The sequence below is a fragment of the Cyprinodon tularosa genome, unplaced genomic scaffold (assembly GCF_016077235.1).
Source record: "Cyprinodon tularosa strain WSP-4 unplaced genomic scaffold, ASM1607723v1 ctg144, whole genome shotgun sequence".
Classification (NCBI taxonomy): Eukaryota; Metazoa; Chordata; class Actinopteri; order Cyprinodontiformes; family Cyprinodontidae; genus Cyprinodon; species Cyprinodon tularosa.
The window spans coordinates 195,556-339,734 of NW_024038265.1; the positions used below are offsets into that span (position 1 = coordinate 195,556).

The window sequence follows — 144,179 nt, forward strand, 5'->3', positions numbered from 1 at the left end:
TTAAAGTCCAGCTTCAAGTTCCGGTTCCTACGTCCTGTCTCGGCTACCCTCTTCCACTGAGCCTGCTCATCTGCACCTGATCCTGTCTGCTCCTGTGCGTGACCACCTGGTCATGCTTCTGGTCCCAGTCAGACTCTGAACCCTCCTGGACGTCTGTGGATGCCTGGAAGTCTGGATCCTGCCACCTGTTCCTGCCTGATCTGGATCCTGCCACCTTTTCCTGCCTGATCTGGATCCTGCCTGTTCCTGTCTGTTCCTGTCTGTTCTGGATCCCTCACCAGGATCAGCTTCCAGCATCACCTCTGGGACTGCAGCACTGGGGACATTCGTGGTCTGGACTGTTAAACCAGGTAAGTGACCTTCACAGATAATCTCCTATCAGTTGATCGTGGTCACTTACCTGTGTTTCTCCCCCAGAGTGTCTGAGATTGGGTGGTGCACCTAAATACATCACAGACTTGCTATCAGTGTATCAACCCTCCAGACCACTCAGGTCTTGTGGCTCCAGCCTGCTCTGCATACCTAGAACCAGAACTAAACATGGAGAAGCAGCATTTAGTTCCTATGCTCCACTTATCTGGAACAAACTTCCAGAAAACTGTAAGAGTGTGGAAAGCCTGAGTTCCTTTAAATCAAGACTAAAAACCCATTTGTTTGGGATTGCCTTCGACTGTTCTAGTAAAACAGTTAAACTGAAACATCATTATTTCAACTTTTTTATTCTCTTTAGTCCAACTGTTTTTAATGTTCTTTTTTATTTCTGCATTTTTTATTTATTTTTTTTCCTACTTGTTCTGATTCTGTTTTATTATCCTATATTTTAATCATTTAAAGCACTTTGCATTGTCTTTGTACTGAATTGTGCTATACAAATAAATTTGCCTCGCCTTGCCTTGCCTTGCCTTTAAGCTCAAAGAATATCAGTGTCAGATCGCAAGAGCTGTCGTTGTTTGAGCCAAAGTAGACTTAATAGGAACAAGCAAGGAGGACACCAGTGTTAAAAACAAATCATAAATAAGCCAGACTGGAATGAGCCAAATGACATGATGACAAGCGATAAAGGTTCATATGCTCTTTATTATGACACATCAGTTATGTTCTGTTATGTTCCGGGGCTTGAATCTCAGCAAGGTACTGTATCATGAAATCTCAAGACTATAAAAGGTTTTAGAGAGAAACATGTTGCCCAGTTTCAGAAGCTCTGTCTCAGTCACAAATCATGGTTCTGGCATCAGGATAATGCCCCACAAAACAAAGTTAAAAACAGCCAAGCATGGCTAAAAAGGAAACACTGGACTATTCTGAAGTGGCTTTTTTTTTAGCATCTTTGGAAGGAGTTGAATAATGTCATCTTGAAAAAGCACTGTTTAAACCTGAGACAACTGGAGGTAGGAGTGATGCAAAATACCTGCTGATGGGGCAGAAGTCTAATTGACAGTTACAGGAATCGTTTGAGTGAAGTTTAAATTTTCCTTAAAAGGTTGTGCAACAAAACTTCTATTTTAAAGGTACCATCATGTTTGTCCAGGCTTGTTTCAATAGTTCCTTTCTCTTAAATCATTCTGTTAAAGCACGATTGAAGAGCAGTGTCTGACTTTCACTTGTTCATTTTCATGGAATTATTTTTGATTATTACTATTGTCAGATTCAGTTATTTCTGCGGCCATGTTGGGTTTGTCTTTCATTAAACAAAGGAGCGCCGAAAGTGTTGTCCACGTGTGTATACCCCAGCACATGTCTCTTTATGGTTTTAATTCTTCGGCATTAAAGTGGATTGAAAGCTACCTGTCTTTTAGATCACAGAAGGTTTATCTGAATGGCAGCCTCTCCAGTAGAAGAAGTTTGGAGTGTGGAGTTCCACAGGGCAGCTGTTTAGGTCCTTTACTTTTTTCAATCTTTACTAATGATCTAGCTTGGGCTACAAAAAGTGCCAAAACTGTCCTGTACGCAGATGATACCACTTTGTATTATACTGCACCTTCATGCGGTGAATTAAATCAGGTTTTGAGCCAAGAACTGAATGTTGTATATGATTGGGTGGTGAGTAACAAACTGGCCCTCAACATCTCTAAGACTAAGTGCATGGTAATTGGTTCAAGGCACAAGCTGTCCGCAAGCCCAAAGCTTGACTTAAAGTTTTTTGACTTGACGGTTCAACAAGTTGAAAGTGCCAAACTCCTTGGTGTGATGGTAGACTGTTCTCTGTCTTGGTCTCACCACATTAATTATATTATTGTGAAAATGGGAAGAGCAATTAGTTCCGCAAGGAAATGTTGCTCTTTTATGGCCCGTCCCCTTTTATGTCAAATAGTTCAGAGTCTAGTGTTGTGTCATCTTGACTATTGCTCTACAGTGTGGACATCTGCTGCCAGGGGTGAACTCAAAAAGCTACAGGTTGTTCAGAATAAGGCAGCACGGTTGGTACTGGGCTGCCACATTAGATCTAATGTCAACCAGATGCATTCCTGCCTTTCCTGGCTTACGGTTGAGCACAAGTTGCTTTTTAATACACTTATCCTGTTTAAGTCAGTCATGAGCAGTAATGTTCCTGCTTTTATATATTCACAAATTGTTTATAGTAATTCTGTTCATGACCACAACACTAGAGGTTCTTGTAATGGGCAGCTTGTTTTACCAGGTCCAAAAACCAATGCTCTAAAGAGATCCTTTATATATAGATCATTACACCTTTGGAATAATCTACCTCACTACATCCGCTACACTTAGAGTAAATTATCTTTTAAAAAGAATCTGAGACTCCATTTGATGCCCTGAAGTGTTTTTGTTTTATTGACTGTTTTATTATATTTGTTCTTGTTTTATTGGCTGTTTTATTTTACTTGTTCTTTTGTATTTCCTATAGTAATTTTAAGAAATTACATTTTTGGAAATTTTTATATTTGTAACTGTTTTTACTGTATGTTTTTAATGTGGACCCCAGGAAGACTAGCTGTTTGCCATGGTAACAGCTAATGGGGATCCTTAATAAAATTACAAAATTACAAATTACATGTCTCCAGAACAATGTTAGATGTTATCTGTGCACGGTTAAAAAAAAAATGGCACAAGTACATAGGGGTTGACTCACACTCATAATTGGGTTAATAAGATGTTCACTTTACTGCAACTTATGAGCTCTTTTAAACATATCAGCTTTTGCGTGTTTATCTAAGGAAGGCTGCTGCAATAAAATTGTTTTCCAGGCCAAACTTCCCCTATCAGCAATTTTCCTCACCAGGAAGTTAGTTGTTTTTTAAAAGAAAAAAAAAAAAAACTTTTCAGATTTAACTCCATTTGTTTGTGATTTTTATCAGTTTAAATTGCTTTACTTTATACTATAATCCATAGGAGATGAAAACTATGAGAACAGAATCTTCTGAGTTCAATCAGGCTTTTGTCACTATAGAGAGGCAGGAGTTGGTCCAAGAACAACTGATTTATCTTAAAGACTTAAGTTTTATGAAGATCACAAGAAACAAAAAATAAATATATGAAAACTATAATGATAAATACATGAAATATTTGATTTATTTATTTAAAAGACTGATTTTGATGTCTGTGTTCAAGAGTTGATGCACATTATTGTTTTCTTTTTACAAAGAGTCCTTCAATCTCATAGGTTCCAGAGCAGTTAAAAAAAAAATGTTTTCTTTAAGTCACTGGTGCTGTTGCTGCCACAACATCACCCCCCCCCCCACCCCCCCCACCCCCGCCGTCAAAATCCATAAAAGACAATACGGTTCATTGTTTCTATAAAAGTAGATTTTACAGCTGAATATAAATTTTTTCACTGTAAATTATTGCAGAAAAAATAAATACCGCAAACCCTTGAACTGTAATAACCTGTGAAAAAATAACCCTTTCCGCTGATTTTTACGTTTATCTGCCGTAAAACAACAGATACATGACGGTTCTTTTTACAGTAATTTGTTGTTTATTTTACAATGTCGAATAAATATTATTATGGTAAAAAAAACTATTAAAACAACTATTTTCTTTGCCTTTTTAAAGGCTAAGATAATAAAAAACACAGTCAAATTGTAAAACATTTTATCATGACCAGTTACAGTTAAATTCCTGGCAAGTAAGTCAGTGAATATGTGATCATTGACTATTTTTTCATAAATTCTAATGTGCGACAAAAAAACGTAATTTTTTTTTATTGATCATCATAGAGCTGAAATGAAATTTGTTCTCAGACTGCAGGTTTCCTGGTGGTTCCTAAAGTATACAAAAAACAAAAAAACCTGCAAACAAGTAGACGTTGCACTCACTACATACCTATTTGTGTTAATTAATTAAACTCCAAAATTGAATAGTTTGTAGGGTTAAATTTAGATAACATCACTGTGATGTGTTAAATTTTAACACATCACACTAATATTAACTCTAATCGGAATTCATGGCCAAATATAGCTGAGTATCAAAAGCATAATTGGTAATTAACACAATGCTGTCTGATACATTGTAGCCACAGCTGTCCTGGGGCACACTGACAGAGACAAGGCTGCTGTAAACCGATGCACTGGTCTGAACAACATCAATAATGTCACCAATGACTCAGGTGTATTGCTCAAGCACACTACTGAGTTGTGATTCAAAATACCAACCCTCCTGTTACAGGATGTACTCTTAAAGTTCAAGCTCTACTAATGTGTTTAACGCACGTTTTTTGAGAGAGTTCAGAGATAGGCTTCGTTTCTGTGACAAACTCTGCTCCCTTTTTACAATCAATAAAAATCAACCTTTAACAGATAAGCTTGAATTTTATTTCACAGATTAACACCAACTGCTTGTAAAAGATAACTCTGGCATGGTTTAATTAGACTAAACCATGGTTGATTTAACATTGTACTTCTAACATAAAATATCAACACTGGAAATACAAAACATTTGATTTTTCTTAGACTTTGTCATTTTGCACACATAGAGTGTATACAAAAAGAAATTTTGTTCAGTACAGCTCTCAAGACATTTCAAATTTTTAAAGTGCAGCAGTGATAAAATGTAAACATAAGACTGGTATATGATTTACAGTTTCCAACATTCAGTGCTTTCTTTTTTATTTTTTTTTATTTTTGTGTGTAACAAACTTCTCGATCAAACGTGCTGAAGGACTACACTAGATGTAGTGTAGTTGTGACTCAGAATACAGTGAGATATCTGTTATCATTTCCCGGAACCAAGGGGTGTGGAACGAAGGTGGAGGAGGAGGTGATGCAACGCATGTATATTAATCCTGGACCTAATTTCTTCCGGTTGTAGCTTCCGATTCCGGATATGAGGCGATTCCACTTAAATTTTTCCATACCTTCAGCATCTTTTATCTACCCTGATTAAAAAACGACAACACCCTAGACACATCTAACCTGGACTAGATCGTTCTAAACTACTTGTAGAATAATTAAAACCAGGTCTGGGATTTGTGAAACCTTTCTCTGATTTGTGAAACTTTAATAAAGACTGTTTTTAACACCTTTTTTAGTGACCATGTCACACTACAAGTGGAGTAGCTCTAAAACTACAACACCTAGACACATCTAACCTGGAACTACATAAAACAACATATATATAATAACCCCTCTTGCTCTGATATAAATTTATTTCTTTTATTTTTGCTTTGAAATCCACTTTTATTTGTAATTTTTCTCATTTTTTTTTTATCTTTAGTGTATTAACATTTGGTCTTGCAATAGTTTCATCTCTGATGTCGTCACCTGATATTATGCTTTAAACAATTTATTGTTCTCTTTCTTCTGGTATTAACTTTTTCTCATCTTTGACACAGAAAGTACTCCTTTATAACTGCTTCCTTTCAATGTTGCATATTTGCTTAACCCTTTACAGGGCACTCAGTGAAATACTTTGAAAATCCAAATTTCAAGCCTATCATGTTATTTGAATGAGACTTTATTACCTTTGTAACATTCAAAAAATATGGATATTTTGATGGTAAAAATGAATGTCAATGTAATAACAAGAAACGCCAACTTGCCCAAATATATTAAGAAAAATAAGTGAAAGAGAGTGAAAGAAACACATTTTATTTTGGTCCAACATAAACTTAGAGGCATTAATGCTGATACTGGAGCTTACATTTTATAGTTTATAAACCTACATATACTTGTTAACTAGGCTCATGGGTGGTTCTAGACAGGCGCCAACAGGGGCCAGTGCCCCAGTAGATCATGTCCCGGCCCCTGAATAAAGACATAATACTAAAAGAAATTCTTTTTTTATAATAGTTTTTATGGTACTGGCAGGAAAGAGGGAGTGACATGCAGGCAGCAAAGGACCAAGCAAAGGAACGCGTCGAGGACTAAGGCCTCTGTAAATGGGTCGTGTGCACTAACCACTGCACCTGCACACCCATACTCAAAGAAATTCTAATGATGAGCTGCGCTGGAACAGACATGGTTACTGAAAGCTCCTTTGGATCGAGTTCATGTTTTTTCTTTACAAATTCTGTTTTACTAATTATTTCAAAACAATATGGTGAAAAGAAAAACAACAAGGTGATAGCTTCAGTGGTATTGAGATAGGATCCCAGTTTTCATTTGAATTTATCAGTTTTTCTTGAGGTCATTTTAACTTAAATAAAGTCAAAAATATGTCAAATGAATAAGTTATGAATGTATATCGACCTAAAAAGACGTAGAATTTTAATTAAACCTAATTTAATAAAAGTTTCACTTCATGCAGCGTTCTTAATATATTTGAATCCCTTGCCCTGTTTTTCTTTTACGCTTTTCTGGGCCCCCATGAAAACACACTGGCCCCCTCCTGGCCCTCTGGTACATTTGGTCTAGAACCGCCACTGACAAGGCTTATTAACTTTTTAACTTTTCAATTAGCTTTTTACCTTAACTTTTGTTTTTTAACTTAATTTACAGTAGGTAATATATATTTCAAGCACTCATCTAATTGGTCCAATACCAAAATTAGATGTAAAGCCATGCAGCAGTACCTTTGCTGAATGTCTGGATATAAATCTTTTGCTTCTAGAACTCACTGAGGGGCGGTGGGGGGACACCATTTGTAGGGGTATGCAAGTGATCAAAGTCGATAACTTGCCCTATAAAGGGTTGAACCCCCAGTTGGTGGTGATAGATGGATACTCCCACTCATACACATGCTTATTGTCCACTGTTACTGCATGTTAAAGAAAGAGTGAATGCTGCATGTCATCTTCTGGATGCTATCTGCTGGTTTAACTAATATATAAAAAAAAAATGCATGGTAGCGGTGTGTAAAAATATGAACTTAACTGTCTTTTTGATTGATACTATGAATTCAAATATGATTGAGTTTAACAGACCTTTTTTCAGATGCTTTGCCATGTGTTTTAATTTTGAATAAAAGATTAATTAACTGAACAATCAACTGAGAAATGTTGGTGTTAATGCAGACATACATGTCTTATATCTTTCTTGCAATAATAATTTTAACGAGGTTCTTTTTGGGAACGCTGCAGTTTGATGTTTTTAAAGAGTCCATAAAAAACAGTTTAAATGACGACGTATTTAGCAGAATTAGGTTTAAGTCAGGTTTAGGTCTTTGTTGTAGTTTTCCCTTTCAAAAGAAAATCTTACATGGCAAACATGGCTTAAAATCAGACATACAGGTGTATTCAGAATGTCACTTTACCATACAGCTTAAGTATTCAGCTCCTGCAATCATGTTTTTCAGACTATCAACACTGAAAATTCATCCTAAATACTACTACTACTATTGAGCCAGTGTGACAAGTGAATTAATCCACTGTGAGATCAATAAAATCTATCCAATCTTATCTTACCCTCTCTCAATATTTCTTTAAGATCTTGCACAACATAACAATCCACTACTTTAGGAAGTTACTTCTATGTGTGGTGGATATGCATAGCAGAAGTAATCAGACTTTTGCTTACAGTTATTTGAGTAGTAAGATGTTACTGTTACAACAAATGTTTAATGTACTTAGAAAATTATACCCATTTATCAAATTATTTCTTGTTTTTTAAAAAGTAAATCAATTGAGGGGAAAAAAATGACAATGTTGTTCCACCATGTTTAAAATATTTTTATTACACATCTTAAGCCAATTAAGTAGTCAGTTGGTTTGTGAAAACATGAAAGCTGCTACTTCTATCAATTAAGCAGACGGTAGGAATTTGAACAACATAAAAACTTTGATAATATTCGTTGTCTTTGCCCCAATAGTCTGTAGAGGTAAGGGGAAGAAGAAGGAAAGAGAAAGACAAAAAAGAAAAACGAGAAAATTACTGGTTTGAATCCTGCTTGGGACATGCATCAATTCATGCAAACTTTAACAAAGTGCTCCAAATCGATCAAAATAGCTTTAAAACTCATACAAACACAATCATCAAGTATAACAATACAATTTTTTGCAATAACAATTCAGAGAAGCATATTATACCACTCCACACCTAATACTGCTAATATTATAAATGTTTTCTGTTAATAATTTCTCACACACTTTGGATCTTTGTGGCTGCAATATAGGTCTGTCCTTTTCTTGCAGTTTGAATGCTGTATAAGATTGTTTAAGCTTTGTATAAGACATTTATACAATATAATTTCAAGTTTATAAAATAAAATAATCAAAAATTAGGCTTCTGGTTTTGAAGCATTATTAACTGGAAAATGAAACCCTTTTTTTTTTTTTTTTTTTTTTTTTACAGTATCTTACAGTAAATCTAAAAACTGAGCTCTAGCATTTTTCTACATCAGCAATAATGACAGTGTCCACTAGAGGCCGCTATTGCTTGGCGGTGAACGAGCTTCCATCTATAGGCAGGTGGACGGCTAAGTCAGAGCGGGTCAGACTCTCCCGGTAAAGCAACAGCCACTGCTGTAAAGTCAGACCATAATGTGGTTGTTGGCTTTAAACTGGTCGCTGCGTTTTTTCTTTGCCTCGGTAAGTTCAGTCAATGCCGTAGTTACACACTGCCTGCGTTAGCTAAATCGCTACAACAAGCTACAACTAATGGCAGCTGACGAGCGGAAGCTGCGTGAATTAGAGCTACAAAGTAAAAGTCGCTATTTGATAGAAACTTAAATACGTCGGTTCATAAAATTCAGTTGGATGTGTAAAACATGCTTCTTCACCTAACAGAATTATTTCAAATAATTCGGAAAGCCCATTGTATTAACTATTGCTTCATTAAAAAAAACCGCACACTTTTATTTTGATAGCGGAAGAGGAAATTATTCATCCGTGGTGTTTCTTGACTTGATGCAGCATTTTACATATCTCGGAATTTGCTTTCCGTTTTTTTATTTAATTTTTGTATTCTGTTAAAGCTTTGTAAACACCTAGCGAAACCAGATGTCATAATACACGGCCTCGATTTGAAAAGATGTGTGCTTGTTGGTATAATTTGTTTAAAGCCTGTTTGAAGATTCATGTATTTTACTCGTATGTATCAAAACCATGTAAAAAGGTTCCTGGTTTTTATATATGCTTGCTTTCTAAAGCATTGTAATACTAAGGATAAGTGCGGTTTATTGTTTTTAAAAATAAAAATATAACATAGTATGGTTAAGTTGGATTTTATGCCCCATTTCAAATTAATATTAGCTAATAAATCGGAATATATATATATATATATATATATATATATATATATATATATATATATATATATATATATATATATATATATATATATATATATATATAACAAACAAAACAACTGTTTTCTCACCCCTCGTGGGGTGGTATGTGTCATCCTCAAGCTCGGGTCCTCTACCAGAGGCCTGGGAGTTTGAGGGTTCTGCGCAGTATCTTAGCTGTTCCTAGGACTGCGCTCTTCTGGACAGAGACCTCTGATGTTTTACCTGGAATCTGCTGTAGCCACTCTCCCAGTTTGGGGGTCACAGCCCCCAGTGCTCCAATTACCACTGGCACCACTGCTGCTCTCACTTTCCACATCTTTTCTAGCTCCTCCTTCAGTCCTTGGTATTTCTCAAGCTTCTCGTGTTCTTTCTTCTTGATGTTGCTGTCGCTTGTGTAACGCTTATTTAAGGCTAGGCGCCTGACTGCAGCCAGTTATAATAGGCACTCAGATAGGTTCGCCTATGGAGCCCGTGGGTGTGAACAAAATACCATTAGACCGAAGTATGTTTCAATTATTATATTCAAGTTTGAGTCTTTTTCAAATATATATATATAAAGGTATGCAATATTAATAATATTTATAACAACAGTGACTTCTTTTATGATATAACCAAAAATACGACAAGAAACAAAAACAAACAAACTCATCAACAAAACAATAAATCCTTATGTGACCCAAGAGTTTCCTTTTTAGTCCATTCATGAATCTAGAGTGATTCAACGGTTCATCAATCAATGTCTGATTGTTGTAGGGTTTTTCTTGTCTATAACCCAAAGCAAATAAGTTCAGAATGAGAAAGTAACTTGGTTCATGTAAATCCTACCGCGAAGCTGCGGTGATCCGGTAGCTCGCCATCTTGACGTGACACAGGGGGTGAAAAAAAACCTGACCTAAACAAGGTCATAAATAAAAATACAAATTAGCTATCATATTTAAACATTGTTAAAATGTTATTCAAAATAAATAAACATTCAACAATTACAACATAAATAAGTAACTTCATTTCAATAAGTGGTTCTCATGAATTTAAATTAAAGATCGCGATCAGATTAAAGTTACCGGTACAAATCAAAGTAAAGTTACCGGTACAGATCAAAGTAAAGTTACCGGTACAGATCAAAGTAAAGTGCACTTTTTAAATTCCATCTAAGTTTAATTGACGCAGTCAATTAAACTTAATTGACTTCCATATCATTTCAAAAAAAGAATTGTTTTTTTCCTCTTATTCCTCACAAAAAAAAAAAATATGTCTAAGCCCAGAGTTCTGTAGGCTGTTAGCAAAATTTAATAAAAAGTAACTGAAACCGTCCTAAAAGGATGAATCTACAAAAATCAAAAGGCCTATTTAATATTTTAACAACATATAATCCATTCGGCCACAAAATTAACAAAAGAAAATGACCCTTAAATCAATAAATATACTTTTCAATCTTTAAATGCACAAATTTAGTGGGCGTGTCGCCACCGCATTTCTATTTCTAAAGAAAAACAAAATACGTAAATTAAACGACTCACCGTCGAGCGGTCGACAGAAAACACTCAGTTAAATCCTTCGGCCGTCTTAGTAAGCCTTGATCCAGCCGTATTCTTCTATTAGTTTAGAAGATGCCGAGACGAGCAGCTAGCCACAGCGACAGCAGCAACAGCTATTCAGATCTGAGTCACCTGTGACCCGGAACTTAAAGGGTGCTATCAATTTGACCCGCCAAAATAAAATACGGGTTCTTATTTTATGCAGGTTACACCCTCCCCTCCTGATCCCATGTACGTCCTCGTACATGCACCAGGCTGGCAGCAAATGGGAGGCTGACTGGAGTACGGAGCAATGAACTGTTCTTCTTCATCTTCTTGAAGGGCGAAGGAGAAAGCAGAGCTCAAACCGTGAAGCAAAGCCTGAATGCTTTTCAGTAATGGTTTGCCAGGTTAAGTGTACTGTAATCGATCAGGTGGATTTCTTGTGCGGCTAGAACGTCTCAGAGGTTGGTCTTCACTGTCCAGAGATACTGAATCCACTGGTGAGTGAGGTTCTTCAGTATGGCTGGGAATGTCAAATATATCAGTTTCTTGTGTGTCATGTTCCGCATTGTCAGACTCTGGAGTATCAGGATCTGGAGAGAGTCTTCCTTCAGCTCTGGAGACTTCAGCAGGATTGAGTTGTTCAGAGTCAATTTCAGGTTCCTCACTCTCTACTGCTAGTTGTTCCTCTTTAACAGTCATAAGTTCCCCTTCCACAGGTTTGGGTTCATCATCCTCAGCATCACTGTCCTCTTCAGTTACAGGCACTGGAGATTGTGTGATGGGAACAAACTGTTCAGTTCCTGGGACAGACTGCTCGACAGGAGGCAGGTCAATATCAAGCGTAAATCTGACAGGTTCAAAAGATGATGGAATGTGCAAAGGTGGATCGACTAGTTCTTCCTCTGATGGACCCTCTTCATCATCAGGAGATACTGGAGAAAACACAGGAGATTTCCTTTTAGCTCTGGTAGGCATTTCTTCCTCAGGAAAAGGTAAGTATCCACATGGCAATAAAAGGTCTCGATGCAGGGTTCTTAGTGGTTTGTTCTGGCCTTCCGGTCTGACTGTGTACACAGGAAGATTGCCGGCTTTCTTCACAACAATATACACAGACGACTCCCACTTATCTGCGAGTTTGTGCTTCCCCCTTAGTCGCACGTTCCTTACTAGGACTCTGTCTCCAACATTTAGTTCTGATGCAGTAACTTTCTGGTCAAATCGGGTTTTGTTACGCTGCATCACTTTAGCTGAGTTCTTACTGGCCAGTTTGTAACTTTCCTCCAGGTGGGACTTTAACTTTTGCACATACTGTGTGTGGGAACAAAATCCATCCTCATTTAATGGCAGTCCAAAAGCTAAATCCACCGGTAGGCGGGGTTGGCGTCCGAACATCAGCTCGTATGGTGAGTATCCTGTGACATCGTTTTTTGTGCAGTTGTAAGCATGCACTAGTGGTTTTACAAAATCCGTCCAATGAGTTTTTTCTTTTTCAGATAATGTTCCCAGCATGTCCAGAAGCGTTCTGTTAAAACGTTCCACAGGATTTCCTCTTGGATGATATGGTGTGGTCCTTATTTTGTGAATGTTGGCCATTTTACAGAGTTCTCGGATGGTTCTTGATTCAAAATCTGGGCCCTGATCACTGTGCAGCTTTTCCGGAATGCCATAATGCATAAGGAAATTATCCCACAAACACTTAGCAACGGTCTTAGCTTTTTGGTTTGGAGTAGGCACAGCAATGGCATACTTTGTAAAGTGGTCTGTTATAACAAGGATGTCTTTGATTCTGCGATCCGGTTCTACAGAGAGGAAATCCATACACATCAACTCCAAGGGGTGAGTGGTTTTGATGTTGACCAAAGGTGCAGCTCGTTCTGGTAATGATTTGCGTCTCACACATCTTTCACAGGTTCTGATTTTATTGACAACATCAATAAACATCCTAGGCCAGTAGAAACGGGAACGGACTAAGTCTATAGTTCTGTCAATTCCCATATGACCCATTTGGTTATGCAGTTGGTGCAGCACAACAGCTCGATACCCCTCAGGTAATACTAGTTGGTACTTTGTTTCACTTCCCACTTGTCTCCTCCTAACGAGAAGGTTGTTTTGGAGCTCCATTTTATTTACTTCTCGGAGTAGAAGGGGCAGTTCAGGAAGTTCTTCCTTCACCGATGGTGATGGTGATTCTCCTCGTTCCAGCTGAGCTATGACATGGCGGATAACAGGGTCGTCACGCTGCTTAGCTGCAATGTCATCTGCTGAGAATCGAGGAAGTGAAGGGGAGCTGAACTGTTCATCGTCAGTAAAGCTGTCAGGTAGGCTGTTGACATGAGTGGTCATAGACAACAGCAGAGCGTGGTCAAGATGTGCACCTGGGCTATACACCAGGTGACGGGCACAAACTGCTTCGATGGTGTGCTGATCAATGGAAACATAATCTGGTTCGTTGAGGTGATGCTGAACGAACTTCAGGACTCGTTCATGTTCCTTCCGGGAGGTAGGATCATCAGACAGCTCACCATGAGGTCGTCGAGACAATCCATCAGCATCCATGTTCTGCTTTCCGGCTCTGTAGATGATCTTGAATGTGAATGTTGACAAAGCTGAAAGCCATCTGTAACCGGTAGCATCAAGTTTTGCTGAGGATAACAGGTAAGTCAGTGGATTGCTGTCTGTGACAACTGTGAACTGAGCACCATAAAGATAATCATTGAATTTCTCTGTCACTGCCCATTTCAGAGCGAGAAATTCCAATTTGTGAGCTGGATACTTGGATTCACTCCGCGAGAGACCTCTGCTGGCATATGCCACAACTCTGTTCTTTTCGCCCTGCTCCTGATACAACACCGCACCAAGACCGGTAGAACTGGCATCGGTGTGGAGTATGTAGGGTTTTTGTGGATCAGCAAATGCCAATACAGGGGCAGAGACTAATCTTTCGATTATGGTTTCAAAAGCCTTTTCACACACTGGAGTCCATCGTCCTCCAAATGGTGCCTTGGGGTTCAGGTAATTCTCTGGCCTAACCGTTGGCTTCAGTTTCTTCTGAGATGGCGGATAACCAGCAGTCAGGTCATGCAATGGCTTAACTATGGCTGAATATCCTTGGACGAAACGGCGGTAATATCCAGAGAAACCGAGAAAAGACCTCAGCTCTTTTAGGTTTTTGGGCACTGGCCAGGAGGTAAGTGTTTTGATCTTATCTGGATCTGTCTCAACACCATTCTGGGACACAACATGCCCCAGATACTTCACAGATGTTTGGAAAAACACACACTTCTCAACTGACAGCTTCAACCCAAAATCCTTAAGTTTGTTGAGAACTTTCATCAGGCGCTCTTCATGTTCTTCCAAGGTAGGTGCAAAAACGATTAAATCATCGATGAAAACCAAAACTTCTTTTAAATTTAAGTCTCCCATGCATTTTTCCATCAACCTTTGGAATGTACTTGGGGCATTGGTGACCCCTTGCGGCATGCGGTTGAATTCCCAAAACCCCAATGGACATACAAAGGCAGTTTTGGATTTATCCTTTTCCTCCATTTCAATCTGGTAATAGCCCGACTTAAGGTCTAACACAGTGAACCACTTTGATCCAGAAAGGGCAGAAAATGTATCTTCAAGCTTGGGTAGAGCATAGGCGTCCTTTATTGTTTGAAGATTTAGCTTCCTATAGTCTATACAGAGGCGTACACTGCCGTTCTTCTTGCGTACAACCACAATTGGAGAAGCAAATGGTGAATCAGACTCACGTATTACTCCGGAATCAGAAAGCTCTTGCAAATGCTTTCTTACAGCATCAATATCCTGAGGGTGGATTGGCCTTGGCCTTTGTTTGAAAGGAGTGGGATCAGACAACTTGATTTGATGTTTAACTTTGTCTGTCCGGCCGAAGTCCAGCTCGTGCTTTGCAAACACCTCAGGAATACTGTTGAGTTTCTGGATGATTCGCTGCTTCCATTCTGGAGATAAAGGTGAGTCTCCAAACTTGTATTGTGGTTGAGATGGTTGTAGGGACTCTGTAGACTGGGTTGAATTGTGGACTGTTTGCTCTTGTGAGATCACACTCTGGAAAGTGCTGATTTCTGCTATGACTGCTCGTGCTGGAATATGAATCTCATGGTTCGACTCATTGCTCACAACGACTGGCACATGACACGGCCCGTGTTGAGGCAAGTCAATGAGGCAGGTTTTTACCATGAGCCCACCAGGGAGGGCATAGGAACTCGGATGTTCCAGGAGGACTTGTTTTTCTCCTTGCCACAATCTTGAAGCTAAGCACCCTTCTACAACTGTGGTCTGCCCAGCAGTAATGATTTGGGGCTGACTAGACTGCAGGGTGACAGTTGCAGTAAGTTCATTCGAACTCTGGGCATAGCGGTGTTGGAGGATCTTATACACCGCTATATAACCAGAGACTGTAGGTTGAAATGACTCGTCAGGGTGAGTGTCAAAATGTTTGCTGTAAGCAACATCTAAGGTATTTGTGCCAATGAGAACCAGATGTTGAGATGGCTTATTATCAGGCACAACAAGAGCAAGTGTGTCAACTTCAACAGGTAAACCAAACAATTCAGGTGGGAAGGTCATGTTGATCTCTACATATCCCAGGTAAGGCACTGTTTGTCCATTTGCTCCTTCTATTTCCAACAGGTTGTTTATTGGTTTGATTTCATGGTCCCTGAGGTAAGTATTGTAGAAGGAGTAGGGGATAGTAGTAACCTGTGAGCCAGAATCAAGGAGGCAGTTAAACTGTTCTCCTTGTATCTGAACTTGACATGTGCTCTTTGTGCCAATAAGACCTTGTGGCAGTGTTCTTATCCTGCGTTCTTTGGGACTGTTCATATACACAGCTTCTGTGTGTCCCACTACAGGAGCTGTTTCTAGTTTAAAGATTTTGAATTTTTGGCATCCCATGCTTGTTGCTTCTGGCGTAACAGTTTCTTTTTCTGCTCAACCAGACTTGGGTTTGCTTTATTTGTGCAGGAGGAGGAAAGATGGCTGTCTTCTCCACAATTAAAACAGTACCAAGGCTTGGGCTTGGTTCGTACCTGAGGTGAAAAGTAGGACTTGTTCTGTTTCGACATGGATTTAAATTCAGCTGGACTCTTCCTGGACAGAAGTTGAGACATTTGCTGCTGTAGTTTCTGAAGTTGTTTTTTCATTTCGTTTAGCTCTTCATTGGACGTAGAATGTCCACAAGAACAGGCACTTTGGGACTGAACGTGAACTTTCTGTTTAGACGTTCCAATGTGCTTTTTCATAAGTGACTCTTTAGCATGTTGCCTATCTTCTTCTGTCCTGAGTAACAACAACAAGTCAGAAAAAGATGGTGGGTTGTCTCTCTTTTGTTCCAGCTGTAACTTTGTGATGACAGTGTTATCCCAACACCCACGACAAAACTGTTTGAGTAAATGTTTATTGATGTCAGCAGGTGAAATTCCTCCTTGCTTCACAACAGTGTTGAGGGTGAGCAGAAGCCTTTGAAGGTAAGTGGATGGTCGTTCCCCTGGATTCTGCAGAATGTTTAAGTACTGTGCAAACAATTCTTCACCGTCCTGCACTGTTCCAAAAGCAGAATCTAGTACTCTTAGCAAAACTGTTGGTACTGTATTGGGGCTCAAACCTTTGACTAAATCAGCTGCAGGTGATGACAAACTCTCTGTGATTCGTCTAGTGACATGTAGTGCAGAGAGACTGGAATCAGCAAGCAGAGACTCAATCTGGGAACGCCAGGACTCAAAGTCAGCTTCATGACTCGGCTTAGGAAACCTTCCTGAAAAAGTACGGAGACGAAGTGAGGTTGGACCAGTCAAATCAGTATTTCGAACCACATGTTCAACAACAACCCGTTGTATCTGAGGTGGGTTAAGATCATTGGTAGAAAGCGACAGTCCTGGAGCTGGTCCAGTTTGCTTTCGACGAGGTCGTGCTCCCTGGCCCGAGGATGAATGAGCAGGAGGAAGTGAGGATAATGATCCTAAGTCCGTTTGCACTGGCTGTGCAGTAGTAAATTTATCCACTTCCCTTTCCTCTTTCACCTTTACTCCGTCCTCTTCCTCATCATCGTCATAGTCATCATCATCATCATCATCATCATCATCATCAAAATTTTCATCTGCTCCTGCTGCATGCAGATGTTGGCCTATCTGGCTCATTACTGTCTTCAGAACATCTTCAAAACGATGGCCGCTTTGATCAGCAATTTTCCTGAGCTCAGCGATGTAGTTGGGCTGATGTTTGCTGCTGCTGCCCTCTGTGGCTGCATACTCGAATGCCAAAGCGGTGACACAAAACACTCGGTCAGTATTTGTTTGAGAGGTGTAAGTATAAGGTAGAAGCGGTTGTAGTGCGGAAAAAGCAGCTAAATCTGCAAACTCAACGATCAGGTTTTTAAAAAACGTGCTTGAGGAATCAGTTACATATAAAGTGCGGTTAAGTTTACCGTATCTACTTAAGCAATTAAGTATTTCCTCATCAACCTTGGTATCGGTAGCACCAGTAATCATCACAGACTGTGATACATTTATACCAGATTGCTCAACAATATCCATCATGTTTTTTTTTAATTAAGTATTCTTTATTTTACCTTTTGAAAAAGTTGAATATTTTACTTAGAATTTCCTATTCCTACAACTGAAATAAATGTTCAAAATGAGAAATAGCCCAAAAAAAAAAAATGTTCACACACACAAGCTCCTGGCTAGCTCGCCACGTGTAACGCTTATTTAAGGCTAGGCGCCTGACTGCAGCCAGTTATAATAGGCACTCAGATAGGTTCGCCTATGGAGCCCGTGGGTGTGAACAAAATACCATTAGACCGAAGTATGTTTCAATTATTATATTCAAGTTTGAGTCTTTTTCAAATATATATATATAAAGGTATGCAATATTAATAATATTTATAACAACAGTGACTTCTTTTATGATATAACCAAAAATACGACAAGAAACAAAAACAAACAAACACATCAACAAAACAATAAATCCTTATGTCACCCAAGAGTTTCCTTTTTAGTCCATTCATGAATCTAGAGTGATTCAACGGTTCATCAATCAATGTCTGATTGTTGTAGGGTTTTTCTTGTCCATAACCCAAAGCAAATAAGTTCAGAATGAGAAAGTAACTTGGTTCATGTAAATCCTACCGCGAAGCTGCGGTGATCCGGTAGCTCGCCATCTTGACGTGACACAGGGGGTGAAAAAAAACCTGACCTAAACAAGGTCATAAATAAAAATACAAATTAGCTATCATATTTAAACATTGTTAAAATGTTATTCAAAATAAATAAACATTCAACAATTACAACATAAATAAATAACTTCATTTCAATAAGTGGTTCTCATGAATTTAAATTAAAGATCGCGATCAGATTAAAGTTACCGGTACAAATCAAAGTAAAGTTACCGGTACAGATCAAAGTAAAGTTACCGGTACAGATCAAAGTAAAGTGCACTTTTTAAATTCCATCTAAGTTTAATTGACGCAGTCAATTAAACTTAATTGACTTCCATATCATTTCAAAAAAAGAATTGTTTTTTTCCTCTTATTCCTCACAAAAAAAAAAAAAATATGTCTAAGCCCAGAGTTCTGTAGGCTGTTAGCAAAATTTAATAAAAAGTAACTGAAACCGTCCTAAAAGGATGAATCTACAAAAATCAAAAGGCCTATTTAATATTTTAACAACATATAATCCATTCGGCCACAAAATTAACAAAAGAAAATGACCCTTAAATCAATAAATATACTTTTCAATCTTTAAATGCACAAATTTAGTGGGCGTGTCGCCACCGCATTTCTATTTCTAAAGAAAAACAAAATACGTAAATTAAACGACTCACCGTCGAGCGGTCGACAGAAAACACTCAGTTAAATCCTTCGGCCGTCTTAGTAAGCCTTGATCCAGCCGTATTCTTCTATTAGTTTAGAAGACGCCGAGACGAGCAGCTAGCCACAGCGACAGCAGCAACAGCTATTCAGATCTGAGTCACCTGTGACCCGGAACTTAAAGGGTGCTATCAATTTGACCCGCCAAAATAAAATACGGGTTCTTATTTTATGCAGGTTACGCCTGGGATTGCCACATCTATCACTACTGCCTTCTTCTGCTGTTTGTCCATCAACACGATGTCTGGTTGGTTAGCCATCACCTGTTTGTCAGTCTGGATCTTGAAGTCCCATAGGATCTTAGCTCGGTCATTCTCAACTACCTTAGGAGGTGTCTTCCATTTTGACCTTGGGACTTCCAGCCCATACTCATGGCAGATGTTCCTGTACACTATGACAGCTACCTGGTTGTGGCGTTCCATGTATGCACTTCCTGCCTGCATTTTACACTCTGCTGTTATGTGCTGTATTGTTTCAGAGGCATCTTTGCACAGTCTGCATCGGGGGTCCTGCCTGGTGTGGTAGACCCTGGCCTCTATTGATCTTGTACTGAGTGCCTGTTCTTGTGCTGCCATGATTAGTGCCTCTGTGCTGTCCTTCAGTCTATATATATATATATATATATATATATATATATATATATATATATATATATATATATATATATATATATATATATATATATATATATATATATATATATATATAAAGGCATATTTATATATATATATATATATATAAAGGCATATTTATATATATATATATATATATATATATATATATATATATATATATATATATATATATATATATATATATATATATATATATATATATATATGTCTGTATATATACATATATATATATGTTTATATGTACAGATACGTATATATACATTTATGTCTATATGTATATATATATATATATATATATATACATTATAACAAAGTTGAGGGTTGAGTGTGTTTATCTGGTAATTTTTGGCTTAACATGTTTGGTTTTCACTATCATTGAACTTGATGTGAAAAAAATTGCCAGAGTTGTACTAAAGTCAGAGATGCATTATTCCAAAATAATATTTCTCAAGTAGAGGTAGTGCAGTAAAACTAATCTTAGGAGATTTTTAAGCTGAGAGTAGCTGTGAAAGATCCACAACTCAAAAGAGAGAATCTGTCGACATTTATCTTTCTGTCCAGCTTACGAAATCGCCATTGCAAACATAGATGCGGTAACATCAGGATGTTAGGATGGTTTTCTTCTGCAGGTACAGAGAAACTGGTTTAGAGTTGATGAGATGATGGATTGGGCTAAATCCAGGACAGTCAGGGAAGAAATCTGTTAGAAGCTGCATAAGATACAAGACTGGAAAAAGACCCTAAACTCTACCAATTTTTCATTCTGTTTAAAGCAATTTTCATTTGTTACAACAAGGTAAATCCTGCTTGTGGGAAACTTTTCAGAGGGATATGAATCATTTTGCATGATACTACCCTTTTTATGTTGTTTTATCTGCAAAATGTTGCTATTTTTAGCATTTTTAAAGACATGCTAAACACGAAAATGTTTTTACTCAGAGCAAAGCAGGAATTATTTATTAAAAGCTTTTAATAATGTCAGAGCAAAATTCTTTTAAAACTAGGCCTGCAACTAAGGATTATTTTGCAAATTGATGAATCTTTCGATTATTTTTTCAATTAATCAATTAATAATCTGATAGTGAAAGATTCTTTAAAGAAGACGTTTTACGAAATTAAACCAGGTGGAACTCAAAGTTTTCCGCTTGAGAAGTTCTGAATAGAGCATATTTTTTAAATCTTAAATGCAATATGTTGATTTTTTATTTTTTTTTTACAATCTTGATATATTTACTGCTCTAAGTGGATGCTCTGTCAGCTAAGGACATGCTAAGAGTCTTTATACTCCAGTTACAATTAATCATTTACTAAAGTAGTTGACGATTATTCATGATTAATCCGATGAATAGCTTCAGCCCTAGTTTAAAGATTAAAAAGGATCTGTCAAATATAAAGAAGTATGTTATAAGTTAAAGTTCATTGATACATCTTGTATTGTATATACTATAACAGAACTGAATAGATTTTTATTTTCTTTGCTTAGGATAAATATAGACAGACAGACTGTTTTAATCCCGAGCTGGGAAATTACAGCGTAGCAGCAGCTTTACACATAGTGACAGTCACAGCACAGTGAGGTAAATAGTACAATAACATTTAGACGTATTTGCAATGTAAAAATAGATAAATAAAGAGTATTGGTTAAAATACAAGTAGAATAAAATAAGTATAAGGTGCAATGATAGTCCAATAACTAAATATATGGTTGGAAACTTTAAAAAGTGGAAAATTATAGAAAGGATTAAAATGAAAATCAAAAACATGTCAGCCAAGTTTTCTCTCTACAGATCAGCAGTTTCCTGAGAGAATTAGATTAGAATAAACATAAAAGAATGAATATAAAACAGACACTAAAGAACAAACAGATTTTGTTATAAAGAAAAATAATACATTTAGAAAATATTTGTATATACAATGGATAATAAAAGTATACATTCCTCTATTACAGCCTGCCAAACGTTAAATATTCTGATGTTTCTAACTTTTAAGGTGACTTTTATTCTTCATTATTCAACAAGGAAACAACTCATCTAAAGGAAAAATACAACAGAGGTCTCATAACAATGTTTCTGAAGCCATGGCTGAAGAGTTTGCTTTGGTTTTGCATGCATGCATAAGTTACGAGTTGCTGCCACCCAGTGTGGATGTGTGGTCAGTGACCCTAGTACAAAATAACTTCACATTTGTTGTACCGTTTTTAATTGTAGCAACTTTCTCACATCTTTCAATGACTTGTATTTTTGGTTCAAATCACTTGTAAGATGAACTCATGGCAATTCAAGTTAAAGGAATAGTACACCCAAAACATGATTAGCCTTCATTTTCTACTCACCCCCATGCTGAACAACACTCTGGCCGGCTTCCGTAGCGTCGTGAGCGCGCATGTGCGAGCTTTCAGGAAATCCTATACACTACTGTTTATGCTCTAAAAACATTCTAAATGACTTCCCTGCTGAAAAATAAATGTGCTAAGTGTACTAAAATTTAGCATACTTTTGTGTACTTGAAGGCACACTAATCATTACTATACTTTAAGTGTGTTTATGATTAGTTAACTTGAAGGATGCTATTTTGGAACAACTAATTTTGTACTAAATATATTTTAATTGTAATTAAATTGTGGACAAGCTCAACTTGAAGTGTATTTAGTGTACTTTGATGTGCTAAAGTGGAACAACTTAAAGTATATTTTGTATACTTTAAGTATATGAGTTTATATGTACTAATATATGCTTAATTAGTCAAATTAAAGTGCACTATGGTTGTATTATAACTACATTAAAAATGATTTGTTAGTGTCTTAAAAATATATAAGCTTTATACTTTTAATATACTCTTACTGTGGTAATAATATGCTTAATTATACTGTTGGCTTATTCCAATTACTAAAAAAGCATACTTTGCAGTTAATAGTAAATATACTTTATCATTACATTGCTATACTACTTTCTACCTTGCACATTCTTGCAAATGTATTAACAGTATACTAAATGCTGAAAGACTTGTGGATATACTTCCGTGCAGATGAAAAAATATACTTTAATGTATTTGAAACATGTCCAAATTATAGTACATTACAAATAATATAACTTGTACTATCTCAGAATGTATAAACATTTACATATCGACGTTAACCATTTTCATTATAAAACTTACAACACATTTTCAAATATTGGTACTTTAGTACACTTTGTAGAAATATGTCAATTTCAGGCAGCAGACCTAAACATTACAAATAAACTTTAAAGAACGCAGAGGAATACTGAACAATGAAAAACAACATTCCTTATTATTGCACCCCTAAACCCTCCCACCATACAAAAACACGCCCACCACACATTATTTTCCTTTTTTTGGCTGAACTGCTCATTGTTACATTTTCGTCTGATGGCCGTGCGCACATCAGAGACACTTGTCTACGGAAACTCCAGAAGAACAGCGTCTGTTAACCAAACAGAGAGATACTGTAAATTCATAGTATTTTTGAGCAGTACATCAGAAAAGTCTGACAAATTGTATCAGTATGATATACCAGGGTCCATAAGTGCACCAGAAAAAAAAATTGTCCATTTCAGTTGAATTTAAATAAATCTGATGCATCAAGTGGTTTTATCAGATCTGATCAAAAAAATTAAACAAAGTAACAACAAAAATTGTCAGAGATCTCAGAAAAGAAAAAAATTATGAATCCGCAGAAAGAAAGGGAAGAAAAATCCTTAAGTTTCCTTGTTTTTCCTACCACCCTCCAGGGAACCGGATGGCATTCGCATTGGGAACATCCTGCATCAACATCTCTGGTAGAGTCTAGTCCAGTCCATACAATGAACTGCTCAGCTGTAACAGCAGATTCTGCAACTATGTAAAAAAAAAAACAGCCTGCACACAAATGTGCAGAGCAATTACTTCAATTGGAAAATAAATCATGTAATCACCATAATATAAATTGGTTTTTACCACATTTATACAGACAAAAATATAAAGTAAAATTATCAATTTACATGTGGTTCACTGTCTAAGAAATCATTATGGTCAGTAGTCAATACTTGTATCTGGAAAAAACAATCCAGGACACCTATGAAGGGTTAATTTTACGTTAACCCCTTGTGGGGGTTTTACAGCAACATCACACAAGATGTAGCTAGCTTGAAAGTGCATTTTCTTTTTTAGAAGAGCACATGGGGGGTGTGTTAGCCTCCTTCTCACTGTGCTAATGCATTCAATAAATCAAAAGAGCTAGTAAAATTACATATATTACAAAACATTATATCCTGACTGGTTTTACATCTCAAAAAATATATATATTTCATTCACAGGTTCATGTGAACTCACCAGGATATTCTTCAACACAATAATACAGCAAATCTTCCTGCTCAACCGATTACATCTCCTGTTTCTACAATACAAATATAATAATCAAAATCGCGTTTTATACAGATATCTTAAGATTTCAAAACCAAATGGGAATGTTTTGAAAGTTACCTCTCTCCATGCAGACCAAGGCCTTAAAAGAAAAGCACGCTAGCTCTGAGCAGGGAGGAGCCGTGACTAACTGCTGTGCAGGTGTGGTGCATTCAAAGTCTATGGGAATTCTGATATCAGTACTGAACCAAAAACTCCCCAAGACTAAAATTCTTGGGGAGCTACTACTTTACAGACATCAAGGCCAAACAACCTCCACATATCACTCCTATATGCATGAAGTGCTGTCAGCGACTTTTAAATATGTGCACTCACCAATTGGTCTTGTTTGCAGTAGCCCTGCTTTGATCCATTAAACAATACTAATGAAATGTTCTTTTTTGAACACTTGAGACAATTGTAATGTGTTAAGTTTATTTCTTTTGCATTTGGCCAGTATTAACTTTTCTGTTGCAATGTGGGTTATGCTATTTGTTAGATCATAATGTAGCACTGCACCAGCTTTAAACCACTTGCTTTTCAGCAGAACACACATTTTTGTGCACCTGTACTTTTGAAGTGAACATTTAGTGTTTTGTTCAATGTGGTTTTGTGTGTAAGATGTATTGTATCATATTTCTTTTTCAAAACTTATTAAACATTACATAACAACTGCAATAATTGCTATCTGTGTACTTTACACACAGCACAAAATTGCATAATAGGGTTTAAGTGCATTTTTGTAGTTATACTATTGAACACTTTCCAAAAGAATTACCTGAAGTACAAGCGTATATAACTTCACTTCATAATTAGATTCAAATGTAACTTAAAATGCACTCAAACTTAATATTACAGTGTCGATATTAAAATGTGTACTTTTAAAATATGCTTTCAATGTACGTTACAATGACAACTTTGAGCATACAATTTAAAATATAGCAAAAATATATGTAAAAACAAATTTAAAATAAGTACACTTTAGAAATTACACATAACTTTCACTTAAAGTATACTTTTTTAATAATATATTTCTATAAAGTGTAACATAGTGTAATTATGTTAAAGTGTGTTAAAAGTATTAGCATGAAAGCGTAATGTTAGTATACTTTTTATATATTTACAAAAAGTACAATTTGTCTAAGTACATTTTCAGTAAACTATAGGAAATATGAATATACTTGAAATACAATAAAGCACATTTTTTTTTTACCAGGGTTCGTTTCGAGTAAATTCTGGATGCTACCCACTCAGGACACTTGGAATACATTGGACGAGCAGTATGGAGGAATATTGACACGTTTTTTGTGGACTTTTATGGATCTTTCTGTCTCGGTCACCGTAGACCTCCATTATTTGAATGTCAGCAGACAGCAAGAAGCCTCCCAGATCTCCAGATACATTTGAGATATCAAAAAAGTACTCCAGAGTGTTGTTCAGCATGGGGGTGAGTAGAAAATGAAGGCTAATCATGTTTTGGGTGTACTATTCCTTTAAACTGATTAGAATCAATCAAGCCAATAGTTTTATAATCCATTGAGATGTTTTCATGTTGTATGCTTCGGGCAATTTAACAAAAGAAACAGAAAGTTTGGGATGAATTCCATTCTGTGGGGGAAAGAAATGTAGTATAAATCATTCAGGTAGATGTATTAATGCAGTAAATGCAGCTTAACAATACAACATTTTCTTTAACCATGAGTCTTCGTGGTGTGTGACCCACCTGACCATTCTCCTTTGGTCTCCCTGCAGGCTTTAAAGCACGAGGAACAGCCTGCACAGCGCTCTGCTGGTGAGTGTGGCGTTTCGTTCCAGGTTGATTTCATGCTTTGTTTGTAAAAACAGTCATTTAGAAAATTAAATCAGTTTCATGGAAAGCCTGACAACATTTTAGTCTCCTCCTGGAGTTTTTGTGGCTTTGAAAGTCTAGTAGCTCTGGGTGTTAGTGGGTAAATAAAAATTTAATTTTGGCATAACTATAAAACTTGGAATTTGACGACTACTTTAATGATTTAGAGAACAGCCTTCTTGTCCTTGTTACTGAAAGGATGATTAGAATTCATGAAATACTACTCATGCATCTGCAAAGAGAACATAAAGCTTTAAATATGAGTCAGATGGCTCGGATCTGCTCAGCTCACTGTAAAATTAGAGTTTTACAAATGTCTCTTCTCCTCTAAGCAGAGTTGGAGGAGTTGGTAATAGTGATTCAGAGTCAGAGAAACTCCTACCATGCCCGACGGAGTCATCAAAGGAAGGAAGAGATTCTGCATGAGGCAGCTAATCTTGGCCAGGTAAGATTTTGTGAGCAGTAAATGATTTACAATTGACAACTAGAGAGAGTAAAATTAAATATGTGTCTTTCATATGTCTAAACATCCCTCCAAGAGTGTTTAAGTACTAAACATTTCTTCTCTCTGTTTTACTCTTGTTCACTCTTAATGAAGAAGTTCTGGACACTTAGGTATTTACTGCAAGTAGCAGCAGAAATATAACTTTAATCATAGTAATCATTGTCCCCACACTGATCTTGTTTCTTTGTATTTTTGAATTGGCTAAATACAAATGTTGTTTTCAAATGATACCAGCTACTATGGGAGAAAGTGTATCCAAGCCAGTCTGGCCTTGACTGACAAAGTAATTGCCCTCCAAACCTAATATCTGCTTAAGTCAATCTCTGCAAACAGATTTTCACCCATTTTTCTTTGCAGAATGTTTTTAATTCAGCAACATATGATTGTTTTCAGCATTAATGGTCATGATACAAAGGTCATGATACAAAAGTTTAGGTGTAGGAAGTCTGGATATTAAAGGAGAAGTTCGGTTTTTAACACTTTTAGCCCATTTTCTGTAGTGTCCAGGATGAAATCGAATGATCGACACCAAAAGTTTGACAATTGCTCCTGTCTCTGCTTTTTGGCTCATTTAGAATCCACCCCTGGCTGCTTTAGAATGGCTTCCATAGAGCATGTCCGATAATGTCCTTAAAACAACCTTAAACGTTCTTTTTTTTAAAGATGCTACTCACCGGGTCGTCAGCGCTGTTCAATGACGTTCCAAAAAAAGTTTCGTGAAGAAAAAACGTTCCTGTAGTGTTTTATTTAGCATTTTGTAAATCCCATTGAGTTATGTTGGAATAGTCAATATTCCCCTGCCACCGGAAACGGAAATGGGGCCTGTTTACACAGTTGTAGTCTTTTCGCTTCACTCTGTGTACTCCGACGTCGAGAATCAAGAATCCACCTTTCGTATTCCATTTTCAGAGTTTTTTAAAGTGTTTAACAGAGACGTTAGCACCTCGACGTCGGAGTACACAGTGTGAAGCGAAAAGACTACAACTGTGTAAACAGGCCCCATTTCCGTTTCCGGTGGCAGCGAAATATTGACTATTCCAACAGAACTCAATGGGATTTACAAAATGCTAAATAAAACACTACAGGAACGTTTTTTCTTTACGAAACTTTTTTTGGAACGTCATTGAACAGCGCTGACGACACGGTGAGTAGCAAATTTAAAAAAAAGAACGTTTAAGGTTGTTTTAAGGACATTATCGGACATGCTCTATGGAAGCCATTCTAAAGCAGCAAGGGGTGGATTCTAAATGAGCCAAAAAGCAGAGACAGGACCAATTGTCAAAATTTTGGTGTCGATCATTCGATTTCATCCTGGACACTACAGAAAATGGGCTAAAAGTGTTAAAAACCGAACTTCTCCTTTAACTAGGCCTTTCTAAAACCTGTATTTTCAAAGCCTTTTAAAACTGGACTTGTAGCTTTGTACAACCATGAGGGGCTTTTCTTAAAGGTCAAATAACGGATGGTCTGACATTTCAGAACTTCCTGTTACAGAGCAGATTTTATGGTTTCATTAATTATAACAAGTCACCCATGACTTAAGCAACAAAGCAGCCAAGATCATCCCACTATCATGTCGGGAAATGTTGTTTTTGATGTAATCTGCAACACATTTGTGTGCAGATTGGTGTATCTGTATCTTCTCTTAGTCCAGGGTGTGACCAGAAGCTACACCATCCACAGCTAAATCTCATTAAAGATAATCAAGGGCAGCTTAAAGATAATCTGCATCCTTGGGGTTGATTTGTTTTGCATACATGATTGGTAATTAGGTTTTCACACTTTCCGTGTGTAGTTCTTTTATATCCCTTATATCCATCCATCAATTTTCTGCCACGCTTATCCCAGCTGGGGTCACGATGGGTGCTGGTGCCTATCTCCAGCTGTCTATGGACGAGAGGCCGGTCTATTGCAGGGCAACACAGAGACAAACTGGGCGGACAACCATTCACACACACACTCACACCTAAGGAGAATTTAGAGAAGCCAATTAACCTAACATTTGTGTTTTCGGACTGTGGGAGGAAGCCGGAGTACCCGGAGAGAACCGACGCATGCTCAGGGAGAACAGCAGACTCCATACAGAAATACCCAGAGCAAGGGATCGAACCAAGAACTTTCTTGCTCAGCCACTAAGCAACATATATCTGATCTGCTGTACTAGTCTTCCTTAAAAACTGAATGTAGAAAAAAGAAACAAGTGGGAACATTCTTCTTCAATCAAGTATGCGGCAGAAAAAAAGTATAACTTGCGAGAGAATTCAAAACTCTGTGTAATAACAGACTCAAAACTTGCTTTTAAATCACAGACAAAAAAAATGTCTGTCATCCTTTTAAATATGGTATTGCATATTTTAAGCTTTAAGACCACATTATCGTTAAAGGCATCTAAGGTGTCCATGTATGCTATATGATCATCACACATAACCTATTGTCTTACAACCTGGTCACATGCAGGGCTGTAAGCAGGGCCCAAAAAACACTGAGGTCAAGAGTTAGAACTTCTAGGCTTGTTCTGCGGCCTGCTACCCCAGAAATGTTTTTAATCTCATTATTTAATGCAAAACTGACTTTACATTGTCATAGATGGATAACGATAGTTCATGGGGTAAAATGGAGGTACAGAGAAGTTCAAACGCCATCAACACCTCCTTTCTCTGCAAATCTCACAATTTTAAACTTCCACCATAAAACGGGCTAATTCAAACAATGCACTGAATTGACGTCGATTCAGGGATGTTGCCTTATTTGGTTCTGGCCTGTACTTTTCTCATGCCCCGAAATTGACATATAGACCAGCCCACTGGTTCACTGTAGTCGACCAAAATCCCTGATGATTTTGAAATTCCCACCGGACATTTTTTTTAGGTATAGAAATCAGGAAATGAGCATACCATAAAAGGAAGAAAACCTGTCGTTTCATTCTAGGGCTTTTAACCAGGCTTGCATAAGGGCGCATAGAACAGCAAATGTGCCATTTTCCGCCCAACCAATGTTACACACCCTATTCAGAGACCTTAAGGACCAGCACCAAATGCCCTATAGAATTATTCTATGACCCCTTTAAATCTGTCCATTTTTAGAGTCTTAAAGGATAAATAATATCATTATGACTTTCCAATAGGCTAGGCTGGGCATTTCTCTGTTGCTCTTCTCCTGACCCAGATATTTCAGGCATTATAAACTAGTAAACTTAATTTTTATGTCATCTCTCTTTTGAAGCCCCTATCTACTAGTGATTAGAGATGCGTCACAAAAGACTTTCCAATATAATTGAAATAAGTTGCTTCATATTTACTTCAGTATCTAAAGTAGACACCCTAACCCAATTACACTATTTTGTTAAGATGTGGCCGAATCGGTACGCTTTTGTTAAGCAAAGCCAGCTTTTGATTTTCTATTCTAATCTTACACAATACTTTAATGCATTAAAGATCTGGCTTTTAAAACATATACAGTTCTGGTACAGTATTTTCCTTTTATCTGCTCTCCCTCTATCTCTCTCTTCACTGCTCCTTTTGCTCATATCAACATGGTCAAAAACTAAACTGATAGAAATGAAAATGAGGCTCTGTATAACAAAGGTTAGAGCAGACTCCTCCTACTGAGGGGACTGAGCTCTTTTGGAGTGCAGGGGAAGCTCCTAAAGATCTATGACATGGTTGTGGCATCATCCTCTGTGGAGTTGTCTTTTGGAACAGTGGCTTATCTGTAGCTGAGAGAAAACTGCTGGATAAGCTGATCATGAAGCCCAGCTCTGTCATTGGATGTCCTCTGGACTCAGTGCAGGAGGTGGAAAACAAAAGGATCCTAATTTTATTAACATCTCTGTTGAAAAATGTTTCCCAATCCATGCATCAGGCTGTTGCAGAACTGCAGAGCTCCTTCAGTGACAGAGTGCTGCACCCTAAATGCACCAGGGAGCGTTAACAAAGATCCTTCCTCCCAGCAGCTGTAAGACTTTATAACCACCACTGTTCCCCAGTACCTCAATACGTTTTACATTCATTCGGATTTTGAACAGTTTCTACCATAGTCAGTTAAATAACATGCTACTGTCATTTTGCACATCTCTCATGTTGCTGCTATTTTCCAATATCCATTACTGTAAAAATGTCCATAGCTGCATATTGGTTATTTATTCTCCAGGTGCATGGTATTATATTGTTAAAACACTGTACACTACAGTATTTTATTGTTTATCGTTTAACTCTTCACTATTATGGTAATCTTATACTTTTTTCCAAGGTCCACATTTCTGTGACCATTTTTTAATTTTTTTTTGCTTCTGTAAACACCAGAATATCCCCATTGTGGGACAATCAAGGGATTTTCTATTGTCAATCTATTGTCTAATGTCAATATCGTTACATCCCTAATCACCATTACATGTGAGGTGTTTCGGGCACGTCCCACCGGGAGGAGGTTCAAGGGGGGACCCACGACACATTAGAGGGACTATGTTTCTCAGCTGGCCTGGGAGTGCCTTGGAGTTCGCCAGGAGGAACTGGCCCAAGTGGCTGGGTAGAGGGACATCTGGGCCTCTCTACTGAAGCTGCAAACCCCGCAACCCGACCTTGGATTATTATTTTAAACATTTACCGGATGTTTTTATTTTTTTGTTTCTGCGCACAACTTCCCGTCCCGTGTGATCTGCTCCGTGCCGTCTTGCTGCGTTGAACTCTGCAATTTTGTAGAAATATAAAACAGGTTCAAAATCAAATATTGAGAAATCTATGCTAAATAAAGGTTTCATCTGAGGACTACTCATTTTTCCTTGAATAAAACACAATCCTACCTTATTTATATGGGCCTCCATGCTCTGCTTCCTAACTCCTAGTGACTACATGGAGGAATCTGTTGGTTCCTTCACCGATGACAGAAGTATTGATTTCACGCCACATGCTTTGCTTCACTTATCTGTCATCTATCTGTACAGACTATGAAACACTCTGCATTTCTGTAACAAAGTGAATCTGAGGACCCAGAATTCAGCCAGAAAGCAGAGTAATGGTTTATTGTATAGAATACTGCAGCAGGACATGAAAGACTCATCTGAGACCGGAGGTGGATCTCTCAACCTCTGTAATGAGAAAGAGAATATTAGTGACCAGGAAGTGACTGGTGGAATGAAGCCAGACTGAAAATCCTGGATCACAGAATTTGCGAGAGTTTCGAGAATTCTTCCGTGTTCGCTCAAGGTTTGTCGATGGGGAATGCAATGGTTCAGAACCAGGAGAGCAAAATCAAGCATGAATAGCAAAAGGAAATACCAGAGTGTGAGGTCTGTGGGCAGTTCCATAGTTCAGGCCAGGTGATCCCATTTCCCGAGAGAATCAGAGGGGCAATCCAAGGGACAGTTGGGGCATAATAACAGGTCCGTCAACAGGCAGGCTTTCAGATTGGACTGGGTTTAGGCATGCACAGAAGCAGGGGCAGATCAGGTCAGGCAAACAGGCAGGAAGTTAGGGGCAGAACGCTGGAATAAATCTCAATGGGTGGCTCGAAATAATCCGCCGCTGATGTCTGGTCTGGTCTGGTTATATACTGACAGATGCTGGCAGTTCAGAGATCATGGCAATTTCTGCTTTTTATAGAACTAAACAATTAAGCCTATTGGATTTCTGTTTTTGGTTGATCTTTTTTTTGTGTGACAAAAAAGATATGAATATAGGCCACAAGCTTTTCTTTCACCTAGATTTTCATGTTATGGACATAATACCTTGATAAACATAGGTGTCCTGCTTGCCTACAGAGTATTTCTGCCTTCACTGAAAGGAACCATGTGGTGGTTGTTGACTGTTGAATGGTGTGTGTGTGATTGGTGACTGTGACAAAGTAATTTCTTCTGGTCTTCATTGGAGTAGGTGACGGATATATGGAGGTGACAGAGTAGAGACATATCTTTTTTTACATTTGAGCAGAAAAGATATTGTTAAGGGTTTTTTTTCAGTCTTACAAAAATTCTATTAGCTTGATCTATTAACAGGGGCTCTGTGGAAAGATCTACTATTTACATCAATTTCAAGCATATATAAGATATCCTTGTCAATAAATGTACTCTTCAAACCAGATACCATACCTCTATAAAATACTTTATAATGTCTTGTCATGAATTAGGGCCAAGTTAACTTAAATTAACTCCGTCCATCCTTCTGTCCTTCCATCCATCTATCTTCTGTATCAGTGGGCCTGGTATGCTACTCAAAGACACAAAGGCAAAGACAGACAGACTGGGGGTTCAAACCTGCAACCCACCAACATGCTTTTTATGGAAAGGCAATGGAACGCTGCAGAGAAAGGCTAAAGATATCCAAAAAACATTTATATGACCTGTTGGCCAGTCTGCTGCTTCTGCAGCCATGTCTTCACTTAATATTACAGTAATCTTGGTCCTGTTTACTGTGGAAGTCTGTAGATTCAGGGCCTTTTTCTTAACCCCAGCAGTCCAGCCTCTTTGTACTGGATTAAGATTTCATATCTCTGAATTGCAGATGAAAACAAAATCATAAGTATGAACATAAAGAGCTAAGTGTTGATCCAGGCATCCAGAATAGAAAAATAGAATTCATCTTTATTGTCATTATACTGTCACAAGTACAACACAATAAAAAGAACTCTCCTGCATTTAACCCATCCCATTGGGGAGTGGGCTGCCATTGTGTGGCACCCTGGGAGCAGTGTGGGGTTTAGGGTCTTGCTCAGGGACCCAGTGTGGCAGTCAGTGGGAGTGGGGCTTCAAATCAGACCTTCTGGGGCCCGAGCCCAATAACCTAGCAACTATGCCACCACACCCTGTTGTGACCTTGTGGTTAGGGCATGCTTCCATATTGTTAACTGTAGTTTAGATTGAGATTTTTATCCACACTCTTCTTTTAGTCGGGTTTTCTGTGGAATTTTAATACATTATAAGTAGTTTTTTGACCATCTAAATTTAGGCAACTAGATTTTCTAGTCTAGCTCTCAAATTAAATTGATTTGCGTCTTAAATTTAGGTCTTTTTATGCCCTCATCATTTAAGCATTTTTAAAAATTTTAGGATAAACTAAAACAGCCTTCCTTTAATTAGATGAAACCCAAACTGTAGTTAAATGCTGAAACTGTGGTCTTGAGTGACAACGTTTGGTCTGTGAAATTTTGATTTTGATTACTTTTGACACCTGATTAATGCTACATCATCAGGGGGACTGTTGATTGTTTATGCCATGATTCTATGCTTAAAGTTTTTCTTCTATTTTGATATCCTGGTCATTAACAGACATTAATGGGTTTGTTTAAAGGTGACATAAAAAAAAGTCTCCTTTTCAGGGTGAATTGTTTGGATAATTATCATTAATGATGTGTGAGTTTATTACACCTTGATATTAGCTGCCTGTTGCATGTCAGAACTGATGTTTTCCCCAACAGTTTGTCTAATTATGTCAGTTCCTCTGTCCAGTTATACAGTTATAATCTTCATTCTGTACCTGGGAAATATTTGGCAATGGAATGAGAGCAATGTCCTTCAGCTAAGAACAAAGTGTAATATTTTGATAAGGCTGGAGCCATGGATGTCTAATCATCTACTTACGTGTATGATGTAATGATGTGATGATGTAGTGTACTGAGATGTATAAAATGCCTCTATAACTGTTTATTGGGGCCAATTCCCAAAAAGTCAGCCTGGAGGTATGTAGCTGCCTTCTGTAATTCTAAGTAACTTCTCAGCTCTTAGTAAGATTACAATTTCTATCAGAAAAAAAATTACAATTTATTTCTGTTGTCATGTCACATGGTTATTTAATACATATAAGTTATTAAGTGTTATTTAAAGTTTTTTTTTTTTTACGAGTGATCTTTTTCAGGAGAAAGAACAACAGAGATAAAGCCTATCTTTAATAAAATTATTTATTTTCTATAAACATGTAAGCCGTAATCGCTCATTCCTTGTATTATAGTTCTAAACTAGGAGTTTGAGTGCCATAACTTTTGAACAAAACTACAAGGTGTGATGCAAAGCAGGCAGCAGCTAGAGGGAACATGTTACTGCTCTTTTAGCAATCAGAGCAAAGATGTCTGCTTTTGAAACTGATTTGCTATACTTTGTCCCGGTCACACATGTCGAGCAGAGCCAGCAGTTTTATCTAGCATGCATGATTGTGTTTAATGGGTACCATAATCTGTTGTCCATTCTCCAACATCTATAATGTGAAAGTACTCCCTGTGCCTACACTGCAATGGGTCGAGGCAGGTGTCTCGCTTTCTCCCATAGCCGGGCCCAAATTTTGTATTCAGCACACTTTATGTTCACTACATTTAGTGTTTCAATATGGATGCAGTGCCTCCGGTGCATCCACAAGCTGGACTAATGATCTTTGTGTTTCTGGCACAGTTGATTATAACATAGCGGTTGTTAGACTGTAATGTCTGGAAAGTGTCACTGGGATTGTCTGGTACTTTGTTACACTTGTTCAAGTCTTATTGATAGACTGATTCTTATTTGTGTCATTTGGTATTTCTAAATTCTTTCATAAAAGATAACATATGGAGTTTCTTCCACTTCTATTCTAAAACCACTTGTGTGCAACTTGTTTTATTTTTGAGTTCATAAACGAATGATATCCATCTTGTAACTCTCCAGCCTGAATTGTTTGGGTCTGATCAGACGCACTTTTGCTCATCATGCTTCAGCATTATGGTGCATAGAGCTTTGATGAAAGTGAGAGTTGCTGGACCCACAGCTGAAACAAGGTAAGCATGGCAGGGCAGGAAGGCGCACATGGCTCCGCTGCTATCACATCTGTATTTTTTTTCCAAAATGCTGGATTTCCTAATATGAAACAGCATGAGCGTAAATAGCTTAAGCTGTTGTGTTTTTTTCTTGGTATTGGCTGCTGTTACTTTTGCTACCATAATTGGTGAAAGCCAAACTATGGTAGACGGTTACTACGTGTTGCTTTTCCCAGTCAGTTCGAAACTCCTGCTTAACGTTCCTCCTTTCCCTTTAGCAAATTCAGGGAAAACAGTCCTAGATTAATAATCTGTAGAACTAAACCTAAATGTTACACATTATTAATCCAGCTAGACAACTCATGACATGGAGTACTATGTCCCTTATAATGACTATGCTGATCACACAGAGCTTGATATTTGGTCATTGTGACAAAAATATCCACGAGAGGATGGATCCAAATTTCATTGTAGGTCAGAATAGACATACCGTAAGTCACTGCTGCTGGTCCTTGAAAAACATGTTTTTTAAAGGACAAAAAAAACATCTCTCTTTAGTTATGGCTTGGTTCAAATGTTCTTGTTGGTTCCCCCGTCGAATTAAAAGACAGTTTTCTGTAAAGTGCTTGAATTAACTTGTTTATTCCTAGTGCTTTACAGATCAACTTGTTTTGAGTTGCTAAGTGTTCTTTTTGTTTTCATTTCAAATCTTGCTTTGGGGTTGCTATATAAAATTGTCTTTCTCTACCTTACCCCATCTCCTCTATCTTTTTCTCTAACACCAGCTAACTTCATGTTCTCTGTGACTCAACCTACCTTTTCTCTTCATTCAGAGCTTTCTTTACTTCATCCTTACTAATCTTTGCTGCACTTCTGCTGTATCTTCTCTCTTATTTCCATCATTCCTAAGCTCTTTAAATAACCATTTTTGCCTGTCCATACATTTCTATCTTGATCTTAATCACGGCCAACCTGCGGAACTTAATTCTCATCTGTGTCACGCTGCCTTGCCAATCTGTAAAAATCCTTCTCTCCCTGCTCACCTTGCAGCCTATCATGCAAGTTATAATATGCTCTTTGTTTGGCCTTATTTGCCTCTACCTTCTCTTTTTGCTGCATCTCCTTATACTCTTTGTGACTCTTGAGTCAACACAATGTTTCTCTTCTTCTTAGGTAATCTCTTTCTGAACACATTAATGGATTTCATCATTCCACCACCAAATTTCCTTTTTAACATTCCTTCTAGAGAAAATACTTAGCACTCTCCTAACGGTCTCCCTGATAGTATTAGCTATATTTATCCATTAATGTGGAAGCTTCTCCTGGTGACCCAGCCTGTCCTAAATCCTCCCTAAATGCTATACAAGTTTTTTCCTTTTTTAGCTTCCACTGTCGTCCTCTTCTCTGCCTTTGTTCTCTTCATCTTCCTCACTATCACAGTCATCTTAAACACCACCAACCTGTGCTGTCTGGCAATGCTCTCACCAAGTTCCTTCAGATTAAATTGTCTGCACTATATGTAATCAACCTGTGTTCCCCACCGCCACTTTTGTACTTCCCCAGTGTTCCTCTCCTGGGATAAAGTGTGTACTACATTTCCACCCTCTTTGCATGTTTGCAAAGTATACCACTATCTGTACTTCCACATTCTTGTTCTGGATACTAATCCTGCCAACAAATTCCTCCTCGCCTGTTTTGCAATCTCCCACAAATCAATAAAAAATTGTGACAATTACCACTATCTCATTCTCATACTTCTACAGTATAGATCTGCTGTACAAGCATGACGTCATGACCATTTTACTTTACCATTGCTGTACTGAATACAGAACGCTTACTCTGTGGCGCTTCCCCTCTGACCAGAATGGATAACTCGTATATAAATCACTGCGAGCTTAAACATACCCTGAGAAAATCTGTGTTTTTGGATGCGGTCCATATTAGGTCCTCGCAAACCTTTTTCAACACATTTCGTCAACTGAGAGGCTTCCAGGTTTTTCCTTTACAACGTAGAGTTAGATTTAGACAAACTTTATTGTTATTTTGTATACACACAGTGTATACAAAACGAAATTTGTACAGTTCTCATGACAGTTCAGTTTCTTAAAGTACAGCAGTGATCAAATGTAAACATTGGGTAAAAAAACATGGTGCAAAAAAACACATTGATATGGTCAGTTTGATGCAGACTGATATTATTTACAGGTTTTTTCAACATTCTGCTTTTTTTCAGTTTTTTTCAACATTCAGCCCTCTCAATGTTGAAAAAAAAGACTTCTACATATATATTATATGCAACCTGTCTGCATTTACCAGGGAACGTCTAAAAGTGCAAATACCTATCTGTATTTCACAGCTGGCTGGGTTATAAAATTTGGCATCCGAAAAACAAGATATTCGTATGTAAAGCGAAGGTCAGGTACTTTATGTAAACAGCTAAACACAACTAAATTGTCTGTAGCAAAATCAACCCTTGCTACCTTTCCATTTGGTCTCCTGAACACACAATATGTCCACTTTCCTCCTCTGTATTATGTCTTCCAACTCTCTTGCTTATTTTGTCACGGCCCTAACATTCAAGATCTCTTCTCAGTCCTAGAATATTTCCTTTCCACTTTTTCCTTTTCCTACAGGGATGTTGAAAGTATGAAGATCCCATTTTTGATATGCATGGTAAATTTGGCTGAAGATTTACGACACATCCCCTTCATGACGCAACTCTTTGCATTTATCAGGTCTTGGGATTGCCCACAAATAGGACACATGACTGTGTACCTCCTTTGGGACTGCATAACTCAGTTCTTAGTATTTACAGAGATCTGATTTGAAACTCACTATTTCCGACAGTAAAAAGGTTTTAGTATTTGGCCAATTTTTTTTTTTTCTTAGCCCATGCTAGAATGATGTTTCTAGAAATAAGAGGTTAAACGCTGGGGGAAGACGTTATTTAGAATACATTCTAATATCTTTGTTTAAATTCATTCAGAAAGGAACTGGTTAGGGTTAATTGTCACATGATTTAATATCATCCACAAGTACTTCTGACAATATGACTTCTTAAAAACATGTCATGATTTATTACAGCTTTTAAAGGGAAACAGTTATAGAGTTTTGCACTTCCATTTAGGTATTTTCGGCTTCTTGAAACTGCCCAAACAGTAAGGTCAGGGAAATCAGAAAATAATAAGGGACTGTAATAGCTTTAACACCACCCCTTACCTAGCAGTTCAACAAGCCTAGCAACCCTAGAGAAATAAAATGTTACTAACCAAATACAAACAATTCCTTTCATTTTGCATTGAAGTTGTAATTATTATTATCAGAATAAATCACAAATCAAATACATGCTGAGAATTTACAGAGACAGCTAAGGGTAGAATGATGCTCTGTCATGATCTGGCCTGTTTGCTCCTTAATTAGTTATCTCTTTCACCTGTTGTTTTCCCTCCCTGCCTCAATTATAATTTATTCCTCTCACCTGTTTCCTCTGGTTTATATTCAGTTCAGCCTGAGCATTCAGTGCCAGATCATTACTTGTTTTTCTGTTAGTCTAAGTTTTTGCCATGGTTCATGTCCTGGATCGTAGCAGCCAGTGGAAAGAGGGTTTTTGTGTTTGTCTCGTCTCCTGATCGTCCACTGTTCCTCCCCTGCGGAGTCCTCTGGGTTTTTGGCTCAATATGTGGGGAGGTTCAGTTTTTATCAAAGTAAGCCTGGCTCCAGGGAGGAGACCAGTTTAAAGTCCTATTTCAAGTTCCGGTTCTACGTCCTGTCGCGGCTACCCTCTTCCACTGAGCCTGCCTGTCTGCACCTGATCCTGTCTGCTCCTGTGCGTGACCACTTGGTCATGCTTCTGGTCCCAGTCAGACTCTGAACCCTCCTGGGAGCCTGTGGATGCCTGGAAGTCTGGATCCTGACACCTGTTTCTGTTCCTGTCTGTTCCGGATCCCTGACCAGGATCGGCTTCCAGCATCACCTCTGAGACTGCAGCACTTGGGGACATTCTTGGTCTGGACTGTTAAACCAGGTAAGTGACCAACTCAGATAATCTTCTGTCAAATGATCGTGGTCACTTACCTGTGTTTCTCCCACTACAGAGTGTCTGTGATTTGGCGGTGCCCCGCTCCCCATCCTGCAGTGTCCGGAAGCCACAGCTCCGCTTTTGTTTTGTTTAATAAACGTTTTGAACTTTCCTACTGACTGTCTCTCCTTCAATACTGGGTCCATCTGTCCTCGTTTCATGACATGCTCATTTGCATCGAAATTCTATTAGTGTCTTTTTTCTGTAATTCTTTCTTTCTAAAACAACAAAAATACCTCACAAAAATATTGTGCACTAGCAGCTGTGAAGTCTTACATAGGAAGTTTAACCCTGCAGAACCTTTGCTTTCACCACTGTTCTGCTAGCTCTGTAGTAATAGTCTGCTTACTTTCCATTCAGAAACCACTTGCTGCATTCTCTTTCTTTGTGCAGGATTTTGTGCATTTTTTTTTTTGCATAGGCCATAGACCTATAAATCTATTTAACCTTTAAAATGAAAATAAAATTGTTTATTGAAATTAGTCTCCAATATTTTTAACTATGATTGAAGTTTGACATCCCCCTTTAGAAGATGAAAATAAAAATATTTTCCTCTCTCTTATTAGCTTGTTTGTCATTAAAAAATGTTTATTTATTTAGGATAGTAATTAAAACAGAGTTTTAGGATTTTGAAGAACAGATGTGAAGCTAAATGTGTAATCCATCAATCTTCTCCCACTTAGTCTATCAGGGCTGGTGCCTATCTCCAGCACTCTATGGGCAAAAGGTAGAGAACTTCCTGGACAGTTCGCCAGTCCACTGCAGGGCAACACAGAGACAAACAACCAAGCACACACACACACTCATAACTTAGCACAATGTAGAGATGCCAGTTAACCAACAGTCATGTTTTTGGACTGTGGGATGAAACTGGAGTACCCGGAGAGAACCCACCCAGAACATGCTAATTCCATACAGAAAGGCCCTGCGCCTTGAATTGAATCCAGGAACTTCATGCTACAGGGGAACATTGCTACAGGCTGTGCCATAGTGCAGCCCCTAGATGCATTATAAAAAATTATGATCTTATGTCATCTAATTATTCAAATTACATCCATCAGGATCTGTATGGGGGGGTTAGGTAATCTACTTTAAATAGACAAGGAAAAAAACAAATGACTTTGAGGAGTTCAGATTTAACTTCAATTAAATATAAATAATCAAGTAGTTAATTAGTTTAGCTTATGAAATGTAATTTGTGTATGTTTTAGATTTGAATACAAAAGGTCTTAAATTATCCCTAACATTCGTAAATCTAGCTTCCGAAATTTGAAAAGACTTCTTTTCTTCTCTCTTAACCTCTCTGTATGCTGGTGTCATCTATCATCATAACAAAGCTTGTAAACAGCTATTGTGGTTTGTCTACTGGAAACCCTTCGGCTGCACATGTTGTGCTTCTAAGAACTTCAAGAAACTGTTCCACAGCGATGTACTGGAGGCAGTGATTGAATTTGACAAGCCAAAGTTTTTGTCTTGCAGAGCCACATTTTGTTGGTTATTTGCACGCTAAAGTCATCCTGTGACACAGATCACGTGAGTTGTGAGTTCTGGATTCTAGCAACAGGAATTGAGTAACAAAATGAGTTGAAAAAGAACTATTCATTTTTAACTAATTCAAATTATTTTTAAAATAATCTAATATGATCAAAAATGTAAATCCATTAAACAACCAGGGATTATATTTTACTTAGTATATTTACCTAAACCAAATGGTTAAGTTAGACTAATAAAAAAATATATTAAATTAAGGGTGCACCAGTTGATTGACTGGCTGATAGATAGGCCCCAGATTTCCTTAATTTTAGGTGATCGGATAATACTTACATGTGAAACCAATCTTATCCACTGATTTTCATAATTTTCGGTCATCATGTGTTTTATGTGACTTCTACTTCATTACCAGGTCTCCCACTATTGATACACAGAAGTCTTTGCAGCAATAGTCTCTGATTGCCCTGGAAACATGGTGTTAAATATGGTGCTGTTTTTTCTTATTTCCTTCTTTGTTAAAGATATGGTGATGACACTGATGTCTCCAATTGCTAAAGAGTTCAATAACACAAAGACATTGGTCTCCAGTATTATGCTTTATTTTGCAGCTAAGCTTTATTGAACGCTTCTAGTGACAGTCACATTTATCATTACTTCCACATACAGTGCGCAGCTGTGTGACCTCTACATCGTCCCTCTGTGTGTGCGTGTCATTTTGGATCCATAAACTGTTCAGACTGCATTGATGGTGGTCGCATAAGATTAGTATTGTGAATGCCCATGTGAAAAAAAAAACTGATTTAAGCAAAATATCAGAATTGGGGATCAACGTTTGCAGTGCGAGTGTAGCGAAAGTAACACCAAAAGGGTTTTTAAGACCTTACTGTTCTGGGACGCTACCTGGTGTGGCTGCTGTTCACAGACGCCCACGCTGATGGTGGAGGATGATGTAGACCGTACTGTGCAGCGAGTTGTGCTATACCAATGTTTGGACATTTAGATTGTGGTGCAGAGAGGTGGAAGCTTTGGATGCGGCAATGCTGTCACTGAACAACCCTTGAGTGGAGACATGGAGCGGCCAGAAATTTAAGGAATAAGGCTCATAGGATGGTGAGGGGGAGTTGGGACTTTACGATAAGCTGACTGCCTTCTGTGGGAACAGGGAAGTAAGAAATAGACCATTTCTTTGGAGGTTTAGACCCGCTGTGGTAGTCTGTGACTAAGTAATCCTTTGCTGCATAGATGTGGTCTTCCTAATGGCTTCTGTTTGACTTTAAAATGTCTGGTATAGGGATAAAGTTGTGGAACTAAGCTCTACTGATGCATATTTGTTTTGGAGTTAGGGGCATAGTTGATGGCTTAGTAAGTGCCAAAATAACTTTATACATCTCTAGTTAGAACCCCGGTTGCAACACTGACTCTTCTCTCCTTACTACAGCTCAAGTCACACCGGGCTCAAAAGCAAAGAAATGAGATTTAGACGATTGTGTCCTTTCAGTTTCCTCTTTCGTCATTCCAAATTTTTTAAGTGTTTTACTGTTGCTATGTATCATTGGTATATCCAAGGTATTCAATTGCTAGCTGAAGCATCGACTAACCCTGTGACATCATAGCTTGGAGTATTGCAATGTGTCGGCGTCCTTGCAAAAAAAATCATAAAACAATGCCTCTGTTTTTCTTTTGTTTATATTTTAAAAATTTTTAATAAAAGTGAAATGATAGTAGGACAACATTAAGTTTGTTAGATTAACTGTTTCATTTCCACCTCAAGGATGTTAAAGATTCTGTGTCACCAGTGTAGCCAGGCCAACTCCTCTTGTTGTCCACCCTCTGAGTTCCTGCCATCTCTTCTTTCCCATCAAATCCTCTCCTCCAATTGTTTCAAGGTCAAACAATTGTTGACCAATTTTCCAAAATAGTTCATTTGGCTCATTCAGTTCTTTGTCTCCATTCAGCCGAAGAAATGGGTGATGATTTTCTTGGCTTTTCTCCAGGTATGTTGGCACCTCAAAAAAACAAGAAAATCATATAGAGAAAGTCTGAGGTGCAGGAGGGGACTGCTGATCATTGACTTTTCTCTCCGCCCAACTACCGATTTGTCTTGAGGGTCAGGTTATCTACCAAAGATCCCCGCTTACACCTGTAGCACCATGTTTTGGCATTATTTGTCCCTTTTTCTGATTCGGAATTTCCATGTCTCTCCTTGCCCTTACTGGATTCTCTCACTGGCTTTCTAATGTTCTGGTCCAAAACCATGTTTCTGATCATTGACTACTCGCCTCAACTCTCAGCCCTTCAGATCAGTTTCACTATACCTGCCTTCATGGTTCTGACCCCGCTTTCATTCTCAGACCATAGATTCCTCATCCTCAGATCTGTTTGCCCATTCTCTCAGTGGCTTTTTCTGTGAAGAGAGCCAGTCATCTCACCCCCTCTTTATCTGCAGTTTCTATACTATTATATAGGCTATATGCTTGCTAAAGTAAAAAAAATAATAAAATAGGTATTTAATTGCATGAAATCAATTTCCTTATATGTAGTTTATATCCATTTTTGATGGCCCCATTCATTTAGGCCAATTGACGGCACTAATATACTCATTCTGTCACATACTCAGGGTGCTTGATTCAGCAAAGACATATAGATTGAATTTAGCCCTAAACTGGCGTAGTTGCCATATTAACAAGATTAAGGAGAAGCCCAAATTAACTATATAATATATCTCTTTCAAATGCTTGACAGAACTCTTTCTTCAATATTTTAGAGAGGCTGTAGATACTTGACTGAATTGTTTCAGCTTCTTTGTAAAAAAAAGATTTTAATTTTTAGCCTGGAGGTAACAAATGCATGACCTAGTTTTTTTTTTCTGCTTCTTTTTCTGTTCAGTATGTTAATAGTTTTGGTAATATTGCACAGATGATAGCCTCATTTATGTGTAACCTTAAGGAAATATCCTGTTTAAAGATCACAACATTTTTTCCCCCATAATCACTGGAGGCAAAGTTAGAAGTATAGAATCTGTGATGGATGAAGCAGTCTGCTTTTGAAATAACCTAGTATAGCGGTGGAATGTCCTGAAATTACCTGGAGGTTTATTCTTGTGTCAGATAAAAGTTAAACTTAACGAACATGATCCCCTCATCTAGCGATTTATCTGTTTGTTAATGGGCTGCTTCATACATTCATAAAAAGATTGAAACTCCGGCTTTAATGAAGCACAACATCATGTCAGCTTAATTTGAAGCTATTATTCATACAGTGTTTTTTCACAAATCCAAACATATAATTTTAAGGACATATAAAGATTTACTCACAGATTCATCATCAGAACATTTATGCATTACCAGCTCTAAAAACATAAACATAAATCAGAAGATTTTATCACAGCATCTTTTCATCTGCATCATTTAGATCTCATGTGTTCCTCTAAATCGTTTTGTATCCTAAGCCTAATTGTGCAAATGAGAGAAAATGCCACTTTATACCTTCTACATTTTATGTAGATTTCATACCTACTAAATTAACTGGAATATGTTAAAATGTACCACCTAACTTGACTTTTATACCCTGTTGTAAAAAGGAGCGCTACCGCAGGTCATTCATCTCTGCTGCAAGCATACGCTACAATGCGACACTACAACAGCAATAACTTGTTCAATGTATAATGTGCAATTTACCCTTTAATACCTGTGCAATCATTTATTTTTTATATGTATTACCCAGTGCAATAACCACAGTATATATATGAATATAAATATCCATCTATATAAATACCCATGTAAAAACCCTTTTAATAAACAAAAAGCTGTCATATGCACTTTATATACTGTATATATCCCATGTACCTTTGGCACATTCTTCTTCTTTGAGTATTTGATCTGATGTAGCGGGTACATTTCTCCACTGTGAGATCAATCAATCAATCTATCAATCAATCAATCACTTAGATCTTTACACCTAGTACCAGTGGTAAGGTATTTCTTTATTTTTTCTTTGGTCAAAATTTTGTGTGAATTGCTTTCACTTAGACCAATGTAAATTGATAGATTGAAACAGATGAAGATGAGATTTCCAAAAAATTGTACAGTGTTTGCCCGTCTTCAGTCTCCTTAATGGTTTTGCATCCAGTCTCGCTGAGGAAAAGAAACAATGCAATATGTTTTCAAAAATAAACCATGCAATATCATGCATATGCCATAAATCTGTTACAACAGCTCCTTCCAGTCTTCATAGCAGATAAACAGATGTACTTGATAAGCTCTTTTTTTCTGTTTTGTCATGGGCCAGTTGGAATTTTTTGTCGCCTACAATGTCTCCAATATTCATAAAGATTAAATCTTGGTGTATGAAATTGAATCGCTTTATTTCACTGAGCAGCATCTTCTCTGCTCAGACATGTTAGCTTATTAGTTAGATCTACAGTGCTGTCAACTCTCACCCATTGGGAGTGAGACTCACCTATCTCAGTGTCTTCACACACTCTCACTCATTATTCCCAATTTCTCACACTAAAAAATGACAGACATTAAAACTCATCTCTGTTCCACTTATTTATGTCTAAAAATACCATGGTGATCAAAATCCAGTCCGCGTTTTTAATACAACCTTAATGCTAACACACAAGGACCATGTTTTGCTCACAAGTTAAATAATTATTGCTCAGTCTAGTTTAACAATCTCCTGTTGGCATTTAGGAGTAATTAAACCAACACAAATATATTTTAATTCTTAAAGCTTCCAGGTTTGCCTTTCAAACCCATAGGAGCTCCACAAAAAGAAAAAGAACCATTGCATTTTATTTTGAAAAAGATCAGCCACCCAAGAAATGACCAACCGCATACAGAGAGAATGTGCAGAACAGCTCAGTTACCCTGGATTCATAGAGGAGAAACCACACGGATGTTCGTCTTTTATTACTATTTATCTTATTCATCTATCTTTATTTTGGTCCATTAAATATGTTTAAAAACTTAATTTCCATCGCACCTTCCAAATGAAACATCCAGAGAAGTGCTATCTCCTGTCATGGCGAGTTTTTATAAAATCTACAGCCTCATAGAAGGTCTGAATTGTTCAGCTGTTTTGTCAATTGTAAGATTGTTTGTAACTAATAACATAATGAATGAAGCGTTTTACTCCTTAGCCTATTACCAAATATTCACACACAGTGTAGTTTGCATAGTTTTCGATTGCACTGGTTCCTGTATCAGTGCCAGTAATCCAGTGATAGCTGAAATTCTTAGTTTAAAGTATATTTAAGATGCAAGTATTTTAGTAGGGCCCATTCTGCTTTAGTTCAATTCTCTAAAAATCACCAGAACGTAGAAAATAATGTATATTGTGAGAAAAAAATAGACATAACTACAGACCAGTTATTGTTACTCAGTAACATTTACTGTGCTATAAATAAAAAACACTTTCTGACACTTAGGTTCAGTTAAATCCTCTAAAAACCTCCGACCTTTAGCTGCACCTATCCTCATCTAACCCTGACAGGATTTCCTGTCCAAACTATTTCTAAATCTCACCCCAAGGTTTAGTGAAAAGTTGGATCTATATTAAGCTACACATTATTCTACCAGAGATTGATAAATATCAGGTAGATATAAATAATATATAATATAAATATATATATATATATATATATATATATATATATATATATATATATATATATATATATATATATAATATATATATATATATATATATATATATATATATATATATATATATATATATATATATATATATATATATATATATATATATATATATATATATATATATATATATATATATATAATATAAATACCTATAACTGGCTTCAGAGAGATTCTCAACATGAGTCATTTTGTGAGGACGGTGATCAATTATAGAAACATCAGTCCAAATAACAGCATGGCTGGTTCAAAGCTCCACATTCATAGCAAACTGTGAAGATGTTCCTCATTAAGAAATTGTGGGGGAATCCAGAGGATAATATCTCAGTTTTAGTCAAGGATGTTTGATTTATTCCAACCTTTCATTTTGTTCAATCTGTCCTTTGTAGTTAATATCACTAGATTACAGATTGCTACAATCACATTTGCAACAATGCTTTCTTTATACAATTTAGCTTTTTTTTTTCATTTTACCATTCTTTACAGATGAAATTTACTACAAAGAAAGATAGAAATCACTCAGACATGACGAAAAGCTTCTTTGCTAAATATTTTATAAGAGGTTTGCTTTCCTAACTTTTATCCTTTTAAAGCCCCGAACAAAAAGTGAGACCACAAAAACTCTACAGGCGTCACATGTTTACATACCTTCTCTCCAAAGAACTTGATGAATTCACAATACTAATACAAATAACACAAAACTGAAAAAATTTAAATTTAGTAAAATAAAATGAAGATTTTTCATTTTTGTTTAAAAAAAATAATAAAACACAAACTTTCCCAGACAAATGACAGTGCCTTGCTCGTGAACAGTGAACAAATATACCAGTCTGACTCAATATTTCCTGAAAATTACAGAAAACACCTGATATCAATGTTATAATTTCCATTTTTTTTTATAATTTTTATTTATTATTACCTTTGTAGATTTCAACGTATTTTACTGGTGGTTATTTTTTTTGTCTTTAATGGGATGGTATATAAACTTTGAAGCTCAACTGTATAAAGATTTTCAATACATGTAGGGTGAAGGCTTTTCAAAGGCTGCACTTTAAAAAAGATTAAATTGTCCAGGGAGCTGTTCCAATCTAAATTTCTTTTTGTTTTACACTTGTGTAAACAAAATGCCAAATAAAATCTGTCTAAGTATAATATCATTTCACAGCAGGAAGAAGGAGATGGAAAGTCCACTATTTCACAATGATAAACTTAACTGGGCATTGGCATTGGCAGAGAAACTGGCAGATTCAACATCCACAAAATATGTGGATGTGAAGATGTAACATACAGCAGAATGGATTGTTGGCTGTTTCAGAAGCTCTTTAATTTCGGGCAAAAGTTCCAAAAATCTTTTGAGGAATCTGCCAGGACTCAGCTACCTGACTTCGATGTGCAGCAGCAGATTAGTGTGTTCTGCACCTGGCTCCTGGAGCTGTGCACGGAATAAACCCCTCTAAAAACTCCTGGCCCGAACAGAGCAAGCGATTTTCATCGCAACATCCATGACATGTTTCATATTTAAAATACTGCCGCACAGCTGTTGTTGCTGAATGATGCAGTGGAAGCTCCAAAAATCCGGGAAAGTTTCAGACAGCTTGAACAGAGCAGCGAATCCAGCAGTGCGCCCAACCATAGTTGGAGCCCCATCAGTTGTGATAGATGTCATTATCTCATTATCTCTTCAGATTCCTCTTCCCTCTTTAGAGTCCCTGGTAACAACCTAGCAACCGTGGTAAACCATGCCCAGCAATTAGCATGCATAAAAAAAAGGTTCCCTGCATACTTTATTTTTAATTTTATTATTATGAAAATACACGTTGGCCTCTCGTGATCAATGATTTGATTAGTGTTTTGTAAAACTTTTGTTTTGTCATAGCCATAAATAGGTCTACATTGTAAAACTTCGCCCACAATCGACTGGTAGACCATGATCGACTGGTTGGGCACCCCTGCTCTATAACTTCTTTCACAGGTTCTTGATCAGATTCAAGCCAGAATTGGTCGGACTACTCAAAACACTAACATCACTTCTAGACAGAAGAATCATGTCGATAAAATTAACCAATTAATATAAACCTCAATCAGAAGATAGAGAGCTGTGCTATGTACTGCAGATTTTTTCTTTCACTTTGGCCAAATGTTTAGCCATTTTCTGCCTAATTTTCCATCAAATCTGATTATGTATCTCTTAATTTTTATAGTTATATTTGATATACAGTAGTTGGTAGCATTTTGCAGATGTTCTTTGTGAGTTTCATGATATAATATATCCTTACCTGGCATTTAAAGTTTACAGAAATTTGTCGAAATCTGTGATTTTGTAAAAAAAAAAATTTTCTTTGATATATGGTAACAATTGTGAATTAGACAAGATGTTAATTTGCTTGGTTTGGTTCTTTGTTACCCCGGTTCTTGCCCGTAGACAGCTGAAGGCACCAGCACTCCTTGCAATCCCGCTAAGGATAAGCGTGACAGAAAATGGATGGATGGCTCTGTCATTTTTTCCCTTTGGTCAACCATGTGTAATACATTTACTGAACATAATAATGAATTACTGATAAAAAACATTAATGATAATATGCTTTCTCTTAAAAATCTTATCTTATTTTTTGTGTATCTTTTAGGTATTATTGAATTAAACAATGAGTTCAAAGGTTATAATTACAAATCAGCACCAAAGCATTGAACACAGATAGTATTTATTGAAAAAAACAAAAGCCTGATTAAAAAAGTGAGAACAAATAATATGATTTATTTCATCTTTCTCTTTGTGTGAGGATAAAAATATTTTTATATTTACATTTTGTTTTTGAGCTTTCATATTTGCAAACTAGTTTTAAAACTTTCTATTTCAGGTTAACTTACTATGGAGAGCTAAGATCTGTTCATTCTGATTCACACAGGGGCTTCCAGTGGTTCTCCTCCTACATGAGCTGTCTGATTATGAAGGAAACTGGAGCATCCTTCCTGTGCTTTCGCTGTGAGTCTATAATGCACCAAATGTGTTAACAAGTCATAGAATTAAATTTACAACAGCCCTGAATTTAGGTGTATTGATTTCTATGTGGAAAATAAAAGAAATGACTAAATAACCACCTAGTATTTTTTTCAGCCTCTCTGCTATTTATGGAGCATCGGCATCCTGGCTTATCTTTGTAGAAGAGGAAACTACGGTAGTTTTGCATGTTTTGCTGAGAGTTCTTAAAAGATATTCAGTCCAAGAGGTGAGACTCGATCATGGATCCCATGCCCCAATATCACTTTCCTAATAAATGTTTAGTAGTGTTTTAATGAGGAAAGATGACGAGCACCACAGACAGAAATTTGGAAAACCAACTGAGAAAATCTTTCCATTTGGCTGTTTACAGGAATGGTTTTTAGGTCATCGTCTCCATGACAACAAGCCCTCCATCATTCACCACTACTATTTTTCTGAAGATACCACTTCTTTTGGTTATCCTGACCCGGCTGCAGGATGGGCTCTAAGTGCTCCACTGTACCAAAGGTGTGTGTGAATGTGCTGTGTGGGGAAATGAGTGAAAAAAGGATCTCTTTCATGCCTTTTCTCCGATCATTTTCAACGCATCAATCTTTGTTATGGTATAATCTTATTCTCCAGCTGTTAAGTCTGATGCCAAGTATACACTGTCACAGAGGAGTGATGACGGCTGTAGGAATATCTTGGACAAATCTTTGGCGGTGGCTCTAAATCCGCAGTCTTATGTCACGCAGTGAAGCAGGTTCTAGGATGGCGGCCTGCCAATATCAAGGTGTGAAAACTACTACAACCTATGTCAACTGATCAGCACTAAATGGGGTCCTGCCTCACTGTTTATAAAAAAGAAAGAAATACATTATTTTGTTTAATGTAAATAGAAGGATGCATAAAATTAATTAAGTTATCCACACTGAGAACCATCTAGAGCATGGAATTGCAAGAACTTATATATTCATATTATACTATCTCATACTTTCTTCCTAGTGGTTTATTTCTTTGTTGCCCCCCGAAGTGGACTTTAGTGGGACATCTGCTAAACTTTTTAAAAATTATTTTATGAAAGGACATTAATTTTAGATTGAAAGTATCATCCAAAGAAAGCTCTTCAATTTATTCATTTGACTATTAATTATCAAACTTATTTCATTGTGGTTTTGCTTTGGGAGGATTTGACTAAGCATTTGAGCATCTGATTTTGTTTGTCAGTAATAAATACATGTAATCCAGCAGGCTGACTTATTTTTAATATTGCCGTTAAAGGTAAAATGTTAAAACATGCTTTCAACTCAATCAGGTTGTTCTCTTTTTGCCCGCCACAATAATGTCAGCATCTTCCTTTTTTCTGAATTTTTCAAAATCTCTGGTGGCATGAATCGAAAGCATAGGCTGATCTTTCAAGTGAGGTAGAAGACAACAGTAATAGTACAATGTGCACACATCAAATTGGAAGCTGTTCCAAAACTAATGAAATTCATGTAGCCTCGTTTGTCATGGAATCCTCTTATAATATGGCTAAAATTGAAGGATATAAGAAAGCCATTACCTTAACGGACTGATGTCAAAGATCAAGATCAGAAATTTAGACCTTATACATTTTTTTAGGTTACTCTACTGTGATTCATCTTCATGCATAGAGGGATCTGTAATGATTTTATAAAAAAAAAAAATAAAACATTGATTACTCAGTCCAAGGATTCAATGAAATCTTAACTAGTAGCTAATTCTCAATCATATAATTTCTTTTTCATTGCTTAATATCAGCTTCCATCAACATTTAGGCTGTGTGCTAACTTTCTTGTTCTCTTCTTTACTTCTGTGTTACAGACTTGCTGAGCGGATTCAAAATGAGAATCTGAAGTCGGATTTTACAATCGACTTGACCCATGAGGTACTTGAAACCCTTTAGATGGATTTTATGAGTTGCTAGTTCCCCTATGTTTGTTTATCTTCATCTGTTTAATGCTATTTAATAAATTGGTTCAGTTTTATTATAAAAGATCAATCAATCTAACTTAGAACAGAAACATTTTATCTGCATATAGAGGGTGAAATACTCGGCACTGTTTTTAATATTATTTTATATTATATCGTAGATGCAAACGTATTTATGTCCTCTTAACTTCATATTTCAGCAATAAACTGCAGTTCAGGTTACTGTGACAAAGGCATAGATAGACACAGTGTTTTCACAGCTGAGATATTTAGTCCTGTTTCCCCTTTACCACCTGCCCTGGTCTTGTTGGTTGATGTGAAAAAGGTGCAAAATAACTATTGTCTCTGTCAGGATTCTGCAATTTGAGGACTTTTTGGTTATGTTTAAATTTATTTTTGAGTTTTCAGTTACACTTTGGTTTATGTCATTCTGTGTGTTCTTGGTTTCTGGTTTCTTTTCCATTTTGTATCTTTATAGTCGTTTTCTAGTTATATTTACAAGGTGTTTTTCTTTAGTCACTGACCGTTGCCCTTGTGCCAGTCTCTTTCCCACTTGCTCCCATCTAGCTTTTATCCACACCTGCTCCCTATCAGCTGATTAGCCCATCTTTTGTTCTGTCTCCCATATATATAGCTCCTGTGCAGTTCCTCATTGCTGGATCTTTTTCATTGCTTTGCTCCTTATGTGTGTTTCTCCCTGGCATCTTCTGATGTTTAGTTTCCTGTTTATTGTTCCTGGATTTCTGCTTCTGTTGCCATTTGCTTCTAAATTAAATCTGCAAGAAGATCTCTGCCTCTTCATCTTTGCATTTGGGGTCCTCAAGTTAACTTCCACCAAACCTTACAGTCTCATTTAAAGCTTGATTGAAATCCAACCACCATTCAGCAAAGCTACAACATTAGGGTGGCCATTTCTATAGCACCAAAATGGAGAACATTATATGGCATATAAATAAATGACTAAGGGGTATATAAGAATCTGGTATACTCATTTATAGTACAGTTGTGAGGTGTTTAAAGATAATGCTTGTGTAACTGAATAGTAAATATTAATAAAAAGTAATACAAGAAATGGCTCACAGTATTTGTATTTATTCAAATCAAAAAGTGTGTTCAAAAAGTGACCACAAAGATGAATCTTTTAAAGTGTAGAATGCCACAAGGCATAACATGTGGACTTAAAGGCATTGTGGAGGACTTTCGCAAAGTTTCTTAAAGACTTGCCCTCTCCACTTAAAAAAAATGCACATGCACAACCCTGTACACACTCCCGAGAGGAAACGCCTATTAAACGCATGCGAGAGCATGCATAAGCCCATTTCTCCACGTGAACACTCTGTTTAAAAGTTGCTGTTCTCATAGCTCATACAAGTTTACTGTGTCTGAACGTCCACCCTAACCCCAAAATCCCTCAATCACTATGTAGAACGGGGACTATATATTAGGAGTGTAAATCACATCCATCATGGCGATTCGATTCAGTATCGATTTCCTGACCCAGCGATTCGATTATTTTCGATACTCAAGAATACAACACGATACGATTCGATTAATTGGTTCATTTTTTATTTTTATCTTTTTAACCTTACAGCCTAGACAATGTTTCAAATTTGAAATAAATCAATGAAAGCTGTAATATTGTTTTGCACTTTATTTGAAAAAAAAAAAAAAGCAAATAACAGAAGTAGAAAAGTTGTACTCGACCTATTCCTATTAAAACCCAATTCACAGAAAAATAATCATGCCCCTATGTTATAGATTCTGAAAGGCCTTACATCAAAAAATACTGCACAAAATCAGTGCAATGAGTACAATGCAATACCTTGGCTCCAGAGGGGTCGAAATCTCCGCAGACACTCCGCTGTAACTCTCCCAAATTGTAGCTGACCGCAGACAGTGCCGTAGACAGGAGGCCGGCTTGTTTTGTTTTTATGACCAAAATTGCGGAAAACAACTCTTGAAGTTTGACTCGCTAGAAGAGCGAGGTGCGCGAGAACGCTGGGACCCTTTTTCCACCTGGACCCCCGCTCTTTTTGGCCCTCATGTCCCTCCGTTGTCGGACTAAACTCGCCCCCACGTCCTCGCCGCCTCGGCCGTATCTAGACCCACAGCATATAGCGCAGACCACGCTTCAACATTGGACATAAATCAAAAATGTCTGTGTTAAGCTCACTACAACACACTGCTGTAAGTGTATTACCAGGAAGCCCGGGAGGGAGAATTACGCCCATGAGCAAATGGATAAAAATAGTCCGGAGGGAAAAAGAAAACATGAATCGATACTCTTGCGGACGTGTCGATGCATCGGATCGTCGGCTGTTGGATCGATGCATCGGTACAAAACGATTAATTATTTACACCCCTACTATATAATGGACTTTATAGCGAACTCTTTTAACTGACCGTTCAGACAGATGATCACTACTTTTTGCTCCCCGTTGGTCACTTGGTCAATTTCTCCACTGCATGGTGCCTGCATCATCTTTGTTATTAGTCACCGCTGTCAGGTAGTGACAGCCTATGATGACTGCGGGCCGGTGTGACAGTGAATCCCATAATGCTTGATTGAGAGCTCTCTGCACCAGTGTTGGGAAAGTTCTCTTTCTACGTGTACTAGTTCAAAGTTCAGTTCACACATTTTAAAATGAACTAGTTCAGTTCATAGTTCATAATTCAAAATTTTGAACTAAGTTCACAGTTCCAAAAAATGAACTAGTTCATAGTTCTTTTTTTTTTTCATATATTGCTCAATTACACCATAGCCTACTGTAGAACCACAGACAGCAATTATTTTATCAGTTGTAACACTGAAACTGTGCGTCAGATTTCATCTTCATATCCAGTTTTGAATCCTTATCCAACCAGGATTTACATTAGCATTGAGGGGACAGATTTCCCCATTGTTGCTTTAATGCTTTGTTGCTGTCCATTCACTTCACACTAGTAGCAGCTGCAGCTTTCACCCCTACAGTATATTCTCAAAAACATCAGGAAAAATGTGCTGCTTGAATGGTCTTTTTTATGAGGAATTGTTAAAAGAAAAACAGGAAAGTAGTCTTTAAGGTGCAAATGTTTTTTTTTATTTTAATAATTTTTTCAATTTGAAATTACATTTCAGTACATACTAAAAAGGAATCCTGGAATCCTGGAAAATTATACCAGGCAGGTTTAAGAAACAAGTTACATTATTAGTAAAACCCTTAAGAACATTTTACTGACAGAAACTGAGGGACCAGCTGAGGTAGGAATTTAAGGTTGCTGAAGTGCGGATTTTTTTACTGAAAGCCGGCGGGCAAAGTTTGCAGAGAAATGTAAGATTGTTGCCATCATCCTCACCGACCACCTGGTCATAAACCTGTTTTAAGTGATCATACTGCTGCTTTGTCGCATCCACGGTCGTCTCCATGCTGCTGTGGCTTCCATGCTGCATTTTGTTTTGATGACGCACGCGGCTGTAGGCTACGATGCTGGTAGCTGGTGTTGCCAGATTGGATGATTTTCCCGCTACATATTAAGGCCTGTTTACGGTGTTATTTAGCCGGGGTTTCGCCTGGAGGGCTCTATAGAAATCTGGCAACCTATTGAACGGAGTTGAACTGAGAGAGCGTGCCGTTCACAGACACCAGAATTAATGAGTTCACAATAACGTTCATCAGGCAGTAATGCAGTACGTTCAGTTCACGTTCGCCCAAAATATGAACGAGTTCATGAACTTTCGTTCAATGAACGCTTTCAGGCACAACACTGCTCTGCACAATGCATTCCGGGATATACAGGTGCTGGTCATAAAATTAGAATATCATGAAAAAGTAGATTGATTTCAGTAATTCCATTTAAAAAGTGAAACTTGTATATTATATTCATACATTACATACAAACTCATATATTTCAGATGTTTATTTTGTTTAATTTTGATGATTACAAATGACAACAAATGAAAATCTCAAATTCATCATATCAGAAAATTAGAATATTGTGAAAAGGTTCAAAATTGATGGCCCCTGGTGCCACACTCTAATCAGCTAATTAACTCAAACCACCTGCAAAAGCCTTTAAATGGTCTTTCAGTCTAGTTCTATAGGCTACACAATCATGGGGAAGACTGCTGACTTGACAGTTGTCCAAAAGACGACCATCGACACCTTGCACAAGGAGGGCAAGACACAAAAGGTCATCGCTAAAGAGGCTGGCTGTTCACAGAGCTCAGTGTCCAAGCACATTAATAGAGAGGCGAAGGGAAGGAAAAGATGTGGTCGAAAAAAGTGTACAAGCAAGAGAGATAACCGCACCCTGGAGAGGATTGTGAAACAAAACCCCTTCAAAAATGTGGGGGAGATTCACAAAGAGTGGACTGCAGCTGGAGTGAGTGCTTCAAGAACCACCACACACAGACGTATGAAAGACATGGGTTTCTGCTGTCGCATTCCTTGTGTCAAGCCACTCTTGAACCACAGACAGCGTCAGAAGCGTCTAAAGAGAAACAGGACTGGACTGCTGGTGAGTGGTCCAAAGTCATGTTCTCTGATGAAAGTAAATTTTGCATTTCCTTTGGAAATCAAGGTCCCAGAGTCTGGAGGAAAAGAAGAGAGGCACTTCATCCACGTTGCTTGAAGTCCAGTGTAAAGTTTCCACAGTCAGTGATGGTTTGGGGTGCCATGTCATCTGCTGGTGTTGGTCCATTGTGTTTTCTGAGGTCCAGGGTCAACGCAGCCACATACCAGGAAGTTTTAGAGCACTTCATGCTTCCTGCAGCTGACCAACTTTTTGGAGATGCAGATTTCATTTTCCAACAGGACTTGGCACCTGCACACAGTGCCAAAGCTACCAGTACCTGGTTGAAGGACCATGGTATCCCTGTTCTTAATTGGCCAGCAAACTCTCCTGACCTTAACCCCATAGAAAATCTATGGGGTATTGTGAAGAAGAAGATGCAATACACCAGACCCAACAATTCAGAAGAGCTAAAAGCCACTATTAGAGCAACCTGGGCTATCATAACACCTGAGCAGTGCCACAGACTGATCGACTCCATGCCACGCCGCATTGCTGCAGTAATACAGGCCAAAGGAGGCCCAACTAAATACTGAGTGCTGTACATGCTCATACTTTTCATGTTCATACTTTTCAGTTGGCCAACATTTCTATAAATCCTTTGTTTTTATTGGTCTTCAGTAATATTCTAATTTTCTGATATGATGAATTTGAGATTTTCATTTGTTGTCATTTGTAATCATCAAAATTAAACAAAATAAACATCTGAAATATATGAGTTTGTATGTAATGTATGAATATAATATACAAGTTTCACTTTTTAAATGGAATTACTGAAATCAATCTACTTTTTCATGATATTCTAATTTTATGACCAGCACCTGTATCTGCCTCTTCTGAAGCCTTTCTTTTCTTCTTATTCACTTCATAGACACTTTTTCTCTTACGACCCTTGGCTATTTTCAAAGAACTGCAGTGAAAAAGGTGAGCTTCAATGACTGTCTGAAACCATAGCTCACCATAGATATACGCCTAAAAGTGCGCATGGACAGAAAAGGATAGCTAACTGGGGGCAAGCACGTAGGACGGCTTTACATAAACATATCACCGGAATGATTGACAATTAAGTGTACCACTTATTCAGATGATCCACCCGAAAAAAAAAAAGATCATCCTCTATACCTTTAAATGTTAAAAAAAATCTTCTAACAGATGACATTCAGAATTTAAAAAGGCCTAATATTTTATTTAAACAACGAAAAACACATTCAACTGCTAAAAAAAGTATCTATATATATTTTTTTTAAGTTCAGTCTTTTGGGAATGTGTCTTGTGTGTTCGCAGCTGACCTTCTGTCCTTAAGGTCGTCCCTTTATCTGTGGGCAATGTCACTGAATCTCCTGGTCCACTTTCACTACACAGTCTACACTTCTGTAGGACTGGTGATGTTTTACTGTACGGCATACTTTGCACAGCTCCACAGAAGTTATTACCTGCCGAACGTTTATTTGCAGTTTTTTGGTTTAATTGCAGCTTTCCCTTGACTGCTTATGTCCACATTGCCATGGAATCTCATGATATGAGCCCTGACTAATTTTTGATATAAATTTACGCTTTTTTTGTCCATTTGGAGTTAAACAAGATCTTGTGTTTTGGCATAATGCTAACTTATCTAACTTAGCACCACTCTTAGTCAATCATTTGTCAGACTAGATACTCGATGCATTTTTTTTTTACATACTATGATGTAAAAATAGTACGTAAAAATACTGCTGCAGCCCAGCAAAAATGCCTTAATAGAGGAGAAAAAATACGCGTCCGACAGTGCAATGAAAACCTGGAATGTCTGGCCTAAAGCTGAACATCTGGCCATCTGTACAAGGTATTTGGTGCAAATTTGAGACAAACTCCTTCCTTGTAGGTAGTTTTGCTTTGCATTGTGGTAGTCAGGCAAACACAAGCAAAAGAAAATGTCTGTCTTTTCTAGTCCTTCCCATATTTGCATCTGCTTCTTCCCCTGCAGAAATATAAATATAAACAGAATGAATGTTATTGCATGGTTTATAGTGACTGGTTTTGGTTAAGTTTCCTCTGAAAATTAACTATACCATAAATAAAAAAGTTATAAGTAGAGTAAACTACTTGTACCAAAGTAAACAGACTTTAAGGAGAACAAAAGCCCTTAGTAGTATATAACTGGGAAATATAGAAAAAAAATGATGGATTATGTTTAGATGTTTTACAAATAAAGATGTGTCCTGCATTGTTTTACCAAACTTATTTACCAAGATGCTCCTAAATAAAAACCATTACATCTAACTTTCTTTGGGATTTAAGTTTTTGGCATCTAATTTAAAGAGGGATTACAGAAATTTCCAATGATACTGCCATCTGTGGCTGAAATACGTAACTGCAGCTCTCTGCTGCTGGTTTTTGTAACTTGCTGTCCTGCTTAAGAAGTTTTTGTTTTCTTTTCTTTTTTCACCTTAACTGGAGTTGCTATTGGTTTTGAGTTGGATGCTGGTTTCTTCTGAGTTTCCACAAAATGCATTTTGAATATAATGCTTCAATTGTTTGCTAGGTTGGTCGCATTTAATATGGACGCGCTTGACATCACATCCGCTGAACAGCGTGGGAACTTCCATCACAAGTTAAATTAAGTAAATTAGGCTACAGGCTTAAAGATGCATCAGGACTGAACTACTAAGGTTTCAGTCTGCTCATTAAATGATGTTTTAGTCGTAAAGAGTAAAATAAAAATGCTATTTTAAAGATATTTTCAGTAAAATATAATGTCTCTTTAAGCATAAACACAGGCTTCGTAAAAGCTAATTTCACTATATATGTCACCAGTAAACAAGAAATGTGTTTTCAAAAAAATGTAAAAAATTTAGTTGCAGTAATGCATTAATGTTCATACAGTTTAGATCAAAGTAATGTAGGTAAAACATTATCGATGTTAGAAAGCACAGTCCAACATGTAAAGTTTTTAGAGAGTGTTGATAAAAAAACACTGACATCAATAAAACACACCAAAAGTGTCAGGGGTATTATTGTGATCCCTTTAGAACTGGGTAAGGATATAAAACAGTATCCCTGTCAGGGATTGGGATTTAGGTTTGAAAAGTTCACATGGAGGGTTAGGGTTAGGGTAATGTAGAAGAAGTCTCTCTGGTTGAATTTAATTTCATTTCCATGAAAAATGCCAAGTTTGCCAAAACTGACAATGCTTAGCACCTTAAATTTATCTTGCCCATAGTATAAACAGTGCTGCTGGCAGCAAGAACATCATCTATCCTTCCTTCTTTTGAGGAGGGAGAGGAAAGTTGATCAGATTCATTAAAAGTAGATCTACAAAGTAGTGACTCTTTTTGCTCCATTTTGGATTTAAGATTTGTGTAACATGTTTAAAATCAAATGTTTTTCATTTCATATTTAAAAAAAAAAAAAAAATTCCTTTTACTTAAAAAAAAAAATTAAAGATACTGATAGGAGATTGAATGTGTCAATATGTAAATTTAAAAAATCTTTTTTGCATTTGCATCCTTTTGTCTACGTGACACTACAATATTATTTTGCTTACTTGATGTCCAGACCAGCAGTTGATAATATGCCCTGAATGTAATAAAACTGGACTGGAATCATCTGATTAAAATGCAGAGCATGGTGTTTGAAGATGTTTTGCATTTTAATATCTTCTCCAATTTAAAATCTCTAATGACCTAAGATATAACTTAGACAAAGTAAGTTAGCTTGAGTGTGTGCAGAGGAAAATAAATTTTTCCAAGTTTGCTTATGAAATAGCGACATTAGTAATGATTTAATGATTTGCATGTCCAATCTTGTTATCTAATCAGCTATTAATCCAAAAATCCATGATTTGGCTTCCTGTTTTTCACTGTCTCCTCTTCTTTATAGATTGCTCTGTTTATTTGGGAGGAAGGAAGAGGTCCAAAGATGACAGCAGTTCCAGAGTTCTGTGCAGAGACTAGAGACAACTGTGCAACCACATTTTCAACCTACCTACCGAACTGTGTATGTGCAACTCTTGTTTAGACTTAGATCAAATATGCTAATATAACTAAATATTATTGAAAACATATTGCTTAAAAAAAACATGTTAATTTATTCCTATGTTAACTACTACATTATATTTTTGGCCTTATTCTATTCTATGAGACTAAAGCATCCACCTCTGCCATACACATTGCAAGAATCTATTGACGTCACCTTCCTGCTCTGGGCCTTTCACAATAAAAGCATGGGCTGTATTACTAATGGAGCAATATAAAAAAACTAGCCTGACGTAGTCCTACTCAATTCTGGTCAGAATATGAGTCTGATACTGCTCCATAGAGCTGTGATTATGGGGCGTGTTTTGAACGAACCAGGAAAAAAAATGCCTCTGCACTCAATTGGATAGACCTACAACCAATAAGAGCAACGGAGTGCGTGACGTATGTTAAGCTACGCATAGTTGTTGTCAACAAAAATCAAAGCTTGCAGTTGCACGCCTAGAATAAGAAGATGAGCCTTGATCGCGTTTCTCTGTTCCTCTTTTAAAATTAATTTGCTGTCAATATCTTCTAGAACAGACCTAATAGCAGAATCTACTCACCTCAACTCTCCGGCGGCAGCCATTGAATGTTGTTGTCACCCAAGCGCGCTTTGGTCACGTGGTTGATTACGTTACTGTTGATCATCTGTCCATCATCGTATAAAGCCCGCCCTGACAATTTGATTGGATCGCCAGAGAGTGGGCGATCATACTCGCGCTACTATGGAGCAGAGCCAGACCGAACTTTCCGACCTCAAACCTTGTGGGCGGGACTAAGTTCGGAATGGCACCCAGGCTATAAAAAACCCCCACTTTGGATTAATTTGTGACAGAAATATTTGTAAGGAAATTTACAATGGGTAGTCTATTGCAGTTTTATTTCCTAATGATTGTATTCTAATATGTTTCAATTAACTAAGGCATTGGACAATTTTACCAAGCTTTTAAAAAGATTGCTAAACAAATGTATGTAGCTGTTGGAATAATCAAAAACTGTGGTAGATACAGTAACAAATTAGGAATTTAAAGCAACCCAGATTTTTTTTTTGATCCAGGATTGGGGTAGAGGGTGTTAACATACACTCACCGGCCACTTTATTAGGTACCCCATGCTAGTAACGGGTTGGACCCCCTTTTGCCTTCAGAACTGCCTCAATTCTTCGTGGCATAGATTCAACAAGGTGCTGGAAGCATTTCTCGGGGAGTTTGGTCCATATTGACATGATGGCATCACACAGTTGCCGCAGATTTGTCGGCTGCACATCCATGATGCGAATCTCCCGTTCCACCACATCCCAAAGATGCTCTATTGGATTGAGATCTGGTGACTGTGGAGGCCATTTGAGTACAGTGAACTCATGGTCATGTTCAAGAAACCAGTCTGAGATGATTCCAGCTTTATGACATGGCGCATTATCCTGCTGAAAGTAGCCTTCAGAAGTTGGGTACATTGTGGTCATAAAGGGATGGACATGGTCAGCAACAACACTCAGGTAGGCTGTGGAGTTGCAACGATGCTCAATTGGTACCAAGGGGCCCAAAGAGTGCCAAGAAAATATTCCCCACACCATGACACCACCACCACCAGCCTGAACCGCTGATACAAGGCAGGATGGATCCATGCTTTCATGTTGTAGACGCCAAATTCTGACCCTACCATCCGAATGTCGCAGCAGAAATCGAGACTCATCAGACCAGGGAACGTTTTTCCAATCTTCTATTGTCCAATTTCGATGAGCTTGTGCAAATTGTAGCCTCAGTTTCCTGTTCTTAGCTGAAAGGAGTGGCACCCGGTGTGGTCTTCTGCTGCTGTAGCTCATCTGCCTCAAAGTTCAACGTACTGTGCGTTCAGAGATGCTCTTCTGCCCACCTTGGTTGTAACGGATGGTTATTTGAGTCACTGTTGCCCTTCTATCAGCTCGAACCAGTCTGGCCATTCTCCTCTGACCTCTGGCATCAACAAGGGATTTCCGCCCACAGAACTGCCGCTCACTGGATGTTTTTTCTTTTTCGGACCATTCTCTGTAAACCCTAGAGATGGTTGTGCGTGAAAATCCCAGTAGATCAGCAGTTTCTGAAATACTCAGACCAGCCCTTCTGGCACCAATAATCATGCCACGTTCAAAGTCACTCAAATCACCTTTCTTCCCCATACTGATGCTCGGTTTGAACTGCAGGAGATTGTCTTGACCATGTCTACATGCCTAAATGCACTGAGTTACCGCCATGTGATTGGCTTACTTCAAGCCTTAATTTGGGGAGAATATTATAACCCATTTGTTAGCTTTAAAGGATCAGCTCAAATACATTTCTGCTGGGCCGGTGCTATAATAGCTCAGCAGCTTGGCTGGAAATAACCCAGTTTGAGTTATGTTTTAGTGTGTAGACTCTGTGAACAGCTGTACATTTCTTTTGATCATCTTAAATTACACAGTCTTGTTGTCTTTCTCTTCCTTCCAGGGGGATCCTGCATCGAAGAACAATTTATTTGTTGCTGTGAAAACCTGTGAAAAATTTCATTCAGTACGAGGTGAGCATTACATTTTTTAATAGATTATTTAGTACTGGAGAATATATTTTGATATGTTGTAGCATGCATCAAGTATTTTTTTTAACAAAAGCTTAAAAATTAAAAAATATCTTTTTAAAAGTATGCCATACATTAAAAATAATTAGATATTTTTATGAAGATGAACATGCAGGGTTTAAAGGATTCTTTATTACCGGTAAGGCTGAAAGAATTATTGGTTAAATCAATTGTTAATTGATCAAATAATGGTTAACTGAGTATAGATTCTTAAATGCAATCCTTGAGAGCAGCAATTAAACCAAAACTGTCAAAAAATACGTTAATTTTGCATATGAGATGCATTTTAGCAGCAGTTTAAAGATCTTTGGAACAACAATGCAGAATGCCTTCTCAGCTAAATGAAAACAACTTTAGGAGGTGGATCCAACGTACATCTGAAAATCAGACATATGAGAACTGTCCATCCTGCGGTACTGAGGAAAGTTTGGTTCTGATTCTGTTCTTTGAATCTGTTGGCTTTTTAATTTTTGGTAATTTGAGCGATAAAAAGAGAAAAGATTGTGTGCCTTGGCACTGAAACACACTGTGATGGTTTAATTTGATTTGGATAACATTAAGCTTTTTCATACTGAAAATTTGTACTTTAGTTTCCAGAATGCACTTTTTAAGTGTAAATATATGGATCTTTTCGTTAGTGACAAATTTTATTACAGAGGGAGTTAGTCTTTTAATGTTGAGTTTTTGTCATGCTGATGCTAGAACTTTTTTTAGTAGGAGATGCATGCTTTGCTACAAATAGTTAAAGACATGCTTACTAAAGACATGCTTTCATAAAGTGATAAAAGTGTAAAATTCAGAATTTCATAACACGTTAATATGTCAATTTCTTCATAAATTAAATGTTTACTTCAATTTTCATTTGAATGTATGTCTTTCACTCATAAAATAAGATGGTTAAATGAAATACCTGCAGAATGAGCCAATTTCTAATATAGTTATTTAATGTTTTATCAAAAAAAACATAACAATCAATTGCTATGATTAAGTAACTTCTGCTGTTACTGTTAAACAATTACAACAATAACAAGTAATAATCAGCCTTTAATAGCTAGAAATTACCTACTGACTAATTTCTGATTTGATGATACTCTAAAAAATAAAGTTTTTCTTTGTCAAGACTAATTTTTAGACTGACAATCAAACAGGTTATGTATGTATCCAGCACATACGTGATCCGAATCCTGTTTAATATTATTTTGAAACCTATGACCACTTGCCATACTGAATACCATACACAGTAAGAGAAGAAGAAAAAAAGCTAAACATGATCTGGAAATAAAAATCGAAACACAAGAAATTAGTAACAAGCAGATCCCAGCTGTGGAATATGCAATGGAAACAACATTTTAAAGTTACCAACTTAAAGAAACTGGAATTATTTCTAGAGGAAGCCTTCTGAAGAAAATATCACAAGGATTCAGAAATTGAAAGATAAAAAGCACTCGATTAAATTGATGTAGACTCTTTTTGTGATGTTCCCGCATTGTGCAGCATATAAAGCCCTCAAAAATCTGACTTGTTGCCCACATTTCATCACTTGACTAGACTTTTGAAATAGTTTTCCATTGATTTTAAATCACCTATCTGTAGACTGTGTTCCTGAGATTTTAATGCTGACATGATCTGATCATTAAACCTTGTTTTAAAGGATGTAAATATGTCATATATTTTCAAAGTAACTAATATTATTTTGCTAGTTAAGATCCCAATAAGCCATTGAAAAGATGCATATTTAATGCCCAGTTATATATTGATGCAGAGTTTTAAACTTTAAATGTTCTCTTTGTTTTATGTAAATGGATTCATCATGCTGATAGCCCTCAGCAAAGTGACTGCTTTTAGTCAAATGTACAAAGTATATGTAATGTACACACTATACACACAGATACAGTGTTTATAATTTAGTCCCATGTTGGAGTATTTTAGCCGTAATGATGTTTTAGTGTACATTCAGTCCATGTAAGGGTTCAGAAGACCTTAATGTCTATGTACAGAATACCATGTGTGTATTTATGTATGTATGTTTATGTATGTGTATACTAAATTAAACTGAATAGTAAGATAGTTATTGAAAGTCTGGATTAAAATTTGGACATGGCTTAATACTGTAGGTTTAAGCTGATTTTACATGACACTGTACTTCATATTTTAGGCTTTAGATATGGTTGCTGGTAGTCTTTTGTTATCTACATGCAAGGTAAATATTATATGTCAATAATAAACAGCATTTAGCTTTTAATAACATTTTTGGTTTCATTTCTCTTGTTTGTTTAGCACCCGTAGCTAAAGGTTCAGTCAGGTAGAAGCTACCTTTCCACATTTACATCTTCATCTAAATTCATGCAATTATCCAAAACACTAATGCCTTTTTTTGGTGGTGGTGGTGGTGGTGGGGATCACTATGAGGCAATAGATAAGGACAGGTTGTTTTAAAACTATTACCATAATCTGAAGCAGAATGGGGAGTATGTCATTAACTTTTCTCTGCTTTGGTTTAAATTCAGCTCATTAGAATTGCATAGCAGAGTGTCACAGTGTTCTCTCCACATTCTGATCTTTCAGGGATGTGTTTAAGAATAAATGAATTTAAGATTGGTCCCTCTTGTCGTGGATCAAAATTAATTTTGTTTGATTAAACTCTAATTGAAAGCCATCATCTTGTTGCCTTCATGCTCTTATCCAGATAAATATGCAGTAAGGGAGCCTCTTTTCTCAGAGTATTTAAAACAGCTGCCTATAATTTAATAGAACACCTTGGGAAGTTTAATTTCCAATTGGTAACCATTAATCTGTAGTTCAGTTATTAAAGAGGTCTTTTAAATCTTTAGTTTTCAAGTTGCTGTGATTAAATTATAATCTTGTGTTTTTTCTTTGCCTCCTCACAGTACCGGTCGTAAAGTCTACTTGGGAAAAAGACGCTGCTTATTTAGAGTATTACAGCGATGTCAGTGATGACTCTATACCCACAATCTACCTGGGAGTGCCTAATACTGAGAGAGGTGAGCTTGTCCTCTGCATTTTGTTTAGTGAAAGCAAAGATTAAAGAAAGGAATTAAGAAACCCCATTAATCTGCCTTTAACCAATCCCTCAGGGAGCAATAAGCTGCCAAGTAGTGCCCAGCATGCATTCTGAAATAGGGGTCTTGCTCATGGGCTTGGAGTGACAGGTTGAATTTTGAACCAGCAAGCATTCACTAAGCAAGTGCAGGGAAATTTTACACAAAAGAGTACATACATGCATACATTGAGGAAAACCACAAACAGAGTGGGTCAAATGAAAATATAATTTTGTTTATTTAAAATGATTAATGATGCCTAATGAAAAAATAGGAGATTGAGCTGCATAAAACTGGCACCCTACCCATATGAAAAAACAGCAAATAGACTCAATGGTTCATGATTTATTAGCGCAGGTTTTGCTACTCTTGTTTCATAGATATTAAAAGTTTTTTAGGTCCTCCAAAGGTCATCATCCCCCGTTTAAGCTAAGAATTAAACCAAAGTGGTCTCCTTTATTAGTGCTACTTAAGTACATATTTGTACAAGTAGAACTGTCTTTTATTCTGCTTTTCTTTTTAAGATATAATCATTTTAAATTTCAGCTATTAAATTTAAACATAATATAAATTTCAGGGATTAAATTATTCCGGCCCTAGGCCAGATTTCCATCTCAGACACCCCTGATTTCCAGAAACAGTCCCCGTTTTGAACCACCTGACCCTGGCTAAAGCTGTCCCCGGAAATGTCCCCGATTTTACCTTCTTATGAGTTAAGGGGAAATGTTGCATGTTAACTGTTATTATAGTAAAAAGAGCGTGCGAGCATGCTGCGCACAGAAACAGCTGGTAACGTATAGATGAGGAGCAGAGTGCACATGTTTTAAAACGGACAAGGAAGTTCATTATCACAACCGGCTGGACGCAGCTACACTGTGTCAGCACCCCGCTCCAGACCGCCTGCGCAAAGCAAAGCCTACAGCCTCCGCTCTTCCTGCCATCTTGCTGAGCTCCGACTTCATGGACTATATTATTGTTAACTTCATAGCAGCAAAACAAGCAGAAATTAATGCTTAATTTAATATAACATATTAAAAAAATCCCCATTAGCATCCAGCTTAGGTGCAGTTTCTGCCCAAATAGTTTGTTTTTGTTGTGGATTTTTGTAACAGGGATAATAGTATCATATAATCTTTACATCTACATCCTATCAAAATAACAAAAGCTTATTTAATACAAAAATCACAGCTGTTTCTATGTAAACATGAGTATAAAATAGGTTTAGGATAGTAAAAATATACTGCTGTTAGATTTCACTATAACTTTATTAAAAGACACATTATTTTTAACCCCTGAGGACTTATTTTTCATTAATTTATATGTGTACTGTCAAAACGTATTCTTGGTGTGGCTGCTTCAAGCTGCTCATGAGAATGATCCGGATTTATAGATGTGTTTTAATGGTTCTAATTTAATCTGAATATAAAAATCTAACCTAACTTTTTTTAATAATGACACAGATTTTAATCCAGGCTGCTGAATGCTACCCAATGCACTGCAGCTGTCCAGAATACAGTATAAACAACTAGATGCCATTTCATTTTATAGTAATCATTGTTTAGAAAAAAAAATGTTTAAAATTTTTATATATACAAAACGTTTTCATTTAAATTTTATGGAATGGAAAAAGAGGGAAATTCCCACAGACTCTGTATTGATGCAAACTATCCTGTCCCTGAACACAATGGTATATTGCTCACAAGGGAAGAAGAGAGAGAAGACTAAATGTCACTAATAAACACTATTGATTGACTAATATTATTTATCTTTTTATTATATTTTATTATCTATTATTAGGAGAGGCACCTTCCTGGATTTTACACTTGATTTTTGTTTAAATATTAATAATGTAAAAATGGATGAAAACATCACTGTCTCTGTTTCCTATTTTAATTTTCATAAAATGCATGTATTTTTATCTATGAGCTGGAAATGTCCCCAGATTAAATTGCAGAAATCTGGTGACCTTACTGTGGCTAAAAAAAACATTTCCTGACCTTAAATAAATTTTAAAAAGACAATCGAAATCCCTCTTGTGTTTGTCAGCCAATGGTAGCAAAGGAGCACTGTGAAACTAACAGTATTAGATAATCAGAAGAAGAAGGGGCGGGTCTTACGAACCCCCCCTCCTTTCTTGCTCAAGTCACCAGATAGATTGTGGTACAGTGCTGAAGTTCGACACGAAAAGCCACCTCGCACCATTTACTGCTTCATTCAACGGAGAGACATGTAAAAAGTAAAAAAAAATAAAATAAATGAATCTTTGTCTGGAGAGCAGGACGATAGAGAGATATAAATTGCATGGAGTGGGCACAATGCAGTTCATAAACTCCGGGGAAGATGTCACGACCACAGATAAAGGTTATAAAAATAAATGGCGCTGGGCATGGCTGGAGGAGACAGGGTGAGATGGCAAGCCATTTAGCAGCTGGTGCACCAAGTTAGGTGAACCAGGCTCTTGCTAACGCTGTGCTCCAGGAACGCTTTGCAGCAAAACTGGTTATCAAAAGAAATGTGGTACATGGAAGTGGTAGATATAGATGCACTTTTGCCATCCTCTGGCCATTTTGGTAGCTGTAATATTTATATATATATATATATATATATATATATCCTTCTTTTATTTATGCATAATATGTTTTTACTGAGAGGTGTAAAAGCTGAACTGAAAAGCTAAAAAGTTAGGTAACTTCAGCATGCTGTTCAAAATGTTATTTATAGTTATGAAATTTTTCAAAAAGTGTTAAGACACAAAAAGAATGTAAAAATCAACATGTTTTCTGATCCACTTATCATGCTTAACTGCTAAAATATGATTAAATCATTCTTTAAAATTAGTTCCATCATGTCTGTTATCCACTAACTTCCTTTTCTCCAACAAAGGTCTTACACATCCACCCATCCATTGATTGTCAGCATCCCCAAACATTATTAAAATTTTCAAACTGTGTTTTAGGGATTCCTTAACATATTATAATTTCCCAACATTAATCATATGAAATTGGGAATACATATTTAACTGGTTATTGAATTATTATAAGGAAAAGTTATTCAATAGAATACTATTTTAGCAAAATTATTTTTCATCTACCTCTTTGATTCCCTTTTTTTTTTTCTTTTAACCCATATCAGTTGTTAAGTTCTAAGTCTTAGTTTAAAAGTTAACTCAACCTTGATCAGATAAACTTTGTTTCCCAAACATATAATTAATATTGAACTGTGACAAATCATTGAATTATTTTGTTAGTTACCATTTTTTATTTGTCCCTTTTCCATTCCATGTACATACGTATATGTTAGACATAAAAGGAATTTAGAGGACATAGTGGATTTTAGAATGGGGGTAATTTTTAAGGTTGGATTGGCTGGGAGAGATTTATTATCGGACATTCTGCACTATTTGGGGGGCAGAACATCTGCCAGATTGGATAGATAATCATACACACATATTTTTATACACACTGATCCATGATAGGCCAGATCTCTTAACTTGATACCGTGGTCAAGTGTATATATTGTTCAAATGCAACAGAACAGAGTATCTCTGCTGTCTTTGACTGCACCATTACACTGGTTAAGCACAGTTCTGGCAATTTGTATTTATTTCTTCTGCCTAAACAGATTAAAATTGTGAAACGTTTCTGGTTCTTATTATGAATCATTAATAGTTAGGTAATAATTATGTACAAGTTTTTATAGAATAAATTAACCTGGGAACTAAATGAAAGAGCAGAAAATAGAATAGAGTACAATACAATACAAAATCCCTTTATTGTCCCAAAAAATAGGGAAATTCTGGGGTTACAGCAGCAGAAAGATTAAAAATGGTCACACAAATGTGGACCTTAGGAGAGTGTATAAAATTACATAATAGTGAAAAGTAAAAAAAAATTAAATAAAATGCTGTAATGTAAAGTGTTTTAACAATATAAATACTGTGCGTATATGCATATGATATATAGCTATGGACATTTAAACAGTAATGCATATTTGAAAACAGCAGCAACATCAGAGATGTGCAAAATGACAGCAGCATGTTATTTAACTGACTAAGATAGAAACTGTGCAAAAATCATCATGAATGTACAACTTATTGAGGTTGTTGGAAACAGTGATGGTTATAGAGTCTTCCAGCTGCTGGGAGGACGGATCTGTGAGAACGCTCCCTGGTGCATTTAGGGTGCAGCAGTTTGTCACTGAAGGAGTTTTCCAGTTCTGCAACAGCCTCATGCATGGAGTGGAAGACATTATCCAGCTGAGATGTTCATTTAGTTGGGATCTTTTGTTTTCCACCTCCTGCACTGAGTCCAGAGGGCATCCAATCACAGAGTTGGACTTCATTATCAGCTAAACCAGTCGCTTTCTCTCAGCTACAGATAAGCCACTGCTGCAACAGAAAGCTCCATAGAAGATGGCTGATGCCACAACAGAGTCATAGAAGGTTTTCACGAGTGCCCCCTGCATTCCAAAAGACCTCAGTCTCCTCAGAGAAGAGTCTGCTCTGACCCCTCTTGTAGAGAAGTGTGTTTTGAGTTCAGTCCAGTTTGTTATTCAGGTGAACACTAAGTACTTACAAGAGTCCACTATATCAATGTCCTTCCCTGGATATTCACTGGAGTCCATAGGGTGGATCTCCTACTGCGAAAGTTCACCACTTGCTCCTTGGTTTTCCCTGCGTTAATCAGAAGGTGGTTCTGCGGGCACCAGACCACAAAGTTCTGGGTTCACTGTCTGTACTCTTGAGTCGTCCCCACCTGTGATAAGGCCAACTATGGTAGAATTGTTAGAGAACTTCTGGAAGTGGGAGTATGGGGAGTTGATGGAGAAGTCTGCAGTTTACAGGGGAAAAGGAACAATACCAGCACGGTTCCCTGTGGGATCCACTTACTACAAACTAACCTATCTGAGACACAGTCCTGTGCCCTCACATACTGTGGGCGGCCAGTGAGTTAGTCTAGAATCCACTTGGACATGTGCATGTCCACTCCTGACAGCTCCAGCTTGTCCTTAAGGAGTCCTGGCTGGATGGTGTTGAAAGCGCTGGAGAAATCGAAGAACATGATCCTCACAGTGCTTCCGGGTTTCTCTAGGTGACTCAGAGCTTGGTGCAGGAGGAAGATGATAGCATCATCTGCCCCAATCCCAGGACGGTAGGAAAATTGCATTGGATCCAATGAAGTCTTCCCAAGGGGCCAAAGGTTGTGGACAACCAACCATTCAAGGGTCTTCATCAGGTGTTAACTCAGCGTTACTGGTCTGTACTTGCTGAGGTCCTTTGCGTGTTTTGTCTTTGTAACCGGTATAAGAGGTCTTTTACAGCTGTGGTACTGCTCCCAGCCTCAGACCTAGGTTGAACATGTAGCACAAGATTCCACACAGTTCAGTAGCACAACATCTCAGAAGCCTGGAGCTGATGCCATCTGGACCCGCAGCCTTTAGCACCTAGGAACTATAGTAACAGTTATATTGTAAATGTTTTCAGTTTCACTACTTTAGTTAAGAATTTTTAACTGAATATCTATTCTATTAATTGGTTCTATTTTGAATGCTGTGAAATTATTCCATATGTGTGCAGGGTAATTTGATTGCAGTTATTTGTGTGCGGGTATTTGCTTAAATAAGAAATATTAAAGACATTTTGGTCCACAAAACTAACAACAAGGTTTTTAAATTTGGATTGTAAATATATCGGTCTAATTACTAGAATTACTTTGGCGCCACCCCATTTGGTACCCTGCATGCAGTGCATGGGAAGACCTAAAGTGCTGGGAATTTAATTGAGGGTATTTGAAAACTTGCTTTGTATAAGACACACATCTGTTATATGCAGGACAGAGAAACCTTAGGAAGAGCGTTAGAGAACCTTGCATTAAACCCTAGATTATATTTGTTTCTAAACTTAAATTCAATGAGTTACAAACCTGTGTCACATCATGACTGCTTGATGGATTTTTGTTTAACCAAAATGCTGGAATAGTCTAACAAAGTCATTATTAGAATTAAAATATAAACCGACAGAAAGACCACTTGTTGCAAAGTAATTTCAAGCTGGAAAAATCGTAAAACACAAAAATCTTCCCAGTTGTCAGAAACAATTTGAGCAAAATTACCATGCAATGTAAAAAGTAACGAAAAGCAGATGCATTTGGCAACAGTATTATCTGGGATTGAAGACAACTGAAATAACACATATGTTTCCAAGCAATGGAAAGTAGATATTTATCTAAAGAAAAATGCTCAGTTCTGAGAGGCTGCAGAATTTGAATATGAATCATGGAAAGATGCAATGCACTGAAAATGACAAATTTGGTTGAAGGTTTGTGCTTTTTGACTGCAAAAGTACAAACCTTCAGAAAAACCTTCACTTCAATATAGCCTTAACCCCTTGAACCCTACGGACCCACCGGCGGGTCCAGCTGCTACATGACCTCGTAATTTTACCAAACCCCCAGTATTGATGTAAAAAACATATTTGGCACAGTTTGGTGACATTTATGGATAAATGTGCCAAAATGGCCTCTCCGCCTAAGAAATTTCTCACTAATACCATACTAAAATAAATATGATTCATCTGATTGAGTCCACATTTTGTATATTTTTACACAACATTTAGATTTGAAAGTCTGTACTACTTTTTTGTGCTATAAATAATATTTTGGTAGTGTTTTGCAATGTTTATTTCAAAGAAAATTTTGGCGAGGTTCAAAAAATGCAAAATATTTTGTATTTTGTCCCTAATATTTCAGGCAGGGTCAAAGCTACAATGGTGCTGACACCAGAAAACCATTCTATGACATCTTACCTTTACAGACGTACCAAAAGTTTCTTCTTAAATCTAATAGCTTTGAGGCTATAAGTTATTTACTTTTGTGTGTTTTTGTCAGGCAGAAATTTATTTATACCCCCTTAGGGTGTAAGAGGTTAAATAAACTCACAGGGTCCATGAAGTACAAACTGAAGTGTAATTCTACTTTTTAATTTTTTGTTGTTGTTGTTTTTGTCTTTATGGCCTATAATTTTTACAGAAGTACACTGAAAAATCTTTTTGCCACTAAGATTTTAGATTATTAGGTTATTATCACCTTTAAAGAAGAAAGCTACAAGTTTAACTTCTCTAAGCAAGTAGGAGAGGAGTTCAAATGTACTTTTTTGCCAAACGGTTGCCAGATCTGGCAAAAATATATTTAAAAAAAGATGAGCTATGCTAACTGTATTTAACGAGCAGCTGCTGTGGTGTTAACAGTGGACTTCAAACCAACCGAATCATTTCACATGAACTCACTGACAAAATAACCTGCATTTAAGATACTATTCCTATTGGTGCAGAATCACATCGTGTCTACGAAAGAATTTTAAGCAGAGGTAAAAAATTTATAGATTTTTGACCCACCAAACTATTACCTAGATGCTATATCTTTTTCTTTCAGTAAATCAATGCTTTTACTCTGCACCACTCGTTTTTTTTCCGTATTTTTCGTATTTTGAACTATCAATCATTTTAAAAGGAGAGGTGGTAGCTATGACCTTTAAGTTCCTCAGACAGGTATCGGGTATTGCAGGCTAACAAAGAACCCAAACGGCTCCCCATTCCTAAGGGGCGGACCCGTTCGTCCAGATTTGAAAGCGCTTCCTGCACGGGATGAAAAACATCTTTAAACTTGGAAACAAATTCCAGGGGATTTTTTAAATCTTTTTTTGAATGACTATGACCCGAATAACCGATAATCTTCACTAGCATACTGAAGTGACTGAGATAGCATGGGACCACTTCTTATTTTATGATATATTGTTAATTATTCAGCTGGTAGCTTCTGTCCTGGTCTGGTCTCCTGCATCATTACAATAATTAGTATCTATCTACCTATCTATCTTTCTATCTATCTATCTATCTATCTATCTATCTATCTATCTATCTATCTATCTATCTATCTATCTATCTATCTATCTATCTATCTATCTATCTATCTATCTATCTATCTATCTATCTTCATATATATGTATATGTATATATTAGTGCTGTCAATCGATTAAATTTTTTTAATCGCGATTAATCGCATCAATGCCTAAGTTAACTCGCGATTAATCGCATTTTAATCACACATTTTTTTTCTGATTGAAAATCATTTAAATACTCTCAATGACATACAAAAAATACATACAGGCTAGGTTTGTGCCAATGTTCTTTTTTTAAATGAAAACAGGTCACAGATACTGATTTATGCCATAGAAACATATGGCAAGAAGATGGGGAGGCATGTAGCAAAAAATAACAAATATGTAGCCAAAAAAAAGGCCCTGAAAACAGGCTGATGTAAAAGACAGTCTTTACAGTTAATACAGTCTTTTGAACAAAGACAAGCATTTTACCCTACTGCTATAAAATGTAGTAGAGTTAACATTAGATGTCAATTAACCAAGGTAATAATGAACAATTTTCAATCAATACATCAAAATCAATAGATTGACATCACTAGATGGAGGAAGTATATGCTCTAGAAAGTTACTTTTCAGCCTCTTAACAAAAATGAGAACACACACACACCCCCCCACCCCCCCCCCCCCCCCCACACACACACACACACACACACACACACACACACACACACACATGATACTGACCTGTGGCGTACACAGACAGCAAGAGTGCCGTAGCAGATTTCATTTCACCTCAGTAATCTGTTTTCTCAGCGTATTTCAGGTTGCTACTAGTTACCAGACACTCAACTTGTTTGTTGGTGGTGGGGCTTAAAGAAAAGGCACTAGCGTCACCCAGTGTATGAGCGTCTTTTTTCCTTGAGGAGCTCCGCTCTCGAAGCCTATGAGAAATGCATAGACTGGGGGAAAATAGCCCCGCCTTCCCGCAGGCTGCAGCGGGATGTACTTGGAAAATTGTACCATAAAACCACATAGCGTTAATCTCACGTTAAAAAAATTATCGCCATTAAAATGGCCTCGCGTTAACGCGATAATAACGCGATAATTTTGACAGCACTAGTATATATATATCTATATATAGATATATATATACATAAATATTTATTGCAATTAAAAAGTCATGAAGTCTTATCAGTTAAATCACAATTCTTTTATATAATTTTACAACAGCAAGTAAGCTGTAAGAACACAAAAGTAATCTAACATTTTGTCATCACTTGATTGTCACATGCTTCGTTCTCTTCATTTGTCACCAGCTTGAAATCATGTCAGAGCTATCTCTTGTGACACTCCAATCTAATCCATAATTTCAAAACATACAAGGCGACCTCTGTTTGTTTGTCATTAAAGGACACTGTGGAAAGACGTTTGCCATCATGAGACGTTTTCTGAGTGAAGCCGTTCCGAACATTGATTGGCTCCTTATTGTTGATGATGATACTCTCATAAGGTAACAAAGAAAAGGGTTTTGGTTTATCTTCCCTATCCACATTGTGTTATTTTAAAAAATATGGGACAAAAAAATGCATTTTACTTTCTAGTGATTGTTTAATATGAGAATACTGTCGATATCTATGCAAGGAGGATTACATTTTTTTAAATATTTTAAGATATTTTAAAAAAATTTAAATGCAGAGCTTTCAAACCCAAGAATGGCATGCATTCATAAATTGAGATATAAAAAAATAAATCTCACAAACGAGATTTTATTTAATATTCTCAGCAATTAAGTTACAGATGGGCTTTTACTGTTGAAAGATGCATATTTTCCCATAAAATAAATAAAAGTTATCTTTATATCTCTTATACTTTAAGGCATATCTTGGCCTGCAGCTTTTTACTTTTGTTTTTGTTTTGTTTTTTAACTTGACAAAAACAATAAACTTCTAATGGATGTTTTAAACTCTGCTAAAGGTGAGTATAACCATGGGAAAAAACACAAAAGCAACCATTTTTTTTTTAAATATTGTTGTAAATAATTCTCTTTTATTTGGAGTGAAAGAAATAAGATCAAACACACCCAAAAACGTTTCTGCGATGCACTCTACTCCTAAACACCTAATTATGTTTTTGAAGGTTCATGGGGTGTTACTGCTTCCTTCTGTTAATCTGAAAAAATCTCTTGTGAAATAATGATTTGTTTATTTGTCCTTTTGTCTATTTGCAAATTAAGCATGTTTTATTTGTGTGTTTGTTAATGTACTCATCGTTGTTTATTTTTAGTTTGCCCCGGCTGCGACAGCTGCTTCAGTGCTACAACACAAAGGAAGCAGTGAGCCTGGGAGAGAAATATGGATATGGCCTGATGCAAAACGGATACAGCTACACAACAGGAGGTGGCGGGTATGTGTAGATATTTTTCTGTCATAATGGTCCATTAATTTGACTTTGACTAATAAAATCCTCTGCGGCAGGAATTTTATCATGCATATTTGTTTTTGACTCAGTTAAATCATAAAATTGTCTAAGAAAAATCTGTGCCGAGTGATTTGCTTTTGTGGCATAAGCTCATAAATATCAAATTTGTTGTTATTTTGTACTGTCAACCCCACATTGTGTCTTTCTGGATATACGCACCTGGATATGTAAAAGTGCACCTTATGCAAGGATGCAGATTTATTAGCTTGAACTATTACCCATGTCCCCACATTGGAAGCATAGCTAACAGAAATTAATAGAAGAATTTTGTTTCCATCTCACAGACTGTCTTACTCTTTGTAAGTACTTGATTGTGGCTTGATTTTCTTGTGGTTTCAAGTTGACTAGTGCTTGTGGATATTTGTAGCTATCTTCACCATCTGGGATGTTATGATCCTATTATTGTAGCCCTTGGGCAGCTATCACATTGCTCCTACCATCTGGCCATACTAGCTGCGGTTGATTGGCATTTCAATGATCTTACTGTTTGTCTTTGTTAGATGTATCTGTGAGTTGTTTTCTCGCTGAGTGTGGCATAAAGTTTGATGTCAGGCCTGTAGAGGAGGTGACTGATGGTAGCTTCACTTTGAATCAGTAACCAGAACAGCTTTTTGATTTTATCTGATCAAGTGATTTCAGACCTCAGCAGAACAGCCATAAAAAGTGACACCTTTGTATATCAAATTTTCTTTTTCACATTTAGGTCTCTAAGTATCTTGTTTGTATTATACAAGCATACAATTGAATGAATGCCTGCATAAATTTAACCTATAGTTTATCTTAATACATTACTTGCTTTTATTTGAAAGTCTTATAAACTCTTCCTCTTGCTAGAAAAATAGAAAAAAAAAACACTGCTGTAAAATTTGTTTTTTCAGCTTTTTTATTTTTAGAACTTACTTAGACTTATACAAGTTTTATTGTCATTTTGTATGCAAAACGAAATTTCTTTTTTTACAGCTTTCATGACATTCCCATTTCTTAAACTGCAGCAGTGATCAAATGGAAACAGTGTGGCAGAAAAAAACATGTTGCAAAAAAAAAATGCATTGATTTGGAAGTTCGGAGCATTAAATATATATGGTGGAATTATGCAGTATTTTTGGTTTGGTGTTGTCAGTTTGATGCAGAGTCTGTGACATTATTTTTTTTAACAGTTCAGCTGTTTGTTGGCGGTGAGGAAGAAGCTGTTTCTGAATCTGCTAGACCTGCATCAGATGCTTTGAAGCATCCTCAGCTTTAGCTTGTTTGTCAGAAATCTGTTTCACCTTTGTTGTGCATATCAGAGAGAAGTTGCTTGCAATCATGCAGAGGATTCATGCAGCTCAGAGATAGAGTTAAAGCAACATCTTTGGGACGAAGGTTGGAAAGCTTGTGTGGTATGCACAGGGAGGCATGTATACTCACTATAGATATGGGAAGTAGTTGTCTTCATCTAAATGGATGGAATCATTTAGAGTTCCCCATTTTTTGTGTGCTTTTAAGTCACTGTGAGCTATTCTATGGGATAGACCTCATATCTATCCAAGGTCTCCCTCACCGGGTGGCTGTTCACTGCATAACAATGATAAACAATCATTACACAGGATTTGTTTACTCTACTAAACTTTAATTAGACTTGAAGGAGTAGAACTATAAACTTTATAGCATGAAGATCACAAGCTTAATGAACCTAGCAGATTAAAAATGTAGATCTGAAAAAATCCTGTGTTTCTTTTCTTCTAGGAAAATTATTTTTTATCTCACAAAATGCATGTTCATTTGCAGGATTGTACTAAGTAGGACAGCGGTGTCCAGACTGCTCTCCAGCGGCTGCAGCTGCTACAGTGATGATGCTCCTGATGACATGGTCCTGGGGAGGTGCTTTACTTCAATTGGGGTTCCCATCACACACAGTCCTCTGTTCCACCAGGTAGAAAGCACCACTAGATTGTTGATGCTATACTCTTTTATTAACAATTCACAAAAGAAAAAAACATCATTAGAATGGCATTTAGTTTCCCAAAAGATTAGGTAATAGCATAGATCCTCAGTGAACTACAAATCTAACATCCATCCATCCATTTTCCATCATGCTTATCCCAAGCGGGGTCGCGAGGGGTGGTGGTGCGTTTTTCCAGCTGTCTATGGGCGAGAGGCAGGGAGCACCCAGGACAGGTCATGAGTCCATCGCAGGCAAATCTAACATTAAAGGCACACTATGCAACATTTTTCAGTTAATTAATGTGTTCCATAACGTTTTGGATGATTAAATGAGTCATTTCAGGTTGAACAAAGGTATTCTCGGCCGCCCTGGTGGTCTGTGGGGGAAATACCGCACTTGCAATTGCAGGAGCACCGACCCGCACCCACAGGCTCAGAAGTCTCACAAGAGTCGGTCTTGCTTTACGGCGAGAACTGCTACACCCCCCAGTTAAAAGCATGCTCGTTGCTAGCACAGTGGCGATCTTTGTGCAGTGCTGCTTTCACAACGGACGCAGCAAAAGCAGCAAAATCGCGTCTGCTGCTTCCTTTTTGCTGCTTGTACCAGTTAGTTCTGACGCGCGGCTGAAGCAGCTTTGCTGCTCTGGCTGCGCGGTGCAAAAGTGTGTCTGACGCATGTTGGGCGAAGCTTCACTATCCTTTCTCTGCCTTGCAGCTATATTTGCTGTGATCAGTGGGAATAAAGTAGTTTTAATATGTGTTTAAGTGAGAAAATACACCTGAAAACGTAATCAGTGCAGTCAGTTCATTCAGATTATCATCCTGCCTTACAATATTTTTTCTGTCGGAGCCGCTCAGACCCCCACATACCAGCGGTGCGCCGACAGTAGGAATCCCTTCATCAGCAGCCTCTGGCCGGGTCGCCTCCTTGCGGTTCACCGCGGCAGCTGATAGGTGTTTTTCATCTAAATAATCCAAACTGCAGGCAGCAGGATAATAAAAGCGAACATATTCTGCCGGCAGATTTCTGCATTTTAAGTTAATTTAGGCGTCAATAAACTGTTTAAGAGGAGTGATCATAGCGCTCTGATCATCAGCGCTGTGTCTCTCTCCCTGCCAGCTCCCAGATCAGCTTCTCTGATTGGTTGACGCGGTGCGTCGAGCAGCAAAAATGTTATTTTTCCATCTCGAGCAGCAGCGCGTTTGCGGCGCGTCACGCGCGTCAGATGCTTAGTCATTCGTTGCGTTCGCCTGTCTGCTAAGCTCAAAACAACCACGCCTGGCTTGACGGAGAAACCAGGAGAACAGCTGTGCATATTTACGACAGTGCACTTTTACTTTCGCCCTCTGGGGGGAGCCTCGCTGGAAAATCAACACCGGTTGCATAGTGTACCTTTAATATGCAAAAAAGAAACACAACTGGGTTTGAAAGTTCCTTCAGCTGTACCACTGCATGAGACGTTTTTAATGACTGTTGGTATTTCTTACACCCAGATTCCACATACTCCAGATTCCACATCCACACATCCACCGCTACTGCGGTGGATGTGTGGATCTGCACCTCACCGTCCACGTTCGTCTTCTCCGTCCATCACTGTCAAAATACAGAGCTGAGCTATTTTCTGCTCCGCTCTGGTCCGGCAAGGTCAAGATCCGTAACTGCAATCGCACCAAACAGGAAAAAGAACGTTGAGAAGATCCGGTTTGTCAAATTAAAATATGGTAACGATAGATTGGTAACTACAAATTAGAGCATAATTCTAATAAATTCCCAAAAATTTATTTGATGAAATGATTTCTTGCAAACTACTGGTACTTCAACACACCAGGAAGCAGATTTCTTATCTCGATCAAAAAATGTATTTTATACTGAGAGGCCTAAAAGTTTAGTGAAATCCATTCAAAACGCTGAATAGTGCATCTCACAACTATGAAATAAACTTCTTTATGGATGAAGAGAGGCTGAGTTTGGAATTAAAAAACAAACAAAGTTCATACAAACCAATTTCATATGATCCTAGTTATCCCTGTTACAAAAATCCACAACAAAAAGAAAATATTTGGGCAGAAACTACAGTACACATATACTGGATGCTGATGTGGATTTTTAAAATGTTTCATATTAAAATAAGCATTCTTTTCCGCATGTTTTGCCCCCATGAATTTAATAATAATATAGGGCATGCTCTCCTCGAGCTCCAAACTATATTGCAATGGACATGTGCAATTAACAGATTTGCTGAAGTCATAAGAACCCCCAAAAATGAACTATTTTTCATTCACTCCGAGACTAACAGAGAAAATCACTTGTTTTTGTGCTCTAGGCCCAACCGGATGACTACTCAGGGACACAGATCAGCCCAAAGCACTCCATCTCCTTCCATAAGCACTGGAATATAGATCCTCTGGCTGTCTACAGAAACTGGCTGCAGGACCCGGAGCTGAGAGACGAACTGTGATAAAAATCTTTTTGAGAATATTGGTCAAGAGCGCCTATTGTGTCTGGAAATTATGCTCAAGATAATTAATGTTTGTAAAATGGAAAGAAAATGATCAGATCTAAACTTTGTTTTGTTATTAATATTATTGATGATGATGATAATGTATTGTGCCTTTCCCTTCATCCCTTTATATGATATCCCTTTCAGTTGTCCTATGCTGTTTGGAAAAAATATGGAATCTGATTCCACTTTTTTTTTAGACTGGGTAATGAGGGGATGGAGAAGTATGTGTCGTTCGTTCTTTCATTCGTTCGTTCGTTCTTTCTTTCTTTCTTTCGTTCGTTCGTTCGTTCTTTCGTTCGTTCTTTCGTTCGTTCGTTCGTTCTTTCGTTCGTTCGTTCGTTCTTTCGTTCGTTCGCTCGTTCTTTCATTCGTTCTTTCTTTCTTTCGTTCGTTCTTTCATTCGTTCTTTCGTTCGTTCGTTCGTTCTTTTGTTCGTTCGTTCGTTCTTTCGTTCGTTCGTTCTTTCGTTCGTTCGTTCGTTCGTTCGTTCGTTCTTTCGTTCGTTCGTTCTTTCATTCGTTCCTTCCTTCCTTCCTTCCTTCCTTCCTTCCTTCCTTCCTTCCTTCCTTCCTTCCTTCCTTCCTTCCTTCCTTCCTTGCTTCAAATGCGTCTTATCATTTAGCATATGCTTTGTGCCTGTTCTCTCCTCTTTATAAGTCCTCAGTCTGTTTCTATTTTTCACTGGATTATTGTTTTGCTTTCTTTTACATTTTTAATAAATTCTTTAATTTACCATGGTGGTTCTGACCTTTAGTTTGCACTTAGGGTGAAAGCCCGATCAATGACATTACTTGCTCAAGGCAAATTTAGAGGATTCATATATCTCTAAAGCAAAACCTGCTTTGCAACAAAGCCATAAAACAATACATAACACATATAAAACATACAGATACATTAAAAGTGCTGTAGTGGTGCAGCGCTGCAGGACATTAAAAGCCTTCCAGAGGTGCATAGAAAGGAGCACACAGAAAGAGGACATCTAAGAGAGTATTATCCTAGTCAGAATTAAATGCTAATTTAAAAAAGTGGGTTTTAAGCTTTTTTTTAAAGGCTGATAAATCAGATATGCTTTTATTTTTTTAGAAAATGCAGTTTCAGTTGTAAGATAGGATCACAGTTTTTATCTGTTAAATCCGGCTTTTTGGCTCACGCAATACACTAAATGATACACGCTTAGCCTGTTAGTTTGTTTTTCTGTGTGTTATTGTTTTGTTCTTCTCCGCTTGAAATAACTCTGTCTCCATCCTCAATATAATCTGAAGGGTCTGTACAGAGACAGTTTAATCAAATTATGCAGACAGATTTGTTAAAAGGTTTCTACCTAAGCAGGCCCAAAAGAATGCATTGAGTCATCGACTTTGTTGAATTTGCTCCTACTGTCAACCTCACCTGGAATTCGATGACAGCAGACATTATGTTGTTTATGTCATAAACTGAGGGATGACCAATGATATTTGACAAGTCTTCATATCTGTTCTTAAAAAGCACTATATGGTGACGATCCGCATGCTTTATTAATAAGTCCACCGAAGAATGTTCAGTGAATGTCATTTTATACCTCTCTCTAATTGAAACAAAGCTCCCAAACTGAAAAACAGTTTGCATGAATTAAAGTATGAATTAAAACTCTTTTATGAGGTCATAAATGTGCAACTTTTCCCACTTTTTGACATTTCAAAGGATTTTATGAAGTTTTAATTAAGGGTAAAACATTAAATTACAACCTATTTGTGACAAATTACACGAAGAACCTTTCAGCTAGTCTTATTAACATGGGTAAATGAGTGAGATATGTGATGTAGCAACCAGGTAGAGAAAAATAGCTTGAGGTGGGACATGTTGCTAAGGTAACCAGCATAAACTGCCTTCCCGTTTCCAGCTAATGCTTGAACAGAAACTATTGGGCAATTGGACCTAAACTTTTTTTGTAGATGTCTTATAATCCTGTTTAATGGACAACCTACAGCCAATCAGAATCCAGTATTCATCAATCAAATGATGAGTTTACTTACCAACTTCCAACTTTAACATAAGGTGGTTAAACTGAGGTGGCTTTGCTAGAAGGCCAACGAGTACAGCCTCAAGATACGTAATTTCCTGAAAACTAGCCATCACAGCTGGGTCGCTTTGTCTGTGGGGCAGCGCCTTCAAAGTGACAAAAGTTGAGATGAGCGAGCAGAAACAGGTCCACATGCGAGGAGAAGGGAGGCTGCACACATTGAAATCAAACCACACGGGCACAGAGAAGGAACAAAAACTCATGTGTGATATATTGGGGCCGTGTGGTATTCTCTTTGCGCATGCAACATGTATGAAGAGTAGTTAAAGAGCTTCTATATGAAGTATTGCTAGTCTTAGGAGTATTTAAATTATTGTGTGCCTCAATTTTTTGCAGAATCCTGTCTGTCGTCAATCCAATCCATGGAAGCTTAAACTTGTTTTGCAAGCCTTTAGAGAAATCTTAATTATAAGTTGAGCCTTAGTTGTGCTTATCTATGTCTATTATTTTTTATTATTTGAAAAGAGGATCAAACTGCAGCGCCCCTCTCTAGTAAAATGCTACTTTTGTATTTTAACATATAAACTTTGCTTTATATGACTTTTTTTTTTTTAAGTAAGACATTTATGTTTAAGTAAAGGCAGAAGAAATTTGTAAGTGGGATTTTATATCTTACTTAATAAAGCGGCAGATTTTTTCTGAATAAGCACGGAAAAGATTTAGTGCCTCGGTGAATGGTGGTCATGTGAAGCAGATTGAAATGTTATTTGTCCCTGAGGATGGGTTTAGACATCTCAATAAAAACACATAACCAGTTTGTTAATGTTATTTATTTATTTATTTATTTATTGATTTATTGATTTATTCATTTATTTATTGCCAAACAGCAAAATGTTGTAGGGTATCTGTCAGAGAGACAATACACTACTGTCAGATTTACTGTCTGTGTTTAATGAAACCCTTCACACCCTTGTTTATAAATGCTGGAGATCGGTGTTTTTTCCAGTGTAGTCCTGTTTCTCTGACCGTGACTGGCTGGATGTGCTCTCTTTATCCTCTGACAAGGGAGCTGTCTCGGAGCTCGTCTGCCTGGCTGTGTGTTTCCTGGACGGGGCCGCCTTTTACAGTTGCTTTTGGTATCTCTGCTTCTGTCTCCTTGAACCCCAGTCGGCCTCGGCAGATGGACACTCACACTGAGCCTGGTTCTGTTGGAGGTTTCTTCCTGTTAAAAGGGAGTTTTTCCTCTCCACTGTCGCTACAAGCATGCTTAGTGTGAGGACTTGCATTCATGTCAATGAGTCGATGAAATCAACTGGTTTTCCTTATATAGAAAACTTTGAATTAATTTGACTGTATGATCTGGTGAACTGTAAAGTGCTTTGAGATGACTTGTGTTGTAAATTGGTGCTATATAAATAAACTGAACTGAAATTTAATTGAATTAAGATGGTTTACTCTCCTTTGGATCAGTTAAAGCTGGCATATAATGTGTGCTATTTATTGTTGTATTCAGCTTCAGTTCAAACTGTATGACGAAAACTGCAGGGTTTAAAAGTTCACACTTTACGGCCCTATGCTCTGATGCGACCTTACTGCACACACTACTGTACGTCCAACAGATTCGGAGGTAGTTGTAAAAGGCTAATCGCCCTGGTTACCCCCTGTATTCTACACAACACTGGATGTATGATGAAGCTGAAACTTCTACTGACAGCCATATCGATCTTCATCCCCAACTTTCCAGAAATCACATGTTAGGATGTCCTGTAGCGGCTGTTATTTTTTTCATGAAAAGGAAAATTCTTTTGCAGGCATGCAGTACCTAAGAGATAGAATGTTTGAAAATCTGAGGTTTTCATCCCAAAGAAAGAATTTCTCTGACTCTAGATCAGCCTAAAAAAAGAAAAAAATCCTCACAGCTGATACTTTTTTTTTTAAATTCTCGGCGTACCACTTCCTTTAATTCTTGGAATTTACAAGACTTCATGTTTAGCACCATCTTTTCAGCTCATGAAGCCAATAAAGGTTTGAAATTGCCACAGTTGTTAGTACTGTTGGCTTACTTCCAGGATGACCTTGGTGTGTGTTCTTGTATGCTGGTTTCCTTCCTTGGTCAAAAAAACAAAGCAGTACATGGAGTTTAGTTTAACTGGCTTCACTAAACAGCCCTTTGAAACAAGTTTGTGCATACATGTTCCTCTGTTCTGTTTGTCTCTGTCTTTTCTTCTGATGAAGTGGTGACCAATGCAGGGTTTACCCGTTTCTCACTCATTAATAGCTGATCATATCCATTAGCACACCTGGCAGTGCCACCATTTTCATCCTTACCTGTTTTTGAACCCTATTGTTACTTTAGATGTTTCACTCCCGTTTAATAAAAACATTTAAATGAGAACACAGCATTTGCTTCTTGTACTTAAAATACTTTTTTGTTTTAGTGAAAACGCTGCTATTTGTGTGACTTGACAGAAAGTTAGATGACAAGTGCCAAAGGAGATTTTAAACTTTTTTATTTGTTAAATTTCCTTTCTTAGTCTATCCCAGCAAGGGTAGATGGTAAACACTGTGCTGTAATTTCTTATCCACAACCACAAGTATAATGTGCATAAACAGAACAATTTTCTTCCAGTATTTCCACTCATCATATTAAAGGGTAGAATAGAGGCATAGGATAGGTATTAAAATTAGCTGGATTGCCTTAATTTCAAACAAATTAACCCTAACTTGTATAGTTTATCCTGTACTTGAAATGGCAAACTTGGATTAGAATCAGGATTAAGCTACAAGCATAGGATTCAATTCCACACCTATCATTAAACTTTCCTTTTATGTCTGCTGTAGCTCTACCAACCTCATAAAAAGATGGTTCAATGTGTTCCTACTCCCATCCTTCTACTACACACATGCACGAAAGCACCAGCATCATTACTGCAGCAAGGCTTCAAAGACACTCCAGTGCTTTCTGTCATTGTCAGCTACAGTGAAGGCTCTGCAGTTCTCAAAGAGCTCAGTTCAAGAGTTGATGCTCATCCTTTTACTGCTCTTCCTCCAGTATGCCCCTTTGTTTTCAGTTTTCATCAATAGTTTGTAAATAATTTGAAGTATGAGTTTTATTAGCACTTTTATTAGCAGCTTGAGAAAAAATGTTGCCATCAAAAGTGGGAACTAAAGATTTCCCCAACCTTTTTTTGGCATCCTTATTTAAGTCTTTCCACAACCTATATAGTGAGATGACAAAAATCTTTATTCTGCAGCATGTTTAAATTGAGCAGAGACAAACAGATCCACGGCAATAAACCTGATCTTGTTTTCCTTACAAAAATGAATTATTGATTAGATAGAAGGAGCATAAGTTTTACAATAACTGGAAATATCTTTATGGTAGATTTCTTAAATTACACTTAAAGTACACTGCACAAACTCTCTTTATGACATTTATACCAGATTCAGTTGAGATAAATGAAACAGTCGTGTGTTTTTATGGGTGTTTTCATGGAAAGATTTTCAGGCAGGGTCAAAGGCAGCAGGAAACCAGTATTTCTATGGGGGGTAGTAATCTGACCACAGAACCAAACAAAGAACTCCTCGTGCCATATATCATGTTAGGTTCTACTCATTCCTGCGTGCAAGTAAATTGGCTTTGTCAAAAAGAAACTAAGTCTCCAATATATATTCAAAGGGAAAGTCCTTTGACTGTGTTATCTAAACGTAATAAAGTTTCCATCACGCATTTGCAGTTTATTTTTCTTTAATTATTTGTATTGCCTTTATGCTGCTGCACTCTACGTTTATTTTTTTCCCTTAGATTCATTACTTTCAGGGCTGTTGGTGCTGAAATTTGCTTTATAAATTATATTGCATTGTCTTACTCAAAGGTAAGAACTTCTCCCTCTCAGGATTAGAAGATTCTGTCTTAAATAGGCAATTGTAGATCCGGATGTAGGATTTGTCTTTTAACTTAAATCTTGTAACCTGTAAATTTACATTAATTTTTACAGTTTTTCAAGGCTACACTTTTAAAATATGAAATTGTCCAGTGAGCTGTTTCAAAACGAAATTTATTTTTGTTTTACACTTGTGTAAACAAAATGACAGATAAAATCTGTCTAAAGTCTCTCTAAAGTCATTAACCATTGTGTTGTTTCTTTGACGCTCCTACTCTGTTGATTTCAGTCATTGCGCCTTTAGGCAAGACACATTAACTGTATTGCAAGTTATCATTGCTACAAATAGCTTTATAGTTGCATGTAGGTCATTTTTATCACATCGGTCTATATTTTGATGATAATAAAGTAAAGGGTCATCCTGTGCAAAAGGGCTCTAATCTAACAGCACTTACCAGGTGAATGCTAGTTCTGTATTACACAAATGTTGTCTTTTATTTATTGTAATTTGTTTCCTAATTGTAATACCTCTATAGCACTTATTTTTTTCTCCATATGACCCCTCAAACAGTAGATGTCATTTAGACGTTGATTTTTAGGCTAAATCTGGTCAGTCCATCATAGTCTTGATTTAGTCCAGAAATAGCTGTTGAAAATTGGGCAGCATTTGGTTGGTTTGATTTTGTTCCACTTTAGTCGAATAAAAGACGTTGAAAAGAAATTGCAAACCCAGTTTTTTACTGTCTCTTTAGCAATCTGAAAATAAAGTTCTCAGGTTTGGTGTAAGTTATTAGCCTGACGTAGTCCGACTCAATTCTAGTCAGAATATGAGTCTGATACTGCTCCATAGAGCTGTGATTATGGGGCGTGTTTCGAACGAACCAGGAAAAAAAAGGCCTCTGCACTCAATTGGATAGATCTACAACCAATAAGAGCAACGGAGTGCGTGACGTATGTTAAGCCACGCATAGTTGTTGTCAACAAAAATCAAAGCGTGCAGTTGCACGCCTATAATAAGAAGATGAGACTTGATCGCGTTTCTCTGTTCCTCTTTTAAAATTAATTTGCTGTCGATATCTTCTAGAACAGACCTAATAGCAGAATCTACTCACCTCAACTCTCCAGCGGCAGCCATTATTGTTGTCACCCAAGCGCGCATTGGTCACGTGGTTGATTACGTTACTGTTTGTCATCTGTCCATCATCGTATAAAGCCCGCCCTGACAATTTGATTGGATCGCCTGACAGTGGGCTTTAATACTCGCGCTACTATGGAGCAGAGCCAGACCGAACTTCCCCGACCTCAAACTTTGTGGGCGGGACTAAGTTCGGAATGGCACCCAGGCTAGTAAGTTATTTGAGTGCCCAAATGCAAAGATAAGGAGGCAGAGATGAGTTTCTTGCAGATTTCATGAGTGGTGGAAGCAGAAGCACAAATCAAAGCACAATAAAAAAAGAAAACCAAAACCAGGAGGCGCCAGTGAGAAACACATGAGGAGCGGAGCAATGAAGAGGATCCAGCAATGAGAAACGGGTGTATTAAGGGGGACAGAGCAAAAAATGGGCTAATTAGCTGATGGGGAGCAGGTGTGGATAGAAGTAACTAGAAGGGAGCTAGGGGAAAGGATACTGGCACAAAGGGACAAGAGATAAACGCAAAAAAATGCAACATCGCTTAATATAACACAAAATGAAAAAGATACCAATGACAAAACAAAACAAAACAGAATGACATAAATAAAACAAAACTAAACTTTTCAATCAAATGTGGATGTAAATCATGTTGCCTATTCAATGTCTTTTCAACCAGTGTTTGCTTTGTGAGTAGGTTAAACACATTTATCTTGTGTGGAACTGTTGAACAATTGTTGGTGCAAAAATTGTTTTTTTCTCTAAAGGTTTCATTGATCCTCTTATTTATTGCAGCTGTTTTAGATAGATTTGTGTCAAAGCAATGGGTTTCTTTTCATGAAAATATTCATTAACACATACACTACAAACAGTAAACTATGGAGAAATTATGTAGGCAGGCAGAGTGGGTTGATGGGTTGAAGTTTCGTTGTTGGTGTGTATGGCATGCTAAAAAAGTCAAATTATAAAACTGACCGCACACTTTAGAAAAGCATGAGCCAGACATGTTCACAAGTCATTTTTTGCAAGTCCAAGTCAAGTCTCAAGTCTTGAGAGCTCAAGTCCAAGTCAAGTCTCAAGTCTTGAGAGCTCAAGTCCAAGTCAAGTCTCAAGTCTTGAGAAGGCCTGTCGCAATAATCAATTAATCGCACAAAAAATTCTAATCACTTGATTAATTTAAAAAAGTGCAATAATTTTTGTGCTTGCTTATTTCTCCTTGTGTTTTCATCTCCGTCACTGAGACGGTATAGCTTAAAGGTCGCTATTATATCTATGGAATTATCATTATCTTGAACTGCTAAATGAAAAATACAATTAAAAAAAGCACACGCAAAATTTTTTTCCAGATAAATTTTGCATTTTCTTACAGTATTTCCTGACATTTGTGGTTACAACTTTTTCTAGTTTTAGCAGTAAATGTCTGCTCTTTTATTGAAAATGAGGACTGTGGGAAAAAAAAAAACAATCACAATCCTGCCGTCCACGTAATGTTGCGTCAGTGACGTCAGTGTGTTGCACAGGGAAAAATATGATTTATGGTTTTCTTTCATTTTAATGTTAGTTTTATGCTTTGCATGTTTGGAGAGGAAGATATGATTTGTTTTTCTTTGTATTTTCTTCTTGAGCTTTGCATGTTTTGATGTTTCTTTTTTATATGATTGTTTTCCTTTATTTTAGACTTTTGAATTTTTCCTGCATGTTGGGTTGTTTTGGTTTGTTTTTCTCTTGTGACAATCCATGCGCACTGGACTGAAGTAGTTGTCTGAGTAGGCGGAGTGCATTAATTGCGCTGCGTAATTGCTGCGCTCAGGTGTGAGCAAGGACTGATTAAAGCCGACATAAAAGGAGTCTGAAGGAAAGGAGAAGGAGAACGGAATCTGCAGGTGACAGAGATGGACGTGCTGCTGGGGGAGATGCAGGCGGGATCCGTGCGCACTGATGGCCCAGTAAGGAGTATTAGGGCAGAGGAGGAACCTCGTCTGTAAGTAGCGCTCCCCCTCGCTTGAAGCATAAACAGGAATACAGGTGCTGGTCATAAAATTAGAATATCATGAAAAAGTAGATTGATTTCAGTAATTCCATTTAAAAAGTGAAACTTGTATATTATATTCATACATTACATACAAACTCATATATTTCAGATGTTTATTTTGTTTAATTTTGATGATTACAAATGACAACAAATGAAAATCTCAAATTCATCATATCAGAAAATTAGAATATTGTGAAAAGGTTCAAAATTGATGGCCCCTGGTGCCACACTCTAATCAGCTAATTAACTCAAACCACCTGCAAAAGCCTTTAAATGGTCTTTCAGTCTAGTTCTATAGGCTACACAATCATGGGGAAGACTGCTGACTTGACAGTTGTCCAAAAGACGACCATCGACACCTTGCACAAGGAGGGCAAGACACAAAAGGTCATCGCTAAAGAGGCTGGCTGTTCACAGAGCTCAGTGTCCAAGCACATTAATAGAGAGGCGAAGGGAAGGAAAAGATGTGGTCGAAAAAAGTGTACAAGCAAGAGAGATAACCGCACCCTGGAGAGGATTGTGAAACAAAACCCATTCAAAAATGTGGGGGAGATTCACAAAGAGTGGACTGCAGCTGGAGTGAGTGCTTCAAGAACCACCACACACAGACGTATGAAAGACAGGGGTTTCTGCTGTCGCATTCCTTGTGTCAAGCCACTCTTGAACCACAGACAGCGTCAGAAGCGTCTTGCCTGGGCTAAAGAGAAACAGGACTGGACTGCTGGTGAGTGGTCCAAAGTCATGTTCTCTGATGAAAGTAAATTTTGCATTTCCTTTGGAAATCAAGGTCCCAGAGTCTGGAGGAAAAGAAGAGAGGCACTTCATCCACGTTGCTTGAAGTCCAGTGTAAAGTTTCCACAGTCAGTGATGGTTTGGGGTGCCATGTCATCTGCTGGTGTTGGTCCATTGTGTTTTCTGAGGTCCAGGGTCAACGCAGCCACATACCAGGAAGTTTTAGAGCACTTCATGCTTCCTGCAGCTGACCAACTTTTTGGAGATGCAGATTTCATTTTCCAACAGGACTTGGCACCTGCACACAGTGCCAAAGCTACCAGTACCTGGTTGAAGGACCATGGTATCCCTGTTCTTAATTGGCCAGCAAACTCTCCTGACCTTAACCCCATAGAAAATCTATGGGGTATTGTGAAGAAGAAGATGCAATACACCAGACCCAACAATTCAGAAGAGCTAAAAGCCACTATTAGAGCAACCTGGGCTATCATAACACCTGAGCAGTGCCACAGACTGATCGACTCCATGCCACGCCGCATTGCTGCAGTAATACAGGCCAAAGGAGGCCCAACTAAATACTGAGTGCTGTACATGCTCATACTTTTCATGTTCATACTTTTCAGTTGGCCAACATTTCTATAAATCCTTTGTTTTTATTGGTCTTCAGTAATATTCTAATTTTCTGATATGATGAATTTGAGATTTTCATTTGTTGTCATTTGTAATCATCAAAATTAAACAAAATAAACATCTGAAATATATGAGTTTGTATGTAATGTATGAATATAATATACAAGTTTCACTTTTTAAATGGAATTACTGAAATCAATCTACTTTTTCATGATATTCTAATTTTATGACCAGCACCTGTATATCTTCCGACGGGGTTTTGGCGCGTGGATGCTGGCGTTCTCCTTGCTTCTCTTTTTAGCTGGATCGGTCTGGAAAGGGGTTTGGCACGCCAGGGAGTGGAACAGTGTCAGCTGTGGATCAGCCAGTGGGTGCTCCAGGCTGATCACTCGCACCTGAAGCAGCATAACAAGCGGAGCCCTACTTCCAGCCTCTGATTTTTAAGGAAAACTCTTGAATTTTAGGTTTTATCAGGAAAAGAAAAGGACTGTTTTATTATGCCACTTTTGCTGTGGCTTTTTGTATAAATAAAACACTTGAACTTGAGTGCTTCACGGTTTGGGTCTTTGAGTTTTCTTCTGTGTGCGGGTAAGGCGAGCGGCGATCAGTCAAGTTAGTAAAACAAAAAACACTTGAATAAGTGTTTTTACACTGGAATAAAATATTGTTCACAAGTCGGAAATCACGAGTCTCAGTCGAGTCTGAAGTCCTTTAAATGCAAGTCTAAGTCGAGTCTGAAGTCATTAAATATGCGACTTAAGTGCGACTCGAGTACGAGTCACAAACTCGAGTCCCCATCTCTGGCATGAGCTCAGATTTCCATCAGCTGTCCTTTTTTACCCACTGACAAAGGTGTCAAGAAACGACAAATACAGTACAGTAATAAAGTACAAATACTTCGCTACTGTACTTAAGTACACTTTAAGGTATATATACTTTACTCCATTGAAACAAACATTAAAACCAACGTTGCTCTTTACTCTTGGCTTCAGTTTAATGTTTATAAATATATATGTGTCCCATCCAATGCATCCACATCCACATCTAGTGAAAACTAGTTTAATTAGATGAGTTGTATAACGCAAACACTCATTGGTTAGCTATTCGTCAAATTTGTGCTGACGCCAAAGGAAATCATCAGAAGCAAGCAGGTGTTCTTCAAACTGCAAACGTGAATTGTCTATGCCATGCTATGATGTCGGATTCAGAAAAAGATGTCGAAATGTCTGAAAGGTCGGACACAGGCGAGAGCTTATCGGGAGATGGAGACAGAGACCAACAAGACCTCCCTCATCCTTGGCCCTATCTCAAAGAATTTTACGAAATAGTACAAAAATTGAGCTTTCAATTTATATACTGGCATCTTGCTGTTTTTTTTAAAGGTTACTTTATACTTCTATACTTTAAGTAGTTTTTGGAGCACATACTTTTTCACTTTTACTTGAGTAAAGAGGTCAAGTTGATACTTCAACTTTTACCAGAGTGTTTTTAAACTGCAGTATCTATACTTCTACTTAAGTAACAAATGGATGTACTTTTGACACCACTGCCCACTGACACTTGCAGAACTCCATAGGTTATAGATACAACAACATTAACTTCTTGTAACTGTTACAGCCTGAAAGCCTCAGAAATGCTGTGAGCAAACAGTAAGAACCTTCTGATGAAAAGAGTTTAATTTTACCTGTGGATGAGTTTCTAACAACATCTTGCAACTGACAATCTCCCAGCTGTTTCATCTGCACTTTGTCCTCTAAAGTCAAATTTTCATAGGTGTTCTTTTAATTAACATAATCATCCATGCTGTCTTTTTTTTTAATACAATCTCAGAGATTCAGTCTCCTTCAAAAACAAATGAAAATAAAAAAGCACTCAATCGAGATACGAGAGCAGCTCACATTTTAGTCAGATTGGATTTCTGGAGCTAATTATGTGACCAGGCACAAACTCATCAATGTTTTCAAAAAGAAGACGCCAGCTGCATCAGTAACCATGTGCTTACTTCAAAAACATTTGTATTACACATATCTGTATGTAGGTATTTATTATGTGTCTATGGGATATTTTCTCTTTTTTGTTGTTGATGTGTGTGTTTTTTCCCCTCTCATTTCTTGCAGGTGTGGAAGCAGACTTCAATGAGATATTAAGTATTTTCTGTTTTACTTGTTTTTTCATTTTATCCTTCCCTATCTCTCCTTTTTATCTCTTCCCTGAATTATTATCCTCTCTTATTTTCTCCTCTTCCTTTCTATCCCCATGTCCTTTGCATATGTAGCCAAACCCATTTAAACAGTAACAGATAAAAACCTTTCTATAAATCAAACATTACCCGCCACATATCTGAGTCAATAACCATTAAAACAACAACTTTCATTCATTTCAGATGGAACTATTCACATACTTGTATTATATTAAACTGAGCTTCCAATATTCACCACTGTTTGGAGCCAAGTACCATTTCACTGATCACGGAGCACCCGGCTTTCTTGTTCTCGCAATGAATCCTGGGATATCCAAGGATAGAAAGGATACACCGGACTCATCCTTCAAATCGGGCAAAAAGAATTACGCATTTGAAGGCCGCATAACGAGGAGTCTTGTGATCCGACCAGATCTCGGCGTCCACTATGACATAAATGGCCTTTGATTCTGGCCTTCGGAGAACACACCCCGTGAATTTAAATAGAGGGTGAAGCTGTTGCTGGGGTTTGAACCAATAACCCTTTATTTGCAGGGTAAACTCCTGCATCAAAAGCCACAGTCTCCAAAATGGTCTACTTGTTCAAGCACATCTGCTGTTCTTATATCGATTACAAGGACATGAATTCTCACCACGATGTCAATATGAAACAATGAATCATGTTTTTAAGAAAGCTGCTATATAAATAAGCTCTGAGTTTATCATGAGCTGAATCATATCCCATATGGGCAGAAAGCCTAACGGAGACTTAAAGAGGACAGGTAAATTCAAGGCATGTGCGTTGACAGTGCTTGTGAACAACCAGTGGTGTGATCCAGGACATGTTGCTGGGAAGATTCCTCCCTGCAGCCCAGATGAACTGTTAGCAGTTAGTTTTTGGCCAGAGCTTACCTGTTTTTTACTGGTAAGCATTTTCTTTCCACTTTCTGCTCATGTAATCCATTGTTCCAGCAGAAAATTACACTCCTGAAATTTTTTGGCCTCTGATTGTGCAATGGACATGTCCATCATTTCTAAACATTTTTAGCGTTTTGCCTTACAATTACTCCAAGCAGTCATCCAAATTACAAATAAAACGTATCAACTTAAAGTCATCATTTTCTGGATGCCCCCCTTTTTTTTTTTGCCAGAAATGTTTTGCCTTGTCCTTGCTGGGTTTTTTATGTACTCCTTTTACTCTGTAACAAATGTGTTTCAAAATTCAAGTTCAATAATTAAGCAAACTTAATCGAATAAGAAAATGAATTTATAAAACTGCAAGTACAGGTGGACAAAAAAACAGAAGAAGAGCAGACAAGTAGTGGGTACACATCTTTGTGCAACTTTTTAAATAAAGAATATGAAAATGATTTGTCTTTTTTTTTTTTTTTTTTTTTTTAGAAGGATGGTTTATCTGTAACAACCCCCACAGACCATCTTGCCTGGTTCACTCTGGGAGTTTCCTCAGGGGAAAGTTTTATCAAAATTTTATATAGTGCTGAAGCTGCAACAAAGCAAGGAGATACTTGTAACACTTTGAGTAATGGGGACACAAGTAAAAAAAAAAGAAGATTCCTTTTTTAACTGCTGAAAGCTTTGAAGTATGCTGGAACAATAATTTATGGCTCTGAATGCGTGAACAGATATACTCAAACGTTTTTTTTTTATACAAAACATTGGACTATTTAATATCCATCCAAATTTTATGACTGCATGGCATAGATGCTGAGTGGATGCTTAGTTTCACCTATTGTTAATGGATTGCTCTGGATGGAAAAGTTACTTGTGGAGTCGTCTAGGGTAAAAAATACAACAAGCAGAAGTAAAATTGGATAAAGTCAGCGATAAATTCTAAGGCTTTTTAGTTAACTAATTAATGTTTGGCTGTTTTTTGTGCTGCAAAGATGAATTGCAAAATCATCTCAAAGTGTGTGGTTGTCCCCTTCACAGTTTGGCAGAAACCTCCTTTATGCCAAGCATAGCCTGCCACCATCTGCATTTTTTCTCCATTTGGATATGTTCCTCCTCATTTACTGTGCTTTCAGCTAGATAGGACACACTTTGACTTGGAAAGAGCATGATCCATTCGAAATATAAAGAATAAAAGTGTAAAATTGTCCTGTAGCATCATCCTAACATATCTGATAAGTATTGTCTTGAATTGTAGCCTTATAACTGCAGTGACTTCTTTTCTAACATCGTCTAAACTTGTATGTTCATCCTTTGCTGTATGTTCATCCTGTAATTTTTTCTCCAGTGAAATATTTTTCAAATCAAATACCAGGCTAAAAGTGGAGTTCAAATGCTTTATGGGAAAATGTTAAGATTTACCAATGGAATTAGGAAAACAGCAAACCCATGAAATTACTGTATCATGCTTAACATACAGCATTGAAACTGTATTAGAGAATTAAAATTCTTTTTTTTAATGACAAAGCAGGTGACCTGGTTAGAAAATAGTGATTCCTGTAGCACTGTATGCATTTTTGCATAATCAACTGTTTTTCCAAACCATAGCTACCACCACTGATGTAACAAATATGCATCAGTGTATTTTATCTAAAGCTCATCTGTTTTCAAGCTTTGTTTCTTGCTGTATTTCATGGAAATTATACACTCCAACCTGTTTCCCAGAGAAAATCTCTAGCTTGATAACACAAAAGCAAAGCAAACAAAATCTTCTCTGCTATTTTGGGAAACAAAAGAGGTGTTTGCTTCTATATTTATGCTGGAAGATGACGGAAAAATGCAGAAAGCCCTCCACACAGACAGAAGCACTTATAAACAGTAGACAACACAACTATTTAAGGAGGCTTTTTACATGAAATTTTAGCCCTTATATCAATACCACTGTTATTTGGAGAGGCAGGGTTAACCTAGAGTTGGAGCTGGGTATGTAGCTTGAAGAAGATGAGGGCTGCATTTGCAGTCAGTACATCGGTAAGGACTTTCTATTTGAAGTGGATGTGCATAAATCTGGAAGGAATCCTTTGTTTCACATGTTTCCATTGTGTAATGGTGTCTAAAAGGCTAAAGGCTGTCCAGAAAAGGCACAGCAGTCCAGAGTTATTTTCCTACTAATGATAATTCTATAAAAGGAGAGGGAACAGGAGCTGAAAAATCATGATTTTTGATGCAGCCTTGTTTTTTTGTTTGACCAGTTGACTGCATGTGTGCTGCTTAAGCTTTGTACCTTTGCCTTCACAAGATTGGGACCTCCTGATATTTCAGGCCAATGCTAGGAGCTTTATGGTGGTATAGTCACAGCCTATACATGCAATTTACCAAAAATATATTATTTCTTCACATTTACTCTCTGTGATGCATGCAAATGTACACACCTTCTTATGTTTCTGGTTATATTAGGGAGTGCTTCAGCTGTTCACTTCTTTTAGGTTTAATTTGACCAGCATTATTCATGTTTTTGTCTTTTGCATAAAGATGCCCATAAGACTGAGGGCTGTTCGGGTTCAGCACAGCAGTTTGAATCTCCTTTCCTCCCTTTCCTGGACAGTGGTTTTACTGTTGTATAGAAAATAGGAACTACAATTTGAGGTAATCACATCAAGCCTAAGGTTTAAGGGTTTTTTCTGAATCCTTTTTAGATTTGGTTATTTTCTATTGCCTCAGCTGGTGTTTCATGATCTCCAATCTTGGTTTCTTAGTGTTCAGTTAACCCCCCGTCCCCTGATTTGGTTACTTGGTCTGAAAAATATTTTATTGGTGCATCTCTTGTACCTTTCTCTTTACTTTTTCCTTGTATTACTTTCCTGAGCTTATACATTTCAGTAAGTGCAGAATTTCCTCTGTTAGGTGTGCCACAGCAATGGCTCTGTTATGATTTTATTCTAAGATCTGACCCACATGCAGAAAACCAAACAGAAAGACCAATGGAAGGTTTAACAGGTTTATTGAGAACTGGTAGAGATGGGTCCAGTGCTGCTCTGAACACTGGCGAACCGGGACTGAAAAGTGAAGGGGAAGTTCCTGTGGTTAGTTCAGGCTCAGTGGGAAATTGGAGCTTCGATTTACAAAAGGGAATAGAGGCAGCAGGACTCACGTTTTCAGTAAAGGTGTCTTTCTCTGAATCCAATCGGTGTGGGATGTTCCGGTAATTAACTTACACGTTGGAGCACGGGCAGGGTTTACCCAGGTTGAGGTGTTTCCTTGAGGAATGGAGGAGCTGACTGCCACTTAGATTTCCAATGGTACTTGAACTGATTCTTGTGGAGATGAATCCCCTGCTCAGTGTGAAGCTCAAACAATCCTTTGGGGAAAAGTAGATCCAAACCTCCTGTTTGAATCCACAGCTCAGTTTGAAGCTCTGACGATCCTTCCAGGGGGAGAAGGTCTGAAACATCCAGTTTGCAGGATGAATTCCTGCCGAGAGGAAAAGACAAAAACAACAAGGTTAAGACTCAGGTTGACAAAAACTCAGTTTGACTCAGCAAAACTCAACTTGGCTAGAGTACCCAAAACTGGCAAACACTGTGGCGTCAAGGTAGTGGCAGTCAGCAGCTTAAGAGTCCAGTAATGAGGCAACCATCCGCAGGTGTGTGAGAGGGCCAATGAGAACCAGGCGCCACCTGGTGGTGGAGGAAAACACACAAAAACACAACCCACACCAACTGGATTCCTAACAGGCTCAGTTAAATTGCATATAGAGACCTGTTTAGGGGAATACATTCCTGTGTATTCTGCTGAGTACTGTTTGCATTGTTTCCCCTCAAATACACATCAGCTAACTCTGGGTGGGGAGTTTCATTTTCAAGAGCCCTGTATTTTCTGCAACACTTTACATCATTCAATATTTGTCCTTGTCAGTACCACTGCTGACACTGCTGGCAGTCCTGTGCAACACTTTTATTTAATAGGCCTATGCCTTTTCATGCTGTGTTCACACTGCTAATTTATGCTCTAAGGTTACTGTCACCTCTCTGTTTTAATATTAGCATTGGTAATCACTGTGCAATTACTCTGAGCTTATAGGTGTTTTGGCTATTTGGTGAGAGCATTATTTCATTTGAATCTAAGTAATTTACACAATGCAGAGGACTCCAAAAATCTCCTTTTTTATGCCCTATTCATTTTCTACATAAGATTCAGTGAAAGTTTTATGTGTAGACAGTTTTAGCTTGGGGTTGGATCATGATCTGGATGAGGGTAAATTTGAAGAATTGGAAGTTGAAGAACTGTTCCGTATCCTATCTTGTTTCTCAATAAGAATGTACTATCACAATGCCAAACCCTTTGCTCTATGTTTAAAAGTCGAAACTCTTACCTTGACTCGATTTTCCTAAAACATGTTTCTTGTGGCTGTAATACGGCATTGTCTTATCAGACCATACAGTAAAACTTTTCTCAAAAGGAGTTGGATTACATGAAATATTGTGCTCAGCTACAAATCACAACTGACCACATTTCTTTTTTGGGGGTTGTGTGACAGTATGTAAGTGGAGACATAAAAAAAGCTTCACTGTGTATTTTTACCAGATCATAATATGCATAATGATGATAACAAACAAATAAAAGCTTTGCAAGTTGTGTTAACACAAATGACCTTTGCGACTTTTTTGAAGATCCCCTCTGAGTATACAAACACCTTTGCACGTGTTTTGAGAAGTGCAAACCTTCTAATGATCATGCCCTTTATTTTTGATCGGTGATTGAATGAAGTCAGTTATTTAAAAAAATATCTTCTTAATCATAAATGGAACAAATGTTTATATGACCTATAATTAAACTAATTTTAAACTAAAGGGATGTATCTCCCTGTTGTCCTTGACTTGTAGAACCCAATTCCCCTTTGCTACTTTTTCAAAAATCATTCCTCAAACTCTGCTGGTTTTTTCCTGGAAAAATAACTGCTGAGATCCCACAGAAAGCTCACCAGATGAATCTGTCAAAATCTGGCAGACCAAATCTTATCTTGGGACACTCTCTCTTAACCTTCTGTCTTTCCTCCAATGCTTCTTGGCACCAGAACTGCTTCAGCAGTCATCTCCTGCAACTTTGGCTTCAAATGCCAATCAGACCAACGCCCGGACACTACTCGTTCCGTCCTGGCTTCACAGTAAGCAAAATCTCCATAACTCTTTCGGTATCAACTCCAGTGATTTATCACTCTCCTCTGAATCTCCTCTGTTTCTGTCCTCAAGAGATTTTCCTGAATTATGACCACTACTCTTTTATTCTTTGTCTGAGTAACTCATGAAATCTTCACCCTGGTAAGTTAGAGGCTCAGAAACCGACAAACCTTGTAGAGTATTTGAGGGTGTATGTAAATATTTAAACCCTATATATCTAATTTTATTTGGATTTTAAAAAATAGGATAAATTATAATTTGTGCATCTAATTTGTAAAACAAACATGTTTAAGCTGCATTTGACATAATTTCTCTCTTCAACTGCTTTACTGTCTAATTTCAATTCTTTTTTTCTGGAAAGCAAAAAATGCATATTCTTAAACTCTAAAATATTCTGCCTTGTGCTTAATTACCTGACCTTCAACAATACATTTATTGGGGATGTGACCCAAATGTTTTCTCTTTAAAGGAACTCTAAGAATAAAGCAAAGCTGTAATTTCTGTATTATTAGAAGAATAAAAGAAGTCCAGGGAATTTTATCTGTAGAGTCTTTTGGGGTTTTTTGCATTAATTTTAGCAGTGGTCCCAGACAATCCATCAATAATTCATTTTACAGAAAATCTCAAATCTTTTTGGATGAGTAAACCATTTAAACACAACACCACCCAGAAAAACTACCACAGGCTGAATGTGAAATTAACAGATCTCTTTTCCAGTGTAAAATTGCTATGAAATACAATTTGCTGAGCTAAAACGTCATTCAATAAATGCCAAAACCTCTTCACTTGGATACAGAACTGCCGTCTAAGCAGGATCATTTTTATCTATGGTGGACAAGGATTTGATTACCTTTCAAAAGTTTTTTATTTTACATCCAAGCAAAAGGCTCTCTGACGTTAAGCTGTCTGTTTGTTCAGCTGACATACACTCCTCAGAACACATTAACTAATTATCCTTAGCTTTTGACAATGTTTTACTGAGTACACCCAGTCCATGGAGCTATGAATTATGCAGTCCTGGAAAGCTGCATAAAAACATCTTGTTCTTTAACTCCTGACTCTAATCTGTTGTTATAAAGCAAAGAACTTTCAAGATAAAATTGTGAACCCTTTTCGAGCAGTAAGGTCAGACCGTGAGTTGATGCCAGGCCATTTCAATCCATTTTATTTCTACAGCACATTTAGACAAAATAAAATGTTCCAAAGTGCTGCATATATTAAGAACAATATTACTACCAAAAAATATATAATCAAAAGTAAATATATCTGTGTAGGACCACGCCATTTATGTGGTGTTAAGATGAGACCTAAAACACACAAGTTTGGAGCCAGTGACAGAGAAAGCCCTGCCCCCCCAGCCCTCATGCACATGCAGAAGAACAATCATTGACTCCAGGTAAATCAGGCCTAAAAGCACAGAAAGGTTTGAGAACATTTAAACAGCCCCAAACTTATGTACAGGAGCATTTATCTTTTTAGATTTAAAGTTTATGAGTTATTATTGACATTATTTGTTTTGAGATAATCAAAACAGAATGTCACCTCCTGGTTTGTTTAAATCTATCCATGCTTATATTAAATCTGAAATGCCTCATCCTTTTCCTGCCTTTGCAGCCGTAGATATTGATTTACAAAGGCTGCATAAATTACTACTGCAAAGAGCAGAAGGTTACATCTGAATAAACAGAGAGGACCTACCTTTCTGCTTTCCTAAGCCAAATCTCACTTTGTTCCACTGGATTATACTTATTTTGGATGATTTATTTCTCTCTTAGCGTGTCTTAGTTTTCCTACAACCCATAAATCTTTTACCACATAAAAAAGATTGACAGGTTGGATTTTTTTCTGAAACTGCATACCATCTTGACGCACATCCTCCTTAAAAATCAAAGAGCTGTTAATTTGTTTTAATGCATGATTAACACACATACTTCCTTTAACATCCTTCTCTTAGTGAAAATGTTAGTCTTGATCATTTTTATGTGTGGGATTGCTGTAATCATAACGAAAAAACATTTGCGTAAAATAAATATTTCTGTCAACAGAAATAGTAAAAATTAAATTTTACAAAAACACAAAAAAAGAGTCTTTTTAGGTAAACTGAGAATAACTTAATAAATATGCAATTGTTTTGTGTTTAACAGAACTTAACTGTGAACGTTCCTCTAATTAATCCAAATAAATTATTATAATATTTGAATAGACCTTTTTATAACTGAGCATGATGTGATATGCCAAACAACAGATGTTTATCAAATTTGGTAGATTAAGAATAAGATAAGACTTAATGATTTTGGTGAAATAGCACATCGGAGGTAAGAAAGGATGTTAATAAAAAGAAGAAATGTTGGGGAAAAAAGAACACAGACCAAGAGGAGTTATACAGTGCTATGATAACATTTTTGTCCTCTAACAGATCCCTTTTAATTAAAACAAATATCAGGCAGTGAAAATGTCAATGGGGAATTCAAAACACAAATTTGAGTTGCTCGCCAAAGCGGAGAAACCAAATATGAGAAAATAATTGCAATGTCAGCTGCAGTCCAGTGTTTGTAATAACTGGCAACCAGACTTTTATATTTTTAGGACAAAAAACTTATTCAAGGTCATGCCACAGCCTGTGAAACAGACTTATGGACAGACTTTCTCTATGCCACCGTGAGGCCTTCATTTTTCAAGAGTTGAGGCAGTTGTTAAAAAGGAACAATCTCATGTTCTTAATGTTATCATCACAAAATAATATCCAGAGATTCTTTGTCATTATTTTGTTGCAGAGAGAATTAATGTTCTACCAAGTCCTAAAGCAGCAAAGCAGGTCTACACATCATACTACAGAGACCTGTAGTATAGTAAAGGGCCTCCCTCCAAACAAATACATTATTGCTCATCAATCCAGAGATCATTTTCCTAAAATATTTTTGATCATGAAAATTTTGGAAGTGTAACCCATCAATTTGTTGTTTAGGTCTCCTCAAAAAGAATCACACATTGAATATCATATTTTTACCTATGTTCTCTTTTAGTGTTGAATCTGACTCTGAGGCAAATGAGGTGTCTGCAGGACATTTAATGTATTTTTTCTATGATATTTTGTCACCTCCTTGTTGAGATGCTCTTGGAGTAATTTTTATCAAGCCTATTCTCTACCCAAATGTTTGGAAATAACACATAATATAAAATAATCCTGGAGAAAGAATCTAGATGTTATAACTGTTTACCCCTAATAGGATAAACAAGTCCCTGGCCTTGCAGGTCTGAGGCCTGAATGTATATGTATATACATATACATGTATATATGTATATGTATATATATACATTAATAGGAGATAGATTTTTGACCACACTCAAAACTTTCAACCAATCTGAGTGTGCAGCTTGATTGATTGGTCTTTGCAAAATGCTTTGGGAAGATATGTTATAAAGTGGTGCCATATAAAAACTGAATTGAACTGAGATTAGCAGTTGTAATCTTGCCCTATGTAGGGGCTAAAACAAGAAATCACACACCCTTTGTGTAGAATAAAACAGTGCTGATAAGATCCATAGTTGTATTTATTAAGTAAAATTGGTTTGTTGTTAATCCAACAGGTTTTAGACTACCAGAATGTAAGTTTGAGGAGAAAAAGTTAGCATGTACACTCACCGGCCACTTTATTAGGTACACCTGTCCAACTGCTCGTTAACACTTAATTTCTAAGCAGCCAATCACATGGCGGCAACTCAGTGCATTTAGGCATGTAGACATGGTCAAGACAATCTCCTGCAGTTCAAACCGAGCATCAGTATGGGGAAGAAAGGTGATTTGAGTGACTTTGAATGTGGCATGATTGTTGGTGCCAGAAGGGCTGGTCTGAGTATTTCAGAAACTGCTGATTTACTGGGATTTTGACGCACAACCATCTCTAGGGTTTACAGAGAATGGTCCGAAAAAGAAAAAACATCCAGTGAGCGGCAGTTCTGTGGGCGAAAATGCCTTGTTGATGCCAGAGGTCAGAGGAGAATGGCCAGACTGGTTCGAACTGATAGAAGGGCAACAGTGACTCAAATAACCACTCGCTACAACCAAGGTAGGGCAGAAGAGCATCTCTGAACGCACAGTACGTCGAACTTTGAGGCAGATGGGCTACAGCAGCAGAAGACCACACAGGGTGCCACTCCTTTCAGCTAAGAACAGGAAACTGAGGCTACAATTTGCACAAGCTTATCGAAATTGGACAATAGAAGATTGGAAAAACGTTGCCTGGTCTGATGAGTCTCGATTTCTGCTGCGACATTCGGATGATAGGGTCAAAATTTGGCGTCTACAACATGAAAGCATGGATCCATCCTGCCTTGTATCAACGGTTCAGGCTGGTGGTGGTGGTGTCATGGTGTGGGGAATATTTTCTTGGCACTCTTTGGGCCCCTTGGTACCAATTGAGCATAGTTGCAACGCCACAGCCTACCTGAGTATTGTTGCTGACCATGGCCATCCCTTTATGACCACAATGTACCCAACTTCTGATGGCTACTTTCAGCAGGATAATGCGCCATGTCATAAAGCTGGAATCATCTCAGACTGGTTTCTTGAACATGACAATGAGTTCACTGTACTCAAATGGCCTCCACAGTCACCAGATCTCAATCCAATAGAGCGTCTTTGGGATGTGGTGGAACGGGAGATTTGCATCATGGATGTGCAGCCGACAAATCTGCGGCAACTGTGTGATGCCATCATGTCAATATGGACCAAACTCCCCGAGAAATGCTTCCAGCACCTTGTTGAATCTATGCCACGAAGAATTGAGGCAGTTCTGAAGGCAAAAGGGGGTCCAACTCGTTACTAGCATGGGGTACCTAATAAAGTGGCCGGTGAGTGTAGTATCCAACTATTAATTCTCTGTTTTGAAACACAGCTTGGAAGGTCTTGAATCAAATTATTGTTGCTTCTCTAATTTTTCATCTTACAAGCCTTCACTTTTTACCTCCCATGGTTGGCTCCACACTGTCAGAGATGCACTAAAAATATGACAAGTGACTGTTGTGGTATAGTTTTATATATCAGAACTCTCAAACAGCATCACACATCAAGCAACAGTGGGAATCTGTCACAATACCAAAGATATATGAAAATAATCTTGCAAAAGCAAAAGTGGCATAATTTTAATGTGAAATATTCTTCTTTGGGAGAAATAACCCATTAATTTCTAAACCTAATCTTATTGCTTGCAGCAGCTAATGTGTCTTATGTGTTTCTCTAAAGAGAGATTAGAAGAACTTCGAGAAGTTTAGACTTCAACATGCTGAAAGATTTTCAGATCTGTAGCTCTAGGGCCATTTCAATATTACAAAAAAAACATCTGTTCTTTCTGTGAAGAGGAAAGTTTTCTTTTTCTGTGTACACTCTGTGACTGCAGAATGGACTGTTTTATATTTGAAAGGTGTTACTGAGATTTTCTTGCTCTCAGATGATTTTTCTTTTCACAAGTGATGATGAGCTATTAGAGTTAAAATAACATGCTTTTTAGTTTTTTTCTCAGCTGTAAACATCAGACCATTTCACTTGTATTGGGTTAGATAGTTTTACCATAATTATTTATTTATTTATTTTTTCTTTGAGTTTTTACAGCACTAGTGGCTCATTTCATGGACAGAAGGCTGACAGGAAAGGGGGTATGAGAGGAGGCGAGATATGCGGCAAAGGAACACAGGTGGGATTCGAACCCGGGTTTGCCCACGTCGAGCTGTCGAGCAGCTACAGCAGCAAAGCTGCTTTAGCCGTGCTTTAGAACTTAACTTGTACAAGCATCAAAAATGAAGCAGCACGTGCGTTTTTTCTGCTCTTGCTGCTTGCAGTGTGAACGTAGCATTACTTTACCTTTGCTGTCCAGGTGAACCGTTGCCCCTACACGCATAGGCGGATCTACTGGGGTGGCATAGGGTGGCAAAGGCCACCCTAAATGACAGCCTTGCCACCCCAGCTGTCACCCCAGTTGGCGGTAGGGGTGGCGAGGCCTATGAATTATGGATCATTTGAGAATTACGACCGCTAATTTCCAATGTCGGACTGCAGTGAATGCAGCACGAAATGACACGAGAGCGACTGAGACTGATTGTTTTGAAAACCGAATGGGGCAAAGCGAGGGAGCCAGGGGTGATGGGGAGAGGAGACACGGGATGAAACAGGTAAAAACTGATTAACTATCTATCGAGAAATTAAATCATAATGAAAGCACAATGTTGCTAGCATAGCTGCAATGTTGATTTTGAGATGATAAAAATCAGGTTGCAGATTGTTATTTCTCTAACTATGATGTTAGTTAGGCCTGACGTCTCAGGCTCATAAAGACATATTTGCGGTCAACTATGACAGAAAAGAGACTATCAAGTTTGGTTGAACTCAAATCAAAACGCGCAAAGACATTGGATCTAAATAAAGTTGTGAAGCGTTTTGCTGAGCAACATTGAAATCACTGCATTCAGCTGTTATAGTCATGTTAACTTTATGTTATGCTCTCTGGTAAGCCTTTACAGAGCTGTTACATTTTGTTTTGGCTCCTGAGAAAATCTGATATTTCCTTTAATAAAACCAAAGTGTTAAAAGTTAAAAATGTGATACTGGTATAAATCCTGCTTAATATGAAGCAGTGTTGTTTCTTTTTTTGTATATATAGTATGAAACTATCCAGAAATGACCTGTATGAACCTACTCACAAGCAAAATGTATTTTTATGTTGCTTCTTTTCAGATTTGTGGAGATTTTGATGTAACATACAGTACCCGCCTTTTTGTTGATTTGTTGATACAGCAGTATGGAGGACCAACTCTGCCATATTTAAAAATAAATACAGAAATAAATAAATGCTTAATAAATAAATAAGCATACAATTAATTGCCACCAAAAATACAAACAACAAATAAATGTAAGTAGAAATTAAATTATACAGCTAGTCATAAAGGTATATAACTTTTTTAATTGGCTTCTTTATTTCTTTGCCTTTTTAATATTTACCTTATTTATTTTTTTGTCATTTATTATCTTCAACTTCATTTTTTAATTACTTATATTTTTAAGTATTTATTTATGTGCATGTTATCATATTTTTGTCTGTTTTATTCTTCCTTTGTATTTTTTTACCCTAGTTATTTCTTCGCCGCTATTTCTTTCTGCCTGCCCTTTTAACATTTCTGCCTGCCATCATAATATAATTTCTAATTACATTTATTTGTTGATTGTATTTTTGGTGGCAATTAATTGTATGCTTATTTATTTATTGAGCATTTATTTATTTCTGTATTTATTTTTTAATATGGCGGATATGGTCCTCCATATACAGCTCTATCTACAGCATATTTACATGCATGAAATGTCCCTTTCATGTTGCCGTAACTGCTGTATGTCAAGTTACTGAGGAACAAATGGGGTAAATGTGTGTTCAGAGTAAACATTACATAGATATCCAGTACCTTGTTCGGGTGCCTTGACCCATTTATTTCTACTGTGTAGTTCTGCTCACTTTAGTCCAGCTCAGTCCATAGATCTCTGATGGGTAACTTTTTCTTTCTATCGTTTCTTCTTGTGCAAATGCTGCAAAGCTGCCTCTCTGACAGTCAATCTCACACATCTGCGACTCAGCACCTGTGTCTTACCTTAATACCTTTCCTGTCATAAGGCCCCTGTAGAAGTAGTGTTATCATTCTTCTATCTCATATTAAGTGAGATCACATTGTACGATGTATTATTAATATGAACTGTTTCACATGAAACACTAGTACTGTACATACTATTCTCACCAAACTGTGATAACTGTGATTAAATTCAGTGTAAACAAATGCCATATGTTGCCACCCCTAAAAAATTCCTGCCCCCCTCTTGCCACCCCATAAATATTTTTCTAGATCCGCCCCTGCCTACACGGGACTGTGGGGCCTTGAACTGGGTGACGTTTAGCGGAGGTACAGCTGAAAGTAACCATCAATGTTAAGTTTAAACATTCACGGATTTCCTGACCTGAAACAGATTTCTTCATAAGAGATGGAGGAGACTATACTCTTTTCTGGAAACAAAGCAGCTTACAGAGAGACTGGAAACTTTTCAGCATAAAATATTACAGCACAGACTCAGCCTAAGGATGGGAAATGTCTGTGGGTTGGATCCACTGTTGTCACTTCAGCTCATTTAGCCTCATTTAGTTTTCCTTCACCCTTTCAGCCACAGGACACATGACCAGGATCATCTCTTTCATTCTGAAACTTTGAATTGTCTTATCACTGAAATGTACTATATAAATAGACTTTACTTTGCTTTTGGCACTTGTTTAATTACTGTCTTCTTTGGCAGCCAGCATACAATCATACATTTCTAACAGAACAGTGAACTACTGTTTCTCCATTCCTTGGTTCTCAAACTTACCTAAGCCACATTAACCTTTCCATTGCATGCACTGTTAAGACCTACGAATCCAGTCTTGATCCATTTTTTGACCACATTTCATTGTAAATAAATATTTCAAAGCACTCATTCTGTGTCCTGTTTAGGGCTCTGCATATGGACCAGAAAAGACCTCAGATCATCTCCTGGAGTAGGTTATAAAAATGGCTTTAAAACTTAAGGATTAAGACTTTTAGGAATGTTTTGTACTTTTAAAAACTTCAGCTATAGTAACACGAGATGACAGCACGTGTCCTCAGAAAAGGGTTTTTGTCCATGTCTGGAAACTGTATTCTGGCTCTTTTGTCTTTTGAAAAAAGACTATTTCCTCAATGAATGCTCTGTCATGAGTCCTGCCAGGGATTGTCAGCTTGTGCACTAAAAACTCCTTTCTTTTATCCAGGGGTTGAGCAGCTAAAATACATATCCCTTGTGAGACACAAAAACTAACCCTCTCCTGATCAATATATTGTATTGTGTGTTAATAATCATGTATAAACATTTGAAAAGAGAAAATTAGCTTCTTCTGGTACCTAAAAAATATGCTGAGGTATGAACCAGGCTTGTGGGCCTTTAAAATTCTAATTTCTTGACTGGTTTTCATGTTGTGATGATTTCAAGGCATGGTAATCTAAGTGTGTGTGAGAGACCTCAAAATATGAAATAACATTAAAGTACCTTTTTCCTCATTATTTTGGCTTTTCCAAAATAGAGATTCAGTATTCCTCACAGACTAAAACAACATATGTTTAGTCCATAATGTCAAAATGTAAGGACAGAAGTCTGTTCCCACTTATTTACTCTATGTAAATATCTGGCATGAACTATATGAGTAGAAATCATGTAGGGAATATTTTTGCCTTCTCATTTAGAAGCTACTGCTAAATATTTAGATGTCATTGGCTTGGCTGTAGGGCCAATATTCTTGTCAAGTTGAATTCTAAGGTCTAAATCTAAGTTTAAAATATGTTAAATTCTTAAAAGATTGAAATATAATTTAGCAATAAATGTTAAAAAAAAATTGTTTCTAATCTGTATCTCCCAGTAAATGAGAGTGCTATGTGGGGTAATGGTAAGGAGCTGCTCGGCAACCGTTTTGGACTGAAATTGGACAGTAAGTCACAGCTCTGAAATGCACAAACCAGCGCTGCGAGTCTCAGCTTCAGTTTCAGTTACCAACTCCAGCAGATGTACTCAATATTACATAATAAGAGAGAGGGATTTGGGGATTTTAAAAAATAAATCCCCAATGCTGGCATGCAGTGCACTACATGTATAGGATGCACTGTATTGTTTCTCCCAACAATCTAACTGAAAAACTATGGATCTTCATCACGTTTTTCAACAAATAGGTCTTCTCCAATTGCTAAAATGATAAAATTCCAATGCAAAAGGTCTGCAGAAATTGTATAGTAAAATATTTTGATATAAAACATTTGTCGACTCATACTTGAATATGCAGCAGATCTAGCAGTCAAAGCAGCAGGGAAAATGAAGGACAGCATTTTACAACTTCAAAGGTTTTTCCAGAGATGCAAAGGAGCTTCAAACCTAAAGCAGCGCCATATGGGGTCATTTACAGATGGTAAATGGAAGTTGTTTAATATTACCAGACCCCCAACATCTTTCCAACTGTCCCATAAATGTATCGACAGACCAATCTGAATCTAAACATTGTGCTGCCAACAGCACAGATGGTCATTAACAACTTTCTCTTAGGGCATGTAAATTCATAATTAAAAAATAAATAAATACAATTCTTACCAAGCAAAAAGACAGCTTTTTTATGTTTTGGTTCTTCTCAACTTAATGTAGACCTTTACCTTTGTTATTATAGATTACATCTTTTCTATAAGAATATTTCTGAGAATTACAGGCCCCTTAAAAGTGGATTACATCCCCCATTTAAAGTATGCAAAGGTATACGCCTTGGCAAAAATTTACATTTATTTAATCAGAAGAGAGATTTTGTTGATAACCCAAAATAAACTTCTTTTAAAAATAGGAAAGATTCACAGCATTTTAAGATTAAAATATATATTGTGTATTTCAGCCTTTTACACCTCTTTGGGCTACGGTACTTGTTCTACCCAAAAAAGATAATGTTATTCCACAATGAGCTGCATGTTACTGCTTTGTCTCCCAAAAAGCCTGTCGGGATGGCTTCACTTCACTCTCTTGCACATGAGCACAGAGCCTCATTATCTCAGCATCAAAGCTGCAAGGTCCACATTCCTTATTTGTAATTCTCCTTCCAACTGTCCTCTTTGTCTTCTGTGCATCTGTACTACAGATGAAATACAGAACCATCAGAGTCTTAAATCACAGTGAAATGGGTCTCATGTTGCATCTCACTGAGCCATTGTTAGACATGAAATCACAGTGTGAGCTGTTTGCTGACGACAGAAGGTCAGTATTTTGATTCATGTAACATTAGCTGCAGACCAAAGCATCTTTAAGACTAAAATGAGGTATCTTTTGTGAGAGGTTGTAGCAATGCAGGTAAATCCAGAATATAACTGAATATCCTCAAGATGTCTCACACCTGATCAGGCAGTACTGTACATACACATAGATCTACAGACTTGAGTTTTTGGTATCTATCAGCAAAAATAATAAAAAATTCCAAGAAATACGGACCGGGAATATTTTCTTTGTGTGACAAATCTATATGATCTACAACTTTAACTTTTTAAAATTATTACGTGGAGAAAAAATGTTTTTTTAAACTTTTTTGTGATACTTTGTTAAATTCGACCAGTTCTAATGCTTTAACACTTTTTTAATACATTTTCAGGAAATCTGAAGCGTTCTAGCTTTATATAGTTAATTATCTTGCAAGTATGAGTGTCTTATCAGGGCCGGATAATGTCACATGATTGTTTTATTTTTAATGTATTTGCTGCTTAATAGGAGAACCATAAGATAAAGCTTATTATTTTTGCTTTAGTATATTTATTTTATGAAATAAAATGTCTCTGTTCCCATGTACAAAAATACCAGTCATGTTTATTCTGCACTTTTAAATCAGAATGTTCCGTAAATAAATATTTCTTACAACATAAACTTTTTAATTTATCACTGATATTTTTGAATAAAAGTATGTATAAAAACAGACTTGTAATTATAAAATAATTACATTCAAGTGACTTATTTTTCACAGAAGCTTAATTTTTTCTTTTTGATGAAGTTACAGTTTTATTTTTTTTAAGGTCTGTTTACAGATATAAAACAGAGTCAAAGTATATAAAACTCTGCTGCGGGTTACTGCTTAGAAGTGCAAGTTTTGAATAGATCTTTCTTTCTCTTTGTTGGTTGGACAGTGTCCTGTCAAAGGCAAATTTAACAATTCAAACAGAAAGCAGATGGCTTTGGCTGTAGGGGTTGTTTGCTGCTGAGCTGCAAGTCCTGGAGGAGTAGTGAATGTTAAAGAGGGAGGATGGCACTGGCATTCCTGCTGCACAGGTATGCAGAACTTTCCTATTAGTGGAACAAATACAATCATTCTCCAATTATAGTCAAAACTGGATTAAAAAAAATAATACTGAAAAATATTTAAGTAAAATAATTTGTAAATTGCATACTGATTCCTAATACAAATTTATCTGATATTTTATTTTTAAATGTGGAAAATTTGGTTCACAAATGCACATTCTAAATTAAAACCACACCTAATAGAAGATGAAAATGAAAAACCATACTACTCTATCATTTCATAGTTTAGTTATGTGAATAAACAGCCAAAAAAAACAAAACAGGTGTGACAAAATTATGGAAATGTGCAGCTATAAAACACTTTCAGGGAAAAAATCACACCATCTGTGCAGTGAAACAAAATTTCTCTCACCTCAGTGAAAGACATTTTGGTGGCTCTTATGAGGCCCGCAGTGTTCTTTGATGGACAAACTCTTCAGGGGAACAGAAAGTTAATGAAAATTCCTCTTGACACTTGGGTTCATAGATCGCAGGTGGAATACATAAAGGCAGAAATAAGAAACAAAAAAAAAAAGCTGTTCATGTGTATAGGACAGTTTAAACAATCTGTATTCAATCACGACACATTGTGGAAAATATTTCTGGCAAAAACTGTACTTCATTGTGTGGTTAGGTCCTACATGTGCTATTGTGCTAAAACTGGGATTGTGCTTTAAGACTTAAAATCAACAGCTGTAAAATCTCAGTGGAATAAATGACAGTAATTAAAAGCATGAAGTGTTTCATTATTAAAACTGCTCTCTGACTGGTGGTTCCAATAGACTTTTGTTGATACACCATCTGTTTATGCCTCCTAGCTTCTTGGTTCCTGTGCTTGATTGCCACCTTGTTCTTGTGTTTCTGTTTACGTGCAATATAACAACAAGGTGAACCAGTGTGCTCTGACTCTGGATAGATGCATTTTTACAAAATGAATTGAACATAGCAGCTGAAAAGTATGCTATGCATTTGCATAATGCCACCTTTACATTACCCCCCTATACTTACCCTTAGATTAAGCCAGACCATCTATAGACCTTTAGAATTATGGTCATTGCATAGAAAAGGCTCATGGGAACAGCGTATATTCAAAAAAAGCAACAAAGTAACAAAATACATATTTATTTATTTGCTTATTGAACGTTATATTAAAATTAGAAAAAAAAGAAATTGTCACATTTATTAATGAAGAAGTACTCTCCAACAGCTATAGAGCAGACGGATGAGGAAAGTTATACTCAGCTGACAAAAAATACAAACACAGAGGAACCAGGGCAAGAACAATAGGAGACGCGGGGGAACAAACCAAGGAGATTAAATATTGTAGAGAAATGGAAATCATCAACAGAAGGTAGAGCAGCTGGGAAGAATCTAAGCAGAGAATTGAGGGAAGATTCAATAATCAGTGTTGTAATAAAATGAATAGAAACCCAAATGGTCTAACTAACCAGAGGAACACTAAGAAACTGAACACACAGAAAATAACTAATATACAGAGACCCTGACAACACTAAACTTTCATCAATGCAAGCACGAAGAAGAAGAACCATAACATAAGCAGCTGTGATAATTGATAATACACTTTTATGTATAATTATCAAAATATGTCAGTAATTTATTAACATATTTATTATAAACTTTTAAGATATATTTCTATTAAAATTTTCAAATGATCCAACCATCCATTGTCTACTTGCAGCGTGGCAGGGGCTCTGGTTCCTACCTCCAGCGGTCGTTATTGATGCACCCTGAACGGGTCACCAATTAACAGATCAATGGACAAGCAACCATGGACATAGACATTAGTGTATGAATAGTAATGTTTTATTATAAACTTCACTAGTATAACTTTACTTAAATGTATCACTCTAAATATTTAATAAAAGAATGAGATTTACTAAAAGGAAAACATCTCATGATCTACTGGTGTGTATGCTCTTAAAATCTTTATCATTGCTTAAGGTGTTCCATAGGGAGTTTATTTAATTTTGTTCTAGCATTGGACTTTTTTAGGGGTTCTTATTAATTTCCCTCTAATGAATCTCCTTTGCTTTTTTGAAATGTTGGTGAACTAATATACTGTTAAAAACTATTTATCTGTACTGAAGGATTATGTGATTATTTTATGGCTTAAATAATCAGTATGGGGGACACTAATTAGTAGACTGATTAATTTGACTATTGACCATTTGAGTCACTGCTACAGGCCAGATAATTGGCACAAAAGGAGAGGTATGGTTCAAAATTCCCCGCAAAGTCCCCAGCAGTCCCCAATCTTCTATATTCTGTCCACTGCAAAGTCATCAAAAAACTGCAGGATTTAGGATCGGATTTAAAGCCTTGGTGTTACCAGGTGAACCATAATTGAGACAGGGCATTTTCAATTGATGTTTGATGTTTGTTCATGCATGTTTATAGTTGTACCTGGACATACAGGGGACATTCTATTTTTATTTTATTTTTTCAATTTCTACCCTTTATAACAAACCGACATTGGATGTAAATTTTCAAATAGTTGCATAATAAAGTAGCAGACATTTGCTGTGCCTGCTAAACAACTGAGAACCTTGGACCTTTTTGAGGATTTGATGCAGGGAAAACAATTTGTAGAAAAAATAACTTTGTAAAACAGTTAAACGTGAAACACTTAAGTAGGTGTAGCGGGTGCAAAAAGAGCTCCTGTGCCTTAAAGGACAAGGGGCTCTTGTGAACACATGAGGGGCATGAGCAGGGTGTGCGAGCAGCAGGAGGGAGACGGGTTATGAAAGGATACATAAAAACTTAACCAGCAGGAGTCAAGTTTTGAGCCAATATCGCTGACTGAATGAGCAAATGAGCCAACTTCAGTGTGTTTAGAACACAGATAGACATGGAGTATAGTTGTGACATTCAGTATTGATTTGGTCAACTTGCGAGACCAGCGATATGCCGAGGCACTACCAGGCGACATCAGGAAGGATGTTAAGGTGTGTGTCTCGTCATATTTGCCTATTCCAGTATTTCAACGTACATAGTCGTTTTGTTCTGTTTCGGTATAACCGCTTGACCCTATCGATAGCTATAAATGCTAGCCTCACTGCCGCCTCTGGTATGTTCTGGAGCGTAGCGTGCGGCTTTCCTGCGAAGAACTGAATTGGTTTCAGCGAATGTTTTAAGCTGCCATCCAGCCCAGCACCGTGACAGGATTTGGTCGTGGTTTGGTAACTATTCAGACAAACACACACACCCACACACACACACATACACCCACCCTCCACACACTCAAAACACTGTCCATAACATTTGCCGGGTCAAGTGGACTGAACTGAACTGTTATTCGTGTTGACCCATGCGACACACACACGCACTCACGCCGACACACCGTCACAACGCCCATAACACTCGCAGGGTCAACTGGACTGAACCGAACTGTTGTACTCGCATTGACCCTTGCGACACCCTTAAGAAAGGGTTTAATGTTTTTTGTGTTATATATTGATTGTTGCCACCAGAGGTGAATTCTTATATCTGGGTGAGAAAGTGTTTTGATACTTTGTCTCTATTACATGTTGATTATTACAACTACCGTTTCCTCGTCTTATTAACTGCTTGTGCTATATGGGTGTCATATAATTAGTTATTGTGCAACTTAAGTTAGCTCTAGCTACTAATGGTGTTCCTCTTACCTATTTTAATCGAGTTCAAATCAGGTTACTCTAACCTGGGGGTAGGGGCGCCTCTCTTGGCTAGCTGGTTTAAGATAGTAGTCTGGTTGTGACGAGCGTGCTGGGACACACCTCATCACCTACACCTTCAGGCAGCCACTGGACATTACTGAAGCCCACTCTACCAAGCCTGAGTGAGGTACCCAAGACAAAACTTGCTGCCACCGAGGGAGTATTGAGGCCATTAGGTATTGGGCGTGGGGGAACTAGATCCTGTCCCGTCCAGTACTCCTCACAGTTAGAGTTAGTTAACCCCTACAAGGCGGCGGTTAACTCCCGTCCGCTACATAGGCCTTGACCTTCCCAGGAAACAGCGTGTGAAGTCCTAACAGTGAATGGATACATGGGGCTGTCTAATGTGCGTTGGAACGATTCTTACACAACAAAAAATTCAAATATGGTTGTTGGCTCAAACTCCTCTCTAGAGGGTTTTTAAAATTCTCTGTTTTTAAAGATGCTCTGGTTCCTTTTATGTATATTTACCCAGTGTGAGAGTCTGTCTTACTGATTGGACACGCAATGACTCTGCAACCTGTCAGGATCCACTTGGCCATCCTTCCAATGGCAGCTGGGACCAGATCCAACCCTCTGGGTCCTGTAAATTGAAGGGAGGATATTAAAAATTGAGAAAGAATAATTATTGGGATCCAAAAAACTTTCTCAGCATGCCCACGGGAGCAGGATGAGCCATGGCATTTTTTTATTATTGATTTCAGTCTTCCAGATAAACTTTAAACAGGAGCAGACAACCATTGTTTCTTTGCTGTTGTTGCTGTTAAAAAATGACTTTAATAATGCATATGCATAAAAGTCCAGCAAAGACACAAATGATTAACTACTTTAATACAGCCTGTAAATTTTCAGCGGAGAATTTAATAGTGTTGTGCTCTCAAAGTGTTTGGTCCCTTACAGAATTTCTTTGTTTGTGTCATTTTTAAATGTACCGTATCACATCATGAAATGAGTTTTAAATTAAAACAAAGATATCCCAAGTAAATAAAAAATGTGTTTTTTCAAATATACTTGAAATCATTACTGAGAGAAAAGCAATTCAAATGTTGTAAGTCCTAAAAGAATATTATTATCCTCTTTTTACGTCGTAACAATTACTGCAACACATGTCAAATTTAGCCATCACCTAGAAAAATGTATCGTACAACATAACAACCACATCAAAAAGTTATACACAATCCTCCTCCTGTTTCCTTTGGCTGACAAGACATTACATCTGAACTTTTGGGAAATGCTCAATTGTGTTAAAATTAATGTTTTATAAATGACATAAAAAAATAAATAAAACATATGATCTGCGCAGCTTTGCATTTTCAGGACAAGCAACATTTCCTGTAATTCAACAATTAACCTTGTTTTTAGCCAGAAAATCCTAAATTAAAATGTGTTGAACTCTCTTTGTGATCTTAAGTGAACATTGGTTATATAAGCAGGAGAAGATTAGAACATTCAGTTTTGATTTTGGAGTGGTCTAGTTAAATTCAAGATTTACAATGTTGGAGAAGTTTTATGATGACCTATCGCAGGCTGTTCATGGCCAAACACCCTACATTGTGGTGTAATTAAAATAATTCTGCAAAGAAGAGTGGAACAAATTTCCCCAGAGTGATGTAACAAAGTCATTGCAGGTTTTGACCAATACTACTTAGCATCTGTTGCTGCCAAGATGAGCTTCTTGGATATATCTGTGAAGATTCTCAGTCATCCAGGTCATGTTTAATCTTGTAAAGTTTGGTTTACTCAGCTGGATATTAAGTTTTCTAGAAGACATTCTCCTCTCATCAAAGAGGCTTCCTCAGTTCTACATCATTATAGGCAGCACTGAGATTAATATTTATTTTCGTGACTGAAAATTGTAGAATCACACTGAAGGCATTAAACTATAAATTAACATGTGGAATTATATACTTTAAAAAAAGTGTTAAAAAACTGAAAATATGTCTTATATTCTAGTTTCTTTAAAGTAGCCACAATTTGCTTTGATTACTGCTTTGACACTCTTGCCATTCTCTTGATGAGCTTCAAGTGGTAGTCACCTGAAATGGTTTTCACTTCACAGGTGTCCCCTTTCAGGTTTAATAATTGGGATTTCTTGCCTTATGAATGGGGTTGGGACCAGTTGTGTTTTGCAGAAGTCAGGTGGATACACAGCTGATACTGTAGACTGTTAGAATTTGTATTATGGCAAAAGAGAAGCAGCTAAGTAAAAGTGGACTCGTCCCTGCGGCTCCCCGGGGCGCCGGCATGGCGGTGGCTGGGGGGCTTCCTCGAGGCTGTCTCTCCTCCTCCCTTGGTGGGGGTCTGGATTCAGTGCTCTGGGGGGTGTTCCTCTTCAGCTCTCCACAACCACTATTGAGCATTTTTTCTATGGATAAACTTTACATGCACAAGTGCACCCTCACAAACAATTACAGGTGCTTGGCTCCAGATACTCAGAGATTCACTTCGATACAGAAAGCCAACATTCATATCTTCAGGTAACACAGAGTACATGTCAGACTTAATAATACTACTTTAGCAATAGTTTCAAGGTGTTGCTTTATTGTATGACCATGTCTTTCGGTTGTGCTGTTCTTTTTTCATCTCGTTACAGCTGATGAAGCAGACTGAATTTTTTTTGCCATTGTCTCCTTTCTATCTCCTCTTTCTTTCATCTTTTCTTTCTTTTCTTTTTTCCTTTTTCTTCTCCTGTTTTTCTGCTTTATTTACATTGCAGCGTCCATATAAACTGTAAAACTCCCTGCATAATTATAATCAGAGATGGCAAAAGTACTCACTTTCCGTACTTGAGTAAAAGTACAGATACTTGTGTTAAAAAATACTCTGGTAAAAGTGGAAGTACTGATTAAACTTCTTTACTCAAGTAAAAGTAACAAAGTACAGGCTTGTAAATTTACTTAAAGTATAAAAGTAAAAGTAGAAACCACTTTTTTCATGCCGTTGCCTACATTTTAAATGGATGTCTGCCAATAGGACTAGATCTCCGTTGTGTTCATTTTCAATCATCTCGTCGTCCATATTACTATGCTAACGCCACCGCCACCAAGCTGCAATGATTTGCTGCGAATGAATACCGCCAAATCCGTTGATTCATCTTGTAGTGGTGCGTCAAATGCAATGTAGATTCCCATCCAATTAGACTGAATTTGGTATTGATGACGTGAAAAATAATAACGGTAACTCCATTGAAATGATTCAAAACTAAAGTAACGAGCCAATTTTTTAAAATGTAAGGAGTAGAAAGTACAGATATTTGTGTAAAAATGTAAGGAGTAGAAGTAAAAAGTCGCCATAAAAATAAGTAGTAAAGTAAAGTAAAAATATCAGAAAAATCTACTTGAGTACAGTAACGAAGTATTTGTACTTCGTTACTTCCCATCTCTGATTATAATAAAGCAATTTATATGCATGAAACAAGTGGAGCAATATGTCAATTGCCATACTGCTACACTTGTGAAAGTAAAATCTGTTGGGCTCTTTTTGGCATCAAGACAATTATTCTTATTGCCACATTGCAAGACAGGACACTGTAAAAAAAAAAAAAGAAAAAAAAGAAAGAAATTGCAGGTTAACAGCAGCTCAGATTAGAGACAAGTCAATGCCACACAGAGTTCTAGCAGCAGGCACATCTCTAGAAATATTGGTAAAAGGAGACTCTGTGAATCAGGCCTTCATAGTAAAATAGCTGCTAGGAAACCACTGAGACTTGCTTGGGCTCAAGAACACAAGGAATGGACAGTAGACCGGTGAAAATCTTTGCTTTGGTCTGATGAGTCCAAATTTGAGATGTTTGGTTCCAACCATGTCTTTACCGTGTCTTTATGCGACGCAGAAAAGGTGAATGGATGGACTCTACATGCCTGGTTACCACCATTATGCATTGAGGAGGAGGTGTGATGGTGTGGGGGTGCTTTGTTGGTGACTTATTCAAAATTGAAGGCATACTGAACCAGCATGGCTACCACAGCAAGTCACAGTGGCATGCTATTCCATCCAGTTTGTGTTTAGTTGGACCATCATTTATTTTTCAACAGGACAACGACCCTAAACACACCTCGCGGCTGTGTAAGGGCTATTTGACCAAGAAGGAGAGTGATAATGTGCTGCGCCAGATGACCTGGCCTCCACAATCACTGGATCTGAGCCCAATCGAGATGGTTTGGGATGAGATGGACCGCAGAGTGAAGGCAAAAGGGTTAAAAACTGCTAAGCACCTCTGGGAACTCTTTCAAGACTGTTAGAAGACCATTTCAGGTGACTACGTCTTGAAGCTCATCAAGAGAATGCCAAGTGTGTGCGAAGCAATAATCAAAGTAAAAGGCAGCTACTTTGAAGAACCTAGAATATAAGACATTTTTTTCAGTTGTTTCACATATTTTTGTATATAATTTTTGTGTATAAGTATATAATTTTACTGTGATGATTTTATCTAAAGCTCGGACCCACATGCAGTGAAACCAAACAGAGAGACACAGATGAAAAGTTTAACAGGTTTTATTGAAGGTGAGGGGAAGGCAGACTATTAGTTCAGGCTCAGTGAGAAATTTCATTAGTTGATTTGAAGAAGAGGATCTGGTTGATGACTCACGTTTCCGGAGAAGTGAAGGATCTTTGATTCCAATCTGTGTGTAGTTTTCCAGAGTTTGTCTGATTCGGTGGAGGGCGGAACAGGGTTTACCTAGAACTCGGACGGTGTAGGAGAACGGAGATGCTGATTGCCACTCAGATTTCCTGCTGTACTTAAACGGGTCATAGTGAAGATGATTCCCTTGCTCAGAGAGTATTTTCAACGTCTTCTCAAGGAGACTGGATCCAAACCTCCTGTTTGAATCCACGGCTCAGTTTAAGGCTCAGTTGATCCCTCCTGAGGTGGAGGTCCGAAAAGGTCCAGTTTGCAGGATGACTTCCTGCCGAGAGGCAAAGACAAAAAACAAAGTTTAAACTCAGGTAGAACTCAGTCTTACTCAGCAAAAAACTCAGCTTGGCGGACTAAGCTCTGCAGTGAGATGGCGCTACTTGGACTCGTGTATCTGGAAGCCAAACGACTAGAAGAGTGATGTGAAGCTAACTACAGAGGAACGCCTTGGCAATTTGTGCAATTTTGTGTGTTGAAAGCCCTAAAAAGAAAAGGCGACAATGTATTGGGACAAAGACATTGCTGAGCAAACGTGGCTGCTATGGTCTGTACAGAAAGAACTGTTGTACAGAAAGAACTCAATTTCAATTGCACCCCTGCCATTCATCTGTTTTATCGTCTAAGAGGAAGAAGAAGAATCCTTGTTTGCACATGCCCACTGAGGGATTTGCCCATGACCACCTTACAACGGCTGGCTGAATTTCAATTAGTTAGATTTTTCTTACGATTGCTGATCGGGAGGTGGTCGTGAGAGGCTGATCGCACCTCGGCACATGGCTCAACACAGGAGGGACAACTCCTGAGGACAGGACTCAGCGTTTCACCTACAGTACACCTGAAGGCTAAAGAGCACTCGTTTGAAAACCTAAATTTGCATATTCTGACCAAGGAAGACAGATGGTTTGAGAGAAGGGTTAAGGGGGCCATCTTTGTTAACCTGGAAAAACCAACACTCTACAGAGGAAGGTAGCCTGATTTATACTTCGAAACTAGGTCATCTGCGTAGGTGTGGCAGCGAACAACAAGACGTCCTCGCTCCCTCCGCAGACACTCTGCTGCACCTCTCCCAAATTGTAGCTGACCGCAGACAGTGTCGCAGACAGGAGGTCGGTTTGTTTTGTTTTTATGACCGAAATTTCGAAAACTACTCGTGAGGTTGGACCAGCTAGAAGAGCGAGGTGTGCGACAACCCTGGGACCATTTTAACACCTGGATCCTCGCAATTTTTCGCCGTCATGTCCCTCCATTGTCAGACAAACTCGCCTCCACTTCCTCACTGCCTGACCACGCTTTGAAAATTGAGCATAAATCAAAAATGTCTGCGTCAATCTCACTGGGACACACAGCTGCAGGAGCATAAAGAGGCATTTAGACATAACCTGTCACATACTTACAAAACACCTTTCGGAACAATAACATCACCTGTATCTTACTTCAAGATGCATGTGAACTAAACCACTTTGACGAGGGAGTTATCAACCCATCAGAACCCCATAACAGCTATTAACACCCTCCATGTGACCTCCATGGCCAATCCAGTAGGAGGGATCAGAGTCACCTTTTGTTTTTTCCCCTAATTCTTTTGTTGCACCTACTGTATATTAATCTCTGTGGTCCCCATCATCATTTAGAACCAAAGAAGCCTCTTAAATGAGAGAATAAACATCTTCTAGAAAACTTCTCATCCAGTTGCCTAAACTTTGCAAGCTTAAGCTGCAATGTAATAACACCACTCAACATTAGGTCATATTTTAGACAAAGTACATTCTGCTTAAAATGTACAACAATTTCTTCTTTTGATCCTCCCTGAAAATAATTTAACCTTAAAATGGGGGATAACAGAAAAGCAGGGGATCAGACGGCATTAAATAAATTAGCCCATGGTATGTTCACATGCAGAGAACAAAGAAATCTTTAAATCCAAACTTACCTCTGGAGTTTGCAGATATTATCAAAAAATAATATTTTTCACAAGATCTGAGATGAAGAGCATTACAGGACACTTACATTGTCTATGGAAAACTTTGTTTATGACATCTTAAACAGAAGCATAAATGCCAGTCCTTTTCGGGCCTGTAAATGGTCAATAACACGTGCAGAGGAGAACCGGGAGTGCCTCATAAAAAGCCAATCTGTTGACCACATTATGTAAAGCTCTATTATCTGCGTGTTCTATTCTATTTTTGTCTCACAGCTGCTTTCCACGTTTGGTGTTTGTTAAGCAGCCAGCTGGATTTAGGAGCTAACAATTAACCCCAACTTTTAAATGGCAATATCTCTAGGGGGTGTACTTTAAGAGGTAATTTACAGTATTTATCTCATAGCCAGGAGATGTTGCTGCTTTCTCAAATGTTATTGAATGATCTGATATTCGGGAGTACTGAGCCACAAAGCATCCCACAACTCAAATCCCATGTGAGATAAACAGCTGTAAGGAAGATTAGCCAAGGAAATGAGAAATCCAATTATAGCAATACATTTTTTTTCTCCCTTGATGTTGTTTTCTTCTAACAGATACGTATCTAAACAAAGCAAATAAATGTGTACACACTGGATTTGATGATAAGATCAGAGGATATGCTACATGGTCTTGTAAGTGAATATTGAGATCAACATTTTGAAATTATTAGTTTTAGCTATTTACAAAGCATAAATTCTCACCATAGGTAATTTAAAGGCACATATCTGAAATAGATTTCAACTTGGTGTAAATCTGGTAAAAATCAATTAAAAAATCCTTTCAATCCAGAAATTAAATTAAAAATATTTAAGGAACTTCTTCAGTGGGTTGTTCTAGGAACTGATTTCTTGAGGAGTTCCCACAACAGTGTCTTCTTTATCAGCTTGTTGACGTTGCCTCAGCAAATGACATCAGAAGATGTAGCATCTTGCAGGAAAAACTAAAGGACTTCCTTAAAAAGCACAGCCTTTTCTGTTCCTACTCGTAGATGCCTTTACTCTTGAGTCTCCAGTCAGTTTTGTTGTCCAGGTGAACTGCATGGTATTTAATACTCTTCCACTACCTCGTATTTTTTCCCATGATCCCAAGTCATAAGATTCAACTTGTCCCTGTTTCATCTGAAATTTACAATCATCTCCCTTGTTTTGTTGACGTTTAACATCATATGATGTTTCCACACCATGCCACAAAGCCGTTCACCAGCTCTCTGTACTCAGCCTCTTGTCAATATTTGATGCACCCAATAACAGGGTCTTCTGAGTATTTGTGCTGGGTAGGGTATACAGAGTAAAAAGGAATGGTGAGAGTACTGTCTCATGTAGTGCTAACATGCTACTGACTACTTGATTAGACAGCTGACCCTCCAGTTTAACAAATGGTGGTCTGATTGTCAAGAATTCTTTGAGACAGGCGATTGTTGATGCCTCCACCTGAGACTGGGGGCGTTTCTGAAATAGTAAGTCAGGCTGAATCATATTAAATGCAATGTGAAATAATAAAATCTAAATGACAGTGGATTTGTTGAAGCAGGTGTATGATGGCATCTTCAAGTCCAGCTCTGTGGTGATAATCAACTGCTGAGGGTCCTGATAGCTGCTTGTTTGCTTGCTCAGGTAGAAAAAGAGGGGTCTCTCTTAGACCTTCATGCTGTAGCAACGGGTTTATGGTTATTGAGGACTTTTGGCTGTGTTTTCTTTGGTTCCAGAACAAGGCAGGAGGTCCTCTACATGACTGGAACTGTCTCCGTTGTCAGGCAAAGGTATAAGAGGCGGTGTAGAATCACAGAGAGTTGCTCTGCACTGGCATTCAGGATTCTGGGGCCGACATTATCTCGACCTAGGGCCTCATTGTGATGCATGTTCTGCAGTTGTCTCTTTACTTGACTTCTAGAGACAAGCAGCTGGACGGTAAAAGGAGCAGCACTGTCTGATTTGGTTGAAAACAACTCTATTTCGAAGATGAGAAATTTGAAGTATAAAAGGGAAGCTTCTGGTGAAAGAAGGGAGGGATATCTGTTTGAGTGGACATGACAGAAGGACTCACATTTTTTTCTCTGAGCTGAACCTGTTTTAACATATGTGAAGTTTTTTGGTTCTGTCCATATTTAAATCTGTCCGATCCTCCATCTACTTAAAGCCTGTAATCCTCTTCATCCCAGACCACACATTTCTGATATTTTTTTGCTGAAGCTTTCCAACTTCTTCCTGTATGTTCCCTTGCTTTCTCTTATATGGAATTGAGGATGGTTGTGCATACTCCTCAATAATTTCCTGTCTCCATTTTTGAAGGCTCTTTTTGAGTTTAGTTTTTCCTTTAGATCTATGGTGATCCGGGGTTTATTATCTGGGAAACATCTCACAATTCCAGCGGGAATGGCGCTATATACACAGATATTTATATAGCTGTTCACATACACAGTGATCTCTGAGATAGTTCATCCTAGTCTGTAGCCTCAAAACAACCTGGTAGAACTATAGCTTGCTGTGCTGGTCTTCTCACAGTTCCCTTTAATGCACGTTGCCTGCTATAAAGGGGCTTGTACGCGTGGTAGATAAAAAAAACAACAACACCGTGCTTTATTTGCCAAGATGGCTTTGTGTCCTTGACATTTTCATAAAACAAGCCAGAGATTTTGCTTTCTCTGGTAAACTGTTGAAAAGTTGGCAGTATTTCAAAGAGTGAGGCGTGATTAATATCACCAGATATTCTCACAATTACATTTGGTTGTTCTTTTGTAAGATAGTAACAACAAAATCAATTACATCTCGCACAGCTTTGGAAACAACATATGGTGGAACTGTTACCAATACAGCACTGGTAAACTTTCTGGGCAGAAAATATGGGTGAAAACCAACCACCGACAGTTCAATATCAGGGCTGCAGAGACCAGTCTTCATGGTAGTCCTCATGAGTTCAACTGGAAGTACAAGCAACCATAATTCAGCTGCGCTGCAGCCTTTCAGACCCATCATATTCAACCAGAAACCTATTTAAAGTTGAGCATCTCTGCAGAGATGGACTTTCATTGCATCAGGATTGCATCACCCCGCAAGAAATATAGTACTTATGGCTTTTAACACAACAATAAACAAATAAAGCTTTAATTTAAACAGTTCTACCACCGTCTCCCCTTCCTATTCTTAATCTTTCCTCCATCATGGGTAGATAATTTGAACTTTTTTGTAGTTTTTTCTAATTGAATGGTTATATCTATCACAGCTGTAGATTAACTGCCTAAACATATTTTTTTTATACTAATAAAGCTTGCACATGGTGTTTTATTTGAAATCTTGACCGGGTTGACCTTGTTCTTTATCAACTGACTTCCTGCTTAAACAAATCTGGTCTGCTCTAGATTGACTTGGATTTAATGGCAAGAGGATAAATTAGCATTTTATTTTAGAGAATATCTTAGCATTTAAAAAACACACAGCTGTGCTTTCAGTGGAACCGACTGGCTAGAATTGCAGAGATCACTCGTGACAGTCTTGTAGTGCCACGCTGAGGAGCCTCACCTTGGAATAAACCAACTGCTTCCACTTCCCTTTTTTCCCCCCATTTTTTCTGATTAACCACTTAGTATTACATCTTATCCCTAGGTTCCAAATAGTTAACTGGAAGTACAGGAAATGTGATCCTATTATCCACTGGAAGAGCACTGGAAGTGTCAGTATTGGTAGCCCTTCCTATGACTGAAGAAGCCCTCGGTCTTAAAACATTTGGTGAACCCTGCTCTAGGGTGTAAGCAAGCAGCTGAAAAATCTATATATATTGTTCAGAAAAAAGATAATGATAAAAAAAAATCACCATTTGCCAAAGTAGTCAGTTAGCCCATTAGTCCCAAAGCAATTAATTTACTTTGCTCTGCCTGTCAAAAGAATCTTAGGAAAACAGGTGTTTAACACAGCCTGGATGGAAATAAAATTCTCAACTGCCTCCTAAATCATTTATCCCAATTTATCTATAGGAATTTGTCAACTTGTGACTGGCTGACTAATTTGTCAACATTTCAGAAATGTAAATTATGATCCAAATCATCACTGCTTCTTTTTTCCTCCTGAAAGATAACAAAATCTAAGCCTAAGGGCTTTATAAATGGTTTTGCAAACAGGCGTGAGAACTTATATATATTAACAATTGCTTATGGTGACATATAATATTACTATATATTGTTTGTTACAATAACCCTAACCATATTAGCTGTCCTAAAATATGTAAAGTACTCACTCCATTTGAAATATGAGCCTTTAAAAAACGAATATAAAATGTGTGTCTAAAAAAAGAATTTGCAATAAATAATCTCTTTAATATCAAAGTGAATTTTACTCAAATAAAAAATAAAATAAAAAGATTGATAAAATGATAAGATTATCCTAAAAAAATTATAAAATAATAAATTGATGACAAATAACATTTCGGAATTTGTTCTGTAGTAGATGCACCTTTTCATTCTTGGCATGATTTAGATTTGAATGTTGATTTGCTCGCATCATAACATTCACCTTGTTCTCCTCAAACTTATCTCTGTGAAGTTTTTCCTGTGTGGTTTGGTATGTCTTGCCAGAAAATAAATCTCCTCGAATTTCATATTTCTTTGACAAATCAAATCAGATTAATCATCCAGGATTTGGCAGTATGTTTCTGTACATATGTCCCCCCTCTGCCTTTGCAAGGCTTTCAGGGTATTCTAAGAAGCATTCATATCCCTTGATGCCGTTAAATAACAACATTTCATCCCAAGGCGCTATACAATCAGCTAAACCATTTATTCCTGTGTTACTCATTACTCATACACATAGCTGAGCATTATACTGTAAGAACAGCAGAGTACTGTAACTACATGCAATGATTTTACCTTTAATGATTTTACTTTAACTTTGACTTTGCAGCTCTCAGGGTAACACTATAACCATTAGTATTTAGTTTTTACAGTATAATCTGACTGGATGCATGCTCATTTAAAAGTTAAACAAGAGATTTTTTTTTTTCCTTTTCTGGAGTTTAAAAATGATGGTAACGTTGGTTCTGGTTGAAATGTTAAATGATCAAAAAGTCTTTTTTTTTATAAGAATTTATGAAAATTTGAGCAAATGTGCAATTAATTAAACTATGCTTTTCTCTTATTTAACTGTTCTTGCAAGTTCCTGACCTAAGCTTTAATTTAATCTGCATGTCAAGCAGCTATGACTATGCCTTACACTACACTTTTAAATGAAGATACATTGTTTCATTGTTTTGTTAAACTATTTGGCTGTTGAAAATGATACAAGAGCCTATTTAACCAGTTAAATGTTCATGTTCAACCGACAGCGGTTGTTTAGTATAGTTAAATACTAATGTTTTACATTTGATCAAATCTCTCCATTCCATCCATTATCTACTCTATTCATGCAACAAGCTATAATATTAATTTTGGACATTGATGGATTATGTCTATTCAAGTTCTCTTTGCAAAATCTAAAGGCTGCAAACCCTCTAGAAGACTCTCCTACAGTGATAAATCACAGGGACATGTGATTTCCTTTTCTTTAGATGTAGTTCCCATTATGTTTTCAATATTGCCACAGGAAAATTCTCTATCTGTTATGGTTTGGGAGATGCTGCACAGTCTCATTAAGTGGGGCGTTACTTTATAGCATGGCCAGTGTGTTTTTATGTATTTACTTTTAAGAACTTTTCATAATTTGTCTAAATCAAATATGGAAATTTGTGTGGCCCAGAGACAGAAGTAATTTTCTGCACAGATCTGATCAGCCTGCCCCATTAGATCCTTTCTATATGCAATCAGTGTGACATGGAAAAAAATCGGATATTCAAAAGTCCTACACAACCCAGTGGCAGCTGGTGGAGTTTTCTCCAGGGGGGCTATAAATTATACGTATACCAAAAACCAGTTAAACATATACTAAGTTATCACATCAGTATATTTATATAAATGCCAACAACAAAAAACAAAACATAATTTCATTTACAGGATTATTTTTTGCGCATAAATATTTCCCTTCTGAGGCTTTGTGAATGCAAATCTGTGTTTTGCGTGGTCTAATATTGTGTCACAAACCTAAAGAAATATTGTACCAGTTTAATAATGGAGAAGCTATTAGTCAGATTTATATATTTTTTTGTTAATAAAAAAAATGTAAATATTTGCAACTGTGCAAATTAACAAACACCTGGAAAAAGTACACTATAATATATTATTTTCCATGTGAATCCCTGATTTTTCATTCTTTGCTTTTTCTACAAAGTGCTTTAAATCAGTCTTGTCTTTATCCATGCTGGGTCAGACCTGACATTTTAAAAAGGAGGCAGGGAAAGCAGAATAAAATGCAACTAGCCAAGACTTCTTGCTAAACTAAGTCCTGGAAAAGGCCATCTCTCTCTCGCTCGTTCTCTCTCTAATGCATCTCCATCTCCAGAGACTCGACCTGTCAATCACCAGCAAAACATGTGCGCTGTGCCGGGAGGTGGTGAGCAAGCACAGCATAGCTGCGCCCCAAGCTCTCCTATACCTCTGTATTGAAGAGGAGCTACTGCGCATGTACAACTTTTAACTAGAGTTATTTATTTTATTTTTTTTATTATAACCCTCATATACAACAGACATGGTATGTATATAAGATATATATAAACCTTCAAAACATGGAGAAGCTGACTGGCACACTGAAACTAAAAGCCATAATTTCAGGGTTTGAATCTACTATAGTCTTAAACCTGCCTGTAGAAATCATAAAGACTTAAATAAACACTTACTCATATCTTGGTTTATTGTTTTATTTTTTAATGTTACATCGCTGGCTGTGCATAATGGGATGAGATGCTAAACTGATGCTAGTACAATTTACACTAGTGAGTGGGGTGACCAGTGACCAAAGAGGGTCCGGTGGCACCACCAGGAGGTGAACAGGGGTGGCCACAGCCACCCTGTGCAATGCCCTGGCCAGCCCCTGGTGGCACCTCTGGACCTAGGTTTCTTCTATATTTACAGAAAGGACAAAAGAACAAAACAAGAAGAAAAGAACAAAAATAACGCAAAGGGAAAAAAAACACATTAGGGGTGTCTCATCAATTCCAAATAGTTTATCATAATATGCAGTTCTTGTTCTTTGTTAATTTTAAGAGATAAGAGAGGTGGTAGAGTTCCTTGTGGAAAGTGGGGAAAGATGGTTTGACTTTAAAAAAACAACATTTGTTTATGAAAAAACTATTTTTTACATTTAGTAGTCTTTCAAATTTATTTTCTTTTATCACAGTCCCAAAAAATAATATCTTTCTTAGAGATTTCAGGTAAGTTTGTAATTTTAGTGAATAGCCAGTAGCACATAATCCCACAATGCTTTGCAATACACATATTCATAGAAAAGATGTTCTGTCGACTCAATGTAACAGTCAGAAAATAAATAAGTGTTATCATAAATAGCAAAACTAAGTCTAAGGAATTTTTTAGAGTGGTAAACACCTGAAAAGATTTTAAAGTTGACTTTCTGTTGGGAGCTGGAGAAGTTCCACCTTTCTCCAGCAGAGTCCGCCGTGGATCCTCCTGAGTGAGCCTTCTGCACAGCTGCAGCCCATCAGATCATCAGAGGATCCACTACATAAGCTGTCTTCAGACCTTGCCTCAACGCCGCAGTGTTGATCCAGTTGGTCAGCGCCTAAGCCTAGACTCTCAGTGAATCTTTGTGACTTTGAATCCTGCCTGGATTCTAACCCTTGTCTCTGTCCTTCCAGGAAACCAGTTTCTCCTCTGTGGAGCTCAAGAAGAGCTAACCTGCCGAGCCGACCCTCAGAGCCAAACCTGAGAACCTCAGTGAACTTCCATGCAGCTCAGGACTAAGCTGGAAAACCCAAAGCCAAGGTCTGCTCAGAACTAGAAGTAAGACGCTGAAGCAGCTAGCGGACTCTGCTGATCAACTCCTCTCCAGATCCAACAGTGACCCTCTCAAAGTTATCTACAAGAACCCTCAAGGTACAATCAGTAAAAATCAAGAACGCAAGCTGCAAAGTGCAACACTAACTGAACTGTCTCTCACGCAGACTCCGGTGAACCAGTTTCCAGGCCAGAACCAGAACCAGTCAAATCAGTGTGCTTGTGAACAAATAAACTTGTTAAACTTTTACTCCTCTGTCCGTCTAGTGGTGTTCTGCATATTTGGGTCACTCTTCGTGCACCCATCATGACACTTTCTTGGGTTTTGGAAGAATATAATTTGTTCTAATTTTTACCCTGTGTGTGATGCGATATAAAATCTGGATTTGATACAAAAGGAAAAAAAAGTACTAGTGAAGCATTCCCTAATTTCTGAGCTTTTTTGTTTTATTATCTGTGATACTGTGCCCATTAATCAGAAGTCCACATGGCTCCTTGGGTTCTGTAAACAGGGTTCTCATAAAAACATTTAGCTGTACATAAAATAGTATGGAGAATAGCTCTAATCATTTTTTGAAATTCACTTTATAAATAACAATGAGTTACTTGCAGGTTATACAGTATTTAATACTGAAGTCTTTATAAGACATAATCCCTCCATTATTTCATAAATGCATCACAGACCAAACACCTTGTTCTAGCCAATTATGTACGAATATTGGTTTATTATTTGTTTTTATGTAACGGAAATTCCACAAGGGAGTATTGTGGGGGCTGTAGTTATGTTTATAGATTAATCTCCAGTATAATACAACCTGCTGGTGAAAGAAGGAAAGCTTAACAGTTTTTTAAAAATCAAAGTTACATATAAGAAGAAAACCAACTCCGCCCAGGTTTTAAAATATTTCATTTGGAATATAGAACCATAATTTCTTTTGATTTGTTAAAAAAGACCGAAGCCAGTTTTGTCATGTTGGGGTCTAATCTTCTAACCCACATGCAGAAACAGTAAAGAGACAGGAAAAAGGTTAAAAGGTTTATTGAAAATGTTTTCTGAGAAATGTGAACGGGGTCTTGGTTCGTCAGGCTGGTCACAGGAGGGAAGCAACTGTTCAGGGGGTATTCTGACTGGCAGGGGGGGAAAACTTGAGGGTCCAGAGGCTGATCGGCAGGCTGAGGGCAGAGGCGGAGACGGAGGCTTAGGCGGAGGGCAGACAGGCAGGTTCCAGGCAGCGAGAGTTTTCTCCAGGAGTTGACTGATCACTAGATATGTCAGGATCTGACACTGCATGAAAAGTGAGGTTTTCGTCCCCGTAAACTCCCGCAGATCTCCCTGATTTTCGTCTGAGTTTCCGACAATTTGCAACCCGCGCTTGTCCGTGTTTGTCGTGCCACCAATTGTTGGAAACGGACTCTGACGTATGTGGAGAGCGATCAGCTGTACTAATGGCCCTAATTAGCATATGAATGCAGCAAACCCGCGCGGCTGGCCAGGTCTGGCTTGAATAACCTACTCAGTATTGGCTGAAACCACTATTCTCAAACAAATGAAATCGCTCGTGATTGGCAGCAAAACCACACGTGGCCACGCCAGGCTTTAATTTTCTTACTGAGTATTGGACGGAACCACTTCTTTTTAAACAAGTAAAGTCGCTTGTGATTGGTTGGCACATATATATATTTACATATAAATTTACATATATATATATTTATGAATATATATTTATTCATTCATATATTTATTCATTCATATGCTGTGTATTTATGTTATCCTACACTACTACACAATTATTAGGCTACCATCAAGGACATGAATGAATTTATACAGGAAATGAACATTTGCCAGGAAGCTGTTTATGCAAAGAAAGAGCTTTATTAAAACACACACAACTATATACAACGCGTATCCAAACACATGTGTATCTAAAAATTACAACTCCGTGAATGGTCCGTTTGCTTCCTCGGGGTTCGAGGTAACTGGCAGCATTCCCTCCGAGGCAGGTCCGATGTGCAGACGCCTACTGTGCGTGGCCCTGTACTTCGGCATCGCTTCTAACCAGGACTGCAGCTTAACACAGAGTTCAGTGAGATCTGGCCTACGAAATGGCGGCGACCGTGCAATCCATCCAGAGACACCGCCAACGACGTTGGACATGAGGCCGACGGTGGCGGACTTCCAGAGTTCCACTTCCTCATCTGCTAGCACACTCTGCCTCGCTTTCAGCAGCTGAAAAAAAAACAATGAATCAGCGCACTGCGTATGGACACAACACATCTATCAATGCACCTGAAAAATAGTCACCAAATAAAGTCTTACCCACTTTCTTCTGGCCCGACTCCGAGCAGATTGCTTGGCAGCCTCCGCACGCAACGTGTTGGCTGGCTGCGTATATCTGAAGCTCCTGCGTACTGTCTCAAAATACGTCTTAAAGGCAGCTGGAAAACAATTAAATGAGAGTGGTATGAATAAAAAATCAAACGCAAGTCACAATAACAAGGAAGGAGAAAACATTAAAACAAGTCACTTACACACAATGTCGTCTATATCAACATCGTGCAAATCTGGACTTGCTGATATGTCTCCGAGCAAATAGGAGGTCTGTGAAAACAAAATGTACAGCTATGATCGGTATCTATCCGTATCCATTGCCTTTTACCGCAGAATGAAAGCATATTCTTTAAATCTTACCCTTGCTCTGGTTCATAGCGCCTGCAATTAGTCTCCGAGTTGTGAAGACGGCGTACTGCTTCCTGTGAATCACAAAAAATACACTTTAATAAAGCTTGTTCTTGCAAGGCTACTATTAGCCGTAGCTTTAGGCTAGGCTGTTATTAGCCGTAGCTTTAGGCCAGGCTGCTATTAGCCGTAGCTTTAGGCTAGGCTGCTATTAGCCGTAGCTTAGGCTAGGCTGCTTTTAGCTTAGCAGGCAGTAATCGAACATATATTTACCGCTAGCATCTCTTCTTTGAGTTCGTCTTGTTCGATGCAGAGTCGCCATCGCGTCCAAGAGGAGTTTTACCCCGAAATCCCACATACTCCGCTCCAAGCAAAGCATCCATCCTCCGCTGTGGCTGCATACCGCTCAGCTCTGAGTTTCTTGGAGATCGTAGAGAGCATGCGCGAGATGAACCAGGGTTTCCGCGGATCAATAAAAATAAAAAATTCATTCATTTTTTTTAAATCAAGGCCTTAATTGGCACTAAAATTATTTAAAATATGTTTATCGAAGTATTTATAATTCTTTAATAAAAATGCTTATAAAAACAATTTCGTCAGATATATTATATCGCTCCAGGCGGAGAAAAAGCTAGAGGATATATATATACGTATATATGTGTGTGTTTGTGTGTGTGTGTGTGTGTGTGTGTGTGTGTGTGTGTTTACATACATACAGAAGTCATGGAAATGTGCTTACAGCTCCTTAATATTTCATGTACACTAATAACTTGTGTACATGGTTCTTGTTGATGGTATTAAAATCATTTCTAATAGCATTAAAATAGCATTAAATTAGCATTAAATTAGAGTCACTCATTCCTGTATGAACCCTGTGAGCGCTTACTTTAATATGACATATTAAAAAAATCCCACCATCATCCAGCATATGTTCTATTTCTGCCCAAATATATATATATTTTTTTTGTAGATTTTTGTAACGGGGATAAGGATAATTCAAAACTGCTTTTTTTGAATGAACTTGTTCTCTACTCCCAAACTCAGCATCTCTTTTCATTCCTGTAATAAGAAGTTTCTTTTGAATGGATTTGATTAAAGTTTAAGTCCCTCGGTATAAAATAAATATTTTGATGGAGATGAGAAATCTACTTCCTCGTTGGTAAATAACCAATAGTTTGGATCCAATCATTTAAATAAACGGTGTTAGATTTTTTTTTTATATATAAGAATTGTGCTATAATTTCTAGTCACCGATCTGTTGCTGCTATATTTTAATTTGACGAACCGGAATTTGTCAATGTTCTTTTTCCTGTTTGGTGCGATTGCAATTGCGGATCTTGACCTGGCCGGACCTTATGACCACAGTGTACCAATCTTCTGATGGCTACTTCCAACAGGATAATGCGCCATGTTATAAAATTAATCATCTCAGACTCATTTCTTGAAACTTTTCCACTTAAGTAATTGTGAATTGAGCATATTGACAGACAACATTTTATTTTTTATCTTAAATCCAAATTTTTTTTTTAATATAATTTCTGCTCTAAATGTATTGCTCTGTCAGCTAAAGATCTGTTTTGGTCTCTATACTTTAATTAAATAAATCAATTCAAGCTAAAATGTAAGAGGCTATACTGAGCCTGATCTCTTTGTATCAGAGATTTTCTTACCTTTTAGAAAAATGTCACTTGGAGTAAAACCCCCCCTGCAACCCTGATTTGCATTTGTATAGCTCACAGCATGTTCATTTACATGTTAAAGCCTCCCCTAGAATTCCATGGGGGAGAGGCATGGGGGGAACACTGCCTAAGAAAGTCCACGTCAATTTCTGACAATTTACGGGAGTTTTCGGCGAAGCCTGCAAATTGCCGTAAACTGCCGCTAACCTGAAGTTCCACGACAATCTACAGTGCCGCATATTGACGAAAATCCCACTTTTCATGCAGTGTGAGAGGCAGAAGAACACAGAGTCAGAGAGGTTCTCAAAAAATCAGGAAAACAGATCAGAGTTAGCTGGCTCAGGTTTGCTGGTAACATTACTGGCAAACACTCTGGCAGGGAAGTGTCAGCCTCCTCCTCCTTAAGAAGGCCTCCAGATGAGCAGATGGGAAACAGGTGTGCAGAAGTCAGCTCACGCCCTCAGGAGGAAGATCTCAGGCTCCCTCTGGTGGAGAAAGGTTGACAAGCCTCCAGATCCCAAAAAGTTTATTTTCAAAGTCCCATTCATGCTGTCAAATTCAATAGCTTTTAGTCCTCCATCTTCAAATTGTTTAATCAAATTATCTTTTTTGATATAGTGAGTTTTCAGTTTCCATATAAAGTCAAAATTCATCCTGTTGATATATTCGATTTCTGGATTGGGTATTCTTAATGCATACACATGATAGATAAGTCTGGAAATAATTTCCATTTTGGTTAAAAATATTCTTCCCAGAATAGATAAATCTCTGTGTCCATTTATTTAAATGCGTTTTACATTTTTCAAGTTTCTCCCAAATATTCAGATTTTCTTTTCTCGCTTCATATACATTAGTACATTTATTTCTAAACCGAAATAATCTTCATCATCTAAAGCTTTGAACATAAAATTCATGTTCTATCATATCAAAGGCTTTATAAAAGTCTTAAAATAATACATTTTCAATTAAATGGTTTTAGTCAATTTATGTTATAATGCATAAAGCGTCCTTTTATAAATCCAGATTAAGTTTCAGAAATAATTTGGGATATGCCTGACTTTACCCTGTTTGCAAAAATATGGATCAGAAGCTCTTAATCATTATTTGTTAGTGTTATTGGTCTTAAATTATTAAGAGGAGTTGGATCTTTTCTGGGATTAGGAATGAGTGTGACGACACCTCGTTTCAAAGTGTGGGTTAAGCAGCTGTTTTCTGATAGTTCTGTAAGCATTCCAAACCGTTCTGATGTGAACCCAAAAAAAGTATATAAAAATTACTTGTCAGCCTGGAGCTTTGTCCTTGAATTAAAGCACCCAAAGCTTTATTCAATTCCTCTATGGTGATGTCTTACTCACATATCTGCTTAAAATTGTCATCAGTTTAAGAAATTAAATGTTGAATAGAATGAAAGAATGTTTCTGCCGTCGAGGTATTATATGCGGAAGAAAATAAATTGGTGTAAAAAGTTACATTTTCTTTGGATATAAATTTTGAGTCAATGCATGCTTCGTTATTAATTTGCAAGCAATTTATCGCATTTCTTTTTTGTCAAATGTTTTCTAATGTACAGAAATATGCTGTACTTTTCTCATCTTCTTCAATCCACTTAGCTTGGGACCTAAAATATGCTCCTTTGGCTTTTTTTTAAATATAAAAATCATATGACTCAGATTGTAGAACTTTTTTCCCCGAACCCCCCTTTTAACGAGAGTCATTCACCAAAGAGTTTTGATCCCCAGGGCAGAAATACGTCACCAATCTGACAAAAAATTGTATGATGCTTTTCAAGTCATTAAAGTTTAAGTATTTATCTTGCAAATCAAAACAATACATATTAATATATTTAGAAGTATTTAAAATGTTAATTCAAAATTAAATTAAGGTCATTGGGTGGGTGGACGGTGCCCTAGCGCTCTCTATTGGCCAGCCGCCACTGAAGCAACCATTGTTTTCAGGGCTTTAGCCTTCAGGCTAGGCCATCCAGCTATAGAGCTAAGTTAAGACCAGGCCAAGATAAATAAAAACAATTAAAAAAAACAATATTCCCAGTTCATACTTTTCCAGAAAAAAGCAGTATTGTCATGTCACCCAAACTCAAAAAATGGATCTGGTCAGCTGGTCTCTTAATGCAATTGATCAAATTTATTCAAGTGGAAGACAGAGAGAAGGGGACCTTTCCTGTCCTGCCGGGACCTATTTTGTGGTATACACCATGGACTCCTGGAAGGCTTGGATAATGGTGTGTTTCACAATGCTGTCACTGGAGGATATCGAAGATGTGTGAATTTTTGGTTTTATGATACTCGAATTTCTTCTGTGTGGATTTGGCAGATACCTGGTGTATCTACAATTGCAGAGGATATCGGCGGCAATTTGGAGCAGGTAATTTGGGCACCATACCCCAACGTATGTGATGTATTGTGATGAACGGTTTGTACTGAAACTGAAATTTCAATTGCAATGTAAATTGTAGTTGAAAATAAAGATTGATTGATTGATTGATTGATTGATTGATTGATTGATTGATTGATTGATTGATTGATTGATTGGTTGAATTGAAATATGTTATAGCCACAACAATATTAGCACTGATTAATTAAGTTCTCCTTATTCAAAAAGCATACAGGAGGGGAAACAAAGGAATTTTTATACCTGTTTGTCTTTGTTAATGGGGCTCTCAGTCTCCTGACAGATGGCAGCAGCTGAAAGGAGGATTGCAAAAGATGAGTGGGATTTTTTTTTTTCAGATTTGAATAGCTTTTTTCCTCAAAGCCCTTTAATGTAAATCAAAGGGATACATTTTCTGAAGACCAATTTCTTAACTAGCCTATTTAATTATCTATCTGATTCAGCTTGTTCTTGTCTTTGACTAAGATATTTATATACCAGGAGAATACATTACATTATCGTTTCATTCTATACCAGGAGAATACATTACATTATCGTTTCATGTTTGTTTGTGTTCATCAAACAAAAAGGATATCTAATTTATTGGTTTGGATATTTCCTTCAGGCTGATGGGGTGAACAGGATGGTGTTAGAAGTTGAGTTGCTTTCAGTATTTTCCTGAAATTGCACCTACATTTTATAGCAAAAACAGGCACCCTCCAGTTGTCACAAAATTGTTCTTTGTGAAATAACCACACAAACACACAATCAAGGGTTTTAACAGAAACCTAACCCCTTCCTAACAGTTTGAGTGTTTTCAACTCCTCTGTTAGGCTTGAAACAGATTAGGAAATTATTATTCTCCTCATACACATGGTTTATTGTCTAACTGTGAAAATGTCTCTCCTTTTTGGAGTTTTTTGGCTTTTTTTTGCAGTCCCATGTTCAAAACTGCTGGGTCGAAGAGATGAAGACAAGATAAGCCAGCATGTTTAGAAATATTGTGACGGTCCTGGAGATAAGGGATGTTGCTCGCCACATAATAAAATTCCACAGATGTGCAAAGATTTTAAAGTAGTAAGAACTTGGTGTCCTGTGTACAAGCCAGCTGACAGCATTGGCTGGGCCTTGGAAAGATGATCTAAGATGGGCTCCATTCCATGGTATTGTGTAACCTGGAAAAGTAAAATGATTAACCATTTAAAGACATGGTTGGTATTGAATTCTGCTACCTCCAGTTTCCTTCCCTTCTTTCACCTTCTACCTGCTCCATGTTGCTTTATATGAGGCTTTAAATGACATTATTATTTTAAAAGCAGTGAAAAACCTACAATCTGAATAGAGATCAAAATTGAATTTAGCTATGCTATATTGTTATATATAAATAAGGGATACATATCAAAATCATATTAAAATCCTGATGAATTATATAAAAAAAATCACAGAGTTTAAGTTTTTTTTAATTGTCATTGCCTGGTGTACAGTAAAACTACTACATTTCCATATAAAAAAATATAAAAAGGGTCACAAAGTTTTTTTTCACTAAAACACACATTTTTAATTCTTTAACTGCCTTCGGTAATAACAAACCCATATATTATATTTCTCATATAATCAGCTGCTTTAGATATATTTTTTGGCAGTGTTCATTGGGCAAAGACACACTCAGGTAGAATGATGATGGATTCAGTTTAAAATAAAAGAGGTCAGACAGGAGTCCAAACAGAAAATGACGTTTTTATATTAGCTGATGACCGTTGGATTTGTATTGAGGCCAGGAAGCAGGTTTGAGAGAGCCTTGGTGTTCTCCTGAGATGAAATTTGGTTTAAAAAAGGGCAGGGAGCAAGATGAAACAGTGGAGCAACAAGAACCAGTGGTAATTTTGAAGTTGGAAGAGTTCCAAAGCCAAATCATCAAATTTTTCATAGGGTTATCCTATCAAAACCCATCCGATCGCAGATAGTGATTACAATTATTAACTCAGAATGCATGACAATTAAAATGGTAAAATTTTTACCAATATAGACATGTTAGACATCGTTGGAAAGCTTAGATTCTTAACCACCAACTCCATTTTATGGACACAGCAAGTACCAAAGCACAATTACCACAGATATAGCAGCATTTCAAAATGTAAGCATGACAACGAAGCCAGAAAATACCATTGAAGGAGTCCAGAAGCCATGTTTGCAGCACATAGTCGAAACAGGGAGCCAGCCGGATGCTCTTTCTCCAAAGATCCCTAAGCATGCCCTGTGCCTTCCAGAGACCCCTGAGCACATCCTGTGTCATCCAGAGAGCCCTAAACCCCAGGACCGATTCAAAGGGGAAGACAACATCCAGGGTGATGAAACCTCCAACACCCTTCAGAGGGTGCTCCACGCCTCCAAGGCCTCTCCTTCGTCGCTGTCCTCCAGAGGTCCTCCTCAAGTGATCCTCCATAGGCCCTGCTCAGTTGCCATCCTCAAGAGGCCCTCCACCGATGTCTCCGGCCTCACGGCCTGCCTCCAGAGACTCTGCATCATTTCCGGCCTCATGGCCTGCCTCCAGAGACTCTGCACCGTCTCCAGCCTCACGGTCTGCCTCCAGAAACTCTGCATCGTCTCCGACCTCATGGCTTGCCTCCAGAGACTCTGCATCTTCTCCGGCCTCACTGCCTGCTTCCAGAAACTGTGCATTGTCTCCTGCCTCACACCCTGCATCCGGAGACTCTGCATCATGTCCGGCCTCACGGCCTTCATTCAGAGACTCTGCATCTTCTCCGGCCTGCCTTCAGAGACTCTGATTTTTAGTTGCACACCTTTTTGTGGTTGTTTCCAATTCCTATTTCCCCTGACTTGATCTGTCCTTGTTTCCAAACCTGCCTGATCCCTGTCTGACCTGACTACCTGCCTGTTCTGCCTGACCTTGATCTGTTTGACCATATGTTTGTGATTGATGCACATCATAAACCTGAACCTGGTCACTAATCTTCTATCTCCATTTCCAGAGGTTTCCGCCCTAGTCGCTGACACTACCTGCAGATGTTTTGTTTCAATAAACTGCATTAAGCTTTCACATTGGTTTTCTGGTTTGAATTCTGGGTTCATCTGTTCTGATTATTACATTAAAATGAGAAAAACAAAATGTAACATACAAACAATAAACTGTGTAACAGATTGAAAGAAACAAGTCCAACCAAGTCTTGCTGATGTTGAATTTCAAAGAATAAAAGTAGGTTTTAGGATGAGTTTTCTCAGTGGACAGTAAAGGAGCAACAAGAGAAGGAGCTGAAACTCAAAGAGATTATGAAGGATGAAGGGAACAATCTTTCAAATATAAAAATAATGACAAATATCAATAAGATCATAACAAATTAAAATGTCAAAAAAAATATTTAAAATGCAAAGGCAGCCAACAGTGAGATAAAAATAGGGATGAGGTATTTTTATTAGTACCGGTTATAAGATGTGCAACAGCATTTTGAAACAGCTCCAGACAAGAGAGAGAAGACTGGCTTACTTCAACATAAACTCCATAAAACTAATGGAAGCAAGAGGGAGTAAAAGTTTAGATCTCTGTTTGAGAGAGCTGCCTTTAAAAAAAAACCCATAAAGTTTACCAACAGCCTAAAGGACATTGAAGCAGGACTCTACAAATTGTCTTATTTGTCTGTCCAATTTGAAATCACTGTCTTACATAGAACCCTAATTGTTAACGGTTTAATTTAAATATGCAGGGGTCACAAATAAGCAATAGTGGACCAAATTTTGGTCCAGACTTTATCCCCTACTTTTTCTGTTTATTAAAATGCAATAAGTTTAGGGAAAGCCAAAGCTTAACATCCTCCATGCAATCCAGCAGTTCTTTGACAATCCTCCTCTGTCGAAGGGGCTCAGGGTGATTCTGAGTCTCAAATATTGACTCAGATTGACTTATTCACCATGTCAGCTGAATACTTTGATGCCCATTTAGTTACGTATTTAGATGCATTTTCAAATATTGTGGTTCACAGAGCCAGAGCGATTAGTTAGATCAGGCAGAAGCAAAAGGGTGTAATCATCAGAATGATGCCAAAATTATATCAGTGATGGCTCTCAATATTGCTGATTCTGCTCATTGGCCTTTAAAACAAGAGTAAAGAATTTCCAGGAATCTGTTTCCATCCATAAACAATATAGATAAAAACAATGAAATCTTCCCTGGATTATTTCTGAACAGATGTATTTTAGAAAAGTCTAAAATAAATCAAGATGCTGGAAGTATCCTTTTTCTGAAAAAAATGTGAAAAAGATGTAAAACTCTCAATAGAACATTAAAAAATGATAACACATTTTAACAGAGGCTTTCATCTCAGGGTTCTAAGAGGGCTAAGAACAGGGTCAATGGAGTTTAAACAGCACACAGGAGATGACAGAACATTTTCAAAGTATGTTTCTTTTGCCTTTTATTATGGTTTCCTGGCAGAGCACTCTTTCTAGATTTGATTTGACACCTGCAGTTAGTTGTCTTCTTTGTGACATTCCCTCCTGACATCAAGTCCTCTCATTAAATAAAGACTGAGGTTTAGACTTATGCTCTGTGTTATAATGGAATCACAGAGTACATAATTATTTAATATACAAAATATAACCAGGGGATTAACCCCTTTATATGTGAAGAGGAAAAATTGGATAAGATAGAGAACAAAGGAGCTAAGGAAAAAAAACAGGAGAGGTAGGTAGCAAATCTAGGATTAAATTCTGACAGCACCTACAGCAGCTGAAGCGAAATGTTCGCTAAAGTTTATTTAAAAGCATCATCAAATAGAACATATGAAGTCCAAAGTCACAGATTCCCATGTTATAGACAGGCACACCATGCAAAGTGAATACATTCAGTGTGTATTTATGCTTATGTGGGAGGCCAATGGGCCATAGGCCCACTCCACCACTTTCTGAAATTTAGCCAACTCCTGTGTTTTCTGACTGATTAGTTCAGGGGTGTCTGGCCAATGTCGTCATGGGTACTGAGGTCACACACACCTGAAATAATGACAGAAAGACATGAAACCAAGGAGCTGGTTGCGGTTCAGGAAGTAGTGGAGTTAGGCAAATAGCCCATTTGGTATCAAGTACCAAGTTAACAAGGTAAACAATCGTTTGTTAGTTTTCATCAAGGTAACATATGTGAATATTAAAAACTCATCAATAAAATCATGATTGTCGTTTGGCATAAATCTTTTGAGGAAACCTAAGAAACATTTCATGACATTCTTATTGCATGTCATGTTTGTCTTCAGGGATCTAACCCACATGCAGAACACTCAGAGGCTGGGAAAAGTTCACAATGTTTATTTGAACAGATCACAATAAATGAACAATGGTTCTGGGTTTAATCGGGTCCGGGTCTGGTCATGGCTGGTTTCACTGCAGAGATGGACAGATTGGTTAGCAGTCTTCCAGTGAACTTGCAGGTTATGTGTGTGCAGATCTATACCTGATCAGAGATTGAGCAGAGTGGTAGAAGGGGGGAACCGGGAGGGTCCAGAGGCTAAAGGCAGGCAGAGGGCTAGGCAGAGGCAGGGCTGAGTAATTAGTCTTACAGAGCTGGTTCAGAGCTTCTCTCTCAGCTTCTTCTGAGAGCGGGCAGGCAGGTATCAGACTGATTCGGATTTCCAGGGTTTTTCTGAGAACAGACTGCTTGATTTCACGCTTGAGAAACTCTTCCAGGTTTCAGCTTTTTAGGCAGGTTCTTCCTGAGAAGCAGAGAGGACAAAAAACAGATTAGGTTCAGATTCAGGTTTCAGGGGTGTCAGAGATTCAGACAGGCAGGTTGGCTCAGGCTTGCTAACCATAACTGGCAAAACACTCTGGCGTCGGAGTGTTGCTCTGCCTCTCCTTAAATGCCGGTCTCCTGATGAGCTCACGAGCCGCAGGTGTGGTAGTCAGCTTCAGCTCCAGGAGACCTAGAACCCCCCTTTGCTGGAGAAAGGTGGACAGACCTCCAGATCCCAACATTGCATTCATGGGGCGGTAGACAACAATGCAGAATACCAGGTTTGTGCAACTCACCTTGGATAAAGTTGGTCCGAAACTAAAGAAGGAAGGCTGTGGAAGAGACTACCCACAATAGGAGTTTATCCTCCGTAGCCTACTTTGAAATCCATGTCTATTTGGAAGCCTGGTTTTCTCCCTGGGAAAGGATCAACGGGATCTACAGAACAACCAGGTACAGTGTCCCAAAAGACAAAGTTTGTTGGTTAATACGGAGGCATCAAGCTGTGATCCGTGGCCCTGTTTTCCCATCTGTAGGCTTTAATTAAAATAGCATTGGTAATGTTTCCTCCATTAGGATGGCCTGAAAGCTTGATGCCCATAATCATAAAATGCAGCTAGCTTCCAGGGAGGAATTAGGTATATATAATGGTATATATAGGTATATATAATGGCTGGCTATCATACACTAGCAATGAATTGTTTTTAGATATGACCAGATTTAGAACCAGCTCTAACAAAGCAAAGAAGGCAGTCAGACTAGAGAACCCACACATAATAAATAGCCAGAGCTAGACAGCCTTGTGAAAACATGTCTATGTACTGTAAAGTATATGTACTCGATACTTTTGTTGCATAAGTTATTGCATCAATGTAGATTATAGGACATCAACCTGTGGCTCAGCTGAGATGTAAGGGAAGCCCAGAATGTTTAAATAGCAAGCTTTAAATTATTAGTGTGACTCACTATCTGAATGGAGATTATATCAGGTCAGTTTGCTGCAAATTCAAGCACAATGGCACTTTGCTAACTAAAGCAGATGCTCCTGATGGTAAATTAAAAATAGCTTCCCCATGAAAATTGTCATTAGGAGGAAGTATGAAAGGCTCTATCATTCCCTGACAGATGGTTGGGCTTAACTTGGGCGTTATTAAAATTGACCAATAAAAGCAGACGACATGGCACCCTCAACCATCTCTTGAGGGAATCTCACACTGGAATTCATTTGAGTTTATTTATAGCAATACACGACACATGACATGGATGAGCTTCCAGCCATAGGTGGATTAATGACCGGGCCTACCGGGCCCAGGCCCAGGGGGCCAGAGGCCCCAAGGGGCCAGAGGACCCAAGGGGCCAGGCCAACTTGGCCCCGCGGCCGCGACCCAAGCAAAAATACTTTTGCAAAAATAATAATCTTAGGCCCCAAGGGGCCAGGCCAACTTGGCCCCGCGGCCACGATCCATAGAGGGTAAGAGGCCCTAAGGGGCCATGATCCATAGAGGGTAAGAGGCCCCAAGGGGCCAGGTCAACTTGGCCCCGCGGCCACGACCCACAGAGGGCCTGAGGTACTAAGGGGTCAGGCCAACTTGGCCCCGCGGCCATGATCCATAGAGGGTAAGAGGCCCCAAGGGGTCAGGCCAACATGGCCCCGCGGCCATGATCCATAGACGGTCAGAGGCCCCAAGGGGCCAGGCCAACTTGGCCCCGCGGCCACGATCCATAGACGGTCAGAGGCCCCAAGGGGCCAGGCCAACTTGGCCCCACGGCCACGATCCATAGAGGGTCAGAGGCCCCAGGGGGCCAGATCAACTTGGCCCCGCGGCCACGACCCACAGAAGGCCAGAGGCCCCAAAAGGCCAGGCCAACTTGGCCCCGCGGCCGCAAGCCACAGAAGGCCAGAGGCCCCAAGGGGCGAGGTCAACTTGGCCCCGCGGCCACGACCCACAGAGGGCCTGAGGTCCTAAGGGGTCAGGCCAACTTGGCCCCGCGGCCATGATCCATAGAGGGCGAGAGGCCCCGAGGGGTCAGGCCAACTTGGCCCCGATCCATAGAGGGTCAGAGGCCCCAAGGGGCCAGGCCAACTTGGCCCCGCGGCCACGACCCACAGAGGCCCCAAGGGGCCAGGCAAAATTGGCCCCGCGGCCATGATCCACAGAGGGCCAGAGGCTCTCAATCATTATTATCAAAGCTAATTCTCAAATTGGATGGATCACACAACCTCACTCACATATTCTTTATCAATTATTAAAGGTTGTTTCTGAATTTTGATCACAGAACTTAATGCAAATATTCTTGATTGATTGACAAAGCTCATTCTCAAATTTTGATTACACAACCTTACTCTGACAAATTATCATTATCAAAAAGCTCTATCTCGAATTTGGATCACAGAATCTCACTCAAGTATTCTTAGCTGTGCCCCTCCCCCATCGAGTCTTTCATAAACCGGTCTGTTCTTTTAGAATCTCCTCATTTGGTATTTTGAACTCGTGAGAGACTGCTCAAAATTTGGTTTCCTTTCCCTCAGTTCAGACTCAGAGATAATTTGAAATCATTCAACAAGAAGTTTAACGCGCGCACACACACACACACACACACACACACACACACTTGAGTTGAGCATTACTTGGAAATTCTTATATTTTCCATTTTGCTGTTACTATCAGCATCTTCCCATTTTGTCCTTTTCTTTCGAA

At 37.7% G+C, this 144,179-nt stretch overlaps 1 protein-coding gene and 2 long non-coding RNA genes across 3 annotated transcripts; 1 reads left to right on the forward strand and 2 right to left on the reverse strand.

The window, feature by feature from the left end:
* The first annotated feature begins 8,780 nt into the window (after positions 1-8,780).
* Positions 8,781-80,330, forward strand: b3glctb (beta 3-glucosyltransferase b). The gene is made up of 14 exons (XM_038278816.1): positions 8,781-8,920; positions 25,818-25,857; positions 26,250-26,359; positions 49,264-49,340; positions 49,473-49,584; positions 49,729-49,865; positions 51,183-51,246; positions 59,700-59,816; positions 62,299-62,368; positions 65,314-65,427; positions 74,770-74,869; positions 75,643-75,762; positions 77,605-77,749; positions 80,085-80,330. Exons 1-14 carry the CDS (start codon positions 8,873-8,875, stop codon positions 80,217-80,219), a joined length of 1,389 nt encoding a protein of 462 aa, XP_038134744.1. The 5' UTR covers positions 8,781-8,872; the 3' UTR covers positions 80,220-80,330.
* On the reverse strand, positions 23,016-23,465 carry LOC119779229. Its single transcript, XR_005280198.1, has 2 exons — positions 23,407-23,465; positions 23,016-23,109 (listed from the first exon to the last, which is right to left on the reverse strand). It is a non-coding gene; the product is annotated as an uncharacterized LOC119779229 (long non-coding RNA).
* On the reverse strand, positions 23,473-25,253 carry LOC119779230. Its single transcript, XR_005280199.1, has 3 exons — positions 24,147-25,253; positions 23,997-24,060; positions 23,473-23,543 (listed from the first exon to the last, which is right to left on the reverse strand). It is a non-coding gene; the product is annotated as an uncharacterized LOC119779230 (long non-coding RNA).
* Positions 80,331-144,179: the final 63,849 nt, after the last annotated feature.

Excerpts from the sequence above, each read along its gene's own strand:
- b3glctb (XM_038278816.1), top strand. The coding sequence starts at position 8,873 with ATGTGGTTGTTGGCTTTAAACTGGTCGCTGCGTTTTTTCTTTGCCTCG. Across the intron at positions 49,585-49,728 it reads AAAGATATTCAGTCCAAGAG|GAATGGTTTTTAGGTCATCG; the intron begins GTGAGACTCGAT and ends GGCTGTTTACAG. Across the intron at positions 65,428-74,769 it reads AGTGCCTAATACTGAGAGAG|GACACTGTGGAAAGACGTTT; the intron begins GTGAGCTTGTCC and ends TTGTCATTAAAG.